Source organism: Cajanus cajan, chromosome 7, assembly GCF_000230855.2.
Source record: "Cajanus cajan strain Asha chromosome 7, NIPB_CcT2T_4, whole genome shotgun sequence".
Taxonomy (NCBI): Eukaryota; Viridiplantae; Streptophyta; class Magnoliopsida; order Fabales; family Fabaceae; genus Cajanus; species Cajanus cajan.
Window position 1 is genome coordinate 40124922 of NC_138523.1, and position 144179 is coordinate 40269100.

At 30.6% G+C, this 144179-nt stretch overlaps 6 protein-coding genes and 1 non-coding gene across 10 annotated transcripts; 1 reads left to right on the forward strand and 6 right to left on the reverse strand.

Annotated features, from left to right (window-relative positions):
• Positions 1–14487: 14487 nt before the first annotated feature.
• On the reverse strand, positions 14488–17501 carry LOC109812061 (LOB domain-containing protein 16). The gene is made up of 2 exons (XM_020375933.3): positions 16959–17501; positions 14488–15844 (listed from the first exon to the last, which is right to left on the reverse strand). The coding sequence occupies exons 1-2, from the start codon at positions 17244–17246 to the stop codon at positions 15506–15508; spliced, it is 627 nt and encodes a 208-aa protein (XP_020231522.1). The 5' UTR covers positions 17247–17501; the 3' UTR covers positions 14488–15505.
• A 3774-nt stretch (positions 17502–21275) lies between these two features.
• LOC109812050 (protein SUPPRESSOR OF PPI1 LOCUS 2, chloroplastic) lies at positions 21276–25548 on the forward strand. The gene is made up of 11 exons (XM_020375913.3): positions 21276–22397; positions 22514–22571; positions 22657–22692; positions 22824–22968; positions 23084–23248; positions 23401–23471; positions 23562–23640; positions 23764–23879; positions 24120–24267; positions 24614–24683; positions 25086–25548. The coding sequence occupies exons 1-11, from the start codon at positions 22364–22366 to the stop codon at positions 25241–25243; spliced, it is 1080 nt and encodes a 359-aa protein (XP_020231502.1). The 5' UTR covers positions 21276–22363; the 3' UTR covers positions 25244–25548.
• A 14401-nt stretch (positions 25549–39949) lies between these two features.
• On the reverse strand, positions 39950–40020 carry TRNAG-GCC (transfer RNA glycine (anticodon GCC)). Its single transcript has one exon. It is a non-coding gene; the product is annotated as a tRNA-Gly (tRNA).
• A 4336-nt stretch (positions 40021–44356) lies between these two features.
• LOC109812060 (zinc finger protein 10) lies at positions 44357–44926 on the reverse strand. Its single transcript, XM_020375932.3, has one exon. The coding sequence runs from the start codon at positions 44924–44926 to the stop codon at positions 44357–44359; it is 570 nt and encodes a 189-aa protein (XP_020231521.3).
• A 6185-nt stretch (positions 44927–51111) lies between these two features.
• LOC109812087 (transcriptional regulator SUPERMAN) lies at positions 51112–54787 on the reverse strand. The gene is made up of 2 exons (XM_020375958.3): positions 54436–54787; positions 51112–54317 (listed from the first exon to the last, which is right to left on the reverse strand). Exon 2 carries the CDS (start codon positions 54269–54271, stop codon positions 53648–53650), a length of 624 nt encoding a protein of 207 aa, XP_020231547.1. The 5' UTR covers positions 54272–54317; positions 54436–54787; the 3' UTR covers positions 51112–53647.
• Positions 54788–59243: 4456 nt separating this feature from the next.
• On the reverse strand, positions 59244–96505 carry LOC109812054 (myosin-16). 4 transcript variants are annotated; one of them, XM_020375922.3, is made up of 26 exons: positions 96160–96505; positions 94498–94626; positions 93431–93574; positions 93166–93311; positions 92936–93092; positions 80441–80499; positions 79300–79459; positions 79067–79216; positions 78822–78958; positions 78594–78740; positions 74067–74168; positions 73665–73722; positions 73475–73576; positions 71603–71640; positions 70881–71007; positions 70624–70794; positions 70386–70517; positions 69977–70086; positions 69796–69856; positions 69167–69344; positions 67670–67875; positions 67277–67381; positions 66197–66448; positions 61716–61855; positions 60074–60315; positions 59244–59617 (listed from the first exon to the last, which is right to left on the reverse strand). In XM_020375922.3, exons 1-26 carry the CDS (start codon positions 96160–96162, stop codon positions 59580–59582), a joined length of 3294 nt encoding a protein of 1097 aa, XP_020231511.1. In that variant the 5' UTR covers positions 96163–96505; the 3' UTR covers positions 59244–59579. The 4 variants fall into 4 exon arrangements, 3 of the variants coding, with proteins under 3 accessions (XP_020231511.1, XP_020231510.1, XP_029129964.1); XM_020375921.2 differs by lacking the exon at positions 96160–96505 and having other exon boundaries at positions 94498–94632; XM_029274131.2 differs by lacking the exons at positions 59244–59617; positions 96160–96505 and having other exon boundaries at positions 60080–60325; positions 94498–94632.
• A 26718-nt stretch (positions 96506–123223) lies between these two features.
• On the reverse strand, positions 123224–125461 carry LOC109812083 (basic helix-loop-helix (bHLH) DNA-binding superfamily protein). The gene has a single exon (XM_020375950.2). The coding sequence runs from the start codon at positions 124964–124966 to the stop codon at positions 123452–123454; it is 1515 nt and encodes a 504-aa protein (XP_020231539.1). The 5' UTR covers positions 124967–125461; the 3' UTR covers positions 123224–123451.
• Between the last annotated feature and the right edge of the window lie 18718 nt (positions 125462–144179).

Sequence of the window (144179 nt, forward strand, 5' to 3'; positions counted from 1 at the left end):
CTTTTCCAATGCCTCTTAAGTTCCTGGTCTTTTTCTACACACTGCATTATATACACGCACCTACTTTCTCAGCTATTTGCTTGTCTAATGTATTTATGAATGTGTTGTTAACGTGTGTCTGTATATTTTAGTTTCAAGACACTCCAAATGAAGACAATTTGAAGCTTATATAATTAGGTTTATACTAGTTAGTTTCTTTCCAGCTTCCATGTCTGGATGCGGTGGCTTTCTAGCATATGTATTGTAAAATTAAAAAAGAACAGCCTTAGGACTCAAACACATCATTAACATTTAAGGTCTATTCTAGAGATAAAGCTATACTTTAAAAAATAAACTTGTTTTTAAAGAGAGCAACCAAAAATATATTTATTACTCATTTAGTTTATGAAACATATATATATCATGATCATAATTCCCTTAAAATACAAGGACAACAGATAGCATGTTATTTATTATTTTAGTGATTTTTCTTTCATACACAGGATAGCATATATAACAAAACAACAAGTAAAAGGCCAACGGAGGATGCTCCTTCCATATCCGTACAAGGCATAGGTCTAAATCTTGTGGTTCTTCGTTGGCACTATTTTCATTGTTGTCAATATATAAAGTTTTCTGAAACTTTGCATCCTGTCTAACCTGCAAGGTATTAGAGTAATATGTTCCAGGTTTCTGTACTCTCCAAGATATAAAACTATTGATCTAACAAAAGTATGTTTGTGGACTTGATAAAAACAAAGGTGAATGACGTTTATTTCATTTTTGTTCAGTGGTATACAAATAACTAATGAAACGAATGTATTCTAGCAGCATCGTATAAGAAACAATATAATTCTTTAAAATGAGTTTGGATTACTTCTTATATATATTCCTTTCACTACATTTTCTAAGGTCTAAGGTCTAGAAAGAAAAGAAGTGAAATGTATAGTTGGCAAGTATGTATATATATATATTAGGAGGGATTTACTTATTTTAATAGTAAATCTACTTAAACTTATTTCACTCAATAAACTCATATTTTACATTAAATTTTAATAATTTAACTATTAAATTAGAAAAAATTAATACATAGATTAAGCTTGCAATGTTTTAAAAAATTTAAAAACTATTTGATATTTTATTTTGTTAATTCAAATTAACAGATAATTATAAAGTTCTTTTATATATTGATTTGAATTAATAAACTGAAATATTAAATAATTTTTAATTTAAAAAAATCTATAGGTTTGATCTATGTATTAAGAGTTTTTAATTCAATGGTTAGATCATTGAAATTTGATGTAGATCATAGATTATTAAGAAGAGTAAATCTAGGTGTGTGTGTATATATATATATATATATATATATATATATATATATATATGTATATGTATATAGAGATGATGTATTTGTTTACTCTAAGAGTAAGTCTACCTTAACTTACTTTGTTCAATAACTTATGTTCGACATCAAATTTTAACAATCCAACAATTGAATTTAAAATTTTTAATGCATAGACTAAGTTTGCAAAATTTAAAAACTTTTTGATACTTCGTTTAATTAATTCAAATTGATTGGTAATCATAAAAATATTTTATACATTAATTTGAATTTATATATAACAAAATATCAAATAATTTTTAAATTTTTAAAAATTTTCATACTTAATCTATATATTAGAACTTTTAATTCAATAATTGGATCATTGAAATTTAATACAGAACATGACACTACAAAAAATGTTACATATAATATTACTATATGAATATTATAAGTAGGTATAAATCTAATTGAATATGTTCACACATAATATAAATGTTGATTTTGAATGGTTTTCAACTAACATATTCTGTGTGTCACTATAATTTATATATATATTTTTTAACAATATATCAACATATATTGTATTTATAATAAATGTAAAAATAATTTTTATTAACAAGTATTTTGTATCATTATAAAGTATATGTCACTATAATATATATATTTTTATAATATAACTAAATTATTAAAAAATAAATTTAAATAGATTTACTTTTAAAATAAGTGAATCACTCATTCAATGTTATTAGTTGGTACTTTTGTTTTTCCCTGATATATAATTTAACTATTAGTTAGTACTTTTGTTTTTATCAGTTATATAATATGTTTAACAAAATTCAACTATATAATATACAGATATTATGGGTTTTTATATTGAATATGTATAACATACAACATTAATAGCACGATCCACCGATGATATATATCGATTTCATATTTTTACATCTTAATTCAATTTCTAATGTAACATATATATTTTGTCGGTACAAATTTATAATATATCTCTACGAACATATCCGGTTTCACTTTTGGTAACTAGGAACACAAATAGTTCGATAGAATGGTATGATTTGAAGGTAATTTAATTAACTCCACAGATTCACGAAGCAAAATGATAGAAATTAAAAGGATATATATATAGGCATGAATCATGACTATATGAAATCGTTTAAAACTGTTTATAAGCAAACTATAGATTAAATGATGTGTGGAATGTATGAGAGCGAATTAGAAATTGTTGTGTTTGGCCAAAAAGAAAGAAAAGAAAAAACGAGAATGGTATGTAATGATCTGGATGCAATTTCATCTCGCTTGCATTAGTGGATTAGTGCATGTTTGGGAGGAATATATAGAAAAATGCTTTCTTATTTTGTTATCATCATGACACTTGGGTCTGTCTCTCACCATGATTATCAAATATATTGGGATTCTCTTTTCATTGGTTTCAGCTTCTACTCAATGGTGGTCCTTACTCTTTTAATTACTTGCTTTTATTATAATTAACTTAAGAGTTGTTATCTTTCCCCAATAATTAATTCAAATGTTTTTTAGTTACCAAATTGGTTTATACTTTATCGTAATGCAAATACTTTCACTTTTGGAAGGCTTATTTAATTATTGTTAGGTACAAATGTGAACAATATTATTATATCTTATAAAACTAGCATTTTAAATGCACATGTTTATTATATATACATAATTTAAATTTATAGTAAACTATATATATATATATAGTATTTATTTATCGATAATTTATTTTAAAATATTAATATTTAACTCATAAATAATTACGATAAATAAAAATTGAATTAAATAAAAGTTAATTTTTTTTACAATTTTTTTCATTAAAGAAAAATCTCTAAAAATATATGAATTCATATTTAATATATTGAAGTTAATAGTTAATAAAAATATTAAAACATTTTGATACATTAAGCACATTATTTCAAATGAACATATGGCTCAAAAAAAACATTTGAACTTTTTTTTTAAAGTGTAAAATCTTCCATGCATCCTCATAATTTACACTAAAACAATAATTTTATATAGATTTTTTTTCCTTTTAATCAATCTAATAATTGAATTGTAACTATATATTTCCTCAATTGCTTAATTATGTCAATTTTCATCAAAATTAAACAATTATTAATATATAATTAACACAGGATTTTATAGATATTATCTAATGATACGAACTTTCAATCAATCATAGATTTGTATTATGACTATAAATTTACATAGATTTATATTATGACTATAATAAATTTATAGAAAGTTAGCATGTATAATATGAGATTTTAGTTTTGTTAGGATTATTCTCTTGGAGTTGGAGTATGTCTTAATTTGCTAATGTAGTTAATGTATATTATTGATCTTGTCTATTGTCTGTTATTTAAAATTAAGGAGCACGTGGAAGGAATTGAATTAATTATGTGAATTAATTAAGTAAGGATCTCATAATGTTTGGGCAAAGATGTTGACATGGTTCAAGACTCATAGAATGCTGTTCCAGAAAAGGATTCGTCAAAGTAAATATAATTTGAAAAGTTTATAAAACAAAATAAAATTGGATGCATAACTAGAAAGAATATAATTAAGTGCAGGAAACAATTTAGCTTTAAGTGGAAGAAGCAAGCCCATGAGATTACTTGCGATACCACCCTCGGCCCACAAAAAACGCATTTTGTTTGGGCAAAAACCCGAATGAGCCCAACTAAATCAAGCCCAACTGATGGATGAATAACTTCATTTTTATTTGCTTTGAGAAAGAAAATGAAGGGACACCGACCGACCTGGGACCACATTTCTGTCCCGTTGTTGAAAAGGTTTCAAAATATATTTTAATGATTAAAAAGTCATTCTTCTACTTGGAAGCTATCTCATCCTCCTTCAATGTTAAAATTTGGTTCTTAATTTTAAAAACTGTGCAAGGTACTTTTATTATTAAAACTTGAGAAAAAATCTTTTTTTAAATAAATTAAAATATAAAAATCATATAGTAAATAGTTACTTAAAGAAGACACGCGGTTTGCGACGAAAAATATATTAGAAGTGGAAAAATAGTTTAAATTTTTAGTTTTTTTGTGTAAAAAAAGAAAGTAAAAAAGTTTATATAAATAGAGACTAATGTAATTATTGAAACATGTTATATATATTTTTATTGAAAGACTTCAATGTTTTTTTTTTGCTAAAAGTATATTTTTTTCTTGATGATTAAAGTCTAATTTCTTTTAAAATAAATAGATTATAAAAATTAGATTACTCTGTTAAGTCAAAAGATGATCTTAGATTCCTCGGAATATAAGTTGTAATGATAATAAACTTAAACGTTTTTCAAATAATAGTTTTACAGATCATACTATAAGACGAATTAATATAGATGATTGATTATGATGACATGTAGTCTCTTAGATGAACTACTTCGTCTATAGGACAAATGTATTTATTATATATCATTTATGATGTCTAATAACCAAATCATATTTGTATATGACATTCCTTAACAAATCAAAAGGAATAAAAGGCTTCTTCAGTACTTGCATTTCAAAAAGGAATGAAGACATGCTTTGTGTTTGAGAAAGGACAAGCAAATTTCTTGAAATATGCCAAATCTTAGAAAAAGTCATTCCTAAATTACACATGTAATAGTCCTTCTGTTTGGTACCAAAAAGGTGCTAAGTGACCTCTTTGATCAAATAAGAAGTGACCAAAAATGTTCACAATCATCTTTATGAAGCACCTAAAGAAGCTTGAAAACTCAGGAAAAAAAAAAAAGAACAACCTTTGTAATTCATATTCATTCTTTCTATAAAAAAGCTTTATACTTAAATTAGTTGTATCACGTTTTGATAGTGAGATGAAACAACAAGTGATTTTCTAACTTTAACTTTGTGTTACTGCTTAAAGCCTGAAGAGGTTTTGTTTTAAAGAATGCTTGGTTATTGAGGTCTAAAGAGGCTATGTTTTAAAGAATATTTTGTTGTTGAAACTTGAAGAGGCAAGTTAAGGAACACTTAGATTGAGTTAGAAGTGACTTGTAAAAGAATACTGGTATCTTTATAGAAGATAGTAGAACTTGATCCTATTGATCAAGAATTGGATGTAGTTTCAATGATTGAGACAAACTATTATAAAAATACCGTGTATTCTTTTCTCTTGACTCTTTGTCTGCACTCGTAAGGATTTTTATACTACTTCACTATTTCAAAAATGTATTGAGTTTTTGATAGACACTATTCAACCCCCTTTCCAATGTCTCTTTTTTCTCCATAGTTTGGTATCAAAGCTCAACCTTTGATGGGGTTGAGCATCTAATCATGCTAAAAGAAAAAATCCTAAGATGGAGAGCAATGAAGGTTAGTACCTACCTGAAGGAGCTTTTCTTACAATGCCTCTAGCCTTTAATAGAGAGTACTACCCATATTAGAAGGATGGGATAGAGATGTTCATCAAGTCTACCTAATACCATCTTTGGAAGATCATCACAAGTAGTGATGTTCTTGTAACTAAGCAAAAAGACTACAACATTTTGCAGCATAACACAAAGGCAATATACATCTTAACTTGCTCTTTGTTAAGAATGGAGTACAACAAGTTCTTCAGTTGTAAGACTGTTAAGAAAATGTGGGAAGTTATTAAGGTAATTCATGAGGATATTGTAAGAATGGATTAAAACCTTTGAGAACTGAATTCTCCAAAGCTCAGAACAATATCAAGATCTTGGATAGTCTTCCAAAGATTTGAAAACCAAAGGCCACCTCTATATCATAAGCTCGTAACCTTAAAACTCCTACATGGACGAGCTCCTAGGACATTTGAACAACATGGATCATTTGAAAACTAATAATTTTGTTGTTCTAAGGATTGATGAAATCAATAAAAAGAAGGATAAGGGAAAACTATGAAGGTTGAGTATGAGCATAGTAGCTCAGATAAAGGATCTAAAAACTCAATGAGTAATGAGATATCTCTCATGTTCAAGAAATTTATAAGAACATGCTAAAAAAATAAAGGAAGATTGAGGAGTTTCCATAAAAGGAATGATGGGTTCAAGAGAGTTGTCCAAGAAAAAATTAAAGAGGTCATCTACTATGAATGTAAAAAGCTTGGACATATGAACATTGAATGTCCAAAACTCAGAAAGTGATGGACCAACAAAAAAGAAGACCAAGAAGAGTCTGATGACACCTGGGAGGTTTTGGACAACAATAACAACAATAGTTCAGATGATGAATCGGTTAACATTTGTCTCAGGATAGATATAGACAAAACAAGATTGAAGGTAGAATTTGACTCTAACTCTTGTTCTTCTGATAGTTTTGATGAATAGGAGATGTCCTATGAAACTCTTTTGGAAAACTATTACATGATCACTCTTAAGTACAAAAAATTTAAAATGCAAATTATTGAAAATAGAAAATGAAAAACGCAATAATTATCTATCAAACGCTACCAAAGAGATTTAGATTTTTAAACACAAAATCACAAGCAATGAATCACCTAGGGTTACAATATTACAGACTGAAAACATACAACTTAGGAATGATCTTGCTAAATTTGTGGATGAATCTTCTAAAATGAATATGCTTTTAAAGCATAGAAGATTGCCATCTGACAAAAGTGATCTTGGTTTTAACGAGACAGAGTTTAAGACATCATTATCTAGACCTAAGACTATTCTCTATAACATTTGCAAAAAAAAAAAAAAAAAAAACATCCTCCTAACAGATATAAAAATAAATAGAAATAAAGAATAGTAATTAAGTCTAAGGTCAAGGGTACTAACAAAAGAGGACCCAAAACGATTTGGGTACCAAGGTCTCAAATAATTCCTGTTATAGATATCTATGGTGAAAAGAATGTCATCTTTCATAATTTTTCTTCACCCAGAATACCTCAAAAAATGAGATAGTTGAAATAAAAAAACAAACCTTATAAGAAATAACTAGAACATTTTTTTGTGAAAATTCTTTATCAAAAACTTTTGGGTAGAAGTAGTAAACATTGTTTGTTACATCCAAAACATAATATTTGATCAGACGAATATTGAATAAGAATTTCAATGAATTGTGGAGAGGAAGAAGACTCAACATATCATACTTCCATCCATTTGGATGTGAATGTTATATCCTTAACACTAAGGATCAACAAATGCTTAGGTAGTTACTTAAAGAGACAAGTCAAAGAATATTTAGGTTGAGGTAGAAGTAATTTGTAAAATAATATTTGTATCTTTGTAAAAAATTATAAAACTTGACCAGGTTAATCAAGAACTATACTTAATCTCGATGGTTGAGATGAATTATTATAAAAATATTGTGTATTATTTTCTCTTTACTCTTTATCTGCACTTATAAAACTTTTGATACTACTTCACTATTTTAAAAAATGTTTGAATTTTTTATTGACATTATTCAATTCCCTTCTAATCTCTCTCTCACATAGCCTAACAATATAAACAAAGTTTAAAACAAATTTGAAAAAGTATTTTTCAAAATAAAATAAGTATATATCTAAATCTTTGGTTAATTATGAGTCTCTTTTGTCAATAGTGTGACCTTTTTAATTTATAAAAAATAATAATAATTTTTTTAATGAACCTAAAACTTAATTTTTAATAACGTTATATGTGAACCGTCCAAATAACGTTATTCTTGGACAAAATGGATTTTACCTTTCCCATAAATCTTTTCAATGAGCTCCCACTTTTTACTTTGGTAGAAAATTTCATGTTATAAAAAGCAGTATTTTTTGTATTTTTGGAAGTTGTCTTCTATGTACAGGTGTCTGATGATCTCGATTTCTTGTTACCAAAGAGTGGGGAGAAACAAAACTTGTGATGTAGCCTATGCATTTAATCCAGGAAACACTTTGTCTACTTACATGCATACAAATCATCGCTGTATAGGTACTATTAGAAAGAAAAAAAACACTAATGTTTGCCAAACCTATTTGTTAAAATTTACAAAATGAGTTAATAGTCGGGTCCAATATAACTCACCCTAGCTATAAGATTATGCTTGCCTTTAACCACGAATCTTGTATGAGGGACAAGGATAAAATTCCACCATATATAATAAATGTATGGGTGAAAGAAAGAAGAAGAAAAGATAAAGAAAGAAAATTACAGTGATAAACGTAATAAATAAAGTGACGAGAAAAGAATAGTAGAATTTAAGAAAATTTAATAAAAAAGAAAATAGAAAAAGTGCATATATATATATTCGAAAACAAAATCGTTAATATAAGTCTCGTCATTACAGCCAAGGAAACATTGCATTTGGATCGAAACATGTTGAGAAATGTAGCGATTTGATAACTTTTGACTTAAGTTACTGATCATTTCCAACTTTTTGCAACATAAACATGCAGTAAGGTTTTATAGACAAATGGACTCATGCTATGATTAAGGCTCATGCACGTTCTCTTTTTGGTCCCCTTGGTTGCTTTTTCGTTTCTTCGAAAAAAAAAAAACAAAAGAGGAAGAATCATCATATATAGGATGTGTTTGGAAATATTTTTGAAAATTAGATTATTTCAATAATAAATTATACATAAGATCAGCTATTGTTACAATCAGAATTGTAATATATTAAATACATCGAAATGACATAGGAGAGATTGTATAATTGAAAATTACTTAAAAAGAAAAAAGAATAAAATTAAGATTATTTATATTATAATAAGATGTATATATTTTTTGATAGTTTATTGTTTAAGAATTTTATAATTAAGTGTACCTTGACTCTTGACTCGAACGATTTAAGAATAGATGATTTTATAGAAAAGTTTTTAAAAAATGTGAGTGAAGATAAAATACATTAAATAATTTATAATCGTTTCTAAGGATAGACGTATAAAAAAAGATTATTTACGAGAGATTTTAATCAACAAAGAGTTGAGTGAAATGTAGTCACATACCAATAAAGAGTTAAGTAAAGTGAAGTTTATGAGTAGTAAAATTTAAAGAGTTTTACAAAAATAAATTTTTGTTTGGACAAATTTACTAAAAAAATATTTTAAAATATTTAATTTTGTTTGAATATAATAAAATAATTAATCAGTTTTTATATCATTAATAATTTTTTCAAAAAAAATTATAAATTTCAAATTATCATATTCGTAAATTATTTACAAACTTCAGTTATATTATTATAAATATACAAAAAGAATTCAAACAATTTTTTTTCTTCTTCTACAAAATAGCTAAAATGGTGGAAATTAATTTTTCCAAACACGCTCATAGTAAAGTGTCCAAAAAATTTATTCATCTTTTTATTATTTTTATTTACAAATAACTCACAATTAATGTGAATGCGACTACTGATAATAACCTAGAATAAGGACAGAGAATTAAGGAGTCGAATTCGTGCTTATCTATTATTAACAGAAATAAATCCAAATTAATATATATATATATATGTTGGGATACAACCAAAGTCCCGCATCGTTTAAACAAGAGGATGAACATGAATTTATATATACACAATTGTCTCTATTGGTAGAGAGACCTTTTTGAGTGATATCTAAAAGTAAAACCGTGAAGACTTGGATCCAAAACGGACAATATCTCACCAATATGGAGATATGTGTATATGCGTGGAACCCCTATCGATGCCCAACTACTATATATATATATATATATGAATTCCCTCGAGAGAAAAAAATTCAATTTGGCAAGGACGACGTTAGGACGGAGGAAGAGACGAAGGGCACATAATTCAAAGTTATGCATCATTATTGAACATGAAATGCATATAGTATATAATTCAAGTCAAGACAATCCCTATTTTGTAGGTTTCCTATTTGTATTTGTAAAGTTATGGCACAAATTTCTTCCATATTTCCTGTTTTAAGGAAAACACGTTTCCTTGATTTTAGGCCATGATTCCATGCATGGTTTCCTCTTTTTTGCTCCTTGTTTTGTTCCAGGTTTCCTTATTCTGGGTGCATACGCTTCTTCTCAATGCCTATATAAGGCATCAAGCATTTGGAGCAAATTGCAATTGATTCAGCAATCTACACACTTGAGAAAAATCATACATAGAGAGGAAAGATTCAAGAGAGTATTTTTAGTCTATATTTGAGAGATTATCTCTTTGTTCTCATGATATTAGAGAACTTCTTGTACTCTCCTATTTTCTACATAGTGGAATTATCTTGCTCTTGATCGCCCGTGGTTTTTTCTCCGTCTTTGGAGTTTCCACGTAAACTTGGTGTGTATTTATTTTTCTTGTCTCTCTACTTACTTCTCTCTATCTCTAATTAACTTGATCCGGTGCTTCCGCATTCCGCTCATTCTTTCTGATACCCAACAAGTGGTATCAGAGCTACTTGTTTAATTAGAGATTCAATATGTCTACCGTCACTAAATTTGACATTGAGAAGTTTGATGGCAAGATTTGTTTTTCTATTTGGAAAGTCCAAATGAAAGCCGTTCTTACACAGAATGGATTGAAGAAAGCTTTAGATGGAAAAGCCAAAAAGCCGGTCAACATGACTGATGAGCAATGGGACGAGTTGGATGAAAAGGCGCTTTCAGCAATCCAACTATGCTTGTCCAAGGAGGTTCTTCGTGAAGTAGCAAATGAAACAACCGCTGCTGCTTTGTGGCTGAAATTGGAATCTCTTTATATGACCAAAAGTCTCGCAAACAAGCTTCGTCTCAAAGAAAGACTATATACGATTCGTATGGTCGAAGGTACTCCTATTCAATCTCATCTTAATGAGTTTAATTCTATTATCATGGATTTGGAAAATATTGAAATTAAAATTGATGATGAAGATAAAGCTGTTTTGTTGATTGTCTCATTACCTTCTACCTATAAACACTTTAAAGAAATTATGTTGTATAGCAACAATGATACCTTATCCTTTGAAGATGTTAAATCTAATTTGTTGTCCAAAGAAAAGTTTGATCTTGATATCCACTCTGAGGACAAGGGTGAGGGTTTAAGTGTCAGGGGTAGAACTCAAGAAAAAGGGAGTACCAGTAACAAGAAAAGTAGATCCAAATCCAGAGGGCGTAAATCCAACAAAACCTGTCGTTATTGCAAGAAATTTGGGCATGATATCTCCGACTGCTTTATCTTGAAAAAGAAACAAGAAAGGCAAGAAAAAGGTAAAAATCCTGCTGAAGCTGCTAATGTTGAAACTGATTCTGATGGTGATGTTATGATATCTGTCTCTTCTGATAAGAGGAGCAAAACTGAATGGATTCTTGATTCTGGATGTACATTTCATATGTGTCCTTATAAGGACTTATTCACCACTCTTGAACCTGTTGATAGTGGTGTTGTCTTGATGGGTAATGACACCCAATGCAAGATTGCAGGAATAGGTACTATTCAGATCAAGACTCATGATGGCACTATCAAGACTCTTTCCAATGTTCGCTTTATTCCTGACTTGAAGCGAAATCTAATTTCTCTTGGCACCCTAGAGTCTCTTGGGTGCAAGTATTCAGCTGAAGGTGGAGTTCTAAAGGTATCAAAAGGTGCTATTGTTTTATTAAAAGCTAACCGTATTGGTAGTTTGTATATCTTGCAAGGATCTATAGTGACAGGATCAGCAACTGTCTCATCTTCTATGTCTGATAAAGATGCCACCAAATTATGGCACATGCGCCTGGGCCATATGAGTGAAAAAGGCATGCACCTTCTGAGCAAGCAAGGTCTCCTTGGTAATCAAGGCATCGGTAAGTTGGAGTTTTGTGAACATTGTGTCTTTGGGAAGCAGAAAAGAGTTAGCTTCTCCACTGCAACTCACCGCACAAAAGGTACCCTTGATTACATTCATTCTGATCTTTGGGGTCCTTCTAAAGTTCCATCTTATGGAGGATGCCGTTATATGATGACTATTATTGATGATTTTTCTCGTAAAGTCTGGGTCTATTTTCTAAGGCACAAAAATGAAACATTCCCCACTTTTAAGAAGTGGAAAATTCTTGTTGAAACTCAGACAGGAAAGAAAGTCAAGAAGCTCAGAACGGATAATGGATTGGAGTTCTGTGAAGGTGACTTTAATGAGTTCTGCGCAAATCATGGTATTGCTAGACACAAAACCATTCCAGGTAAACCCCAGCAGAATGGTGTTGCAGAACGTTTAAACAGAACTATCCTTGAGAGAGCTCATTGTATGCTCTCAAATGCTGGGTTATGGCATCAACGTGAGTTGTGGGTCGAGGCAGCATCTACAGCTTGCTACTTGATCAACCGATCTCCACACTCTTCACTTAATTTCAAGATTCCAGAAGAAATTTGGTCAGGTAATCCTATTGATTATTCTAATTTAAGAATTTTTGGATGTCCTGCATATGCACATGTTAATGATGGAAAATTAGCTCCTAGAGCTATTAAGTGCATATTTCTTGGTTATGCATCTGAATCTAAAGGTTATCGTTTATGGTGTTCTGAGTTTAAGTCACGAAAATTAATTCTTAGTAGAGATGTGACTTTTAATGAGGATGCATTATTATCTTCTGGAAAACAATCATCTGTGTCTTCTTCCAGTACTAATAATCTGCAAGGTACTAGCGAGAAGGTGGAGTTAGAGTTAAAATCTGTAGCTCCTAATGTTGATGTTCCATCTTCCTCTACCACTGAGTCTAGCATTGATGATCATGGTGATGATCATCCTATTCAGCAACAGGAAGAATATAATATTGCACGAGATAGGACAAGAAGACAGATAAAATTGCCAGCTAGATACACTGATGACAATTTGACTGCTTATGCATTGTCAATTGCACAAGAGGTAAATGATGATGTTGAACCTGCCAGCTATAGTGAAGCTGTTTCTTGTGTTGATTCTGCTAAGTGGCTAGTGGCTATGAATGAAGAAATTGAAAGTCTTCACAAGAACAACACTTGGAATTTGACAAAGCTCCCCAAAGGCAAACGACCTCTAAGGTGTAAATGGATCTATAAGAAGAAAGATGGCATTCCAGGGGTTGAAGATCCTAGATGCAAGGCGCGATTAGTCGTTAAAGGCTTTTATCAAAAGGAAGGTATTGACTTTAATGAGATTTTCTCACCTGTTGTTCGTCATACTTCCATTCGTATTTTGCTTGCTTTTGTTGCTCTGTTTGATTTAGAATTAGAGCAACTTGATGTAAAGACAGCTTTTCTACATGGAGAGCTGGAAGAAGAAATTTATATGGATCAGCCTGAGGGATTTGTTGTTCCTAGTAAGGAGCATCTTGTTTGTCAATTAAAGAAATCTTTATATGGCCTCAAGCAAGCACCCAGACAATGGTATAAAAAATTTGATTCCTTTATGATTGGGCAAGGTTATTCCAGGAGTAAATATGATGATTGTATTTATTTTCAACAATTTCCTGATGGAACTTTCATATACTTGTTACTTTATGTTGATGATATGTTGATTGCATCACGTGACAAGTCTTTGATCAGCAAATTGAAAGCTCAACTCAATAATGAGTTTGAGATGAAGGAATTAGGTGCAGCTAAGAAAATTCTTGGCATGGAGATTCATAGAGATCGACAAGTTGGTAAATTATTCTTATCTCAACAAAAATATATTGAGAGATTACTTGACAGATTTAATATGAATAATTGTAAACCTGTTTCTACTCCACTTGCTGCACATTTCAAGTTATCTTCAGACCTTTGCCCACAAACAAAAGAAGAGATGGAGCGTATGTCACACGTTCCATATGCTAGTGCAGTTGGCAGTTTAATGTATGCTATGGTGTGCACTAGACCTGATTTAGCATATGTTGTTAGCATGGTGAGCCGATACATGCATAATCCTAGAAAGGATCACTGGAGTGCTGTAAAATGGATTTTTCGGTATCTTAAAGGTACTAGTAATATTGGCTTGGTGTTTGACAGAAACAAAGCTACAACTAATAATGTTGCAGGTTTTGTTGATTCGGATTATGGTGGTGATCTTGATAGAAGAAGATCTCTTTCTGGCTACATTTTTACTCTCTGTAATTCTGCTATCAGTTGGAAAGCTTCACTTCAATCTATTGCAGCATTATCTACAACAGAAGCAGAATATGTTTCAGCAACAGAGGGTGTGAAAGAGGCTCTCTGGATCCGAGGTTTGGTCAAAGAACTTGGTCTCACACAAGATGTTCTTACTGTATTTTGTGATAGTCAGAGTGCCATTCATTTGACTAAGAATAGTCGTTACCACGACAAGACCAAACACATAGATGTTAAACATCACTTTATCCGAGATATTGTTACTATTGGTGAAGTTCTACTACAAAAGGTACATACATCTGAGAATCCAGCAGATATGCTTACTAAGCCACTTCCGAATGCCAAGTTTCAGCATTGTTTGGGCTTGGTTGGTCTCTACAACAAATGATTGCCCCTCTGGGGCTTTATCTGGCGATGAGCAACTTATTAAATTTGAGCCAAGGTGGAGATTGTAAAGTTATGGCACAAATTTCTTCCATATTTCCTGTTTTAAGGAAAACACGTTTCCTTGATTTTAGGCCATGATTCCATGCATGGTTTCCTCTTTTTTGCTCCTTGTTTTGTTCCAGGTTTCCTTATTCTGGGTGCATACGCTTCTTCTCAATGCCTATATAAGGCATCAAGCATTTGGAGCAAATTGCAATTGATTCAGCAATCTACACACTTGAGAAAAATCATACATAGAGAGGAAAGATTCAAGAGAGTATTTTTAGTCTATATTTGAGAGATTATCTCTTTGTTCTCATGATATTAGAGAACTTCTTGTACTCTCCTATTTTCTACATAGTGGAATTATCTTGCTCTTGATCGCCCGTGGTTTTTTCTCCGTCTTTGGAGTTTCCACGTAAACTTGGTGTGTATTTATTTTTCTTGTCTCTCTACTTACTTCTCTCTATCTCTAATTAACTTGATCCGGTGCTTCCGCATTCCGCTCATTCTTTTTGATACCCAACAGTATTTGTAGTTGAAGCGTGTGTCTTTATATTATTGTATTTCAAATAACTCTAAATTATTTCAACAGAAGTTAATTACTATTCTATTTTGAGTAAACACAATATAAATTGTGAGAGAGAGTTTGCTAGTCTGCAAAAAAAAATGATTTGTTTTGGATTGGATCCACAAACAGAAAAGCCTAATATCATCTATAGCAAGCACGTTTCTCTTTGGCACTCATAAGTATATACAACACTATGCAAAAAGCTATCTCCCCTAAACATTAAAGGAATATCCTTCAAGAAAACAAAAACAATTAAGGATAGCTTAATTCTGAGTTAGAGTTCCTCATCATTCTGAGTGCCAATTCCTGCAGCTCACCCATGTCATTGTTGTTATATGATATTTTGTTAGAACAAGCTTGGAATGAGAAATAATCATCTCTGCTTTGAACATCATGCATGCTCACTTCATCATTGATGCTGTTATAATCAATTGAATCAAATGAGCTCTGAGGAGATATAGGGTTATTCATGGAAGTGGGACAAAATGGATTGAATGTTTGTCCAACATTCTCTGACCAATTCCTGGACTCCATTTGGTTCTGATCCAGCTGTGCCTTCATTTGCATTAGTTGTGCCTGCAAGCATGCTACCTACATATAAACCAAAAGTGAAAAACTAATTGTGTTAAGAGAAGAAAACCATGACCAATTAATAAGATATGACTTATCGGATATTTGTTTGTATTTTGATATTGATATATGTAATTGACATGAGTATATTTGTAGTCAATAAATAATTGAGTAGTAAGCTAAGAAAAATCATGGTCAACTAATAAGATGAAGGGTTTGTATATTGATGATTAGATAATAGAGTAACATATACATATATTTATTGTCAACAATAATCATATTTTTGGACTGGCTCTTTAATATTCATGGAAGCCAATTCTTTAATAGTATTAATTATCATATAGAGAACAATTAAAACTATGTAATCTAAAACCACCTAATTAATACTTTTTCTCTCTCATCATAAATATCATGTTTCAAAAAATATGTCATAAAATGTCATGTTTATTTTTCAATCTACTATTAGTTTACCTCTTTCCCATTTATGACTCTCATAATATCTTTTGAAGAAAATTTTTAATATTAAAGAATATATTGCTAATACATGTCTAGTTTTAATGAGAATTTTTCATCTCATTTACAAATAAACATAAGGGAAAAAATAAATATTAATAACACATTCTCTAATACATTTTTTTGTCCTAACAATAATATTCCCTAGTTCACTAGGTAAGAGATTGCCATTAACTCTAACAGTTTCTTTTACACATGATGGGAAGAGGATTAAACACGGGTCCTCCTTGGTAAATAAATAGTCTACAAAATATTTAAGAATAAAGTGTTTAATTATTATGTCAATCCATTAATTAATATTAGTTAACTAAAATTTATCTAAATATAAAATTCTTTGTTAAATAAATTGTTTATAGAACAGGTAAGTGTAGAGTGTCTAATTGTTATGTCAACACATTAAAATTACTATTATATATCAGTTATCTAAAACATATCTAAAATTACAAAAATTCTATCACCGGGTAAAATGTGAAAGAAAAAAATTTCTGGGGTTTTGCAAGAGTTGGAAGTAAAGCTGCAGTGCCATAAGCTAGCTTGGCCTTTTCACAAATATATATATATAGAGAGAGGGGAAAGTGTTGAAGTTGTGATGAGGTTAATATATAACTCTATAATGGTATACCTGTTGTTGCAAGGAAAAAATATGGGAGACACAACCATAGACAGGGTCTCTGATGCGAGCTTGAGCTTCATAAGCAATTGTTACCATTGCCTCGCAACGATCGTGATCTGGAATACGCAATAGCAGCTTGGAAACGTTGCTAGCACCGAACACCTTATGGATGCTTGCGAATCTCTCTGCTCCTTGTTCGGAGCTAAAGTATGGTGCAAAGATGCAATCTGCTGCACACTTTCTTCGAAGGAACTTGCATGCCCCACAAGGAGATGATCCACTTCCTGATGAAGCCATCGATACAATATTATTGCTTCTTAGTTTTCTTGTGTATATATAAAATGTTTGAGCTACCTAGGCACACGACCACACTAGGAAATGGTGCAAAAATTATATATATATCCCATAATGGGAATAAGCTTAAGAGACAGAAAGGGAGGGAAGTGTGTCGTGTAACAAATGTGAATGGGCGACATGGGAGGCACATGTGTAGGGTTCTAAGGGGACATACACCCAACACACCCTCTAGTTTTTCAAATGCCCTTTGGTTAGACTATCCTTTACCTCACTTCTCTTTTCACTCCTAACCAAATGCTTGCTTATAAACGTCCAAAATTATTTAGGCTTAAGTTTTGGCACATATTCAAACTATTTTTTTATTCCCCTTAAATAAAGGACTGGAATGAGTCTTGAATGTAAAAAATGTGATTTGAAAAACAATTTCACCAAAAGTTTTATTTCATTAGCAAGTGATTAATTAGTTTTGTAAAAATAAAAAACAAGTGATTAGATTTTCTTAAATAAAATTCCGATTCTCTTTTCAAGTCTAATTAATGAATGAAGACAACCATATCAATATTTCATTAAAACTGACATTTGTTATTTCGCTTTACAATTGCTAAAGAGATGGATACTAATAAGGAAGAAATCATAGGGAGATCAGATGTACCGAGAAAGAAACATAGGGAGGAAAAATAATTAGGATTTTATTTTATTTAATTAGTTCACATTTCTTTACTACTACATTCTATTGAATATTATTGATGATATTTATTTGTCTGATATACACTCGTGTGCCTCTGATCTGCTTTATTACGCGGTTAGTTGAAATTGAGAGACTGAATTTTGGTTTATCTTTCCGCCGAACGCCGCGCCAAGTCTTTGTCGCTTTCTGAAGCTGCCACCTGCCGGTAAAGTCTACCGACAGCTTCCTACTCACTTTCTCATTCAATCCTTATTTATGTTTAATGTCGGTTCAAGATAACATATTTAAAAGAAATATCAAATTATTTTAGCAATTAGGGTAACTAATAACCATTAATCATTTAAAATAAACAAAATTGTTGATACCATAAAATAGTATAAAATTATGGACAAATATATATCAGTAGTGACACAACAATTTTTTTAAGAAACAAGACATTTTTTCAACCAATATTGTTTATTTTTAATGCTCCACATGAATTTATTATATGATTTTAATAATATTAATTTAATCCAACCGTGTTGGTCCAAATATATAGTGAGAACTTTTACTTGTTCTCATTAAAGTGTTAAATTTAAGATATATGTAATCATATGATATCGATTAGTGATATAGTAATGAGATTTAGATAAAGAACTTAAGCTTGATTTTTATTGTAATTCTTTTACTCGTAAAAAAATTTCTGTCCAAGAACTATTATGGTTTCTCATATTTGTGCTTAGGAAAGCGACATCTAAAATAAGGTGACAAAAAGAACAACGTGAAATTATACAACCTTGAACGCTGCGTAGACTTTCTTATGGTATAATGATTTAGGCTTAGTCTAACTTGTTATTTTAATAAGGTTTTGTCTATATATTCTGCTAAAACAAAAGTCTGTTTACAAAATAGAATGCTTTAAAGTTAATTATTATTAACTGCAGCAGAGATGAACTCTTAGGACTTTCTGGCTTGAAAATTAACTACGTAGATTCTTTGATATGATTTAAAACAAGAACGAGTCCGTGTTCATATAACTGTTTCTGAGTTAGAATTATATATAACTAGAATTTTCAGGCTTATAAATGTATGGAGTAAATATATTTTTATATATAATTATTTAATTAAACGAATTGAATTTATTAATTATATTTTAATGAATCAAAACAATATAAATGAAATACCATTTTTATACCTTTTTAGTATATTTCACTTTTTTTTCCATGTTTGCATCTCTTAAGGATAAAATTAAAATAAAAATTTGTAATTATTCACTCCTGATTTTAATTGCCCAAACTAATATTAACTGCTCACTGCTTTTTTTAATAGAGACAGTGACAGAGTGTCTTATTCCTGTTAATACTAATAATAATTTTAATTTAAATGTTAAAAAATAATTTTTATCTAAAAATACATAATCTTAAAACTTAATCTCAATCTCATAATTAGTGTATGAATATTGATCACTATGTAAAAAAGAGAAAATATAAAAGAACGACATAATTAAAAGAGAGATGAAACTAAAATATTCAAATTTATAATATATGAATAGATTAAAAGTGTAACTTTTAATTTATTACCGAATATTACTTTCAAACTAATAATTTTACTTGTGAATACCACCGTCCAATAACTCATCTTTGCATGAACATAAATGGTAGTTGTTGGGCCGTGTAGCCATTATTCCTAATTCAAATGATCACCAAAAGGCAAAAGTGATATCACATCGGTCCACACTATGTTGTTGAGAAATATCAATTTGTACGTGACAACACTAATTATTTCCATCATATAAAACAACATAAACGAAAATGTCCCCTGTTAGAATTTCTTGCTCAACCTTTCATTTCATTTGACTTTAGAGGCAGCTCCACGGCTTAATTAAAAAGGCTTTTATGCTCCCTTTTCACTCAGACAAGTAGTTTGAATTTTGCCTCTGTTTTAAACAATTCTCAAAACGTTCATTTTATTCTTTAAAACATCCAGGATTTCATATCCAATGCAGTTTTGTTTCCTTCAGCACTAATTAAGATGTAAAAGATGTCTTATTCTTAACTTGATTACAGTTTACAGGTTGACAGTCATGTTAGCAAATCTGTTAGCTCTAACATCATTTTGGATTTTTTTTTTTAATTATAATATATGTGCGCTTTATAAATACAAAATAAATGGGGTCAGAGTAACTACACCTAAATGTCGATATTGAACAGAGTCGCAATTCACAAAATGCTTCATTTCACAGAATTTATTATTACACATCAAATTCCTCTTGCGACAGTTTTTTCACTGCATTTTTCTCGTATGGAGATCGAATCCCGTATAAAAAAATTGTAGAATATAATGTACTAATCAATATCCACAATATATATATATATATATATATATATATATATACATAAATATTGGTGGAGTTTACAAACCTAAACGACTATAGGTAATTTGATAATTCAATAAGAGATAATCTTATAAGTCCATCAATAATTACTAGAGTAAAGTCTAATATTATATTAAAAATATAAATTTTTTAATCTAATTTAATCTTACAAAATTTATTTATATAAAATAAAAATTATTTTCACTAATATACTTTATTTTGGTTAAACCAACACTAGTACAAAAATAGGATTTTACGTCACCGCATTTACGTCAGAACTCCCAAAATACGACGTTATAAATACGCGGTGGCATTGTCGTAAATAAAACTAACTAATTTACGTCGGACAAGGGGGAGCCCGACGTAAATTATACATTCTACGTCGGACACAATTACCCTCCGACGTAGATTGCATAATTTACGTCGGACCCCCCCTTGTCCGACGTAAATAATGCACATCACTATCCTTAAAAGAAGGTCACTAGCAGCTGGAGATTTGGAGACATTTCAAAAACTTCTTCTCCTGCGCGTTGAAATCCCTCCGCCTCCTATACTCCTTCCTTCCTTATAATTTTTCTAACATTTCAATCTCCATTCATACGGCAAATGGGTGAGGAAGCAAAAACAGGTGATATTTCTTGGTGAAACCTTTTTTCTTGTTGATAATGTTACAACTTGGTCTACATTAATAATTAGTTCTTGTACTCATTATGTGTTCCTTTTTATATTTTGAGTAGGAACAACCAGTGGCTGAAGCCAAGCTGAGGAGAACAGAGAAGAGAAGCCAGACGAAAAACCAGTAGAGGAAAATAAGGAGGAGAGCCAAGTCCGAGTTGCAGAACGGGGCGTTCTGCTTGGAGAACGGCCCGTTCTCCGTGTAGAACGGGCCGTTCTGCTTGCAATCATTTTTTTTTTTTTTATAAATTTTTTTACAACTTTTTACGTCGGATTTGTTATGTCCGACGTAAATTTACGTCGTATTTGTTATATGTCCGACGTAAATTTTACGTCTCCCACTTTCACGTCACACGTTTTTCCGACGTAAAATCCATAAAATAACCGACGTAGAATGTATATTTTGTACTAGTGAAAAGTTCAATGTGAGATTTTCAAAAGAAAAATCATGTGGAAACTTTTTTTCTTCCATCAATTCACTTTTCAATAAATAAGTCAACAAGACAATAAGAAAATTTGGATATGATCCAAGTTCATGTGTCAATGCTCATACATGTTTAGAAGACCATTACAAACTAAAGAATCAAAATTAAAACTGGCTAGAAGACACTATGATCACATCCTTAAAGTAAGAATTAATTAATGTTTTTGACATTAGTAATAGTAAGAGTAATATCATCAACGATCTAAATGTTTTGAGTACTTGTAATCGTAGTATGAACATTATGCGAATGTTTAGAGGAGCCATTGATGTGATTGAAGGCCTCTGAATCAACAAACCACGGTCAAGAGATGTGAGAGGACTTATCCTAAATGCTCAAAGCAAAAAGTTATCATTTGTTGTAATTTTATGGATTCAAAGCACCACTACCAAAGGTTGCATGGTTGGAAGTTGGACCCACTAAACCTATAGTGCATGGAAAACTTACATCAAACATTATTATGGTTTATTGGGACATTTAGTCATGTAATGTGATTATGTGACAGATTGTTTATAAATAGTTGCATAATTTCTTATTGCACAGAGGAAATGAAATATGACCAAATTGATTGCAAGAAAGTCATTGGAGCTGTCTCATATATTGTCTCCTTTGCCTTTACTTTGAATAGCATTAATTGGAACCCGTAATTGTCTTCAAACCAATTTATGTAGAATTTTTTTACATATCATAGTATATTCTCTCATTAACGGTAAAGAAAAATGAGGAAGCAACATGTGACAAAACTTCACATCCATGTCAAACAAAGAATGTCAAGGCTAGAAAGCTTGGAATACCTCCACCTTTTCCAACTGATATGTACACGTTTCCGCCAAATTACGAAACTATGTTTAATTTCCGCTTCATCGTTTCCTATCCATTCTTGCAGTGTTGAACGAAGACTGGGGCATGTCCCTCAGAAATGGGAGCGAACAAAAGTATCCATTTTAGAAGATGTTCGTTTCGCTTCAAACAAAAATTGTTCCTGTTATATGTCATTTTCTTTTCATGCATGCCTAATTGGCTAAATAATAACTTTGTATATCATTAATATGAATTTCGTGCATGGCAGCAAAGCTCGACGTTGGAGTTGATTTCATTCAAAAGCTATGTATGCTAGCCCCTCACAGGTTTTTGACTATAAGCTTCAAACTGAGAATATGTTTTTGGTTGAGTTATTTATTTTCTCATGATTTTTTTCATGAACTCTCACAGGCTATCTAGTGGTATGCTTTCTCTGGCTAATGGCAGGTACACCATTTGCTTTGGTTTCTAATTTATATTCGCATGCAGTGGCATCAAATTGGGTATTTCAAAGTTGTAATAATAAATAACCAAATATATATATATATATATATTTACATTAATGTCATTCATTGCAGCCTTCGCTTGAGGCACCCTGGCCTATTTTATTACAGCGATTGGCTTGATTTGTTGTGGCACAAGGGGCTGCATGATTCAAATCTATTGGCCACGTATAGGCATCTTAGACCTCTAGGTCTTGGTCCCCCATCTCTGACCATTAAGGTTTGTACTTTGTACTGTTGTATGCATGCATTCTGGCTCAAACTTTATTGCAAGAAATTAATCAAGAAACTAATTAATTATGGCATTGATCATGAAGTTATTTTTTCCTTTACAGCATTCAGTTTCACCCGAGGTTGGAATCCATGGAATTCCATCCAACAATTATTCCAATTCCCTAACTCGAGGTGTAAGGTTGTCCAACTTTTCAATTGGGTATGATTATATTGAGCCTTCTGAATCTGATTCTACTAAAGCCAAAGCAACCAGTGTGTACTTTAAGGTTGGAGGAGTAATTTAATGTTGGTTTTCTTTAATTCTTATTCTTGACTTGCAATCATTGTTCATTTAAGCGCAACATACATGCCTTTCTCTAATGTAGAGATTCTTGCTCATATTTGTTGGGTTTGAAAAATGGCACGATCAATTGTGTAGCGTTTTCACTTTACGCACGATGGAGGTCGCTCTATAAGCACAGATCGAGATGGTTTTTCACTGACTCGCAGGTTGATGAAATTTATTCGACTAAACCTATTTTTCTTTTCTTTTTGTTTGAATAGTTTTGACTTACCACATACTTTTAAAATTCGACGTAGTGGAGGTCCATCTGACAACATGATAGTCGTTAGTCAAGAATCTCGATTTGAAGATGAAAGTGAACACGGCTTTACTAACGTAAGTTACCTTCATTGGTAATCCAAGAGTGAGGAATTAATTGCATGATGCAAACTTGTAACCATCATTTGTATATGTGCTAGTCATATCCAATTTAACTATACAGTACTTGTTTGAATTCAGTATAGTGTTCGGATGGAACTAGGGACTCCAATTCCACCAACCTTGTTAACCTACTACCGGTTTGAAATTTCTGCTGCAAGAGGAATCAAACTTGGACCAGCATTGTTCTTCTCACGGTGAGTTCTATTCAGTTCAGTACTTATCATGCATTACTGCCTTCTGCCATCGCAAGAAAAAAAAATGAAATGAACTTTTTATATAAATTGAAATCAACATATGCACTTAACTTTTATAGAATCTATATTTATTTAACTTCTTTAAAAACTATGGTATATATGTGTGATTTTAACTTTATAGAAAAGCTTAATGTATTATTGTATAGCTGTATCAATTTTGCAATCTTATCTGGCATGTAGGATGAGTGGTGGTTCAGTTATGGGATGCTTTGCTCCATATCAAGCATTTGCAATTGGTGGTCCTGGTAGTGTGAGAGGCTATGGAGAAGGTGCAGTTGGTGTTGGACAGTCGTGTCTGGTATCTACAAGTCAATTATCAATCCCATTGGTATATATATTGCTCATTAATTGACATGTGTCACAAATAATATTATACGTTTGTCTGTATTTTCCTTTTTTCTTCTTTACGTGATATTCATGTAAACAGTGCTATTCAACCTGAAAATCATGAATGCTCTTTTGCTAAGGTTCTAATTTATTCTTCTAATAAATGTTTGTTAACTTTTCTTTTCCCAAGTTGAATTATTGTTTTCTGTTATTCATAAAGAATTTATGAAAAACTCATTTCAATATAATCTCGATAAATATCCATCATGACTCATTTCTAAGAATTTATAATATTTATCATATCTACTGATCATTGTTGATTATCACCTTTCTTTCTCTATTTGCAGAACCAGAAACTAACAGGTGTTATCTTCCTGGACTGTGGATCTGACCTGTGGAGTAGCCATAAAGTTCCGAGTGAGTTTCATATTTAATCATTCAGAAATCCAGTCACAAGTTTACCTCCGAAAACTCTCTCCTTATTCAGCCAGATCACATATAATAACTACATATTTCATCTAAGTCTGAAAACTTGGTCAATTTGTTCTACAATCGATCCATGTTAATGAATACTGGTCCATGATTTTTTGGATATTAATTAATTGGTCTATGCTTTTGGAAATTGATCAATCTCTACTAACATTAACCAACTTTGCTCTCCATTGATCAATATAATCTTTACATCGTTGGTTTACATCTGCACGTGATTTTTTGCTTCTGAGATCCTTATATATAGTATGAGACGTATATCACTTGTTTAACTCTGATCAACATGTGTTAAATTGTAGCTTTAACATTTTAATTCAATGAAAATTACAGACAATCCAGGAAAGAGGCATGGTAAACCAGGAATTGGATTTGGTATTGGGGGTGGCATTCGATTCAAAACCCCGTTGGTTCAAATACAAGTTGATTATGTCATTAATGCCTTTCATAAAGGAACTGCATATTTCGGAATTAGTGATCTGGTTCTATGAATGCTAACATGGCTTAATGTGGCCACATTTTCCACCTTTCTTCATTCTTTAGTTTGAACACAATAACGCTGGATGTTACAAAAAGGACTAAAACTGTGACTTGATGAGTTTCTTATTAAGATCGCAGTGTGAAGAATTTTTGCTGGTTTTCCAGACAGCAACCTACTATGTCTAGTGTACATATTCCACATTCTTTGTACATTACAATATACATTGTTTCACCAATAGAGCAAGTCAATGAGCTTGATTAATGTCACCCTTCAATTTGTGTTAGGACTTCCTTGCCCCATGACGTGTTATTGCTAGTGCTAGTTCAAGTTTATGGAGTTCATTTGTATGGCAATCTATTTGGCTTTAACCTATTGGAACGTGCTGTTGTATACTACTTCTCTTTTTATTTATTAGATTTTTTTGAAAAATTAATTGTCTCAATCCTTAAAAATATCCTTTGTAATTGTTTATTGCATTGATTTTAACCAAAAATAAATAAACCTGAAGTAGAGATGCATTAATCAATTTAAAAAAACAATTTTACTGATAATTATAAAAAAATTATACAAATAATATTATTGATTATTGATAAAACTAATATTCCAAATTAACTAATATATTAACTTTTATGAAGTAGTGAAAAGAGTTTGGCTGGAATTAGTAACTCGTGATTTGGTTGTTTATTCATATAATATAACTGTAAAAGATCATTATTATTGACTAGCACGAAAACAGACACTGTATATCTCTAAAATTAATAAAGTAAAACATAATAGTGAAAAAACATAATACACTATATCCTAAACATAAGTACACAATGAAATCATTTTTAATTCAATTAACATGAATTAAATATCCTCAAACTTATTTCAGAATATTATACTCTTAATTAAAAACGTAACCGACATCCCCTAGTGGTTCCTTGGTGACTTTCATATTGTTTTCTTGTTTTTTTTCAGAAGATCTTCTTGCATTTTGTCGAACATAGGCATCTTTCAGAATATTGAAGATTGTTGACAGACAGTATGAGATTAGTTCTAGAAATAATATAATGCAATCGACTGTATCTTACAAAATTTTCTGATAATTTGTAAAATCAGACGTATAAGGTATAAGTATTGTTGTAATAATTGTATAACGAGGCGCAGAGGGTCGAAAGATGTAGATGTTGTGAAAGAAAGAAGGTTTTGGTGGGTGAGTCAATACCTCATTGGCTTGGCCAATGAACTTGAAAGCCTCGTGTACTGTTTCTTTATGGTTGCTTGATCAGTCACGTTTGGAATCTGAAGAATGTGAAAGGCAGCAATGTCAACCTCACAAATGGTTAAAATGGTATTATCTATGCCTAATAGGGATACCTTGTATTTGTATACACATTTTAGATTATTTTATTTTTAGATTTTTAAATAATAAAAAATAATATTAAAAATTAACTAAATCCAAAATCTTAAGATTTAAAAATTAAATAAATATCAACTTAATAAACATTAATAATTTTTAAATACCTTTAAATAAATATAAAAATATACAGTATCTCAGTTTCACTAATCAAATATATATAATGTCGATTATCTATTATCAAATGTAATTATTTTGAGTATTAATTGTAGTATATTTGGTGATTGAACTCATTGGTCAAATTTTAAAAATTACCTATATAAAAAACTAAGATTGGATTTGCATAAAAAGAAATCAAAATATTTGAATGAAAAAATATTAATTATTCCATTAATCTTGAAAAAAAAATATTTTGCAACTATCTTTTCAATTTGTGCATTTCACATACTAAATATTTATTATATATTAGTAGAAAATGAGGTAATCCATGTCTCAACTAAAAAAGGGATAATTATTATATTATCTTATATAATTTTCCTGCAGTTAAAATAAAAAATAATTATTTTGTGAGTGGTCAATTTTAAGTTTTAGAGTCAAATGAAAAAAAATATATCTGTAAATAATATAAACAAAACAACTTCTTTTGTGCAAAACATTCCTCCAAAAACTCTCTTTTAAATATTTATACATATAAATGCTATTCTAAAATAAATTAGTATAAAAATAATTAAAAAATATATATGAAAATAATTAATACCTTAATAATTAATAAAGACGTTTTAATAAAAGTTTTATAATGTAAATGATTACAAATAATTATTAGATATCAATTTAAATATTATTACCTAAAAAAACAACATTTTTTTAATATTTGAACATAATCAACAAAATTAAAATAATTAATTTTTTTTATAATTATTAATTATTATTAGAGTTTTATTTAATATTATTCTTAATTATTTTTCCTTCCAAAAATATTGTTATGTATATTCAAACATCTCTTGCTATAACCAATTATTAATCAAGTGTCTATATCTTTTCTTAGACAAATAAAATCATTATAAATTATAAATAATTATTTTCACTTATAAAAAAGAGGGATAAAAATAAATATAGATTTTATGTTAAAAAAAATATTTCTTTTTAAATATTTTGACAGATTCAACTAAATTAAAAAATTGAAATATATATTAATATTTGTTATTAATAAATATTTTATACTGTAAATCATCACTAATCATTCCAAAAACTCTCTCAAATATTTCTATATAAATTTCATTATAAAATAAATTGATACTAAAAGTAATTAAAATCAAATGAATATATAAAATTAATTAACACCTTAATAGGTAATAAATATGTTTTAGGTTCCAACTTAATTCCTAAAAAAAAAAGTTCCACGTTAATAATTAGTAAAGGATTTATAATATAAATGATTACAAATAATTATTAGATATTTATTTGAATATCCTTACGTAAAAAACAATTATTTTTAATATTTGGACAAAATCAATGAAATTAAAAGAATAAAAATATTATTTTAATAACTAGTTCTTAGATATGTGTGATGCACAAGAATATAAGTATATTATTTAATATAAATTTATTTTAAAAGATATAAATTATTTTTTAAATTTAACATTAAGTTATAATGAATAAAGATGACATAAATAGAATTCTAATAAGAAAAAAAAATGTGAACATATAAATTGAGGATATTTATAACATTAATTTAAGATTTTAATAACTTTAAATGTGATCTTAAGTCATTAAATACATAAAAACTCTATAACATGATCAAATGGTTTACAATCTCAAATTCAATAAAAATGTACATAAATTTTTTTAAAAATAATAATAAAAAACACATTTTTTTATGCAATGAAAATGATTTACACTATCCTTTCCCATACTTGAATTTTTATTGTTTGTTATCTTTTCCATCATTTATCACTTATGATCTCGCTCACAAATAAGTAATCACATTTCATTGATCTTTTGAGTTTAAGCAATAACGATTTTTAGTGGTTTCCCATACTTGAATTTTTATTGTTTGTTATCTTTTCCATCATTTATCACTTATGATCTCGCTCACAAATAAGTAATCACCTTTCATTGATCTTTTGAGTTTAAGCAATAAGGATTTTTAGTGGTTAAAGTCAATGAGATCCCATTATACACAAAAGGCACAATATACAACTTCTTGATGGGATAGAAAAACATGTTGAAGGGATTACATATAGAGGGGGAATGGTGTGAAGAGCCAAATAAAGTGAAAGATGAAGTCAAGAACTTTTTTAGTAGGCGATTTTCTGAGAAAAAGTGGGTGAGACCGAGCCTTGATGGTGTTCTATTCCAACAAATCACTAGAGAAGACAATCTAATGTTGGTGGCTAAGTTTGATGAGGAAGAAGTAAAGGAAGCAGTGTGGGACTGTGCTAGCCTAAAAAGTCCAGGGCCAGATGGACTAAATTTCAAGTTCATTAAGGCTTTTTGGGAGGTTATGAAGAAGGAGTTTCTTGTGTTCTTGGAGGAATTTCATACAACTGGAAAATTCTCAAGAGGAACAAATCCAACTTTTATTGCCCTCATACCAAAGGGAGACGATCCAAGAGGATTGGGTGACTATAGACCCATATCCTTAGTTAGTTGTATATATAAGATAGTCTCCAAGGTATTAGCAAGAAGATTGAAAAAGGTGCTAGACAAGGTTATTGATCAAAGACAAAGTGCTTTCTTAGGTGGAAGACAACTCCTACACAGTGTGATGATTGCTAATGAAGTGGTGGAGGAAGCTAAGAGAATGAAGAAAAAGTGCATTGTATTTAAAGTAGATTATGAGAAAGCATATGACTCGGCGAACTGGGAGTTCTTATTCTATATGCTGAGGAGGTTGGGTTTTTGTGATACTTGGGTAAAGTGGATCAAGGGATGTATGACATCGGCATCTGTATCTGTGTTGGTAAATGGTAGTCCAACTAGTGAATTTGGGATGGAGAGAGGACTTGGACAGGGAGATCCTTTAGCACCATTTCTCTTTACAGTGGTGGCTGAAGGCCTTAGTGGATTGATGAGACAGGCAACACAAAATAATATGTTTGCGAGCTTTAAACTGGGAAAAAACAATGTGGATATCAACTTGTTGCAATATGCAGATGATACAATCATTTTTGGGGAAGGAAATTTACATAATATCATGGTGGTTAAGAGCATGTTGAGATGTTTTGAGATGGTTTCAGGCTTAAAGGTGAATTTTCATAAAAAGCAGTTTTGGAGCATATGGTGTTGAACCAAGTACAGTCGAAAAATATGCCACGTTCTTGAATTGCAGAAGGATGTCTTTCCCATTCACATACTTAAGGATACCAACTGGGGCAAATCCAAGGAGAGTAGGGACTTGGGATGGCATTGTTGCAAAGTTATCAAAGAAATTAGCGGCTTGGAAACACAAAAGCTTGTCTTTGGCAGGAAGAGTGTGTTTAATCAACTTTGTCCTTACTTCTCTTCCTTTGTTCTTTCTTTCATTCTTCAAGATGCCAAGTGGTGTTGTAAAGAAGGTGGAGACATTACAACGCAATTTTTTATGGGGAGTCAAGGAGGGTAGTAAGAAAGTTGCTTGGGTGAGATGGAAGAAAATTTGTGATGAGAAAAAGAATGGAGGGCTGGGAATTAAAAGTATTACTATGTTTAATGATGCACTATTAGCTAAATGGAGATGGGGACTCTGGCAACAAAGAGGACATTTGTGGGTAGAGTTACTTCAATCAAAGTACGAGGGTTGGAGGGGTCTGTGTAGGGATGAGGGAGAAAAAAATGATCAATATGGTTCTGCACCCGTTCCAATTTCAAAAATAACACTCTATGTGTTTAAGCAGAACGGGTCGTTCTGCTTCCGGAACAGTTCGTTCCACTTCCCAGATTCGCCCAAACTGGGTCTCAAACGCAAAAAAAAAATTGAAAACAACTCAGAATTCGGTTCTCCGGGAACCGAATTTTGAGCACAAAAAAAAAGGAAAAAAAATATTGAAGCTCAGAATTCGGTTCCCGGGGAACCGAATTCTAAGCATGAACAGTGATTGATTCTAGTTGAGTAAATAAAGTTGCACAGATGTTACTTTTGTAATTTTTTTTAAAAAAAATATTATTTACGTAAAAAATTCACCTCTGAAAGCCCAATGCCTAGCAGACTTTGTGACCGAAGTCACCACGACTTCGTCACAGGAAAGTCCAACCTGGACCCTACACGTCGACGGTTCCTCCAACACCAAAGACGGGGGCGCATGAATCATACTTGAAGGCCCCAACCAGGTCGTCGTCGAGCAGTACCTCAAGTTCCGATTCAAGATCATCAACAATCAAGCAGAATACGAAGCACTACTTGCAGGATTAGGTTGGCACGGGACATCGGAGCACGGAGGGTGAGCTGCAACAGTGACTCAAAACTCATGGTAGAATAGCTCAGCAGAACCTACCAGATTAAGGATGCCTTGCTGCAGAGATACTATCACACAACGTCCTAATGGACCTCATCTTTTGAGGAGTTCACCATACATCATGTGTCTCAGGAGCAGAACGCTAGAGTTGAAATGCTATCCAAACTCGCCGGCATAAAATGCCCTGGACAACATCAGACTATCATCCAAGAAACCCTCAACTCTTTTAGCCTAGAAGACAAAGTCGTCAACACCAACGACATCGAAGACAAGGGATGGATGACAGACATACGAAACTACTTAAAGGAGGGGATACTGCTTGAGGAAAAAGACGAAGCTCGAAAGATGCGGGTAAGATCATCGAAATTTGTCATCATTGCAGATGAACTTTTCAAAAGAGGCATCTCGGCTTCCCTGCAAAAATGCCTAATCAAGTCCCAGGCCACCTATGTCATCAAGGAGATCCACCGAGGTATATGCGGCATGCACTCTGGCGCATGTTCGATGGTGACCAGGGTGATCCAAGCTGGATACTACTGGCCCATGCTGAAGTCAGACTGTAAAAACTATGTACAAAGGTGCAAAGAATGTTAGCAATTCGGTAACACACATCGGCAACCACCTGAAGTCCTCCACCAAATGGCATCCCCATGGCCTTTTTCCTAGTGGGGAATGGACATCCTCGGACCATTTCCCCTGCGAAAGGCCAACTAAAATTCCTCCTCGTCGCCATCGATTACTTCACCGAGTGGATCGAGGCCTGCCCGCTTGTCAAGATCATCACCGAGAATGTGAAAAAATTCACCTAGAAGAACATCATTTACAGGTTTGGTATCCCGCACTCCCTTATCACTGATAACGGCAGGCAATTCATTGCACAAAGCTTCGAAAGCTTCCTCTGAGAGCTCGACATCAAGCACCTCCCCACCTCGGTGGAACATCCCCAAACCAACGGTCAAGCTGAAGCTGCCAACAAGGTCATACTCCGAGAACTCAAAAAACGATTAGGAAATGCCAAGGAACGGTGGGTTGATGAGCTCCCCAGCATCTTCTGGGCATATCATTGCACCCCACAATCAACAACTCAAGAAACTACTTATAGGCTGACCTATGGAGCCGATGCCATGATCCCAATTAAGGTCGACGAGACGTCTAATCGGCATCACACCTTCAACAATGAGCAAAACACTCAGGAAATAGCAACCAATGTCAACCTGATAGACGAACTCAAAGAGGAAGCTCGGATCAAAGAAGAAGCCTGCAAACTCTGAGCCTTCATAAGGTACAACAGACGAGTTTGAACCCGCTCTTTCCGGGTCGGAGACCTAGTATGGAGACTACAAGGCGAGGCAATGAGAGACCCATCAGAAGGGAAACTTGCACCTAATTGGGATGGTTCGTTTCGAGTTACTGAAGACTTTGAGAATGGAGCATACTGACTAGAGAAACTCAACAGAAAAACCATCCCGAGAACCTAGAACGCCACTCACCTCAAGTTTTATTTTAGCTGAGTTTTAAAAATGGGGCGTTGCACTCTTTTCCATGCCTAGTCTTTTTTTTTTCCAAAAAATAGAAAAATGAGTTTTGGCTGAGAGGGTTTTTAATGAGGCACACCCACAACATCAATAAGAATAACTCACTTTATTCATACTTCTCCAATCTCACACCGTCTAGCCTATATTAAGCCAAGGTCGAATTCGAACCTTAGCACGATTCATATTAAGCCAAGGTCGAGTTCGAATCTTGGCACGATTCATATTAAGCCAAGGTCGAGTTCGAACCTTGGCGCAACTCACAATAAGCAAAGGTCGAGTTCGAACCTTGGCATGATTTATATTAAGCCAAGGTCGAATCCGACCCAAGGTCGAATTCGAACCTTGGCGCGACTCATATTAAGCTAAGATCGAATACAAACCTTGACGCGATTTATATTAAGTCAAGGTCAAATTCGAACCTTAGCACAATTTATATTAAGCAAAGGTCGAATTCGAACCTTAGCACGATTTATATTAAAGGTCAAGTTTGAACCTTAAGGTCGAGTCCGAGCCTTATAACGAAAATTAAAGGTTAAGTTTGAACCTCAAAAGTTTAAATCAGAAATCCACTTTGACTGCGAGTTCAAGCAACGGCGAGAAGAGCAATATATAATAAAATGAGCAACTTCATTCAAAAGGAAATGAGTCCAACATAACACCAAAAGAAAACAAAATAAACTAAGGCTATTACAACAAAAATACGAAGAAAAAATGTAAGTTTAAGCAGTAGTATCCTCGCTAGCGCTCTCGAAAAGGTCATCTTCATTAACCAACTGTCCACCCCGCACATCCTTATCAATGTGATGGCAGAAAGGTCCACCTCTCCCACAAGAAGCCTAGGCTGACGAACCGCCTTGGCAAAGCCCTGTCGGTGCTCCACCACAATGGCACGCTCAGTCTCAAGGAGCCTCTTTTCTAAATCCCTCTTTGAGGAGGCCAGCACATCAATATCCATCTTCAAGGAGCGTTCTCCTCCTCCAAAGATTGAACCCAGCTTTGAGCAGCTTCCGCCTCGCCCCTACAAGACTTGGCTACCTCTTGCAAATCACCAACCTGGGCAGTATATGCCTAGTTGGCCTTCAAAGCAACTTCCAAAGACTTCTGAGTCTTTGAAAAATATCTTCTCATGGCCTGAAGCTCAGCTTCACTCCTCTTCGCCCTCTTGAGCTCGCCCTGAAGCCTTGGCCACTTACTCCTCCAATGGTCCACTATGGCAATGGACCTCTGCATAAATACCTTAGAAGAATCTAGACCCTCGACCGGACCAACCTTCTCTATCATCGCCTTATCAGCAACGATGGTCGGATCCTCCTTATAGAATCCCTCAGCGGTCAAATTAGGACTCCACAACGATGTCATGTCTGGAGACATGCTCACGTGGTCCAACCTCGCCAAAGGACGACTAATGTCGAAGTGCTGAATAATTAACGCACCTCGATCTCGGAGCGGCGGAAGAACTTGGAGGAGGAGAAGTAGCAGTGAGAGGAGCCGATGTTGGCACCTCAAAACTTGGACCTTCCCTGCGAACCTCAGCAGAGGAAGGCATCGAAACCACCTACAAGGAAGTCAAAATAAATTTATACGTTACAAAATAGGAATAACACACAAAGCAAAAAGAATACCACCAAGATAAAGTAAAAACTCGTCTCTCCAGAATAGCCTCCACCACAGGCTCCCTCAACGACGCCCCAACCCGAGGACTCTCGGTCAGATCAATAGTAGCAGTGTCGGCAGCCTTCGATGTTACCTCCTCAAGAACAAGAGTGCCCGAAGTCTCGCTGACTCCTTTCTCCGCCCTCCTCCTTTTGCGGCGAGTCTCTAGAGGAGCAACCTCCTCCTTGATGGGTTCAAGCACGACGAGCTCCTCCATGTTGAAGCGTGCTTTCAGCTCACGCCACTTACTTTTCCCTATCAAACCTACAAACGCAAATGGCACAACATATCAGAACGTCAGCAAATGCACAGAAAATCTAATAAGCAAAATGAAGAGGTACTCACTCTCCAAACCCCTCTCCTTATTCGCCAAATTAGCAAGAGACAGGACGAGTTTGTTGTCCAATGGGCACGAAAGTTCGACCAAATTGGCAATGTCGTCCTTGTCAAAATCTGACAACTGGAGGTAGCTCGACTTATTAAACTTGACTGGGCTTTGCTGCCAAAAGAAAGGAAACCTCGGCTCCCCCTCACTGTGAAAAACTTCATCGACCCTCGGGTCGGCCTCGACAGGTCAAACCTGTAAAAACTCTTTCTTGAAATTCTTATATGATTGGGAGTAAAGTTGGAACAACCCCCCGGCCTTACTCCCACTGAGGGACACCCAACCTGAGGGAGGCTTGCCCAACTTGAGTTGATATAAATGTAAAAAAGCAGGCAAAGACACACATATCCCCAAGGCCGAGCACAAAACCTGAAAAGCCCTTAAGAAACCCCAACTATTGGGGTGCAATTGGCAGGGAGCCACGTTGACGAATTTAAGGAAAGCACACTCAAACTCAGTGAATGGTAAACAAACACTGAGATCCCTAAAAAAGCACTGATACATATAAAAGAACGGGGTACTCGGAGGACCTGCCATATATACGGTTCACCGGGTTGGCAGGGCTCAACCTGGATAAGCTTGGAAATGGCCGACTTATAGATCCTCAGCGATTTCCACATCGCATTTACATCGAGGAATGACCTAAACCCACTTTCAAATTCCCCGACATCCCCTCTAACCCACTCGTACCCCCAGAACGGAGATAGTAGGGTGAGAATCCTTGGGGTTGTTTCCGCCCTTTTTCTTCTTCTCACCACCAACGACAACCATTTCCCTGGCCCCCGTCTTTTCGCGTACCTTGCTTTTGCCTTTGGAAGGCGCAAAAGGAGAAGAACCCTCTCCCTCTCCAGCCATCGAAAACAAAGAAAACTAGGAAAGGGGAAGAATGAAAGCGACACTACAAGAAAAACGCTGATTTCTGACGGAAATAGGTAAATTTTCGACAAATTTTGCTTTTTTCGACGGATTTCCGACGGATTTCAATCCGTCGGAAAAAGTGGCGTCGGAAAAAAAAATCCGTCAGAAATAATTTTTCTGACAGCATTTTCCGACAAAAAATTCCGTCAGAAATTTCCGACAGAAAAACCCGTCGGAAATTGCTGTCAAAATTTTTGACGAAAAATCCGTCAGAAATTATAATTTTTTTTTAATTTTAATAAATTTATTAATGTAACAACTCTCATATTTACTACTCCAGGTCAAGCACACTTAACTATGAAGTTTTGATGAGTAAGCTACCGAAATGTCTATGTATGTTGTCAGTATAACTTGTACAAATTAATTCATTTAAGTCATCCTCAAATATACAATCTCATATTTGTACTATAATAATAATATATAATAATTTTATATTACGAATAATAATAATAATAATAATAATATATTTAATTATTCTTTATTTATATGTACTTACTTTTATAATTAACATCTACTTATTTTTATTTAAAATTATAATTTAAATTATTTAATTTTATAATTTATAATGATAATATAATTTATAAAATTATAAATATTTATTTATTACATACTTATAAATTAAATTTTAATATTTTAAATAAATTATTAATTAATTTAATATATTTATTTACCTTAAATCAAACATATAAAATTTAAAAAATGTATTTATCCTTATTTTTTTTTCTAATTATCAACTATTAATAAAATACTAACTTAAAATCTTATCTAATTATATATAATATTTTCATATCAAATTTAAAACCAGATATTAGTTATACAAAAATATTAAGATCATATAGTATTTTGTCAATAAGATTTTAGTTAAATAATTTAAAATAATTAATATTTCAATTATATTGTTAATTAGCAAATAATTTATTCCAAAACTAATTAATTTTTTATATTAATTATTAGTAAAATTTAATAATTTTTAATTTAACAATTAATTGGATCGATGAAATTCAACACACCATGAGTTATTGAGCGGAATAACTTTACCAAGAGTTATTTTATAAGTTATCTTAAATCAAACATATAAAATTCAAAAAATGTATTTATCCATGTTTTATTTTTTAATTATCAACCATTAATAAAATACTAACTTAAAATCTTATCTAATTATATCATAATATTTTCATATCAAATTTAAAACCAGTTCTTACATTTTCGACAAATATAAATTTGTCTGAAATATTCTATCAATAAAATAGCTTTTCCTACAAAAATTTTCTCATCAAAAATATAAATTTTTCGACAGATTTAATTTTGTTTTATAAGAAATCATCTTCGATTAATATAACATTTTGTATATATGATTTAAAAGTAAAAGATTTTCAATTTAATGGTTGAATTTACAAAATTCACATTTAATATATATACAGCTGCACGTTTGGAATAGTGAGGCACTTGCCCTCACTACTATTTGACATATACATAATTTTTTATCTGAAAAAATAATATATTTTAAAAAATAAAAATTATATTCTAATAAAATAAAAATATAGATTCAGAAAAAATGTTTATTTATTTGATATCTGTCAAATTTTTGAAGAAAATTAATTCTCATGTGATAAAAAAAATTTCTTAATAATGAATTAATTTTTAAAAAAAGTTTAATTATAATATATATATGTATATATATATATATATATATATATATGTCTTAATATTCACATATATAATGTAATATATTAAAACAAATAATTTTTTGATAAAATAAAATTTGTAGCATGTATGTTTTTCTTTTGTATTTTTTATTTATTGTATACGTTGATTGAAAAAATCAAAATAGTAAAATTGTATACATTGATTAAAAAAATCAAAATAAGAAAAATCATAAGATTTATATTCCATTTAGAATTGTTATTATAAGATATATTTTAAAATAAATTATCATCTAAAAATATATATTAGATATTAAAAACATATTTATATCATAAATAAATTAAACTTTATTTTTATAAATTTAACATATAGATTTTTATATTTTTAATAGTGTTAAATTATTATAAAATAAGTCTATATGATTGTAGTTCTACCCAAATATTTAAAAATTATCTATGATAGATAAATAAGTCACACTTAAAATATATATTTTTAAAGAAAGTTAGGTTCAAACCAAGTAAATTATAATAAAATATAGTATAACCTAATTTATTTTCATCTTTAATACTAATCGTAGATATAAAAAACTTGTAATAAATAATTATAATATATATTTATACCTTTAAAAGATATATAAAATTTTTAATACTAAAATATATATAAGAAATTAAAAATAATAAATTAAAAATAAGAAATTAAAAAAAGAAATTAAAAATAATAATTAAAAATAAGATTTCCGATGGAATTTTCTGTCGAAAAGTTTCTGTCGGAAATTTTCGACAGATTTATATTTCTGTCAAAAATTTTCGACGGAAAATTTTTGGCGGAAAATTTCGTCGGAAATTTCCGACAGAAAATTCCGTCGGAAATTTCCGACAAAAATATAAATCCGTCGGAAATTTTCGACGGATCCATATCCATCGGAAATTTTCCATCGAAAATTTACATTTTCTTGTAGTGCGAGGGCAAAGAGGTACCTGGTACAACGAACCTCAGAGAATAAAAACTGGCAACGAGGACAACGCGGTGAGAGCACTATCGGAAAACACTCGAAGTAACGGAGAAGGCAAAAAGACTCGACGGAGACTCGAAGGAGACAAAGACTAAATAAGGAGAATGACTAGATGAAGAGGGAAATGAAATTTAAAAGCAAAAATGACACGGAGACAAAAACATTAGATAGGGCTCATAATGACAGGGTGCATCCCATCATTATAAGCCGCCACTCTCCATGATGAGCCGCCACTCTTCATTACAAGCCTCCCTCACTTTTCGTGAAACGAGGTGACGCCTTCATGACACGTGGCGCTTCAACCAAGAGGTAGAGACGAAAGGTCACGACCATCCACCATGCTCGCTATCAACTCCTCAACTCGAGGTTCTTAGAGCTCGGGGCTAGTGTACTATCCACACAGAGTATCGAGATCGACTCGGTATCTAAGCGCCACACAACATCGGCCAACACAAAGGCCCATTATCTATTGGGCCATGACCAGTCATGGGCCCATATCAGCCTCGCCCGAGAGGAAAACCCTAATTCATACCGAGGTACATATACGAGACATTCATACGACCAAAGACTAACTTTAGCATCGAAGTCTCTTTTGCAAGTACTGCCCCCACCCCGAAGCAGCCGACGTACCAAGCAAGGGATAGAGGTTCAATCTTGCCCGGCAGATCGTCCCTTCGACCGATCTCAGGTAAGAACATATATATATATATATATATATATATATATATATATATATATATATATATATATATATATATATATATATATATATATATATATATATATATATATATATATATATATATATATAGGAGAGATCCGTTTACTTCAAGAGTAAGTCTATTTAAACTTACTCCGTTCAATAATTCATGTTCTACACTAAATTTTAATGATCCAATTGTTGATTTAAAATTCTTAATACATAGATCAAATTTGTAAATTTTAAAAAAATTTGAAAATCATTTGATATTTCATTTGATTAATACAAATCAATTTATAATTATCCGTCAATTTGAATTAATGAAATGAAGTATCAAATAATTTTTAAATTTTTTAAAAATTCGATGACTTGAATAATTATCACTCCTATATTTGAAATAATTAATTAAGATGAAAAAAATAATGACGGTTACTATTATGTTAATTTCTGCTGGAATTTCCAACAAATTTAAATTTCTTCCGATTCATCACACCACACACATCCAGACATCCAAATAATGACATGTGAGACTCATCATGTTTTATTATTTTCGACTCATGTATATATTTATATTCCATTTATTACTAAAGTTAAATTAGTTGTCATGATAGGTTGAAATAATATGTAAATAATTTAAAATTTGAATTCAGTTGTGGTTAATGTAATTCCGATAAGAAAGAATATTATTATATTCCATTAACTAAACATCATTAATTCAAATACAACCTTAACCATGTTCCCTTCCTTAGCCTAAAACGAACGGTACGGGGTTAACACTGATTATGATTCCTTGTTTTTTTCTTTTCGTCTTTTGGGTAAATGAAGAAGAGTGGCATATATGAATGAAGGTTACGTCATTATGTGCTAATACAGTGGTACTGGTATACTAACCCAAGCACTCACATCCTTTTCTTTTTCTAGTTAATTGTCTTCATCCATTAGTTTCAGTAACTTCGTTACTTGCTTCATATTACAGCAACCATGTCCATGCCTTGCTATAATATCCTTAACCATAATAAAACAACTACATGTGGGTCCCTCTTTGGATGTAAATGTTATCGTATCTGATGCTAAAGAAAAATAAAATTAAAAAAGAGTGCACCAGCCGGGAATCGAACCCGGGTCTGTACCGTGGCAGGGTACTATTCTACCACTAGACCACTGGTGCTTTTGTTATTTAGGGTTATTTTTAAAATATTTAAAGACATTTGATATATGCATGGAGTGCATGACATTTTCATATAGCCTCGGTCTGTAGGTATATTGAACTTTTCTGAACCAATATACAAAGAATTTTGCCAGTAATATTTCACGTAGATTATATATGAGAATGATTGAATTATGCTACTACTATAAGATACATCAATTATTATAAACAAATATAAGCAGAAAGTCAAACTTTGTATTTTAAACTTATATATTACGTTAATTTTGATGTATATCAATAGAATATTTAATAACTTTATATTAGATATAATATATAAATGGAAATAAATTTGAGTTCAATGACCAATTTTGAGACAAAATTATTTAATATAAAAAATATTGAATAATATATATATATATATATATATATATATATATATATATATATATATATATAAACAACTAAAGTAATATATAATTACAATTCAACTTTTGAACCATAAAAATTACACTTTATATAACATTAACGTTTAACAACTTTTTCCGCTAAATTGGTTTTAGCATGGAGTGAGTACACAATTAGCTAGCATTCATAGGACTTGAATTTCATATGCATATGCATGAACACTTCTGTAAGCTAATATTACTTGCTCACACATAAATTTATTTTCCTTCACTTATTCCATCAACCGATTTTCCAATCACATAATATGCATTCTTCTTGCATGGTAAGCAAAAAAAAGGGAAAAATGAGAGAGTAACACTTGTTTTTGTTGGTTTAAAGAAAATTGCTTTAGTTATAAACATTAACAGCTGAGGCTAATCATGAATGAAAAGATGTAAAAAGATAAAGGTCATTAACCATATATATATATATATATATATATATATAAGAAACGACGCATGTGCATGAGCATGACCAAAGCGAGTGTGACATACATTTAAAAACAAGCAACAAAGGAACGTTGAAGTCCAAGTCAATCGGAGATCATAGATCCGTCCATGGCCTGCTCAAATTTTCAAACTTGACATACATGCAATGCATTTGTTCCCTTTTCTTATCTTCAAACTTCATTTCTTTTCTCTTTGTTTTTTGCATCTTCCTATTCTATCAAAGTTTGCTTCATGACCACGGAAACGTTATTTCATGAATACTGCCTAATATGTTAATTAAGGTCGCGCAATCATATTCCATTATAATGGCACCACTTAATTGATGCTCAAAATCAAATTTTGAGCTGAGAAGGATTCTGCAAGCTAGAAATAATGGAGGTGCGTGTATAGAATAATGCAGTATGCAAATTTATTATAGGAAAAATAAAAATAAATAAATAAATGCATTAACTTTTGTTACTTGTTAGCTTATTGGTTGGGTCGGATAAAAAAAAATTATCCTTCAATAGAATGAAATCATTTTTTTGTTTGGGTATTTTCTAGTTCAATACATTAGAGACTAATTTTTCTCACATGGTACTGTTATTATTGGTAGTTTAAAAGATTTTTCCACATGAAAAAAATTAAAAATAAGTAATATTCTATTAACTAGTTTGTTTACACAACATATAATAAGTGCATAATATCTAATCACTATTTCAATTCATCGAGTACTTGAACCAAATCATTTAAGATCATAGTTGGGTTTGTTTGAGTTGAATATAATTAGATTAAATTCAACAAATTTATATTGTTATTATATATTAAATTTTTAAAAATTATCATCTTATTAAATCATTTAAAATTAAAATTTACAAGAATTGGTTCATTGAGGTTGACTTGGATGAAAGAGTTAAAATTTATTCTCCAACTTGATTAAAATTAAGTCAATTTAGGTTTAATAATAATAATTTGTCTACTTGATTCAACCCATATTTTATAAAGTAGCAAGATCGAATAATTGGTCTTGTCACGAGGGTTAATCTAGGAGTGACGACAAGTTTTAGGATAGTTTTTTTTTACCATGATATTGACAAGAATATCTTTCAGCAACTTTGTCAGAAATTGATTTCTTTCAAAATTTCAACTATATTAGAGTTTTCTAGCATCGTTTTATTTATTATATTTTAAGAATCAAATTCAAGACCTTGAAACTTAATAATGACCAATTATAGTATTGATTGAATCAATAGAATTTGGTTAGAAAATAGTCTTTTGAAATATCATCTAAAATACTAAAAAAAAAGGTCATCAATCTAGAGTTCAAATCAAATAATTTTTTTATGCATGACAAAAGAGAAAAAAAAAAAAAAAAAAGCCAAGAGAAAAGGACATAAATATCACTTTTATGGAAATAGAGATTGATTGAAAAAGATTGAGAGATTATTTTAGATGATTTCTAATCACATGTAAGAAATCACATTTTTCAAAGAAAAAATATGTTCTCTATTGTTTTTCTGAAGATATATAATAGAAAACATTTTGGGACCAACCACTTTGTGGTGTTACTAACCTCTAAATCTAAATATACAAACACATCATCTATGTATAAACATAATGAAGGAGAACACTTTCTACAAGTATATTCACCAAGGAGTAGTTTGAAGACATAAGCAATCTTTGTGTTATGTGGACATAAAATATTACATTATTAATGTTATACACGGACTACTATATATGTTTTTTTCCAGGAAATTATTAGTATAAACAGTTTAATTAAATATGTTTATTCAATAATACTTATTAACTGGGATCTTATAACTTATTGGTAAGTTTAATATTATAAAATCCATAAAATAAAAGGAATTTTTAAGAAAATCATAAACTACTTTTATAAACTTAACCAAACACTTAGCCGATGTGCTTGTATGACAAAATTAATTTAAATAAATTTTGGAAAAGTGCAACAGCCACAACTTCCCCCCACCTCAAAGAGACCTCACACAAAATGTTTTGTGTTTTTAGATATATATACAGAGACCAAATTGCTTCTAGTTACTTATTCACAATAAAACAAATATAACTTCCAAGATGTAACAGTAATAATCTTATTTGTCCATATTATTTTTATCATATATTTTTATAATAAAATAAGACAAATTTATATACTCTATGAGATATCTTCTTTACCCTCTGTGCCGAACAAAAAAGATAAAATAATATTTGGATGACCAACAAAACATTACTTCTATTGTTGTAATTCCACGAGTTCAAGATACTCCGGACTCATTCTAATCAAGGTAAATCATTTTCTTTAATGCTTCGTTACCAAGGGAAATTTTGGTAGAACAGGTTTTTTTTTTTGTCTATACATTCTAGTGTAGGTACTATACAGTGGTAGTTGGAAATATTTTGTTCTTTTGTTGGAGGTTAGTTATATACAACGTGGTATTTTGTGCATAGGGATACCTCTCCACATGGTGCTGAGATGTAAGGGTACACACATATATTGTGTGTATAGATACTATGTACTACTAATTGGGTACCTCTTATGCTTAATCTTTAATGGATTCTTTTCTTCTCAAAAAGGAAAAAAAAAAAAAAGGTAAACACAGAAATATGTTCATTTCCAAATGGCCGAAATCACATTTATTGAGCCTCATATTACATTTAACTAAAGAATTAAAAACAATTAACTAAACAGCTTCATACTCACACAAACAAATGGGTTAGCTTAATTAATTAGTTAAACACGTGTGGGAATTATTATAACCTTTTAATACTAAGCTCAATCTGACACTCCTGAATATCTGGGCTATTTTGTACTTCAGCAATTTCAACTGGGAATTTATACTAATTAATTGGTGGTTACTCATTCATTAATTACTCATAGTTACATCATTGTTTGTCCTTGAATTTCTAACAATCCGTTGGTGTAATATACTTCAAACAATGCAAACAGGATGAACAAGAAACAATGGAATTAATCTCCATATCAGGGAAACGGCTTGCTTCGAATTGGATTGCTTAGAAGTAGAGATTTTTTACTTTATTAAAAATGGAAAAGCACACGCATATATAATTAAGTAACTAACCTAATTTTCAATGCGACAAGCGTGAAGATGCATACATAAATATTAATTAAGCAAAAAAGAGCAGCAAAAGAAACATTCAGATAATTAACAACATCTGCTAGAACCCTAGATAGTAGAGGTAGATATTTTCTCTAGATTGAAAACGTATATATATCTTGAGTACCTTCCTCATCATCAGAAACTCGAGCTTGCAACCTCCCTTGAAGAAGCCTCCACGCTATAGAAATCTTCTTTCTGCTTCCAACTTGCAACCCATCTCTCTATACAATTGCACGCCATGAAAATATATATATATAAAGGCCCAAAAGCCAGACATTAATTATCATAGTTATAAATATTTATATATATTAACATATATATATATAAATATGTACTCTATTATATATTATGCTATGGATGATGACCAAGTCTAAGCTCCAAATCCAGATCGTCCTCTTCACCGTTGTTTATCTTGTCTTTATTTTCATGTACACACAATGGATTAGTGTACAAACTCAAACCCCTTTGTCTCCAATCTTGTCCAAACAGAAGCTGAGGATCCCTTTGATTCTCCACACACAACACCTCACCATATTGTACACGTGAAGGTGGTGATGATCTGGCACCACACGTGTGAGAAGGAAAATACAATTGATGGCAATAGTTGTAATTAGTGTCTACCTCTCGATCAGGAAGAGATGAATAGTAATTCCCTCTTGGATTGGATGCAGAATATAGGCCAAGATCTGCATAGTGATAACTCTCGTCAACCTTGGTTGAACTCGAAGGAGGAAAATTAGGTTTGGCCTTGTTGGCTCTATCTTTTCTGTGTATGTTCATGTGTCCTCCCAAAGCCTGTGCTGTTGTGAAGCCTCTCCTGCAAAACACACACTCGTAGGATCTTCCAGTTCCCATCTCATCATTGTTGTGTTCGGATGATCGATCAATTTCTTCGCTGGAGCTTTTGGAATCTTCTTCCATGGTGAAAGATCGATGGATATTGTGTGTGTGAGGAATAAAAGTGTAAGAGGGAAGGGTATTATAGAAAGGAGAAGGTGGAGAGGGTTTGAGAAAGAGACAAATGAAGGACATAGGCATTACCTAAAGATAGTCAAGTGAATGTGAATATGTGGTGTAAAGTGGAAAAGTCTTAGAACTTTGCTTAGAGATGTATTCTGTTAGCCGGCTGTGGATTCATCTCAATAGCATGATGGAAATATTTTTTTTTTCTTCTTCGGTTAATTTTTTAATCTTAGTTATGTTTTGTTATGATTTATTTGTCTCCCATTTGGACTCTTGTGCTTTTCATCTTTCTAAGCACCAATTTAAATGCCTATTATTACCATTCCAGCACTAGTGATGTGTCATGTGTATACGGATGAATCATGAATCTTCTCCTTCAAAGGTGAGGGACGTACGAATTGGATTAATTATTTTTATCATTTATATGTAATAATGTCTAACTTCTTGATATCAAACAAAAAAAATTTCATCCAAATATTTGGCCATTTCCTTATTTTTTAATATATTATACTCTCTGAAATTTCATATTTGTATGGTATATACATCAAAACAACCTAATCTTGTTATTGCCTGGGGGCTGAGGCAGGTGGAGCTTATTGTTTATTATACACACCCATATAGAAAACAAATCCAAATCTAATTTGTCTTGTGAAATCTTTTGAGACGTACTAAAGTAAAAACATTTTGATAGATTTTACAACTTTTGACATATACCGAACACTTTTTAAGGGAATTAAAACGGGTATCTTGATTTCTTGTATCATTCTCCAAAGAAATTTGTGTACAACACTGTATAATATTATCGGATATATATAGGCTTATAAAATTTATCATTTTCATTATGAAAAATAGAATGACAAGGATATATCTTACTTACATCTAATTATTTGGTCAACTTAATGCTTTGATTTCATGACATCATGTAAATGCTCAAGAATAGTTACAACTTTAATAATGATCTCCTTCAGATTTTAATTTGTATTTTTTTTATAATTAATTAGTTCGGATGCATGTGGGGAAAATGATGTTCGATTTAGTTAAATTTTACGGCAAATCATACTTACTCATTGAGATTTAACAAAATTTCACTTGATCTCTCTCGTTTTTAACTTACCTCCCTTAATTTATATAATAACATTGATTTTACTTGCTTATATATGTAATTATATATATAGACGAAAACAGGTTAAAGTAATGCGGAAGGAATATTGAGTGTAATTTCATTAAAACCTATGTGCATGTGATTTTGTCTAAATTTTGTATCTAAAAAATATTATTACAGTACATGGTAATTAACATGACAAGTGACCTATCATTTTGCACAAAGTAAATGTATCCATCAATAAGAGTAACAGCCCCAACATGTACCGAAAGGATTACGTGCAAAGGCCCCTCAGCAAGCTGGAAAAATTGAAGTTTGGCATTAAATTTTACCAGTCCAATCTCTGTTTGGTACCAAGCAATCACATGTAAAATTTTTTTTTCTTCTTTTGCCTCTTCAGGAGCCAATTAACTCGCAATTGAAAAGGATATGCCACATAGATTTCCTAGGTATGACACAGCAAAACCCTGCTCATTGAGATGACACTTGGTTTACTTTGATAACTGTGATCGATCCTGTGATGAAAGAGATTCAAGAGTAGATGAAATTATAGGCTATAAGGAAGAGGTTCACCATTGTTGTATTTGAGTGGAAATTAACTTGCAGGAACCTTCCTTGAAACATATAAATGGAAGAGAACATGGCATCTGAATCTGTAGCTTGTCCTTTTCTTTGGGTATAAAGTATCGGAATTATAGTGACGGCAGATCGTAAAATCATTATGTCATCACAATCGACATCGTTAATGGGGAAGAAGCAACCTATGGTCTGCCTATGTTGTTTAGACCTAACTACATCGCCAATTTGATTAGGTAATTAACACAATCCTTTTGATTTTAATAACAAACAAGGGCTAGCACCTACTAATTATAAATATATGATAGAAAGTTCAAAGTGTTTTCCTCTTCAATGTAGACTTGACGAAGAAACTACAAACTGTTACTTCCGCATAAATATATGTATTGAATGTATATACAAACACAATAATGAGTACAATGGATGGGTAGATTCGGATCTTTCGGTGATCTGTAAGACTGCGGATCTCGCATAAACGAATATATTTTTCTTAAATTTGTATAATTATGTTTGATTTTTTAGTTCAATTTAGAAAATTTTGATATTATTATATAAGTATGGGTAATACTTTTAGTCTAAAACATTTTAATATTTAATGTTTAAAATAATTCTAAATGCTGATAAATTATAACTTCAAAAAAAATATTCTTCTAATTTTATGTATTTAAATATATTGTTTAAATGATTATTTAGATTCCACATATTGGTTCATTTATTCACGAGTTTTGGTGAGTTGAATACAGATTTGAAAAAAAATCACTTTATTTTATGGATTGAACTTACCCAATATAAATGTGAATTCCATGAGTCGTACCTTAAATAGAGTAAATCAATCTATATACCAACCCTTAAGTACAAAAATACTTATATATATATATATATAGAGGAGGGTTTAAAAATTTGATATATATGATCTAAGAGATATGAACTTTCAATCTAACGGTTGGATTTTCAAAATTCACATTTAATATAAAGTTATTAAGCGGTGTAATACTTAGTAAAAGTTACACTGGTGTCATTTGAACTCTGCTCATATATATATATATATATATATATATATATATATACACATATAGAGAGAGAGAGATTTAATTAGTTATTCTAATAGTAAGTTTACTTAGGTTTATTCTATTAAATAATTTATGTTTTGCTTAAATTTTTTACGATTCAATTGTTGAATTAAAAGTTCTTAATACATATATCAAATTTGTAAATTTTTTAAAAATTTAAAAATTATTTGATAATTCATTTTATTAATTTAAATCGACGTACCAAATATTTTTATAATTATCCATTAATTTAAATTAAAAAATAAACTATCAAATAATTTTCAGAATTTTTAAAAATTTGCATATTCAATCTATACAATAAGAACTTTTAACTTAATAATTAAATTATTAAAATTTGACACAAAATATAAATTATTAGTAGAATAAATTTAAATAGACATTTTTTTTTAAATAAGTAAATTTCTCCTCTCTCACAAATAGTCCAAAGTATTTTTAGCAATCCCATTTGAATACAGTGTGAAATGATGCATATTACGAGTATTTAAATTTAATAATTGATATCATCCCTCAGTTATAGCAACCCTAACAAATTCGATTGTGCTATCTGCGTTCGATCCTCTTTTATTTTCTGTTGATAAATCAAATTCCTTATTCCATTTATCAATGGTAAAAGACAATCCTTTCTTATTAAGCAAAAGCGACATGATTTCTGTGTTGGCCTGCCCATTTATTTACAAACATCATCACCATTAGTTCCAATCATAGATTTAATAACAAATATAGTAAGAAAACAATTTATATCGACGGTAACTTGCAGCTACTTCTAAGTTATTAATTTTAAGAATGCCAACGGCAAGTTGAATTGACTATAAAAATTCTTAAAGCAACAATATCTTGTTAACTAATTAGTTACACTTAATTTGTAATACATTATCCTCTGCTAACCTAGGTATATTCTGCCTTTTAATTCACAATTGGTATGTACATGCGTAATTAGAGGCATGGTTAAGATTCCTCTATTAAATTTGGTAGTCCGAAAGCAACCCGTTCATTGTACGTAGAGTTATGTTATAGTGAGATTGGGTGTATACATATATAAACACATGTATGTGAGTTAATTTCAATTCATTGATGATGAGTTTCAATTAGATATTAGTCTTGTGACTTAATAAGCAAGAAACTTATAAGAAGTGACAATGCATAAGACAAGGACAATGACAAGAAAATGAAAGACAATAACGCAAGTGTCGTCGATTTTCCTACCAAATTTCCCTATTTTTAATTAATTTTTTTATTTTTGTTTGCTTGGCATTGTTAGCTAAAAGGCAGGGTTAAGTAGGAATTGGGATGGTATGCTTATTCACCCAAAAAAAAGGTATGCTCCTCAATCTTTTCCTTATCATTGTACTATACATTACTTCACTTGCATAATTAAGTCTATAACATTCTTTTGTCTATAGACTACAATCTGTACAATATTTTAAGGTTAATAATTAATCTCTATTCATGTAAAATAATTTTTATTAATTAAATATTAATTTAATAATAGAATAATTGATTTTAGAACCACCATCCATATTTAAGACAAATCTAGGACTGAGTAAAAAAAAAATAGTTATTAATCTACAGTGGGATTATAGTACGAAATATCCTACGGTTATTGTAAACTTACATTTCTGTGTCTTTTCCTTTTGGCAATAACAAGTAAATGATGTTCCATAGATCATAGGTCACTAATTATTTAAGCAGTAAAATAAGGCCAATTCTTTCAACGGTGGCAGAGAGAGAATGAGAAGAAGACCTAGAATACAATCAATGGTCAGCAGTCAATAACCCGACTGGCTTCTATAGCATTGAATCAATCAACCATGCACTTATTTATATATTTTTACGGTGTAAACAAAAAAAATTAAATAAAGATCTTTCACATTTTCGTGTTGAGGAAAGACGAAACAGAAGTCTAAAAAGACAACATTAAAAAACATGGAAGAATGTCAAGAGAGAGGTCCCACAATTGTTTATTTTGAAGTATATACGTACTAAAACGAAATTGTTGATATATTGAGTAATGCGTAGAGTTAATAAATTCTTGTTGATGGATGGGGATATTCCTTTTTTTTATTTTTTATAATCAAATGAATAGATTGAAAGAGATTACATGTGGTACTCCGATTCTTTTACAAAGTTATAAAGCGTTAATAGGTTAAGGATTGAGCAATATTAGAGAAAGGGTTAATATACTAATCTGGAAATAAGAACCCATCCCCCTCCATACACCCCTAAACCAGTGGCATGATCTAGCTATGCCAAGTTTAAGTAGGATCAAATGTCACACTTCCCCAAAACCTTGTCTAAATAAATGTGTATTCTGAAGATCTTACTATTGTCATTTAATAACGTGCTTACAAGATATATAAAAAATTATTATTTAATTATGTATAAAATTGTCAATTTATTTTTATAATATATTAAATATTGTATATAGTTTAAATTATTAAAGATTTTTAATAATATTTTTATACATTAGATAATATTTTTCAAATATTACTAAAATGATATTTTTATAATATTTTAATAATATTGTTAAGTTATATTTAATTTTATAAAATAATAATTAGTTTAAATATAAATATTGTTATCACTTATATTTTAGTGTTTCTAACCTCTTATAAATTTTTTAAAGTTAAAGACATTCTTGGTTAATTACCAGCAAATCTCTATCAAATATCTAAACTTATTTATCTTAAGTATTATTATTATTATTATTATTATTATTATTATATATATTGTGTTATTCATTTATTTAATGTAATACTTTAATTTTGAAAATAACTAAAAAGAATAATATTGAGATAAAAAAATATTATTTCTATAACATTTTTTTTAGAGAAAATAATGTTACAAAATAACTTATTAACTCAATTTATAGTAATTTTTTAATAAATGTAAGTAGATAAATATTATTAAAGTAGTAAAATATGTTAGAGTATATTCATTTTAATTTCTGATTATTTAATAATTTTATGCGCAGAGTAGCATACTTTGCTTGATTTTAGCTGATAAGCATGATTTAATTAACAAATAAAAATGTATTATTGAATCAAATATTCAATATGAAAAATTAAATAACCTCAACGTAGAATTGATTAAAAAGAAAACTCAACGTAGAAATGATTGGTGTTTATTTAAGTAATTTCAAGTTTGTTGAATAGTTCCTACTTAATAATATTACACCCTAAATATTTCAAACACTTTAACACTTCACATTTCTTTCTATTTCTCTCTTCCTATATATCATATCATATATAGTATAAATATTTTATCTATTACATTATTCTCTCTCTCTCTATATATTAGTATATTGGATGTAAAAAAGTTATTTTTCGAGTGCAAATATGCATATATAATTTGAGTTACTTAAAAAATAAAATATAATCGTTAAGTCATTAAGGAAGTGTAAGACGTAAACAGATTCTTTTTATTAATTACTATGATTACAAAATGGTAGAACTGAGGACTTTATATATATTATTCAAAATTTCAAATCCAATGTCCGATACTAATGATTGAAAGTGTCAAATAACTATATTTTCCTGAACAAAAAGTCTATCATGTCACATACCATTAAAAAAAATATCATATAATAATATGTATTTTATAATAACACAAATTTATCATTAAAAATTATTTTTATCTACATTATAAATATAATATATATTAATATATTATTACAAAATATATTTATTATACTGATATATAATATATATTATTAAACTTTATTTTAAAATTAACATTAAAATTATGTAAAATTATATATTAAATAGATTTATATTTAGATATATTATATTTATAATGATACTTTTTTTTTATATCATTGTATATAATATTTTTTAATTTTTAAAGTATTAGAAGGACTTAGTTATTTTTTTGTTGCACAAACCAAATATGGGCACATTAAAACATAGGCACAGAACAGTGAAGAGGGATTTGTATACTTGTATGTAGTGTAGAAAAATTTAAAGGGTACATTGCAGTGTGAGAAAAAGAGTGAAAAAGGGGAGAAAAGGTAGCATATTAGTATTTTTCTTGTGTTCTTGTTTGGGGAAAGGGTGGAGGGTAGTCATTGATGGCAAATTAAAGGTAGTTTGGGTGAAGGAAAAGTAAATATGGAAGAGGATAGTGACGTGCGCCGACTAGCTTACTTTATCCCATTCTTCCTTCTTTCACTAAAACTGCACTTTAGCAGCATTTGTTGTACACACACATGTCCATCTCCTCCACCTTCATATACTTTTCTGACATCATTGCACTATCTCTATGGACACTTCAATTCTTCTTAGCCAATTTCCTTACTTTTTTTATTAATATATTTCACACAGTGTATAAAGTTGATTATTAAAAACTAATTAATAATCAGGGTATAACTTTACAATTTCAAAAATCGATTCATGAAGCACCTCGTCAATTCCTATATCCTAGGACAGAATTCATAACTAGTATAGTGAAACAAAATGTTGGTTCAAATCCATTACCGCTCAAGTTTATTTGAAACTTCTCCTTACACTTACAATGACATTACATCAGTTTAATAATTTAATCTTCGGGTACTGAATTTCACAGACCAATCAAGAGTGAGAGAGAAAAGCATTTCTAGTTTTGATTGGTACTGTCATAAACTACGAGTTTCTGTTTAGGGAAAGGTCATCATGGTATGGAGCCACATCACATAGGGAACATGCAAAATATCTAATGCTCCAACACCTTAGACACCAAAACTACCATTTTGAATAAATTGGAGAAGGAAAAAAGACTTGAGTTTTCCTTATACACTATGTGGGTGGCAACGCATGCATTCATCTCTCTCGCCTTGCTTTCTCTGTCCTCTTTGTTCTGTTCAACACTTCATTCTATCTGAAAAAGACTTCAAATTCGTAACATGTTGAATGTCCCTCATTCTGACATCATTTCTGCCTCTTGCTACTCCTATACTCGCATTTATATTATGCTTACGTAATCGTATACATGATTGTTTCTTGTTCGTATATTTGTTTGGTCTTCTATCATCACGTACCAAATGCAGGAGCATTAAATACATCATATATATATTTATGAAAATTTGAGACAAGGTTTGTATATACTTATAAAAAGAAGCACCGACATATTGGTGTATAAAGAAATGTAGTCGAAGATTGTTTACTTGATAGGATATTTAGATTTTAAATGAAAATGTTATTCTGTTAATTTAAGATATCTGATTTTGTTATTTACATGTAAACACATATATTTAGTCAAACTTATTGAAAAATTTATGATATTTAAATATATATGTTTTACTCTCACTGATCTATGATTCAATGAGGTAGTGTGTTTCCAAGAAATAACATGACATAAACGTAAAGGCTACGGGTGCATATATGCCGAGGAAAATGCATGGATGTTATGAGGAATATTTTTTTATTTTTATCAGAGTCACCTGGTCATCTCTCTAGAGAAACCGGCTGAGGAAATTTTAGTATATAGGAAATCATATTCAGTCAAACTAAACAAGAACTGCTCATTGTCTGTGAGATTCTTAAGGCGAAGAATGAAGACTTAGACCATTCAAGAGCAAAATTTGACTGCCAATTCATGAGACCAATATACTATACAACATCATGAAGATTTGGCATCTTAATTAATATTGAAGATTCAATATTAACTTCTGTTTGCAATTTACGTCTTTTTATTTCTACCACTTGACCATTGCTCCGAATTGGTTTTCTAGGAACCTTGGAAGACCATTCAATGGCTAGAATATACCAAGCAAGCTATAAGATAATGCTATCCAACTTTAACTAAAGCACACACAATGATGAAGTCCTTGAAATGTAGAATTAACATATATAATATAAAACTGCAGCTAGCTTGAATTGGTTCCCAAATTAGTGCAAGAAGTTTAAACAAATATAAAGTTGCAAATTACATTAATTTGTTTGATAAAATTGCACCTGGCTAGAAATGCCCGAGTCGAAGCTCCAAATCTAACTTCTCCTCTTGGTGTTTAAGCAACCCTATTCCTAACTCCAACGTAATGTTCTGCTCATTGTTCTTGAAACCCTTGTGTTCCTCCTCCTCCTCCTCCTCCTCTACACAGCCCTTCATTTCCTCATCAGCACTTAAACCACTCATCATCTTAATTTCCCTGCTTTGAGGACTCAAAAGATGAGAAGGTGTGAGTCTTGGTTTCTTATCTCCACTGGCAGAAGCTGGGGAAGGTGAGGAAGACAAAGTGAGACAAGGACTACAAAGTGGAGAAGGGTGTGCATAGTTCAAAGGCTCATCAGATAAAGGAGAAGGTGAAGAAGAGGGTGGAAGAAGATTTGGGTTAGGCTTAGTGCTAGGGTTAGGTTTAGGGCATTCAGAAACCCACGAAGATAAGGATGATCTTAATCTTGCCCTATCCCTTCTGTGAACATTCATGTGTCCACCCAATGCTTGTGCAGACCTAAACTCTCTCTTGCAAAAACTACAAGCATAGTTTCTTGCAGGCCATGAAGTTCCCCATGTGTGCTCCTCAAAGCCAAAGCTATCATCTCTCTGTGGAGTAGTGTTTCTGTTCAGATAGTTTCCTTCCATGGATCTTTCTTTATCTATTGTAATTTTCAGTCCAAATATATGTAACCTGTAGCGAGAAGAAAGAAGAACCATATATTAATTATTTAAAAAAGAAAGAGAAGAAAAAAAATAATATTTGACTTTCTGATGAATAGATTATATATTAAGACTTATGGATCTCTTACAAGAGAAGTTTGGAGACTTGAGAGATGAGTGAGTGAGAGAAAGTGATTCAAGAATAGCTTCATATCATGTTGAAGCTTAACATCATGTACTCTGAGGCAGAAAGTGAAGATCTCTATCTGCAGGTGTACTTCATCTGCCACTGGCAGCAGCTACTGTAATTGGATATTGCTTAGCAAATAAAATGGAGGAACTGTGTGAAAGTGGTATTTCCCTTTTGCCTGATCCTGGAAAGCTCTGGCATATGGCAGGTAATGCTGATACTATTGCACTCGAGTGACTTTGAACAGAATTTGAGTATTTGACTTCAAAAGAATAATTAAAGGTAATGTGCAACTCACACTCATGATACACACATCACCTCACACTCACATCACACATATATATCCTACATGATCAATTAATTCACTATCAAACCAATTTAATCAACAAAATATCTCTTTCACACGTTTACTAAAACAAAAAAAATTGCCAAAATTACACACATACATTATAAAATAATACATTGTTTCTCAAAAAATTATTTTTATCCTTACTATAAATATTTAGTATATTATTAAAAATATATATAAATATAATTTATAGTAAGATATAATATATATATCATTAAATCTTATTCAAAATCAATATTAAAATTATAAATATATATCATATAAATTTATGTTTACATATAATGATATTTTTGTATATTACTATATGTAAAAAAAATTTAAAATTTTTTAATCTATCTATACCAAAGATCAAAAAATTATTTTGTATTTATTTTTGTAGAGATATATTTTTAAAAAAATATTATTTCTTGTTTAACAAGAATTTTGTACTGAATTATAGACTCTCATATCATTGTTGTAATTTGTATTTGTTTTTGTAAATATATTTTTCATGAAGGCATTATATCTTGTGCACCAAGATTTACACAATTTACATTAGTAAAATATTATTTACTCTCTAAGTTTAAATGCTCTTAAATTTATTTTTAATCATTGCTAAATAGATTTATATCAATAAACATTTTATCCTCTTATTTTAAAATTATAAGGTTTTGTTTGTATTTCAACAAATAAATCATCCAACCAATGCTTTGATATGTAAAAATAATTAATAATGTTATGCAACAATAGGTGTTATTTTCTTCAAAAGCCACACATTTCAATGTTTTTAACTCTTTCACACATTTTCTTCAGATGACATAAATTTGAATATGAATTAATATAAGTAACATTTATTAGGAAGATACATAAATTAATTAATAAATTTCCATAATGAAAAGTAATTGAAATACCCACCAGAAAACCATGGAATGAAAGCAACAATATTAGTAATAAAGAAACAAAGATTGTCAAGTGAAAATAAATTTGACATCAACAATTGAAGTGTCATTGTAACGTCGAGGGTTCACCAAAAAAAAATATTATATGTGACACAGATACATTATTTGTTATTAAAAAATATTTTTATCAATATTATAAATATAATATATTTTAATATATTATTAAAAAATATAAATATATATTATAGTGATAAAATATATTATTGAAGTCTATTTAAAATTAAAACTTAAATTATATGTAATTATATATTAAATAGATTTATGTTTATATATATTATATTTATAATAAATTTTTTTTATATATCATTATATATAACATTTTTAGTAGTAATTTGAACTTATAAAATAGTAAAATACATTCTATTAAAATACTATTTTTGAATATTACTTCAAGTGAAGATTAATTTTACATTCTAATAAAGAGTATGTAAAAATACTTTTCCACGTATTTAATGTGTTAATTAAATTGAATGGTCTTATTAGAAGAGAAAAACACAAATTTTATCAAATTTAAATACTGCGTCCTATACAGCTAATCATAGTGAGATTATTTAATGAAAATTGAGGCTTTCACTTTCCAACATATATAACGTACCATGTTAAAAGATTCAAAATCATTTAATATGTGAAAATATATGTTTAGAAAAATCAAAATGGTGTGATAAATTTAACAAGTAGGGATATTTTTTTCCTATTCATTGTTTAAATAAAAAGATGATGGAACAATACAGTGTTGTTTTCTTCAAAAGCCCCACATCCCAATGTTTTCCCAAAAAAAAAAAAAAAACTCTCCTTCTACTTATCTATATACTAAGTAAACTAAGTCCACATAAATCATATAATTTTAAAATTAATTGATATTTTATCAATTAAATTCAATTTAGTATATAATATACTTATAAAAAAATATAAATAGATTAGCATGACTCTTGTGTAAAGATGACATGCGCGTAGAAAGATTCATTTTTATAAAAATACTTGGATTTCATTTTTTATTAACCAATTATAAAACTATATTAAATGTACATTTTTTTTCCATATTATCATTTAATGTTATTTAATACTTCATTTATATATATATATATATATATATATATATATATAAAGTCAATTCAGAGAAGTTTCTTATGTGAGTGTAATGAAGGTCAATAAAAAATATTTTGGGCTAGCTAAGACAGGTAACTTGTCCAAGTTCTATTCCAGAGTAAAAAAATTGTCTTAGATTCAAATTTTGTCATCCATATAGTAATTTTTATTGATAAATCAAATAGTTAATAGTCAAATCACTATAAAAAAAATTGTTATATAATAATATATAATATGTATTATTAAAAATTACTTTTATCTACACAATAAATATAATATATGTTGGTATATTGTTAAAATATGTAAGTATAAATTATAATGACAAACAAAATATATTGTTAAATCATATTTAAAATCAACACTAAAATTAACTATATGTTAAATATATATATATATATATATATGTGTGTATTTTAGATGAAAAAGCTTATGTATGGTAAGGTGTGATCCATGTTTTTGAATTATTTTACCTGTTATAGTTAAACTCAATTTTTTTTTTTTTTACTTTGCCTGTATTGTTTTTTTGTACAATAAAGACTTAAAAGTCAAACTAACAATATGCAAGAAATATACTGCTGAAGCGTTAACTCGTAATGAAATATGAAGCTAAGGAGATGGATTATGAAAAACATGCAAACTTTCTAACAAAAATCTACCATACTTGGTCAAATTATTTAGAATTTGATCAGCTTTTCTACAAATATAACTACAAGTCACATCTTGATGTATTATTATTAACAAGGTAAGCTTTAGTTCTTCTAAATAATAGAGAAATAAAATTAATGACAAATAGTAGTATATATTGTTTTAAGTATTAACAAAAAATAATTCAGTAAAATGTAATTATATATTCTTATGATTATATTATTAATAATCTTAGATGACGGATAAAAGCAAATAAAATGAGTAGTATTTTTTTTTTAATTTTCTCTAATCCACACGCACAATAATAATAATAAATTATTATAAAAAAAAATAAAAAAAATAAAATAAAATAAATAAAAACCATCCTAAAGTGTATCTACGTTAACATGACGGCATACCAAACACTTATGATCAATTGAAAGGTGCTACTCAACCATTTTTCACCCCCATATTTCATTCTGTAACATTCATTTTGGCAATGACATTGACAGCACTTGTATGGTCATACTTTTAATAATTATTTTTATTTTAGTGTATCTGCCACTTTTGAACTCATGACATGAGCTGCACTTTCTTTATTTCAGAAAATATATATATCTTTTGGTTGTTATTTATTAGCCTAGAAAAACTAAACCACCGTTCATTGTTTACCCACAAAAAATTGTAAGTGAAAAGAGTGACAAAAAAGTGGAAGGAGGAAAAGAAAAGGCAAAATGCAAGACAACCATAATTTGTATGTGTAGGAATTTTAGGCAAAATAATTTGACATATTTATTAACTTTTAAGTTGGAGAATAATTCTTACTATTTTTTTTTTCCAACAACCATCCTTAAATTTCATTAGATCTTATTATAATTATAATACTTTTTTTTTCCTATGCAGCATTAGCGAGGAAATATATGTTGGTAAATAATCCCAAATGCTAAATAATATTTAGTGTAATGCAAGATGTGATGAAGACATATAAAAAATAATTGTGACAAACATTGATTAGTTCAAGTAGTAGCAGTATATATATTTTTAACTAAATTATCTAGAATTTAAATTCTAATATTTGGTATGACATTAACTACGTTAAAAATAGAATATTCATAGTAAATATTTATAACCAAAGTCATAATTAGAAAAACATTTGAATTTTATATAAGAATTAAAATTCACCAAGTATCTTTAATTGTAAGAAAATATATCTTTAGTTAAGATACTAAAGATAAGCATAAAATGAAAATAACATTTTTTAAGGAAATAAAATATAGTTATCCCAAACTATATACCTTTTACCAAAATACTTTAACTTCCGATTTCGTCTTTTATTAAACTGTTACCATTGCTGTAATAGGCAATTCTGGTAACTTGGGGATTAAGTTATTAATACTAAATAAATTTGCTTCATTTATTTTTATTAGAGAAAAAAAAAACACCGTGATTTTTGTGTTTTACAAATGCACATCTTGAACTTTTTCACTGTCTCAATTAATTGTCTTTTAATTTGTAGGTTTACAATAATATGAGTTTAAGACTTAATTGAGATGAAATGAAAATATTCTGTAGGCGAAATGAAAGTTAAAAATAACTATTTATAAAAGTCGCAAAGTTTAGGGTGGATATATTTATTTTATACTTTTTTTACATAAAGATAGTGAAAAATAATATAAAGTAAAATATGTGATTTAAATAGGAAAAGTCTGAAAGATTTACCATTCATTAAGCCCGATGTTATATAAAAAAAAAAAAAAAAAAAATCAAATCAGCGCTGTCATTTTTTCTTTTTATATATAAGAATCCAACTTGACACCGGGAGATTACAACAAATCACATTCTGTGTCATTTGACATCAAATAATAGAGAATTCATAGGGGATATCAACAGGGTGAAACTGATCAATGTGTTCATCATATATAGTTTGACACTTTTGCTACCTCTACCTTACTGATCTACAGGATCCCGAGATGAACTGTGTATCTACAATTTCTTTAGAGTGTGTGGTAGAAGAAGTGAACGTGCCTAACCTGCCACCTCCTTGTTTTCCCCATTGACACAGAGGATAAGAAAATTAAGCCCGATATAAACGAAATACAAGTTTTATTAGAAGAAATCATCAAACGAACCCTCCTTTTCAGATCCTAACAAAGCAACCATGAAGAAAAGAAAAAACAGATACAGTCAGACATCTTATTTTCGTCTTTTCATAAATAACAAAAGGACAACTCAAAAAAAAATGAAAATCCAAATACAAGCCATGTTCATAATGTTTATTTTATTGCAATCACTAATACTATCATCTTAGATTAGATACATATGATTGCATTATTATAGGAAGCAACTAAATCCTACTACGCTCCTACCACTATCTTATCTTTGATATTCCACTGTAAACCCCAGATTCAAGGCTGCCAAGGTCTCAAAAAGAGTACTTCTATTCTTATTTAAAAAATTACATTAATAATACACATGACAGGGTCTTTATATAGTGGCTTTACTCCCTCTGACCACCAAATTATTTTCTCCCAAGGCAGTAGCAAGTTAGATGGGAAGATAATTAGTACATTGACGTTTGTGGAGAAAGTTGTTGGACTAACCTGATCCATCCACAGCAGTGACATCCTGAACTACTAATTTGAAAGAATTTGGCTCTGGGGAAGAAGGAGCTTCATTTGAAGCAGTAGCTGGAAATGTGAAGTCGGAGTCTGTGGATGAAGTATCAGAGTTACTGGAAGCAATGTCAACCCTAGCAATAGGTCGAAAAGTTGAACTCAATCTTGATGAAGTACTTAAGATCATCTTCAGCTCGGCAACTTGAGTTGACATGGAAGATATCATCCTGATACACACTAAATCAGATCTAGCATTAATCAAATAGAATTTAGTTTTAAAAGTCAGAATTCAAATCGTAGTGATGCCCATAATAGGCTGACAAAGTAAACAATTTCTTTGACTGTCACCATAGTTAAACCCTCTCTTATGTTTTTCCCCTCAGGTTAGATTCTTTTAAGTTTAAACCATAATGTCCATTAAGACCCAACAAAGTATGGTTTCTGTTATATGGTAAATCTTGGCCACTTTTTTATTGTTCAAAATAGGCTTTTGAATATAACCGGTCGTGACTCATGATATAATCGGACATTTGCTTCCAGTCCTTCCAACAAATACCGAAAATATTCAATTACTAATTCACTTAAGTTCCAGAAAATTTTTGGTTATGGAAGCAGATATTTCAAAAGTAACACTTCATAAATCTAGGCTGAATCTAAATCTTCTTCACAAATGTCAACTTCTGTGCTACCTACCTAACATACATAAATGAAGATTTTGAAATATTCATCACGTGGATAACATACTGATGGAGAACTCCAACAGCAGCCTCTGAAGTAAAGATCATTAATACTAACAAAGGAATAAAAAATCATTTTCATCTCTGAAGCATCGGTTTGCCTCATTCTTACTGATGAAGATACTTTTGGAGAAATCGGGGTTAGTAACTTCAGTTTTTATAAGTTCTATTTAATTAACAAATTTGTTTCATTGTTGCATGATGCATTCAACTCAAAGGACGATGCCTAAAGGGGAATGAAGCCAAACATTTCATCTTCTACATCCCCCCCTCTTCAATTTGTCAGGTTTCCAAACTTTACATCTTCAACAGACAGACTTTAGAATTATGTCTTTCGAAACTCTAACTATTATTGCCTTAATTAACCAAAAATTTATTGACCCTTGTATTCCAAGTTTGTGTAAATCCTTTGGAAGATGGAATATGGTATTGTTTATATATATCATCAGATATTTCTAGAAGTTCAATCCTTTAATTTTGCCAGGTCAATAAAAAGTAACTAGAGACTTGATAGGATTAATAATAAATAATATTGGAAAGGCATGACTTATGAGCATTAGTAAAACTTGAAACCACCATGTCTTAATAGTGTGTATGTCTGCTAAGAGTGTTTATGAATGTTGACAGAATGATTTTGATCATTTCAGCTCCATCATTTGGTTTTACAATTGTTTATGCAAGTTCTATACTCAGTTGAAAGATAATATATCCCTTAGTAAAAGAACATAGAGAACACACAGTTATTATGGGGTTGTCTCATTCCTTCCTTTATTCTATCCATTTTCCTCTTGGTATCATGTGCTATGATTTTACCATCGTGGATGGATTTTGGTATTGGAAAATCAAATTGCAAGATTACATGAATCCTCAAAGGGTAATATTAATACTACCTGTTCAATGAGTCCTGAAGCTGATATACTCTTTTTTCAGTTTCTGCTAACTTTTTGCGTAACTCTTCACTAGATCCTTGAGCTTCTACATATTTCCTTTCATATTCATCACCTCTTTGTTTTTCTGTATGCAACTTGACCTGGGAAATGCAATGATTAGAAAAAAACTTGGTAAATTTGAATTGAATAACTATAACCATAACCAAAATCCATTACATACGTACGGTATGACATAAAAGCACTGGATCATTATAACAGTGACAACCATGTGATTGTTTAAATGATGCTTTGATCTGAATCGTTCATCCTTGATCAACATGGTAATATCACATATTCTGTGATTATATACTACAAACATGTACACAAATTGTCAAGTGTATCAGTTCCAGTTATTACTCATTTATAGATTGTTTGCATCCATTTCATCTTTAACATACCAAGAATTTTTTCTCCTATAGCATCAAACTAATTATTCATCTATCTTGTCTGGCCTCTACAATAAATATAAGAGTTCTATGAAAAAAAGAATACCATTGCTCTGTCCTTTTTTTAAGGTTAATTTTCATGTAATTCAACAAAAGTTATCATTCTATACATGAATTCTTAGCATGAATTATCTATTTTAAAAATATATATAATGTTAGAAAAACTTAGAAAATGAGAGGAATGATAACATAGAGGTATAGAAGTAAACATTCCTTTAAATTTCAAAAGGTGAAAAAGGCTATTGAAATTATAGGGATTTATGTAGAAAAGGAGGAAAAAAGAAAACAAACTAATAAAATATAATATTTGATATACGGTACATAAAAATGTGTTACAGAAAAAGAAAAAAAACATTAATCCCTACTCATAGTGAACTCCTAAATCCTATTAACTAAGGAACCATATCAAAAAAATATTGAAAAACCACTCCTAATAAATCATCTCAGATACTCTAAAATATTCCAAGATATAATTAGATTATGAGACATTTCCTAGATATAGTAACAGTCCCCTCAGGCTAAAGCTTTAAGCTTGTTACCATGAAACACACTAAAAGAAAATTTAATGCAGCAGCGGGCACTTGAGAATAGAGATGGGGCCAAAGTGTTTGATATACGAGGTGGGGCCAAACTACATTTGGGACTAGAGACAGGCCAAACTGCATCTATGACAAAGATGGACCAAAGCATCTGGGACTAGGGGCAGCAGGGCCTGATTAAATGATTTTCAGCGGGAAGAAAAGTCACCAATGTATGCACAAGAGGACTGCTGGACTGATTGTCATCAGGATATCAAGTAACCATATCATTCTTGCTCTCCCTGTCAATACTATATTGGCTGTTAGAAAATCTGAGAAAAATCTGATAATATCTTTTTTACACCGCAGACTATTTTATAGAGTATCCTAGATGATCTATTAGGATTGATTTTTATTTTAAGATTCGTTTCTTTATTTAATTAGGATTTTTGCAAATATAGGTCTGTAAATAGGATTATAATCTCTTATATTTAATTGTGTATTTCATTAAGTCGATATAAAATGGACTTCATTATTTAGTCAAGATATGGTATTAGCATCTCTTGCATATTTTTCTCTCTTTCAACAGGTATTAGAGCGGCACTATCCTCCATGACCTGTCTGGTGCTATTCTAGTCAAGTTCCCAAAAATGTGTAACTCCAATTAGTCACTTCTTTCACTGCATCTCTTCTTTCCAGCATGATTGTCACCACTATCCTGTTATCATGTCATGATTTTCCGGTTTCTCACTTCAATCCGATCCCCCACCCACTGCCCACCTTTCTATTTAATGATAACGAATGTTCACTGCTGATGACTTCTGCAGTGACATACCTTGTGATGCTCTATCATTGACCTTTTGTCCCAAGCAGTGTTATTAAACCCGGCTTGAATTAGTCCGACCAAGAACCCACTGCCAACCTTTCTATTTAATGATAACGAATGTTCACTGCTGATGACTTCTGCAGTGGCATACCTTGTGATGCTCTATCATTGACCTTTTGTCCCAAGGAGTGTTATTAAACCCGGCTTGAAATAGTCCGACCAAGAACCGGAGATGTGAGCAGTTCGGGTCAGAGAAAGAAACTGATGTGCATTGGCCTGGTGATGGCATCATCTAACCAGCCTGCAACCTGAATAGACTAGTTCCAGTCAGACTAAATCAACCGGTACGTCTCCGCACAGGACCCAAGTTGTTGACACTTGACAGAGATGCTGCTTTCGCACAACTCAAGGAGGTGCAACATGGTGCTGGTGTTTACACACGGGGCCCAAGGAGCACTATCTGAGGCATGTTGTGCTGTGTTTGTTTGTTAGTATAAAGGAGTCGAACCCAAGTTCTTCATGTTTTGGAAGACTAGAACTTACCAGACTAAACCAATGAAGTTATTTATTTAATATGCAACACAAATAATATATATACTAGTTTTATAAATTCTATTGTGTAGATCACTTCATACGGTTCAACTAGTAATTTACTGATTCGACTAATAACCTACCAACTCGTTACTTTAATCGAGTTGATGACAGACTCAGTTCTGACAACATTGGTCCCAAGTGCTGGCATTGGCCTTTTGTCCTTTGTGTAGTTCCCGTCTTTGTACCATACGCATTGGCTCCATCTTCATCCTAGATGCACTGGCCTCATCTCTCTCCTATATGTCATTGTCAGACTTAGTTTCAAGTTCAAATATTTTGGGTCTCCAATATTATTGCTTTAAAGCTTCCAAATGTGGTTTTCAGAAGGTTGGACCTTGCTTTGCTTGATTGCTTGCCAAGAAATTTCTCTCAAGCTTGTGATCATTCCAGCTGTTTAGCTAAGCTATCTTTCTAGCAATTTTATTCGATTTCTCTAGCATCCTTGAGTTGCCTTTACAACAATTGTTTTTGGTGAAGCTCCATTTTAATGTTTTCTATTTTTATTCTTTTATTTGCGGGGAAATGAATTGTTTTCTTTTGTGTGTATAAGTCCTTTATCATAATAATTGTAACTGAGTTAGTTAGTTAGCTACTTTACTTTATGTTAGTTGTAGCTGTCATAGTTTGACAGTTATATGTAGGTGTTGTAAACAGAGATTTAGTATCTTAATCATTTTACTAGATGAAGTTATATTTCAGTTTTCTCTAATATCTTGTAGCAACTAATGTTTTTGGTAGAACTGAATTTTTAAGTTTTTTTTTTTTTATTTACGGGGAAATGAATTATTTTCTTGCAATAAGCTTTAGCTTCAGAAGTGCTAGAAAATCTTAGAAATATTTGATAATATCTTTTTATATCTTAGACTATTTTAGAGTATTCTAGATTATCTGTTAGAATTGATTTTTATTATGATTTGTTTCCTTATTTAATTAGGAATTTTGAAATTGTAAGTCTATCATGTCATGTAAATAGAAATATTATCTCCTCTATTTATTTGCATGTATTGCATTAAGTCTACATAAAACAGACTCCATTATGTAGTCAAGACATGATTTCAGCATCTCTTGCATTTGTTCTCTTTTTTAATATTGGCATTGGAAACCAACGATGATACTAAATGGAAAATGAAAAAACCAATCATCTTGGCCTAGTGGTTGTTAGACCTGTCCTTGGACATGGAAGCCGACCAGATACTCCTAGGATTGATTCCCGTTAGTGTTAAAATAATATTTGGCCAGTAGAAATCACACTTCGTCAAGGCAGATTAATCTTTAGTTGTCAGTTTTGGGACACTGCATAGATCATGTTCATGTACCAAAGAAAATGGAAAAAGAAAAGGAGGGAGGGGGAAGAATTGTTAGTAATTGATGTTGTGTAGGGTTTGGTTTCAGTTGCTGGAATTTTGCGCATGACCAATGGGAAGAAAATAATCTTGGAGATAGTGAGGTCATCATAGTAAAGTGCTTGATTTTAAAGAACTCAAGAATGGAAACACGATGAGACATGCAATGGAGGCTGATATTGCTCTAATGCCATATTGAAACTATATGGATTTAGATAGAAAAGGAGGAAAAGAAAACAATAAATATAAAATATGGCATGTAATGTAGTACAAAAGACAAAGAACTAAACCTATTTATTTATTCCGAAACTAAACTCTCAATCTTAATTAAAAACTGAAATGTTGGATGGCCAAAATAGTATAAGTGACGCCTCTCACCTTACAAGTCAATTTAATAGAGTTGAGTTGAATCTAAATCCAAAATTTTATGATGGTATCAAAGTTTATTCTAGTAATTGTTATTGGACCTATTGGATCGTCCGTGATTTGGCCAAAGTAGTATATAGAAGTAGGACACAACTCTCACCTTACAAGTTAGTTTTGTATGGTTGAATTAAGCTCTAAGACCAAATTCTAAGAGGAAACATATATAATGAAATTTAGAAACCATTCTCTAAGAGATAATCTATGATACTGTAAAATATTCAAGACACTAACGATATTTTGGGATATTTTAAAGATATTATAATAAAGGAAGTAGATATACTATGTTTACCTTCAAGTTTTTTATTTCTACATTAAGAACCTCAATCTTTTCAGTGTCATGGAGAGGACTAGAGGAATCCCTGATAACTTCAATGCTTTCATCATCTTGGAAAGGACTTGAGGATTCTTCTTGGACAGGATTTGAAGATTCTTCTTGGACATGATTTGAAGATTCTTCTTGGACATGATTTGAAGATTCTTCTTGGACAGGATATGAAGATTCTTCCATAGGACTTTCATTTTGCATAGGTGTCTCCAAAACCTGGCGTTCCATGACAGCAAACCAGTTCATTTTGTTATGTCAACAGACTTCAAGATAATTATGTTAAAAGAAGGTACATGTGTTTTTGTATTGATTGTTTTCATTTCAATTTACTAAGCCAAAGACATTCCCAATCATTTTTCATTCCTAATCATGTAGTCTTCCTGAATGCTGTAAGCAATTAGGAGAAGGTTCTACAATAGCTTTGAATTATATTATATATTCCCGTTTTATAAAGCTGACTAGCTGCTACTAATAATTAACGAAACAAGGAGTATAAAAAATGAAAACATACAGATACTTATCAAAGTAAAAATATTAGGCTCATTTTTTGTTCCTTTAATTTGAACTGTTATAATTTTGATTCTCCAAGTTTAGTCCCTCTATTATTAAAATTAAGAAAATTTGGTCCCCAATGAATTTCTTCACTCAATCTTTATAAATTGGATCGATTAAATTGTCTTCTATGCAAAACTAACCAGCCAAAACATCAAATTCACACCAAAATTAGAAAAGAAAAGAAAAACTCAATTTTTCCCTTCTTTAAACCCTAATCTCACATTTTGTAAAATACTTCCAATTTTATCCAGTTTCAACTGAATTTCTTCTAAAATTATTTCATATCCCAAGTTCATCATAGTCTCCCCAAATATTTGAATAGAAAATAATATTTTGTTAAATAAAAGAAATATGACATGGAACTAAATTTGCTTAATTTTAAAAATGGAACTTAATTAACTTGAAAAAAACTTGAGGAACTAAAATTGTACTTAGTCCAAACTAGATAGACTAGAAGTGTAATTGTGAGAAAATATTAAAATATACAACCTTCTCTTCATGTGTATCATTTGAATGATCGATGTTTTGTGAAATGATTGACGCTTTCTTAAGGTTCTTATATTCAAAGAGAGCTTTGTGTCGCCGCCAATAGGACTGCATGTTTTCATTCCTAAAATTTCAGGCAACAGAAAATCTTTTAAAAAATAGGATAAAATATGTTTTTAGTCTTTCTAAATATCCCAAAGTTTGGTTTTAGTACTTATATAAATTTAATACATTTTTAGTCTCTACATCTTAATATAAATACATGCGGACTAAAACCACATTGCTTGTGGTAAATGTAGAGACTAAAAGCATATTAAAATTTTATAAGGACTAAAACTGAATTTCGAGAGATTTAGGAAGATTAAAAACATATTTTACCCAAAGGACAGATCTAACCTGAATAGTAATTGATGCTCTGGTTTGCTTTCTATATCTAAGATTATCACAAGCAGCCCTTGTTCGAAAACCTGTCTGCAAGACAATGGCGGAGCTCGTTACTTCAGTGTATGATTTCCTGGCTAGTGATCGACGCATATGCTTTTGAATTCTGACTGCGGCTGTTCCCCTCCTCATGTGATAATACAATCTTCGAGCCAATACTCCTAAAAGTTGAAACAATAAGTACTTAATATAATAAATTGAGTAAATGTGATGTTTGTAAATTTTTTTATGAAAAACTTAAATCTAACTGTCTAAGCATAAGAGTTCCTTTGAAACTGTAAGACCAAGCAATGAAGTATGAAAAAAAACATGTCAGGCAAACTGAACTCTACAAAAGTCTTCATTATTTATGCATTTCACAATTGATATATATTTTTGGATATTGGGCTCCTTTCTTATTTGGAGAAAGGCTGAAAAATTGAAACCCACTTGATGTCACACTTCTAAGTGGAGATGGGTCTAATTAGGGCACATGAGAGAGAGGCCAATTTCAAGGAAGTATTAGACACCATTGAGAGAAAAGAAGATAAAGTCATTTGGGATTTGTTAACCATTGGGATTGGGCTGAAATTTTGTTAGTAAGTTTGGGACATCAGATTCTTCATTTTCAACGATTGGAATGGTGATTCCCTGTTAGGAATAGCAGATATTATGCTTGAACAGAACCCTGTTTATGGGTGATTTTCATATTCTTCATTCTCTAATCTCTATTGTAAGTTTGCTGCTTTCTTGTTGATTGGCTGGCTATTAGCACAGATTCATGTACTTGTTTGAGACTATTTTGTACCCATTTTCATCATGGTGGAGTTGTTTTCATCGGTCTGGATGATCTATGATTTTACCTCTTTATTGAGATGATTTTCTACATTAAAAATCTTGCTCTCTCTCTTGTGAGTTTGGGCAGTTTTTAATGCTTCCATATATTTTCTATTTATCCTCAAATTCTTGCAAGTGCAGGGATATAATTCTGCTGTAAGATAATGATCTTCATACCACATTTTATTGTTCAGTGTGAACTATACTGTGTTTCAGTCTTTCGGACTATTTCAAAAGACCTAGAAGGGAAAATCAAAACAGGGCACACACAGATATCGTCATGAATGGATGGATGCTAATTCTTCTGCAATAAAAAGCTCTGCTCATAGAGATACAAGAGGATTGTTTTCTCATGTGTGGGGGTGCATATGTCCATTTTAACTTTCTTTTTCTTCTCAAAGATCATTACTAGAGTTTCTTTTAAGTTACTCCAAATACGATATGACAATATTATATTTCTTTCCCCACCCTTTGAGAGAATCTTTGAAAACTATGAAAGAAAAAGGACTTGAAATTAGAATACAATGAAGGGGCATTTAAACTAAAAGGCTTCATGCTTTTCTGCCCATAGTGATATTCCACCTCTGAGTAACCAAGTTTGTCCTCCACATAATACCAAAAAGACAAATAACTGACCTCTGCAAATGGATTGCAGAAACACAGAGGACTTTTGCAAGGCAATATATGTTTGCCGACTAAAACGAGTTTTAGCATGCTTTTGGATAACTGTTGCAGAATTACTAAGCAGTAATGCTCTCTGAGCATCCAATTCAGCCATCTGTCCAGCTCTTAGGAATATTTTTGTTTCCCCAATCTGCAAAATTAGGCAGATCACAAAAAGTTCAGCTTAAAATAGGAAAGCATCTTGCAATAAAGACTTTAGGTCAACTTATGTGGGTCAGAATATGCATCATTTGTCATAAGCATTGTTGCTTAATGGCAGCACCATGGCCAATTTTTTGCCAACCACCATAGGCAATTTGTGAAGGGAGGCCCGCTATGGCAGCACCATAGGCGCAATTGGCATGTTTATATGGTGGAATTTTGGCCTTCCGGCATCCACCATTGATAACACTGGTCATAAGTCAAACGGTTAACACTTCATTTCATGCCCCCAGTCAAATGGAAAAGTACCAGAAAAAGATTCTGGGATATAAATGGCAGCAACTTTAATGTTAAAGAATAATAAATTCTTCTAAAAAAATTCTTTTAATGTTGCATTCATTAAACAATACAAACAAAATTCAATAAATTTCCAGCTCTACCTGATAACCTGTCATTCCCATCTTCTCCAAAATCATTTTACATGAATCTTTTTCATCGAAGCTGCATAAATGCAGGTCATTTTCAAGATAGGAAACCAAACAAATGTCAAAGTGGAAAGCATGGCATCAAGACAATTGTGTGAAAAGAACATGGTTAAAATTGGTGTTAAGTTGCACTTACTTTCCTCGAAGAACCTCTGGAGCAAGAACACGTAATCGAGTTAAAAAATCATGAAAGGTCCAGTGAGTGGGGAATCCAGCACACTTAATTCTTACTGCTTCAAGAACACCCTACAACATCAACAATGGGTGAAAATTCTAAAGAGTTATGATTAATGAGAACGAGGAAAGGGCCGTTGGAACTTCTAATTGCCTATTCACATTCTTCATGTTATTTTTAATTGCAATTTCTAATTGTCCCCAATTAAATATGAATAGACAAATAGGAATGAAATTAAGGTTTGACTGAATAAAACAACTACTCGGGAGAAAATTAGGAAATTAGTAGCTAGTTGAGAATGTGAACAGGCAATGGAAGTGCTAATACTCCTATCCTCAGGTGGTACAACTTAATTCCCAATTTTACTTACACCAGATCGTAATTGTTGGATGACGTTCAAATTTTCAAATAAGCAAGATTTTAATTGACTATTTGGCTTCACACATCTAATATAGTGTGGCTCTGTCAGATTGAGTGTATCCATCAATTGTTGTAATTGAAGCTGCACAAATAAGTACAAAATATTTACCTTCTGTCCTTTGGATTGCAGTAAGGCTTATCAAATACATAATTCTTTCTGACAAGGTAGATAACCATATTTTAGATACCTTGAAACGAGAACCAATAGAAGAAAATTTAGCAGATTTAGCTGTCTCCTCAGAAAGTGAAGGGAAAAGGCCTGATACAAATGAACATTTGGAAGCACTTAGCATGTCTTGATGTTCAGGAACAACATAGTCTTTGTTTTTGTCTAAAAACTGCTCAGATTGATACTGAACCTGAAAAGAAGTGAATAAATAACAAATTTTAGCAGAAACATACAGATAAAAAGAAAATTGCATAGCAATTGAAGAATCAAACTCACCTCCCCTGCATAATGAACAACAGTGAAGTCTGAGCGTGCCAATTTTGGCTTGATGAAGCGTTTGTGATCTTTGAATGTCTGATAAAGCTTTTGTGCAAATGTTTCATGAGTTGACTTGGGAAACATACTGCAAGCAGACAATGAACATGTCAATAAGAGTTAGTAAAGAAGAGACCAAAACTTACCTATTCTTCACCTTAAACTCATAAGAATGAATATCGAATCCTAATAGTGCCAAATATAAATGTGTCACATCCCATTACATGCATAAATCTTAATAGGCATTTACTAAAACAGTAACAATCAATTCAAATATATAATGCATGGCATAGTTATGTCTTAGAAAGTGGATTGTGGACATAACTCAACCTTACAAAACCGGCTTGTAAGGTGAAGATTCTCCTCCATTTATATACTTTTTGTTAGTTTTATCTCTAATTGATATGGGATTTGAGTTTTTTCTAATACATCCCGTTACACCAAACACTATTGGGTTTAGTGTGAGGATAAACGGTGGGTGCCATTTTAAAATGAGATATAAGATAGGCGGGACTGGAGCTTTTCCCAATATTATGAAACTTAATCTAGCATGTGGGCAAGCTCTACATTGCATAAAGTTATTTCATTCTTGCAAGCACAAAACTCCTCTCATTTCTCTATTCTTCTCTCTTTTTTAAAATATAAATGCATTCACAGTAAAGAACAGAGAAAATTCCTCATACCAAGCTTCATCAAGCAGAGCGATGATTCCACCAGGTTTCTGAAAGAAAGAAAGAAAGAAAGAAAGAAAGAAAAAAAGACATTTTTTAGATATCAGTGTTGTGATATTCTGAAAGTAGATATTCAGAGGATACAATCTTAGCAAATTCCAAAACAAATAATCCATAAATATTTCAAAACAGAAGTCCTGTATATAACAATCATGTTGTGAGAAGCTATCATCATAAATATTTTCACCCCAGAATGACTTGTGGATGATAATCCTGGAATCTTTTCAATACCATGACTAACAAATGATAACCACCACAAGGCTTCCATTGATCAAATAAAAGCATATATGGTCCTTTGGCAATGAATAATGTGTAACAGTGTAAAACAAGACAAGAACTACACACCTCAATTGTAAGCACACCCAACTGCCAGAAATCCACATGCCTCAATTTGTAAAATATGTACCAGACAATATCTCAACCAAACTAGTTTCTCTTTTACAATGAGAAATGATTATAAGATTGATTAAGTCAAAATTATGATTCATGTAAACAACCTTGCACTCAATAAAGTATATATGCTGGATGCCTAAGTAATCTGCGTAGAATTAAGGTACTTACAATAAAGTATATATGTTATATCAAGAAAAAGGTATTTATCGTAGTTCATAAGATTTTTTAAAGTCAACACTCGCAAAAACAATTTTCATTATTTTTGTAAAGTGAAAGAAGAAATTATTTAGAGGAAGGAACAGATACATAAAAATGAGGATGAGCAGTTCTCAAGAAATAAAATACTACAAGATAAAAAGCCACAAGGGTCTGTTTGGATAAGGAAATTTAAGTGAGTAATTCAATTTAAGTGAGAATTTAATAAAATATGTTGTTTAGATACTGTATTTAAATAGTATTAGAAAATCTAATAATTTATTGAAATATTTTGATGACCTAAAATAATAGAATTTCAAATTCAACAAAAAAAAGTAGGAATTTGAAATATCACTGTGTTCACCTTCTCTCTCTTCTCTCTATATTTTCTCTCTTCTCTCTCTCTCCATTCACTATTTCTCTCCTCTCTATACAAATTAAAAAAAAAAATAGAAATGGAGAAATTTGATTACTCTATCCAAATATAAAATTTTGAAAATGAAGAAATTTGATTACTTTATCCAAACAAACAAAATATAAATGAAGAAATTTCAATATAACCAATTGAAATTCTTGGAACATTAAATTCTTTAGAAATCTTAAACATTCCATCCAAATACACATCAAGAGAATCCATGCAAAACAAAGGTCCAGAAATTCCCCTTAATCTCTCTCAACTACTAAGATGCCTTTTGTTAGAGATATAGAAACCATTGTGGGGATTATGCATACCAAAGATTGTAGGATATTTGATTCTTAACAACTCAAAAGCTTCTACGACCAAGTGTTTAATCCTTGGTGTGCCTGTTCTTCATGATTAAGCTAAATTTAAGCAAAAAAGTAAAATGGGCCTAAGCAGTTGTCCACAATTCAAACATTTATAAGGCTCATAGGAGGCGTATTCACAATATAAAATCCATTTTTGGGCTTCCAGGCCTTTACCTAAGTTTAAGTTTTTGTGAAACTTGACACCCTTAAGTAGGAAGAGTTGAACACCACAACGAATCAAGATTTGCTCCAACTAAATGACTAGAAACAAACTATATTCATGTATAGCAGCTAACAATTGTATTAAATTTGGCAATGGTCCTTGGATTAGAAATGTGGTTCAGCAATTGTTTGCCTTTGAATTCCAAAAATAGTACTTCATAAAATAAAAAAAAGGCAAACCTATAGAGTATGCTTTCACAAGTTCCTTTAATAAATACTGAGCACAGACTAAAAGTTTGCAGAAACCTTTTCAATGAGATCCAGTACATCTTGATTATCTACAAATTCTAAGTAGCTCCAGTCAATCCCTTGTTTTGTGTATTCCTCTTGCTCCATCTTAAACACATGCTGCAGCACATCGTTGACATCAGATTGAATGTTAAGAGAAAAATCTCACAATTGAAGTTGTCAAATATATGAAAAACTAACCTCATACCTGGTTGAAGTGTTGCTGCAGCTTTTCATTTGTGAAATTTATACAAAACTGCTCAAAACTACAATGAGGGAATCACATATCAGCATTGGTTTATCTTATTTACTAAAGCAGCAAAATGAAAGGGAGAGCTTGTTTGAAAATGTCTTTTCCAACTCAAAATATTAATGGTATTGAAGGAGAAGGGTTATTTTAAGAATAAGGAAATCAACCCACCTAAGCATGGTGAAGTATAAATGCATTAACAAATAAATATGAATGGAAATTGTGTGCATGTTTTTTTGTTAACAAATATGAGACATTTTTTGTATTGTGCAAATGCTTCTTTTTCTTCCTAAATTAAAGTATGCAAACATACAATAACAAGATTACATGCAATAAAAAAATAAATAAAAATACTCTCACCTATTTGTTTGAAAGCTTTCAAAGCCATATATGTCAAGAACGCCAATGAGACATTTTGAGCTAGGATCCTGCCCAATGGAGCTATTAATTTTATGGACTAACCTGGACATAACAAAAAACACATAATTGTATTTGATGTCACTTGAATATGAATAATTTCTTATTATAGAATCTGAATAGATACAATAAAATAAATAGGCATAAAACATAATCAATCCCTAAAGTTTAGGGATTTAGATAAAACTGACTAAGGAAACTAAACTAGAAAATAGGAGAAGATAAACTAGTATATCTAAACTATATCTTATAGAATTATCTTAACACTCCCCCTCAAGCTGGAGCATATATATCATATGCATCTAGCTTGTTACATATATATGTTATCCTAGGACCTCGTAAAGATTTAGTAAAGATATCTGCAAGTTGATCCTTGGAGCAAACTGAGGTGGTCTTGATGATACCGGAGAGGATCTTTTCTCTGATGAAATGGCAGTCAACCTCTATATGCTTTGTTCTCTCATGAAAAATTGGATTAGAGGAGAGGTATAAAGCTGATTGGTTATCACAAACTAGTTCCATATGACCAACATTGCAAAACTGCAACTCTTGAATTAAGAATTTTAGCCACAAGAGCTCACATGTGGTGTGAGCCATAGCACGATATTCTGCTTCTGTACTTGAACGTGCAACAACACTTTGCTTTTTACTCTTCCATGAGACAAGATTACCACCCATGAAGACACAATAGCCTGATGTTGACCGCCTATCACTTGCACCACCTACCCAATCTGCATCTGAATATCCAACAATGTCTGTGTGTCCTCTATCATTGTAAACAAGTCCTTTTCCTGGTGATCTTTTGATGTATTTAAGGATTCGAACAACTGCAAGCCAATGACTCTCACAGGGAGAGTTAAGAAACTGACTTACAACACTGACAGGAAAGTATATATCAGGTCTGGTCATGGTGAGATAATTCAATTTTCCCACTAATCTCCGATATCTCCCTGGGTCAGGATAAGGCTCCCCCTGATTAGGCATAAGCTTTACATTAGGATCCATGGGAGTATCAACTGGCTTACAATCTGTAAGTCCGGTCTCTTCTAGAATATCAAGGGCATATTTTCTCTGAGAAATAGCAATTCTGGACTTTGACTGAGCGACCTCAATCCCAAGGAAATAACGTAGGGGACCTAAATCCTTAGTTTGAAAGTGTTTAAATAAGTGTTGCTTCAGAGCCTTGATGCCCTCCTGATCATCACCTGTAATCACAATATCATCTACATAAACAACAAGATAGATAAATCTATGTGTCGATGAGCGTCTAAAGAAGACAGAGTGGTCTGTCTCGCAGCGGATCATTCCAAATTCCTGTATAACTTTGCTAAACCGACCAAACCAAGCACGAGGTGATTGTTTGAGGCCATACAAAGACTTTTGTAATTTACATACAAGACCAGACCCCCCTTGAGCAACAAACCCAGGAGGTTGATCCATATAAATCTCCTCCTCCAAATCACCATGTAAGAAGGCATTTTTGATGTCTAATTGAAACAAAGGCCAATGCCTCATAGTAGCCATAGCTAAGAAGAGACGAACGGAGGCCATCTTCGCAACTGGAGAGAAGGTGTCGCTGTAATCCAAACCATATACTTGCGTGTATCCCTTAGCCACAAGACGAGCTTTCAATTTATCCACCTGTCCATCAGGGCCCACTTTCACATTAAATACCCACCGACAACCAACAACAGATTTTCTAGGCAGAGGTGGGACAAGTACCCAAGTGTGGTTGGAGTCTAAAGCTGCCATCTCATCAATCATTGTTTGTCGCCATCCTGGATGGGTTAAGGCCTCCTGTACTGTCTTGGGAATGGTAATAGAGGAAATAGCAAAGATAAAAGCATAATAAGTAGGAGACAAACGATGATATGAAAGAAAGTTATAAATAGGATGAGGATTACAAGTAGAACGACTACCTTTACGAAGAGCAATGGGCAAGTCAACTGAGGTAGGTGGGGCCGGAGTAGGTAAGGAGACTGGAGCAGGGGCAGAATCACATCACTCAGTTGTAGAAGTACTGGGAGGAACAATAGTATGTGACCGACGCTCATAGGTTATCCCAAATCGGTGTAGAGGACGATCAAACCCTGGTGGTGTGCTACGAATCTCTGGTGCCTCTAAAGTAGTAGGTGTAGAAGGCACACCGGGATCAAAATGAGGAATAGGCAATACCTGAGAAAGGAGATTTAAGTCAACCGAAGAGACATCTGTAGCAACGAAATATGGTGTATTTTCAAAGAAAGAGACATATGCACTAGTGTAAAACCGATGTGTAGCTGGAGAGTAACAATGGTACCCCTTTTGAACACGGGAGTATCCTAAGAACACACATTTGATAGCCCTAGCAGACAACTTAGCACATCCTGAGAAAAGATCATGGACAAAACAAGTACAACCAAAGACACGAGGATGAACAGAATAAATGGGATCCAATGGGTATAATAGGGAATGAGGTACTTGATCATTCAAGACAAAGGATGGCATTCGATTTATTAAATACCATGCAGTAAGTACAGCATCTCCCCACAACTTTGGGGGTGCATTGGCATTCAATAAAAGAGTACGAGCAGTGTCCACAATATGTCTATGTTTTCGCTCAGCTACACCATTTTGTTGAGGTGTATGAGGCCAACTAGATTGATGTAGAATGTCATGGGAAGTCATAAATGATTTGAAACAATCTGAAAAATATTCTTTAGCATTGTCACTTCGTAAAATCCGAATTACTTTGCCAAATTGAGTTTTGATCTCCGAATAGAAACTTTGAAAAATATTGAATAACTCAGAACGATTTTTCATCAAAAATATCCAAGTACATCTAGAAAAATCATCAATAAAGGTGACGTAATACCTATGCCCTAAAAGAGAAGGAACTCGACTAGGGCCCCAAACATCAGAATGAATGACATCAAAGGAAGACACAGCTCGACTATTAATACTCTTAGGAAAAGAAGTTCTAACATGCTTCCCTAATTGACATGACTCACACTCTAAGGATTCCAAGCGTGAGAGATGAGGTACCATTTTCTTTAATTTATTCAAGCTTGGATGACCCAGGCGACGATGAATTAAACTAGGAGACTCAATAGATGCACATATGGTAGAGGTAGAAGACTGAAGGTAGTAGAGACCATGTAATTCATATCCGACTCCAATCGTTTGTCCCGTATTCCGGTCCTGTATCAAGAAAGAATCGGAAGTGAAGGTTATGGCACAATTTAGTGACCGAGTCAACTTACTTATAGAAATCAAATTAAAAGGACATCCAGGAACTAGTAAAACAGATTTTAATGGTAGTGAAGGGGTAGGTGATATTTGGCCAATACCAGTGGCTTGGACTTTTGACCCATCTACAAGAGTGATATGATGTGGAGTTTTAGGTGATGATAGGCTATGGAAAAGGGAGACATTACCAGTTAGGTGATCAAAAGCCCCAGAGTCCAAAACCCAAGGTCCAATAAACGTAGAGTGAGAGAGACAGACGGTAGAATTATCAGTGTGAGCAACAGTGACAGAGGAAGAGGTTTGTTGCGTTGCCTTCAGTTGAAGATACTCTTTGTAATCATCGGTAGATAATGAGATTAGATGATTGCCCTCAGATTCAATCTTGAGCTCTAGAGCCGAAGTTGGAGATTGAGCCATGAAGAGAAAAAAAAAAGGAGAAAAAACAACAAAAGAAAACCTCAATCAAAAAGCCACAGAAACAGCAAACAATCAACCATGGAACACCGAGTTAGCAACCAATCAACCACGGAACTCTGAGTCAGCAACCAAACGACCACGAAACTCCGAGACAACAACCAAACGACCACGGAACTCCGAGGCCGCAACCAAACGACCACCAACAGACCACCTAGAGTGTGACCCACAACCTGAAAAGGGTCAAAACGAGAAGAGGGAGGGCCGGCGAGTCCAACGGAGTGAACCGCGTCGCAAACGGAGGCTGGGAGGGCGGCGCGTGAAGCCCACGCGCCGGCGAGCTTCCTCAACAAGAACTGCGCGTGAGAGCGCGTGAGACGGCTGATGACGGTGGCTCTCGACGGAGAGGCCGATCGATGACCTCTGAGTGTGCAGGCGGTGTCAACTCCGGCAACCGCGAACAAAACTCGAAAACCCTAGAAACCCTAGATGTTGGCGGCTGGATTAGGGTTCCTAGACCAGAGAGCTCTGGTACCAACTTGAATATGAATAATTTCTTATTATAGAATCTGAATAGGTACAATAAAATAAATAGGCATAAAAAATAATCAATCCCTAAAGTTTAGGGATTTAGAGAAAACTGACTAAGGAAACTAAACTAGAAAATAGGAGAAGATAAACTAGTATATCTAAACTATATCTTATAGAATTATCTTAACATGTCTTTGATAATTCCTTCTAAATTGAAATAAGAAATCTTTCAGACTTGGATGATATTATATATATATATATGTGTGTGTGTGTGTGTGTGTGACAAAACCACATTACCAGTCAAATAAACGAGAATATAGCATTTTGGCTAAACCATCCCTGCTAACTGCAGCACCTAGAGGATCAAGACTTCTCTTGATGATTTCTTCTGGCGTAACCATCACACGCTCAAGGAGTGCACCTTCCAAAGCAACAGGATCACACCTGAAATATGAATAAATTCAATTGATAAATAATATTAAAACAAAGATATTGCAAAATGATAACAGCAAAATTCAGCCATACATGAGAAGTTCTGCCGTTATTTGGAGATGAAACTTGGATTCTTCATCTTCTAGAACTGATGAATCAGTGTCTTCAGATTTTGCAAACTTAATGTTTCCAAGATGAAGAATAGAAGCTACAACTCTGAAAATTGCATCCTGAGAAGAGGAAGGAAGGAAATATATTTCTGATTTTACTTATAAGTTTTGTTTGGAGAGGCAGTTAAATGAATTATTAGAATCACTAACAAAGTTTTATCGTAATACCTGTTCCTCTTGACTGATTCCCACAATATCCATGGCTCTCTTTGTGCTAAGATACTCTTGAGCAGCATTAACACCAACTAAGTCATAGCAATTGGATTGATTAAGGTAGTGAAATGATCTAGGATCTCCCAACTTAAATTTCTCCTTTTCCTAAACAAAATAAGGATGCTGCCAATAAAATTATAAATGACATGAAGAATGGTGAATAGAAGATCAAGCTTTGACTTGCCTACCTCAGGAGGAGAAGCACAGAGAAGGTAGAAACAGTGATAGTTACGCTCAGGATCTGAGACTTGGCAAACCCGAGATTTCTCAAGCAGATAAGTTCTAATGGCTGCACCTGATATTCTTCCACGCTTATCAAATTGAATCTCAACAAATTTTCCAAAACGGCTGTAAGAAAATAAAACAAACAGAAGTAGGTAAGAAACTACTACTCCTTTTGGACCTATATATAAGCAAAATAACATAATTTCACACAGATTAAGGAAGCTAGTTAAATGCATTTAACTTTCACAATTTCATGTACAATATACACTACAATTCCTAAATATCCTTAATCACATTTATTGTAGATAGTGCTCCCATTTATCATCTTAGGGATATTTTTAGATTAAGAGCATTAAATAAGGTTGATTTTGTTTAAATTTGTTTTTATCTCAGTATAAAAATTTTAAACATTTTTTGTTTATATATAAGTCCAGAGGGAGTACCTGCTATTGAAATATGTTGGAAATGGAATTCCTTTAATGTTTATTTTTCCAAGTTGCCTAGATACTTGGCATAGCTAGGTTCAATTCATCATAGGAAGTAGTAGTATCTTAATTGTTCTCTTGTAAATTGTTTTGGCATTAATTATCTTTGTAATTCTCTTGAATATAAATAAATTCATTCTGCGGGGTAGAAAGTAGAATTATCACTCAAGCATGTTCAGAAAATATTTGTTTCTCTCTTTTCAACAAAATTGCTAATACATAAATGAGAAAGAACCTTTACGATGCCCAGTACTTCTTACTGACTGTGAATACAAATAACATGAAAAGAAGAAATAGATCCCAATAATTTTTTCAACAAAAAATAGTCTTTCATTTCCATGAAGAACATTTTTTTCCATCTAAATTAATGACAAAGTAAAAAACATTAAGTATGTAAATGATGATAAAATTAAAAGTTGAAGAAAAAATGAGTAAAGTATTCAAAAACCTCTACCTATACAAGATACTAACATGAATAGAAACCATATACTAGAAATCACATTCATGGAAAAGCATGTATAGAGCTGAAGAAAATATTATAAAAAGGATATATGTATCAAACACATAACGTAACATGTCAAAATCCAAGCATCATAGAGCATAACCAGAAATCTCTTACCTAGAATTGTCATTTCTAACAGTTTTTGCATTACCAAATGCTTCAAGAACTGGATTTGACTGCATCAATACAATTTTAAAAATTAAAGGGGAGTGATGAATTCAATTTCACCAGCAATAAACCATGAAAGAGAAACTAATTGACTTATCAAAAGGAGGGTAATCAAAACCAGAATTTTATCTAATAGGAAAACAAAATGCAAGGATTCATATTTTATATATAAGGAAAAATATTAATAATTATGAGAAGGAGAATACAATAAAGATTACAAAACATTAAGAAAAACAAAAGGTGAAAAATACTAGAAGAGGAAGTTGAACTAGTTTACTTCATGATCTTATCACAACCAAAGTCCAGACATTATAAAAAAAATAAAAAATAAAAAAAATGGTGAGTCTATTTGGCACTTTCTCGAAATTAATCAAATTAGCCTCATTTGCTTGATCAACTGCCTGTTATGTACTCTACTAGTATCAAGTGGCTACAATAAGTATGTTGTAGAATGTCCTAAAAGGTTAGATCCATTTCGAACTTATGTCAGAATCAATGTGTAAAGGTGATAGGTTAGCTATATCTTTGTGTAATTACAGAAATGATACTTGTATTTGTGACACATTCTATAAATAATAAGGTTAGCTCCTGAAGAAGTTTGAATCCAATGAGCTTCAAAAGTTGCAAGGGCTAAGCTACTGTATTCAGCGTCAGTACTTGATCCGACAACAACAATTTGTTTCTTTGACCACCAAGACACAAGATTAGGTCCAATAAAGACAACAACAACTGAATTAGATCGCCTATCATTTGGGTCAGAGGTCCAGTCAGCATCACAGTAGGCTTGAAGGTGTAAAGGAGAGTTCATAGGAGTTGGATCGATAAAGAGACCCCAAGAAATAGTCCCTTTTATATATCTGAGAATCAGCTTTACCACAAGCCTATGTAGTTCAAGAGGTTGAGCGATAAATTGGCAAACCTTGTTGACTGAAAACCAATTTCAAGTCAATGGAGGTATATTGTACAACACCAACAACAGATCTGTAATATGTAGGATCATTGAAATAATCTGAACCAGTTTTTGTACGTTTGCAGCCACTGACCATAGGAGAAGAAATAGAATTTGCTTCATTCGTCTTGGTTAAGTTAAGAAGCTCTCTGATGTATTTACCAAGTAAGAGTCAGAGAGCCATTAGAGTGATGTTTGACCGCAAGTCCAAGGAAATAATCCAGATTCTCAAGATCCTTAAAAGAAAAAGCAATTAAGTTTAGTGAATAGTGATTCAATAAAGTTTTGATTGTTGCCTGTAATAATTGTGTCATCCACATAGACAAGAATGTAAACAACATTTAGATAAGCAGACTAGACAAAGTGAGGGATCACATTTGTTGCCTTTAAACACAAATTGTATAAGAGTATGCTTTAGTCTATATTTTAAGCCATATATAGCTTTGTTGAGTTATACAACCAGCTTCTTGTCATTAGATTCAAACCAAGGAGGTTGAACCATATAGACTAGTTCTTCAAGAAGCCCAGGCATTATTAATGTCAAGTTGCTTGAGCATCAAACAATTTGATACAACTGAAGTTAAGATGATGTGAACAGTAACATGTTTGATGACAGGGGAAGAAGTTTCATTATAATCAAAACTAGGAGTTTGAAGAAATCCTTTGGCAACCAATCTAGCTTTATAATTATTTATAGATCCATCAGAATTTTCCTTCACCTGAAAACCCATTTGCACCCAATAATATTTTTGTTCGATAGAAGTGGAACTAAGGACCCTGTATTGTTTCTTAACAAGGCTTTATATTCAACTTTCAAAGCATCAAGCCATACAGGAATGGCTAAGGCATGTTTGGTTGATGATGTTGGTTCTATGTGGATTAAGAGAAGGGTCGGTTGAAGTCTAGGACATGATATTCCATACTTTGATCTTGTCTTCAAGGGGTGAGTGTTATGAGAGATGGTATAGATATTAGGTGAGGAGGTGTTGTCAGTATTGGTGTTTTGATCTGTGTTATATAAGATGTGTATCTGGCTGAGATTCGAATGTAGTATTCATAGAGGATATGGAGGATGTAGATGAAGGGTTAATGGTTTGAGGTTGGGAAAGGATATGAGGTATTGAAACTATGATGTTTCTTGGTGATGGGATGTAAGAAAATTTATGCTCTTTTAACAAAACTCTGGATATATAGATCTTTCCATCAAGTGACAGACATTTATAGCCTCCGTGAATTGTAGAATGGCCTAGAAGCCAAGTATATATCTTCTCTTATACCAAACCTGAAATTAGTTTTTGAAGACTGCCAATTTATGGCTCAACCTCTTGAACAACATTGGACAGTTGTTAAATGCATTCTCAAATATCTCAAAGGCACTATCCCATGGGGTCTTTCCATTAAACATGCTCTACTGCACTCTCCATTCGATCTTCAAGCTTATTGCAATGCTGACTGGGCATCTGACCCTGATGATCGACACTCAATCTCAGGTGCAACTGTTTTTCTTGGTCCTAATCTGGTTTCTTGGCATAGTTATCAATCCTGGATTGCGGAACGAAGCAGCCAACCCCAAAAGTGGGATAGCAGTATTGCAAATGGCGGGATGACCACTATTCTAATATTATATTCATATACATTAAATAATTAATAATATTAATAATATATATAAAAGCTAAAAAAACATAAAAGTATCTCTAAATTCATGCATTGATCCTCTTTAAAGAAGAGATAACCATTACAATCGTCAGAGAAATGTCGGAGAAGACGAAAAATCACTATAGAAGTAGTTCGTCAGAGAAAGAGAGGGCGAAGGGAAGTTACATGCTTAGGGCAAAAGATAGTGTGAATCACTCAATGGGTCAAGATATAAGATCTATACATACTATTTCGCACTTAAATAGAAAAAAGAAAATTCGAATGAAAGGGCAAAAATACCCTCCTCATTTATTGAGGATATTTTTGTTTTTTTTTTGCAAAACCGCTCCAGACCGAGATAGCGTCGCTCCGCTCCTTTGCGATCTCACCTGCTTCAACTGCTACACAAAACAACTCCGCTCCAAGGTTTTTATAGCAGCATGAAGCCACTCTGCTCCGGTCCACCAGCCGCTATGGCCGCTATCAATAACTATGTTTCTTTGTGGTCCAAGAAACAAACAGTGCTTGCCAGATATAGTGTAGAGGTAGCAATCTAGCTATGGTCACTACTAAAGCTATTTGGGTTCAAACCTTACTACAGGAACTTAAAGTTTCTCATACTACACCTCAAATTCTATGTGGTAATCTCAGTACTGTCTCCCTTGCTCATAATCCTATGCTACATGCTCACACAAAACATATGGAGTTTGACTTATCATTTTGTGGAAGGTTTTATGCACAAAAGTTTTGATGATGCCCAAGTGATTATAAAGCATTGAAGAAGATTTAAGGTTGAGCTAAAACAAGTTGAAGCAATAACAAGATCTCAAGTATTACATAGATAAGTCTTGTCAACTTAGCTAAAAATGTAAAAGAATCTTTTAGAATTACAAGTATGCTTGACCTTAAGAATAAGTTTTCAAAAACCCCAATTTAATCTCTTTAAATTTAAGCAAGTTTTTGAATCTTTCGAAAGTAAAAATATTTTCAAAAGACTTAACAAAAGCTTTAAAGAATAGTTCAAATTATTTCTTAAAAGATATTTATGAAAGAAATTATTGATATGAAGTTTTCTACATAAAAGTTTTTGAAACAATGCAACAATATGTTCTGGTAATCGATAATCAGCACTTATAATCGATTACCAGGAGAGGGAACTTCAAAATTTAAATATTAAGATACAACATTTCAATTATTTTCAAATTTATAACCGTTGTAATCGATTACCAAACCCTTATAATCGATTACCAGTATATCTTTTCAGAAGAATTCAAATAGTTACACCTTTTCATGAAAAGATACAACCATGGGATTTTTATCTATAAATATAGATGATTTTTCTTTAAAGAAGTTATGAACTCAAGTGTGAAAAACAATTACAAAAACTCCTTGGCCATAATCACTTGCAAATTCTTTAAGAGTTCTGTAAGGATCATCATATTGTAATACCTACTCTTCAAGAGAGATATTCCGTTAAACTCATTCTATCATTCAGTCTATAAAGGAGAAAGTGTTTTTCTCTTAGGTGTTTTTGGATCTCAACACGAGGAAAGGAAATTCCAAGGTGTTGAAGGATTCAAGTCTTGTAAGAATGACAAGAATAGTGAAATCTCAAGTTGGAGACTTAAGGACTGGACGTAGGCAGGATTGGCCGAACCAGTATAAAATTGAGTTTGCAATTCCTTCTCCTTACTCTTTTAATTATTCCTTTTAATTGTCTTTAAGTGTGCATCTTCATTTTCTACATATAGATTTTACCAAGGAAATTGAATTTATAAGAAAGTAGTTTGAAAATCTTTAAAAGAGGTATAATTAGAAAACTTAATTCACCCCCCCCCCCCCACCTCTTAAGTTATATGAGGCAACTTGTCTAACACTTTTATTCATCGGAAGTTTCTAAGCAAGCAACTTTAAGTGATTCGTGTCCTAGTTGTTGATTAGTATCTAACGCTCTCCCACTCGGTTTTAGCTTCTTAGGCCTAAGCTCAAAGTGGCTGATTCCTTTAGATCTCTCACTGCTAAGCTTGTGAGGGGTATTAGAGTATAGGATTTTACTCTTCTTTTTTATTTACTATTGTATTATATTTTTCTTTGTAAGTGTTTCTAATGTAACTGAAAGTGACACAAATTAGTTATTAGTTAGCTAGCTTATCATGTAAGCTACTAGCTTGATAGCTTGTCTCTTACACTTCAGCAACTATACATAGTTGCTCACATCTTGTATTTCATAATTCAAGTTTACAATCAATAATATCTTCCATTCTCTTTGAAATTTCTTTAATACAAGATAACTATATCCTTATGTAATAAAGGAAATATGGAAGAACCTTGTATTCATTACTCATTCTATAAATAATACTCTCTAATGTGTAAGTTATACACACAGACTCTCCCAACAACTTGAAATGACCCGTTAAATTTATAATAATAAAAAAATTAAAAAAAAATCATGTGATGTGTTTCTCAAATGATGCAATAGCATGAGGTTATACATTAGCCATTGTTAAAAAATTGTTTATTATATGTTGTATAGCTTTATAAAAGCTACTTTTTGGCCCTATCTAACTTAAGGGTTAAAGACCATAGGTTGTAGCCTTTTTTCTTGATTTTGTACTTTTTTGATATTATATATATATATATATGTATATATATAATATTCCAACTGAGAAAGTTTCTCTCTGATTTTGCCACAATTCAAATCTCAAGTTGGTATCAGAATGGGTTAGATCCCGCTTTGTCTACTTAAGTTACCGGTCCATCACTGTCTATTGCCGCAAGCTACCATTAGTTGTCGTCCACCACCTATTTCTATGACGAACTCAACTCAGTTAGGTGCACTTTGAGGAGTGCAACCGAACCTAGAAAGTTGCGTGCCCTAATACCGAAGCACACTCTCTCATGCGCCAATCTTCTTCAATGCCCTGTCCAGGGCGTGAATCTTACGCACTGCCCTTTGCCTATCCAAATCTTGTCGAACCACTTATAGAAGCTTCATCAACTCCTTTTGATCGCGTTTTTGCCCTCAATTGTCAAGTTTGACCTACTTGGAAGTGTGGGTCGTGATGGTCACATTCTTCTCCTTCATCCTTGTCATTGAAATGGCCTTCGCAGGTCCTATCCCTTTTCTGGTACTCCTACCATTACCATTACAAAACAGAATTGGAAAAACTATTTGTCCTGACCTACCTCGGTGGAGTTGTGATTCCTTGGTCAAAGGATATCATGACCATTTAGATAAGGAAGCCAATGCTATTCCTACTGAACACAACTCACAATAGCAAAAACTTGACTTTAAACTATGCGTTGTTAGAGATACTAATAAGATCATTTAAGACATGTCATTCCTTTTGGAAGGACGCCCAAGATATTTTTGCTAATGACATTCAATGTATTTTTGATGCAACCCAAAGAGTAGCTTCTCTCAAACAAACCAGCCATTACATGGTCTCCCATGTAGCTAAAGCCTGAGCTGCAATAAAAGAACTGTTAGATATAGTTTTATCTCATGGGCTTAGGCCCACTACTTTGTATATAAACATATCTTTTGTTTTGCAATACACAAGGAAATGTTCTTCACATTTACCATTTCTCTCAACAAGAACTAAAAAGTTTTTTGTGGCAGACTCATTGGAGGAGGTCAACAAAAAACTTGATAAGTTTTTTCCATCTACTTCCTCTTCTCCTGCACCTATCCTTGACCATTCAACCACCCCTCTTGTCTTTGATACTCCTCCTGTGTCTACTGTGTCACCCGACCCACCACCTCCACCTCCACTTCAAGTTTATCATCGTCGGCAACGCTCCCGCCTTCCCACTGGGCCCCCTACTGACTCTACTTCGATACCACCACCTTCGTCCCCTCCGGCCCAACCACTTGAGTCTGACCTCCCTATTGCCCTCCGAAAAGGTAATCGTTCTACTCGTAATCATTCTCCTCATTATATTACTCTGAGTTATCACCGGTTATCCCCATTCCAATATACTTGTCTCTCTTCTCTTTCCTCGGTGTCTATTCCTAAAATTGTAGGTGATGCCTTAGTCCACCCTGGTTGGAGACAAGACATGATTGTTTCTTTGCCTCCAAGGAAGTCTATGGTTGGATGTCGATGGATCTTTACGGTCAAGGTTAGCTCTGATGGCACCATTGATCGACTCAAAGCTCGTTTGGTCGCCAAAGGTTATACTCAAATTTTTGGAATAGACTATGGAGACACTTTCTCCCCCGTTGCCAAGATGGCCTCAATTAGATTATTCTTAGTCATGGTTGCTCTTCGCCGTTGGCCTCTCTATCAACTGGATGTTAAAAATGTCTTTCTTCATGGGATTTGCTAGAGGAAATTTATATGGAGCAACCTCCTGGGTTTGTTGCTCAGGGAGAGTCTTCCAATTTGGTATGTCGTCTTCGCAAATCACTTTATGGTCTTAAGAAGTCTCCAAGGGCATGGTTTGGTAGATTTAGTACCATAGTCCATCAGTTTAGTATGACTCGAAGCAAACCTGATCATTTTGTTTTTTATCAACATTCCACTGCTGGGTGCATCTACTTGATAGTGTATGTTGATGATATTGTTCTTACTGGCAGTGATCATCATGGCATTTCTCAGATAAAACAACATCTTTGCCATCACTTTCAGACAAAAGACCTTGGTAAACTTAGATATTTCTTGGAGATTGAGGTAGCGCAATCTAAAAATGGAATTGTAATATCTCAAAGAAAGTATGCATTGGATATTTTAGAGGAAACTAGGCTAATGGATTCCATGAGTTCCAAGCCTGTTGATACACCTACGGATCCCAATGCTAAACTTCTACCAAGTCAAGGGGAGCCTTTCTCAAATCCTGAGAGGTACAGAAGATTGGTTGGGAAATTGAATTATTTCACGGTAACTCGTCCTGACATCTCTTTTGCAGTTAGTGTGGTGAGTCAATTTCTCAATTCTCCATGTGTAGGACATTGGAATGCAGTCATCCGCATTCTCAAGTATATTAAAGGTGCTCCAGGAAAAGGTTTATTATATGGCTACAACAATCATACTCAAGTTGTGGGGTACTCAGATGCAAATTGGGCAGGCTCTCCCACAGGAGATCCACCTCAGGTTATTGTGTCTTTATTAGTGATAACTTGATTTCCTGGAAAAGTAAGAAGCAAAATGTAGTGGCAAGATCTAGTGCAGAAGCAGAATATCGTACTATGGCCTTTTCCACTTGTGAACTTATTTGGCTCAAACAATTGCTTAAAGAACTGAGATTTGGCGAAGTTACACAGATGACTTTCATATGTAATAACCAAGTTGCCCTTCATATTGCCTCAAATCCAATATTTCACGAGAGGACCAAACACATTGAAATAGATCGTCACTTAATTCGTGAGAAGATTTTATTTGGGAACATTACTACTCAGTTTGTTAACTCTACTAATCAGTTGGCAGATGTATTCACCAAATCATTATAAGGTCCTAGGATTGATTATATTTGTAACAAGCTTGGTGCATATGATCTATATACACCAGCTTGAGGGGGATTGTTAGATATAGTTTTATCTCATGGGCCTAGGCCCACTACTTTGTATATAAACATATCTTTTGCTTTGCAATACACAAGGAAATGTTCTTCACATTTACCATTTCTCTCAACAAGAACTAAAAAGTTTTTTGTGACAGACTCATTAGAGAACTTCAACAAAAAACTTGATAAGTTATATATGGTTCTAATTTTGAGAATTTTACATTCAAATTTTGATCAAGTGCATGATCAAATTCTGACTGATGATCAAATCTCTTTCATGGACAGCTTAGTTACTAGACTTCTTCGTGTTCCTACCTAAGTGAAAGATGAAAACCCAGCTAAAACTATTGAAACTTCAGCAATGGTAGCACCTCATGGAAAAGGAGGACGTAGCAACTGAGGAAGACGTGGTGGCAGAAGTGGATGTTGCCAGTGTACATATTGGTCATACACAAGAAAATTGCTACTCCTTGCATAGTTTTCGTGACAAGGCAGCCCATGTGTCTAAATCTAAAAAATCAAATTCCAAGTTTTTTGATGAGGAGTACCAGGAATATTTGAGGTTTAAATTTGAAAAATCTAGCAGTCAAGCCCAATCTTCTTCTATGCCAAGTGTTTCAACAGCATGTATTTCTCAATTTGTGGAAGGTCATGGTTCAAGGAGACTTGACTCAAGTGCCTCTAACCACATTTCTGATAATAGTTCCTTATTCTCATACATCTCTTCTCTAAAAGTTCCTCATCTTGTTATTGTAGCCAAATGAGTCCAAAGTTGCATCTCAAGGAACTGGTCAAGTTCCTTTGTCTACTTTAAAATTAAATTCTATTTTACCCATCTCTCATTGTCCTTATAACTTAATCTTTCTAAGTCAATTAACTCGTTCATTAAATTGTTAAGTAACATTTGATACTAATTCCTTTGTCATACTAGAACATGGTACAAACCGTCTGTTTGGCGAAGGACATGAATCACGAGGCCTTTATTACCTAGAAACCAACCCACCTGTGTCCTGTTTTGCAACTTCAGCACCAAAGTTTTTGCATGATCGTTTGGATCACCCAAGTTTAGCAAAATTGAAGATAATGGTTCCTAGTCTTAAGCAACTTCCAGTTTTGAAATGTTAATCGTGTCAATTAGGAAAATGTGTTAGGTCATCATTTCCTAAACAAACTAAAAAAAGATGTAACTAGATTTTCTCTACCATTCATTCGAACATTTGGGGACCAAGCCATGTCACATCTTTTGGTTTTAGATGTTTTGTAATCTTCATTGATGAATTCTCTCGATTTACTTGGGTTTATTTAATGAAAGATAGATGTGAACTTTTATCTATATTCAGGTCTTTCTTTAATGAGATTAGGAACCAATTTGGCAAGGTAATTAAAATCTTTAGAAGTGACAATATAAAGAATATTTTTCTACTAAACTTTTTTTTTATCCTCACAGGGTATTTTACATCAATCCACATGTCCTCACACACCACAACAAAATGGCATAGTGGAAAGGAAGAATAGACATCTCATTGAAACTACACGCTCCCTAATATTAATACGAATGTTCCTGTACATCATTGGGGAGATGTAGCCCTCATTGATTGTTTTTTAATAAATATAACGCCCTCTTCCTCTCTTGAAAATCAAATTCCTCACTCTATCATTTTTCCGAATGACCCATTATTTCATGTCTCTCCTAGATGTCTGGTTATACTTGTTTTGTTCATAATGTTTCTCCAGATTTAGACAAACTTTCTGCAAAGGCTATTAAATGTGTTTTTCTAAGATATTCTCGCCTTCAGAAAGGATACAAATGTTATTTTCCTACTACCATAAGGTATTATATGTCTGTTGATGTTACCTTCTTTAAGGACACACCTTTTTTCTCATCCTCCATGGACAATCCTATTTCTGTTCAACAGGTTCTTCAAATTCTCTGGACCGTTCATGATTCTCACTCCCTCTAACTCCAACCAAGATGAGAATCCGCCTCACTCTCATACTTATGATTCTGCTGAAGTTATTCCACCCACCCCCATTACATATCAACGCGGGACAGAACAAGCTTAAGACTCTCGTGATTCAGATCCTCCTCCAACAGTGTCCCATACCACGGGTCCTTCATCCTCCATGCCTTCTCATGACTCCAATTCAGATTGGCCCATTTCTATTTAAAAAGGAATATGGTCTACTCATAATCCTCATCCTATTTATAATTTTTTTGAGTTATCATTGCCTATCTCCTTCATACTTTTCTTTTGTTTTCTCTTTATAGTCTACTACTGTTCCTAAAACTATCAACGAGGCACTTGATCATTTTGAATGATGACAAGCCATGATTGATGAAATGTTGGCTCTTACACACAATGGCACGTGGGAGCTTGTCCCTCTTCCCCCTAGAAAGAAAATTGACAGTTGTAGATGGGTCTATGTTGTTAAAGTTGGACCTAGTGACGAAGTTGATCACCTTAAAGCTCAATTGATAACCAAGGGATACATGCAAATTTATGGTCTTGATTATTGTAATACCTTTTCTCCTATGGCTAAGATCAGCACAGTTTGGCTTTTCCTTACCATGGCGGCTATTTGTCATTGGTCACTCCACCAACTTGACATTAAAATTTCCTTCCTCCATGGTGACTTTGAGGAAGAGATTTACATGGAACAACATCCTGGATTTGTTGCTCAAGGAGAGTGTGGTCTAGTTTGTAAAATGCATCGGTCTTTGTATGGATTGAAACAATCACTCCGAGCTTGGTTTGGTAAATTTAGTCATATTGTGAAAATTTTTAGATCGAAATGAAGTGAGGCAGCTCATTCATTTTTTCATTGTCATTCAGTTAGGAAGTGTGTTTATTTAACGGTCTATGTTGATGATATAGTTATTACAGAAAATGGTGCTACAAGGATTTCTCAACTAAAAGAGCATTTATTCAGCCATTTTCATACTAAAGACCCTGGTTGTCTGAAATACTTTCTTGATATTGAAGTGACTCAATCAAAGGAAGGTGTTGTAATTTTACAAAGAAAATATGCTCTTGATATTTTGAAAGAGACAAGTTTGGAAATTTGCAGGCCAATTGATAGTCTTATGGATCCAAATCAAAAGCTAATAATAGACCAAGGTGAAATTTTTTTAGATCCATAGAGATACAGAAGGCTGGTGGAAAAACTCATTTATCTCACTATTACGAGATCTAATATTTCATTTGCAGTTGGAGTTGTTAGTCAATTCATGCAAAATCCTCACATTGACCATTGGAATCTTGTGATTCACATTCTCAGATAGGGCTCCAAGACAAGCATTGTTGTATGAGGATAAGGGAAATACTCAAGTCTTGGGGTATTGTGATGCAAATTGGGCTGGTTGTCCCATAAACAGGAGATCCACCACTGGATATTGTGTTTTCATTAGAGGAAATATTGTTTCTTGGAAGAGCAAGAAACAAGGCATTGTTGCCTGATGGCCTGATCCACTACAAAAGTTGAATATAGATCTATGGCTCTTCCTACTTGTGAACTTATGTGGATTAACTCCTTCAAGAGTTAAAATTTTGTGAAGTTAAGCAGATGAAGTTGTACTGTGATAATCAGTCAGCCTTTCATATTGCCTCCAATCCAGTGTTTCATGAGAAAATCAAACACAAAGATTAATTGTCATTTCGTTCGAGAGAAACTGCTGTCCAAGGAACTTATTACCGAGTTTATCAGCTCTAATGACCAGCTTGCAGAGATTCTAACTAAGTCTTTAAGAAGATCTAGGATTCATTTTATATGTTACAAGCTTGGTGCATACAATATATATGCTCCAGCTTGAAGGGGAGTGTTAAAATAATTGTTTGTTATATGTTGTACAGCTTTATAAAAGCTGTTTTTTGGCCCTTTCTAACATAAGGGTTAAGGGCCATAGGTTGTAGCCTTGCTTTCTTGATTTTGTACTTGTTCTGATCTTATATATATAATATTCCAGCTGAGAAAGTTTCTCACTGTTTTTGCCACAATTCAAATCTCAAGTGCCATAAAGAAATATTAGCGATAAATGAAAATCATTAATTAATTAGCTAATAGATGTTAATTATGCCAAATTATCTTCACATTTGAATTCATTTTTTTCATTTACCACTCGAAAATGACTAGAGGGTAATATAGTTGGTCCTCATAATTGTTCTTTAAATGTCCTCATTCTTGTTCTTTTAAGTGTCTATGGCACTAAGTTTCCAGACATCAATACGTTGTTCTTACTTTGGCCAAGAGCAAGAGCATGCAAACAGGTTTAAACAATGTCTCAGTATAAGTCACACCCACACCTAAACAAGTAGAAACAATAGCAACCATAATCTGGAGTTAGATAACCTTCTTACTTCTAGAACTTGTTGTTCAACAGTTCGCCCTTCAGATGCCGCGTTACCACCTAAATATGCCAGGTACCGCATAAGCATTTTGGTGGTTTCTGTCTTACCAGCACCACTCTCACCACTAACCAGGATACAGTTGCTTTTCTCCTCATTAATCATTGCCCTAATTTAAACAATCAGCAATAAGAATACCATTTGAAAAATAAAAACTGAAAGTAAAAGCAGGAAAATCTCACCTATATGCTGCTTCAGCAATAGCAAAAACATGTGGGCTCAAGTCTGCAATTGTTGCTCCCTTGTATCTTTGCATCACATCAGTATCATACAGGTGTGAAAGACTTTGGAAGGGATTGATTGCAATGAGAATATTGCCAGTATAAGTCTGCCATGATATCAAATTATTATAAAAGAGATGTCCATACATAGCTGTAGTTTAAGTTTTTGTCTTCTGCATAGGAGAACACTCTGTTATTTTTAAACTGAATGTGGGGGTAATCTTACATATATTTCATTCATCATGTATCTAGTTTCCAAATTATGTAGCACTCCTGGCTCATGCAAATAAGCAAGCTTGGTCATGTCATCAACTCCATCAGTAGGCACATCCACATCCTTGGGATATAATTTTGACACAAGGGAAACAACCTAGTGACATGGAAACAAAATAGAAGATAATTAATCCAGATTACATGATCACACATGGGTGCAGCAATGTTGCTAATGTGGCGTAAAATCAGTTGCATTCTGAGTCTCATTGTACATAGTGTCTATAGACAGCATTAAGAGCTTAAATAGATGTCTCCAAAGAAGTTCTTAGTTTGCATTTTTATAAGCTTATAGTTCTTAAGAAATAAGAAGAGACATAATTCTTAGCTGCATAATCACAGAATGGTTTTGAAGTCCTTGGATATGTATTTCTCATAGTCAAAATCAACCACAATTTTAATAGAAATAGAGACTGACATGTTAAGTATCTCAAATTCAAGACAGCCAGTATATGTGTTCTCTCTAAATTCATTGTTAAATATTTACTAATATAACAATGGGACAACAACTTAGACTTTCCTTTCTTTCTTGCACTGTTTAAGGCATCCCCTTCTACTCTTCTAAAGCTCTGAAACTAACTGTTTCCCACAGAGAAGGACTAGAGAAAAGAAAAGATATTAGACACTGGAGGAGGGCCCTACAAACCACAGATAATGTGCAAATTAACTAGTATGATTCCTATATTCCATAAGAACATAAAAAAGTTTTTATGGAACTTAAATCTTTCTTTTATAACTAAGGACTAATGATGTCCTGCCCTGAAGATGTTGACAGAAAATGTTAAAGAGCATATTTTCACAGATATTAATTTTTTCTAGTCTACCCTTTGCTAAGAATCTTAAGGACAAAATCATCCTCAAGAAATCATTGCAAATATACATATTTTTAAAAAATAATACATAACATGTCAAAAACACAAAATGAAGGAAGTTCAAATATCTAGAATCCTTAAAAACTACAATACAAAGTGGAACTAGAGATTAAGATTGAAAGGCTGTGACTTGTAAAACATCTCAATTTACCTTCTTCTCATTACTAGTTTGGATTTCAGCTTCTTCTCCATTAATATTCAGTACTTGTCCATCAACCCAAACTAGTTCTGGATCTCCAACCCAGACATGAGAACCAACAACTATGTTTTCTGGAATCCCCTGCATCATTTGTAATTAAAAGCATTAAGAAAGTTCTTGATTACAACAACATATTTAAAAAAGTAAACATTCATGTTTCTATTTCTTGGCAAGGAAAATATGTAAAGCCAAGAAAAATATACAAAATTCCAAGATGATTGATTAATTATTTGCAGAAGCAATCTGCATGTCATTCCATTTAGTTGACTTGAAATAACCTTCCAGTTTTTATCAGTATCAACCAACATATGAAGGTAAATGCCCATCAGAGTAAAAAATGGTCAATTTCCTGTGTATGAACTCTGACGTATCTTTTATTTTGGTGAGCAACTCCGAATTATCTTTCATAAGGAACATCCGATAACAAAAACAACATTATCTGGTCCGAGCTATATGGATTTTAAAGTCTATTTTATCATTTATGCTATATTCCATTAGATGTGTTAAGAGACATTTGATGGTTGAGTAAATTTTGCGCGAAATTTCTATTCTCAAATCTAATAAGTTTCAAACACCGAATTAAAAAGAAAATGGGTTGAAGTAAAACAGAGAAAAAATGTGGACACGATTATTTATTGAGGTCATCTCATTTTTTGTATTTACTTTATCTATATGTATAAATGTATAATGTATAATAAAAGGGGTGTTTCTTTTTTGTATACATATTCCTTTGGACTATTTTATTCCTATAACTATCCCAAACCACTCACCTTCCAATTACAAATCACCTATTATTATGTAAATTGTATTAGTTCTGTTTATATTTTATTTTTATTTTTTGAATAAACATATAGAGGCAAATAGTGCCTCTTTCTCCCTACTCCCTAGTAACCCTTTAATCCTCAGAGTAACTAACACAGCACTAGTCTTAAAACAAACCAAAATTCAATATTCAGATTATACACACACAGGGAGAATGTGGGCATAATATTGGCACACAATCCCACCTAATGTTGGCAGAAATTCCATTCACAAACCTCGGTTCTCTTTTACCAACCCCGTCTCCCCCCAACTCGGTATATTCTTTAATTACCTAAAACATTATTTTAGACCTCAATAGAAATTATTAGTCGGTAGAAATTCACATCTAGTTGGAAGAAAAAAGGATATTCAAGTCTCACCAAGTTGTTGAGACTTGAGATACATACGAAACCTATCTTCTGACTGATTTCCTCATCAACTTTTTTATTCGGCATTCCAAAACAAATTATCATCATTAGCATTAGCACAACGATACTCTTTATATTGCCGTGTATAACTGTATATCGTTTCCAACATACATCGGACACTAAAATGCACTATCCTTCCCATTATTCATTCAGAAGAGCATCTCAGTCAGAATAGAAGTACATAAAATACCACATCTCACTCTCATTTTCCAGGTTTGATACCAGTTCCTTTATTATCCCTATCAATGTCGGAAGTCACCATTACTTATGAATCATAAAATCTCTAATCGAGTAATTTCGAAATCACATTACATGCGTAGCTAACAAAGATCGGAATCCGCAATTATGAACGAGCGAAATCGGAATAAGCGATAACCGTCCATACCATTGTCTTCTGAGAATATGAAGGTTAGCTGAAGAGGAGTCACACAGGTGCGGACACTTTGCAACGGCGCTGAATCATTTGAAGGAGCGCGCGTTTTGAACAGATCGGAATCGGTTGCGGTTGCGGTTGCGGGAGAATGAAGAGAAGAGGAATTCGGGAGTTTTGTTCGTCTTTGTGTTGCGGGATTGGGGGAGTGATGATGGTTTGGTGAGAGCGGAAATGTCCGAAGGCCCTGCAAAATCGCCATGCTTGTGGACATTCTTGTGCCTCGCTCGCACTCTTCCCTCTCCTCTCCTCTACTCGCCGCATGGACTTCGCGGGTACCAACCATACCGTTTCTTTGTATGAATTGTCAAACTTACTCAACAAAAATATCTTTATTTTATATATTTATAAATAACCTAAATGCTTAATTAATTTATGATTCAACTCTTGTTATTTAAATTATTATTTAAATAAACATTCATATATGAATTTCGTTAATTTGGTTAATTTAATCTACTTTGGTACTCGATAAATCATTAAGATTTTATCTTTAAAAAAATATATTGGTAAGTTAAGGAGATAAAAATGTTTATAAACAACTGACTCAACTTCTAAGTAATATGAAACTTTATGACATATAAAAACAAATATTTTAGTCAAAGTTAAGGAGCAAGATTGGTGTGGGCTCTCCTTCTATCATTAATGTGCCGATCATAAGTTTGATAACATAGTTAAGATCATATTACATTCGCTATATTATTCCCTTTGAAACTTGTTGATAAGTTTGTCTGTTTCAATATGTCATAAAGTCTTACATCTTTTAGGAGTTTTGACCAAAATAGTTTATAAATATCTTTCTCTATTAAACCACATTGGTGTAGTTTTAAGAATAAAATTGTGACAGACCAACCAGCGTCAAATCAAACATTTTTTTGTATGCAATGATGTTAAAGTTATCAATGGACTTATGGTCAAAAGTTAAAATATTGAGTTAGAAGGAGGGTTTAAATGACTTTTGTCTCTTAGCCTCATATAGTCTCGCATCGATATTCCTCTTCAGCCTCATATAATTTTTCATCACTTAAGACTCAGGTTAAAAGTAGTTTATAAATTTCATCTTTCCTTAATGAATCAACATGTTTTTTGAAAGACAAAATTATGGTAGTGGCAAAGTATACAATACCCTAATGATACAAACAAACTAATAGTTGAAACAATAAAGATGATTTAATAAAAAAGAAGAATATTTTTATTAGGGTGATTGAAAAATTAACAAGTTTCATAACATAAATATAATATAAGTTGAATACATCACTTGGTCTTGAACTTTTAAAATTTGTAATTTCAGCTTTTTATATTTTTACAACTTAGTCCTTGAAACTATATTTTTTTTTTATAATACATGAAATTTGTAATTTCATCTTCCTATTTGTTAATTTTTTTTTTCACGATTCCATAATCCTTATTTTTTTTATTAGGATCCCATATATAATAAATTATGGAGATTATAAGAGAATTTCACGTGTAGAAATCAAAATTTGATACATATAAATGTGATAGTAATATGACGTTTTTGTTTATGTACAAAAATATAAATAATATTTTTGTAAAATTTTATGAATTTTAAAATAAATTATAACTTAGAGGTTAAATAACAAAAAATATATAAAAAATGGGATTAATTACAATTTATTAATTTAGGGACTTAATTGAAAATTTTCAAATTTAGGGTAATATATTAAACTTATAATATATAATACCTTAAATGAAAGTTAATTTGAAATGGATGTAGATCTTTTGACACATCAATTAGGAAATTTCATCTAATAAAATGCATGCTTAACTTTATAATTTTTCAAACGAGTGCAACAAATGGTAAAAGCAAATGTGCCGTAGACACACACAATATATGCACAAAAACTTATAATAATAATATATATATATATATAGCAAAAAAATGAGAATTGGAGAAACATGTGATTTTTAATTCATCATTTTTCTTCAAATAAGAAAATGACGTGAAAAATATCATTTGCCATGAGATATGACCCATTCAATATTTAGTGCTTTGACATTAATTTAGTCAAGAGTCAAAAACCTGGAAAATGGAAGACTTACGTTTATCCTATTCAAGGCATCTTTCATTTTCAATAAGCTGGAAAATGTCGCATCCATATTCCATCATTTGCACCGTTATATACATTTCCTTCTATAGTAATTGATATGCATTTCTTTTTTGTAATAGCCAAAAATATATTGAATATGTGGCACTAGGGGTGCCACAAACCCAAAATTACAAAGTAAGAAAAAATGTATGGGGGAGGCTGTACAACAATCAAAGAGGTTTACAAATTTAATAAGCTCCGGACAATAGAAATTGTGGTTGTAGTTAAGTCCAAGAGAGAACATGTGTAGCCTAGATTCCCTCAGCCACCTCAACTAATTACACACTGGACTTTTCCAACCATTTTGCAAGCATTGAGATGGACACACTATCCATTGATCAAGGGTAAAGTCCATGAGGTCATTAAGTTTGGCCACAACCATAGAGTAAGGTGTAAGTTGGCTTTCAATTCTTTCGGTGTAGTCGCTCTTCTTCTAAAAATCTTGTTATTTCTCCCATTCCAAATATACCATACAACAACACTCCTAACAATGTCCCATCCCTTCATTTTGCGACAACCAGAGCATAACTGGGAGTACTGACAATAGTGTTGCCTCATTGTTTAAAATTGTAATTGATATGCATTAATTAATTTTGATTTACAATTTCTTCCTCACTTTATATATTTATTTAACAAATTATTTATTTATTTAAGATTGATATGCATGTTGAAGAAATAATTGCATACAGTTAAAGAGCAAATTACGTTGATTTAAAAAAGAAAGTGAAAGAGTAAATAAAAAGTGATTGAATTGTGGGATTAGCATAATAGTTGAGTGAAAAATCATATATACAATCGAGTGAGAGTTAAAGTGTTTAAAAGTAAAATGATGGAGAAGAAAAGTTATCAAAAATATGTATTTCTTGATAGATAAGTATAAATTATTTAAAAATAAAAAAATGTATTTTTTTTCTGAAGATTGGTATATAATTATATATATATATATATATATATGCATTTTGAAATGGATTAAAGAGTGGTAGTGGTTAGTCTACAATAAAAGTGGACCAATTGTGCAGTTATCCAATGAAATTTCACTAGATTTTATTATTCCTTGATCAAGATTATTTATCATGAGATATTTGTGGCCTCTATATTTTTTATATTAATTTATTATAATTTTTATCTAATAAATATAATTTTTATTATTTAATATTAAATTCAATAAGATAAAGCTACACTTAATAATGATAATTGTATTATCCGTACCGCGTAACCGAGCTCCGAGCTCGGCACCGCAAACCGACCTCGAACGCGCACTGCATGGCATCAGCTCGGCATTTAAGTGAATCATAACCGATTCCTGAGGATCTCGTCCCAGACTAGGTCCGTTATCTAATCATATTACATCTTATCTCAGGCTCAAGGCCCAAAGCAACCTTAATTCACACTAAGGTACGTGCATTACTTATACGAGATTCATACTCCCGCAAACACTAACTTAAGCATCAGAGTCTCTTTTGCAGGTACCACCCCCATCTTGGAGCACCAGCATACCCGTGAAGGAGGCTCACCGATCTTACCTGACGAACCAGCTCTACAGCAGATTTCCGGTAAGAACAATAATGTTATTACTATCATGACTTTGTATATACATTGCAAATCCTACCACTATAATTATTCTATTATTGTGATAATAAAATATTTGAATCAATTATTAAAATATTTAATGAGCGAGAAATCAGTCTACTTTACACTCTAAAAAGTCGGATCGATTTTCTAATTCATGCATTCAAGGTGCTACTAAATTAATTGGCTTTAAGCTTCAATTTGCAATAAGAAAAAAATAAATTTAAAAGAAGTAATTTAAGATCAAATTATAGAATTTGAGAATAGAATGCTAATAAGTCAACAAAATAACATGTTACAAATTCCATTGAATTAATCTTCAAATATATGAATATCACAACAGCTCATTAATTAGATTTTATTGGGTGAAAATTACATATTGAAAACATGAACTTAAGTATCATGTAAAAAATAAATCTGAACAAAAGAATCTCTGTGAGGGATCGAAATATAAAGAATGTGTAGGCTTATTGTTATATGAACAACTTAGGGGCGAATTGGATCGGGTGATGAAGGCCTAGAAGGACCACGTGGAAGAGTTTGCAACAAAAGCTCATCAAATTGTTGCAAGGGTCTGCAGCTTTCTCCACGTTCACAAAAGGCAATCATAATGGTGAAGATGATCATCACTATAACTCTGAGAAGGATCCTCCTGTTAGAGAAATTAGCCATACCCACGATCTCAACAATGTAATGCAACTTAATGCTCTTCAATTTATGTAAATATGTACGTCTAAATAACAACGTTTTTGCCTCTTACGAGCTTTGCTTATAGGGTTTATATTTTAGGTGGCAGAACAATTGCATGGGCACATATATATAAGGTTTAGTTTTGCAATTGGGGTTGTGTCTTGAGTCTTGACCAGACCAAAGCCTCTAGTGGATGATGAATTTTAAAACTCGTTTTGCTTGACTGTGACTTGGCAACATATATGCATATGGGTTGAAAGTTGAACCAATCAAAGAAAAATACTAAACCTTGGACACCAAACATGAGAATGAGTTGTGTAGGTAGATAAGTAATTACACCATGATTCAAACGTTAAAATGTCTCATGAAATCGATTAATTATCACTGTACTTTGTTTTATTTTACCTAATTAATTAAAGGTTATAACCCCCATAACCACGTATTAATATTTATGCTTTTTCAACATAGAGCAAGCCGTAGTAAGGGACGGAAACTAAAATATAATCAAATTTTTGTTCCGTTGAAAATAACACTTTTGTCGTGCATTTAAATTCCGAAAGTCAAAGGCGCGCTAATCGTTGACGTACTATATTGCATGCTAATCCACCGATATTGAATCACACATTACATTACATTACACGTCTTGTTGCATGCCCACAAATCCACACAGAATAACATCCTTTATTTAATAGCATTTTAGTGTCTAAAATGCATGTCTATTATATATAATTAAAATTTATAATAAATTATATATAAATAAATATTATATTTAAATATATAAATTATATTTTATATTATGATAAATAATTTATATTATAATAAATTATTTTTTAAAATTGATAATTTATTTTAAAATATTAATTTTTAATTTTTAAATAATTATGATAAATAAAAATTAAATTAGGTAAGAAGTTAAAAAAAATTATACACACACTCTCATTAAAGAAAGACTCCTAAAAATAATATATAAGAATTGATTAAAATTCGTCATATATAAATTTCTATAATTAAATTAAAATGTAATTATACTATTTTTCTATTAAGAGTCATAAAAAGAGTATTCAACCCGCCTAAACTTTAATAATTTTTTTTTAAATTTTAGTAATTTTTTAAGACAACTTAAAACTTTAATTTAATCATTGATTTTTAAATTTATTTTCAAATAAATATCATGAAATTTAAATTTATTCTAATTAATATTTAAGCTTTATTGTTTTACATTCTAGTTTAATTTCATTCTAGTTAATCTTTAAAGTTTGTCATTTTTACAAATATTTTATTGTATCAATTTAAAGTTAAATTAAATCAAACGCGTCTGTTTCTGCTTTTGTTACAAATTTTTCACGTATTCAAATATAATTATAAATATGAACTTAATTAGAAAAATGAATGACAACAAAACTGTATTTGATTTTTAATTATAAACTTTATTATGCTTTAATACATAGAAATGTATTATAAAAAAATACAACTAATAAATGACTGAGATTTAAAATAATTAAATAATTGAGATTTCGTACTTCTTAATATAAAAGGGTAAATTATAAGAAATAACAAATATGTAATTGAAATCAAAATGTTTATTTATAAAAATTGATAAAGTTTAAAGTTTAATTATAATAAAATAAAATTTAGCAAATTTTATTTACTAATAGGATAAATTTTACGGTTCAATTAAGATGAAATTAAAGTTAAGGGTTGTTTTAGTACTTTTCCCCCTAAATTTATCACACAAGTTCATATATTCAAGTTAAGGATTGTTTTAGTACTTTCCCCCCCTAAAGTTATCACACAAGTTTGTGTGGGTGAAATAATTTTAAAAAAATTATTAATTTTCTTCAAAAATATAAAGAAAGTTTATCTTAATTAATTTTATTAATATTATATTTTTAAAATAATAATAATAAATTGTATATAATATATATCAAGTTACATATTAATTTATATTTTTGTACTAAAAATAAATTAAATCAAAGTTAAGTATCTAATTGTTAAGATGATTGTTATGTATGATACAAGAGAAATGTTAACATTAAATTAAATAAATATTATTTTTAATTAAATACTCAATTGAAATATATTCTTGTTAATAAACAATATATAAACCAAATTTCTTTACAAATAATACTTAATATTTTTAAGTAATGCTTTTGCATATAATACTAATTAAATATTTCATATTTAGTATATATATATATATATATATATATATATATATATATATATATATATATATATATATATATATATATATATATATACCAAATGTACAAGGTGAGATAGTGATTATATATGCTGTTTATCCTCCTCTATATATATACAACATGGTATAATTGCGCGTATGGTTAGCTAAGAAATATACATGACTAGAAATTAAACAGTATTAGAAAAATGATAATTGTTTGAACAAATATTGGGAGCCTTGGACTTGCTGAGGTCTAATGTTTGTTATCTCAACTTCCTTAGCTATCATGATCTTTGATCACCTTTATTTCTGGTCGCTTCTCAATTTTTAATGTCTTATTACGACTTAAAGAAAGGAGGGAAATACGAAGTTTCCAGCTAGAAGAAAATAACTCATTACAATCATAATTGCGATATATAAATGATCCATTTGGTTAACTAATATTTTATCATCATCAGTCCATGACACATTAATTAAATCTTACCATAATAACAGTATATTGAAATGCATTTATAACATGAAATTATGAACGTTACAACTTACAACTTGTGTCCGATTATTGCAATTGAATAAGTATATACTATTTGCACGGGAAAACCAAAGCATTTTTGCTAAGATGTTCCCAGCTAGTAAAGTAAACGGTAAACCCATAAAGAAAAACAAAAAAACTATATAAATTAATTGTAACTTCGAAAGAACTAGTTTATAGAATTTGAATTAGCTGCATGGATGCATGCTTGTCCATATTTCACGTATGAATTGGATCGGGACTTGAAGGTCTCCTAGGGCCACGTGGAAGCTTGAGCAACAGTTCGTCCTGCAGTAATGGCCTGCATGCTGCTCCAAATTGAGGAAACACAAATAAGACCAACACCATCATGAGCATAACCATGAAGAGGATCCTTCTGCAACCCAAAGACAAAGACATATTGTCTCTATTCTATGTAACGAATTCAAATGCACTTTGTATGTATTTTCACAAACTAAAACGTGTTTTTGGTGTATTGTGATGTGAATATGGTGAGATTAACATGCAGACACATATATATATATATAGGGCTCACGCAGGTGCTGTGGCTTGACCTGTGTGCTACGTGTCTCTATTTGGTTTGAAAGAAAACCATGGATCGGCTTGACTTCTTATGCAGTTTGAAGGTTGACACTAACGACAACCATATAATATATTGAACAGATCAAAATTAAGTAACTCCGACGTTACAGTACCTACCTAGAAAGTGTTTCCATATCCAAATACATTTGGATACGAATGACGATCTCACATCTCTTTTTTTGTTCTTTTTAACTAAGTTCACGTGTATGATGTATCTTTAAGAGATACTATTATACACAAGTATTTTTTACACAAAAGGCAGCAGGTATACTTTATTAGTGACAATCATGATGATAACATCATTCGAAATAATCTATTTTCAAATACTTAGTTAAACTTAACATATATATATATTACTGATTAAATATCTCATTTTTTAAAAATAATAATTTTAGTAATTAATGAATACTAGTATAATTATTATACCTCAAATTTATTATTTGCATTTTATATGTGTATCTTTTCATATACAAACTAGATAAATAATATTATTATTTCAGATTTAATATTAATTATGACAGGCTGATAAAAACATAAGTATTAACTAAAAAAATCAAAATACTTTTCAAATTTTAATTATAATTACAACATATAATTTTAGATTTTGTAACAATTTTTTCTCTTCAATCTTTTACAATATAGGAAAATTTATTTATATTAATATTAAAATAAATGAATTTTTTTAAATTATGATTTTTTTAAAAAAAAAAACTTGTTATACAAATACATAAAAAAAAAAAAAGAATTGTAAGTACAAAAGTACTTTAAAAAAAAAAAAAAACTCAACAAACAAGTGATTCTTCTTGTGAAATTCACTAAATACCCACTTAAAATTTCCGAGATAGTAAAAATATGCTAAAATGTGTATTCAAATTTTGATTCTGAGTAGTTATTTATATTATTTTGATATTTTATATATATATATATATATATATATATATATATATATATATATATCATAAGTTAACACAAATAATACAGAATTCGGTCTGAACTTACATTTTATACTTTGGTGAATATATTTAATTAATCAAGGAAATCTCTAAACGTCAGAAGTGAAATTTTTCTAGTAAATTTTTATAAGTCCTTAATTACTTTATTGTCTTTATAGTATATTAATATATTAATATATTAAAATAAGTTTATATTTATAAATGTGTTATATCATTTTCATAATAAATTACCTTATTGTCGTTATCACCAAAAATATCATGCAAACGTGTGTGATCAAACATATCAAGAATTCAAGATATAGATTTAAGTTTTAGTAATTTATCTGATTTGGTAATGTCAACGCCCAATCTTACGACGCAACTGATCACAATTCAACAGCATCGGGTTTTCTATTTTCTGTCCACAAATACTGTATAATATATAATTAAATTAAAAAAATTTAATGTATAGATTAAATTTGTAAATTTAAAAAAAATTAAAAAATTATTTGATATTTTATTATATAATTTAAATAAACGTATAAAATATTTTTATAATTATCTAAAAGTTTGTAAACATTGATTTATATGTTAAAAAAAATTAATTTAACAATTAAATTATTAAAATTTATTATAAAATATCTAAATTATTAAATTGAATAAGTTTCGGTAAATATATAGATTCTTTTATTGTCTATATATATATATATATATTAGTATATATTAAAATTACAAAATAAACAAAAGTTACACCTATTCCCCTTTTAATTTATTTTTTTATAAATTAATATATCTTTTAGTTAAGAGTTAAAGATTAATATCTCAATATACTTAAATTTGTTTAAGAGATTGATATCTTCTGGTATATTTTTCCTTCATATGAATTTAGGAATGAAATCTTGGCTAAAGGACAAAATTACCCTGCTAAGTGTCAACCATACTTTTGGTTTGACATTGCAACTTGGCAACCATTGTTTTTTTTTTTTGAACAGCTAAGAAAAATTTCATTGAAAAGGTACCAGTGGTACCAAAAAGATAAACAGAAAAGTGTACATATAGAACCAAACATCAGTTCCGTGAATAGAAAAAAATAGAAAAGAAGTAACCCTTCACAACCCTTTACTACTGCTCTATTATAAACCTCACTCCCATCGTAGCTGTCTTCCACCTACACTAACACATCAAGCCCCTAATCTACATAAGCATAGACCAGGATTGCTGCACCATTGTGAAAAAGTATACCGGAAAGTCTTTGTGAAGAATGACAACCACCTCCAATTGTGAACCAGAATCTCTTTCACCAGACTATCAAAACAGAAGCTGTTATCATTGAACCTGCATAGGTTCCTTGTCCTCCACACTGTCCAAGTAGTGACCAGCCACACGGTACGCCAATATTCAACTTGTACATTTTGGTAAATCGGTCCAGGAATGAAGTTGAAATGCTCCAAAATGCACCTAGGGAGTGGAGTAGGACAATTAATCCAAGACAGACATACCTTCCATACTTTGTCAACCACCGAGCAGGTGCAGAACAAATGATAATCAGTTTCAATATCTTGCTTACAAAATACACATAGTGCATCATTATCTGATATGGTAATACTCCTGCTAGTCAGATTATCCACCGTCGGGAGGCCCCTACTCATCATTCTCCAAGCAAAAATTTTAACTTTTGGTGGTGCCGGGATGGACCAAATAATGTTAGGTGCACCATTATTGGATCCTACCACAACTTCAGAGGTGATGGCACTATATGCAGACCTGACTGTATAAGTTCCAGACGGTTCACCCAACCACCACCATGAGTCAACCTGCTCCGCCCTAGGACTACACTCCAGAAGTTGTTGCATTAATTGCTGCTCCAACTGTATCTCCCATTCGAACCTTTCCCTTCTCCATTGCAGCTGCCATACACTCCAGAAGTTGTTGGCAACCATTGTGATCGCTAAAATCATTCCACTTAGTCAAATATTTAATTACATTCTTTTTCTAAAAGATTTAATGACAAAAAATTATCTCATTTTACACTCTAAAGTGTGAGTATGAGTTGGATTTGTTTTTCATCGAATGCAAAGGTGTCATTCAATTTATAATACGTAGAAAACATGCAAATTAAAATAAGTAATATATTTAAGAGTGTTCAGATACATTTTAAAATAATTTTAAAAACTTTTCTATTAAAAATAAATAATACTTTTCACTTAAAAATATTTATAAATTTGTATTCAAACATACTCTAAGGTCAAAATAATAATTTATTAAAATATAAATTAAAACTACTTTTAAGAACTTCTTTAAAAAACTCTGAAAATATTTCTAAATTTCTATTAAAACATATTTTAAAAAAAGTAAGGTACTGCGTTGAATCTTCAAATGTGTGTATATGTATCTGTTTGAATCAACATGACAACTACGTATTTGTTTCATATCCAAACATGAACTTAATTATAATCGAAAGAATAAATATGAGCAAAAGAATCTTTGTGAGTGAGTTGAGAAATCAAGGTGAAGCATTTACAAAAAGATATGTAGGGCTCTAATTGTTTTTAAAACTCGTTTTTCTTGACTGTGACTGGGCAACATGCATGGGACATTGAACTTGAAAGTTGAAAATTGAACTAATCAAATTCAAATACTAAACCTTGAACACCAACATATATAAAAACGATTCGCGTGCGTAGATAATTAAAACCATGATATATACGCTAAAATGTCTCATAAAAACAATCTCTACACTTCTGTTTCCATTTAATTTATTATACCTAATTAATTGTTACCCCCCATAAACCACGCATTAATTATGATTTTTCAACAAATAAGCCGTACTAAGTTACAGAAACTAAAATATAATTAAATACTTCTCCCGTTTAAAATAAAACCTTTTTCCTCCTTTTTAATTTGAATACTGAAAGTCAAACAATAATCGTAGTCATGCTCGATCTATATTGCATGATAATCCACCGATATTGAATCACACATATCACACGTTTTGTTTCATGCTGACAGTACACAGTCATTTACAATTAAATTCACCACATATATATATATATATATATATATAATTAGCTTTAAAATAAAATAATTAAATTATATAATTATTTTTATATTGAAATTTATACCACAAAAGTTTGTATTATTGATATGATTAAATTCAAAGCCCTCAACTCTTTAAATTAATATTCGATAATTATTGTTTGTAAAAGATAAAGCATTAATGACATAATATTTTTCCGATAAAGAATTTATTGATCTTATGCAAAATTCTAAAACGACACATATTCAAAAAGAGAAGCACATAGTTTTCAAGATTCAATAAAGACCGAGTATAATATTATTACCTGTATTCTTTTATCACTATTAAGGAAGAAAAATTGTTTCATTATTTTTTTATTCTATAAAAATTTAAGATGATATTTATTATTATTTATTCCTTATTGGAGTTCATATGTAACAAGAGTGGATAAATTTGAATATATTAAATAGTATTTAAATTAGAGAAACTCATCAATACGATGTTTTAAGATTTTGAGTTAAGATGTAAAGTTAAATTCATTTATTTGATTTGTTTATTATTCATTGAAATTCTTATATTTCACCACTTTTGGTGTTTCCAACGATCTCATTTAATAACTTTGTCTTAAAAAACCATAGTCACTTTTTTTTTCATCTGTTCGCTTGGAAAGTTAACATATAGATTAACATACTATAGTCATATTCTTTTTTAAAAAAATTATTTTTTTATTTCTCTTTTGTTTATGATAGAGTTAGGAAAAATATTTACGGCAGATAAATAATAAATATTATTGATGTGTAATTAATCTTAGAGAAATTGACATGCAAATAAGAAAATGCAACAACAATGCCACTGTGTAATTTCACACATTTAATATATGCATGAGAAATTAATACATATATTATTATTTACCAACAAGTCCTTTTACAAACATATAAAACAAAAATTGTGTTAGATTCTTGAAGCATGATAAATATCACCGATTTATTTTATTTTTTAACAAATTATTTTAATTATAAATATATGTGCAAATTTTTATATATATATAGGGAACGTATAATGTAATTTAAATTAAATCATAAAATTGACGGATAATCATAAAATCATTTTATATATTGATTTGAATTAATAAAACGAAATATCAAATGATTTTTAAATTTTTTAAAAATTAACAAATTTGATATATGTATTAAGAACTTTAAATTCAACGATTGAATCGCTAGAATTTAATATTGAACATGAGTTATTAAACAGAGTAAGTTTAAGTAGATTTACTCTTGAAATAAATGGATCCCTCCTATATATATATGATGAGGGTTCAAATGATGTCAGTGTAATTTTTACTAAGTATTACACCGTTCAATAACTTTATATTAAATGTGAATTTTTTAAATCCAATCATTAGTTTAAAAGTTCTTTATTCTTAGATCATATATACAAAATTTTATATTAAATCCAAAATGATTTGATACTTCATTCTTATAAAATAAATTTGACGTAATATATAAATTTTAAAGTATACTAAAATATGAACATTTTGATTACCTTCAAGTTATTGTTCAATTTTAACAAAATTTGATATAAACATATAAAATTATATAAATTTTTAATTTAATGGTTGGATTTACAAAAATCACATTTAATATAAAATTATTGAGCGGTATAATACTTAGTAAAAATTACACCGGTATTATTATAATCTTTTTATATATATTGTGGGTAGCTAACCTGGACTTAGTTTATAGTTAATAATACAACTGAAAGTCTCATGTTGGTTATCTAAACTTAACTATCATCTTCACCATTTTGGTCGTTTCTCAATTTGGAGCAATAACGACATATACATGCTTTTATTCTTTAAGAGTCGCACTAATTATTATGACTAAAAAGGATAGAGGGGAATAGAAAGACCTAGTTGTAGAAGAAAATCACTCAATACAATCATAATATTGTGACCACGTACATATTTTATGTATCCTTAGATGATCATCTATTTAATCTGTTGGTACTATAGCATCATCCATTTTGACACATACATCAAGTATATTAGATCTTACAATGAAAAGGATGGATAGAGAAAGAGTATATATTGCCATGCATATATATTGAAATGCATTGGTTTGTTCTTGTTTACATGAAACTGAAAAATAAATAATGTACGGAATGAAGAAGCGAGTGCAGAGTAAATAAACAATATTTGGATATTGGCAATGTGATATTTCAATAAATGAATGTTACAACTTGTGTACGAATATTGAATTCGTAAAGAAAAACTCCATCTTATTTTGAATGAAATAATATGTAATAAAAAAAATGACTATCTGTACGGGAAACCAAAGCATTAATTTTTTTGTAAGGTGTTCCCAGAAATTTGTAACTGTTGAAAGATTTAATTTGTGGAATTCATGTATGAATTGGATCGGGACTTGATACAATGGGAGAGCTTCGTGGAAGCTTGATCAAGAGCTCGTCCTTGAGCAATGGCCTGCACGCTGCTCCAAATTGAGGAGACACGACCAAAAACACCAACATCATAAGCAGAACTATGAAGAGGACCCTTCTGCAACTGAAAGACAAAGACATGCTCCTTGTATTTATTTTCGCAAATTGAATCGTGTCTTGAAATGGGGAAACGGAAAATGGGAGATTGTGATGTGAATATGGGTGATGAGATTAAGATATATGCACAACACAACACAAGTATATATATATATATATATATATATATATAGGGTTCACGTGGCTAGACCTTTGTGATATGATACGTGTTTCAATTTGGTATGATAGAAAATGTTCGACTTGACTCGTTATGCAGTTTGAAGGTTGAAAGTGTAGCTATAACAACTACAACAAGATAATAATATTGAATGAATCAAAATTAAGTAACTCCGACTCCAAAAACTTACCCACCTTCGTCGAAACCTTCCTCTGCATACAAATTGTTTCTCCTTTTATATGCTTTTAAATAACCATTTCGATTTTATTTTATTTTCTTCAAAGGAAATAACCATTCGGAAAAAAAAAAAAAAAAAAAAGCCCATCATCAGAGAAATAGCTCATATATAATGGGGTAATAAATAATAACTTTAGTATTTATAATAATAATTTTATTTTGGTTAAATATTGATCTTTTATATTAAAAAAATCCTATACAGATAAATAAATAAATAAATAAAAACATATAGTTCTAATTTCAAAGGGAACTTTTTTTAAATAATTTCAAACAAGTTATTCTTTTGTGAATTTCTCCAAAACCGGCATATCACTTAAAATTTCCCTAATAATAAAAATTTGTTAAAATATGTATTGCAAGTATTTAATTCTATAAAAATTAGTAGCAAATTAGTAGGAATCTTGTAAATTGTATATATACTTTAAATATAATTTAAACTCTTAAATTAGTTTATTTAATATTATAAGAGAAATATTGAACAAGTATTTTTCATTTCTGAATTAGATTTAAATTACTATGTAAATGAAGAATATAAGTAGTTTCGATTTCAAAAATAATAATTAAAATGTTTAAAATTAATTTGGAAAAGTAATTTATGTTTGAGATGAAAAAAAAAGTTAATATAAGAAAACAAAATTTAAAAATAGTTCATAATCACATCTTTTTTAAATCATATATATTCACCGCTGTATACTAAGTACGAATATAATTATTTTATACATTATATTTTTAGGAATTTCTTTTTATATAACATTTTTTTTATAACTATGTTATTGATACAAAATATGCATCAATTTTGATTCAAACCAAAGATTTTACTTTGAAAAAATCAAGTTCTGAAAAAAAAAAAAAAAAAGAACAAAATTCAATACCATTCAAATCAATGACTTGGAAGAAAGTGTTGTTAGACACTTTTCTATAATGAGAGGGCTTTTAGAAATTGATTTAACTTCCCATTTATTTTAATTTTTATTTATCATATATTTTTAAAAATATTAATAATTTAAAATATTTTTATATCATATTATAAATTATTCTTTATAAAATAAAATATAATTTATAGAATTAAAAATAGATTTATTAAATTTTAAATTAGTTTAGTTTATATATTCAAATATATAGTATTATACTTAATTTATCATAAATTTTATTCGAATACAATTTAACATTTGTAATACGCGAACTAAAATGCTAGTAAAATAAAATAATAATAATAATAAAAATAAAAATAAAAACCTTACCTAAAGAATGAAGATAGATTACCATCTTAACAGTAAAAATAATTGTTTGATGGGAACACTAAATTACTCTTTTATATAAAAAATAATAATTGTTTTTTTTATAAATAAAAATCTTATTCACCGGCTGTCATTGTCACAAAGATCATGAACATATTAATATTTAATATTTAGTACAGTAAATACTAAATAATTTATATTGAATCCATCTTTGTCATGTCAACGCCTAATCTTATGACGTGGCAGATCGGCAACGAAGTTAAATATCATTGGGTTCTTTTTTCTCTCCATAGATAGTACATATGTTTTTTATTCATGCGAAATATTAATCATTTATAATAAAAGTTGGAATAATATCTGCATGATATTAAGTTTAAACTTGTCACTGTTAATTTTTATTCATAAAAAAATAAATCTATTCGAACAATACTAATTCATTAATGAAAATTATGTTGTTTAACTTTTTGTATTTATGAATTATGATACACAATATATATTTATTTATATAATTAAATTATATAAAATTAATAATGATTATAAATTCCAGGAATATAAATTATATTATAATTAAAATCTTATTATAGTCTTTATTTATGTTTTAGATTTATAATATACATATTTATTTTCTTTCTACTTTCTGTTTTTCTCTTATGTATCAACCATTTTTCATATTATTAATCACATCCAACTCAAGTATTTATCGTGAAGAGTATTTAATCTAAATGGGAGTGATTTAGTTTTAAAAAATGAGATAATTATAAAGTTGAAGTAATTTAAATCTGAATATGGTGAATTAATTCTGACAGATAATGAGAAGATCGAAGAAAAAAATTGAAGCTTTTGATTTGGAGGTTTGCATGGGCGAATGTTCCCCAATCTACTTTGAGAAGGTTTAATTTGTTTTCAATTAATGTAAACATTTAATTGTGGTTTTGTTGGTTTAAATTACTAAGAAATTGACCGAGTCACTGAGGCATTTGAAAATACTATAAGATACGTAGGTTGAACGGCAGAGAAGTGGTCACTTAATAAGAATTATGTTAATGAAAACGGAAAAAGTGGCACGGGACGGGAAAGTGAAAAGTGAAAACAGGGACCACGTCAACGGTTCACCACAAACCCAACATACATGTACTGTTTCGATTAGTGAAAATAACAAACAAAGGAAATCAATACTTTCCATTCATTTGTTTGCTTGAATTGAATAATAATGTCATTTATTTTCTTAATGAATAATAAAACCTCTCTTTTATATTTTAACAAATAACTGGTTTAATATCATATTTTTCATCCTCTAAATAACATGTTACATGTATTAATATAACAAAAATAAATAAAACTTAAACATTTGTAAATAATAAAACAACTCATCTTAATTTAGTTGTCATACACGTTACACAACTATTAACAAATGTGATAGTGTATGGTTGGAGGTGTAACATAGTAAGATATTTTAAAAAACCCAAAAGCCCAATATGATTGATTTAGTAGCCCAGAACGGGCCGTTTTTAAACTGGAACGGACCGTTCCAAATTACTAAATTGACCTGAAAATTGTAGTTGAGAACGGGCCGTTCTGGAGGGAAAATGGGTCGTTCCAAACCCCAAAACGGGTCGTTACGGAGGGAGTACGGACCGTTCTGGATGGTGAACGGGCCATTCTGGATGAGTCCCAGAACGGGCCGTTCCGATTTCAAAACGGGCCATTCTACATGTGATTTTTGTACGTGATGCGAGGGTGCAGAACGGGTCGTTCCAGTTCAGAACAGGTCGTTCTGGCCACTCCAAAACTTCTATAAATAGGGGTTTGTGGTTGAGGAGAAAATGAGATTTTTAGAGATAAGTTTTAGAGAGAAAGACTCTGGGTCTGTGAGCTCCTTTCTCTCCCGAATTTCTCTGTATGATTCATTTTCTCCTCTAGATCACTAATGTCTTCTGTCTTTTCTTGAAATTCAGATTAGGAAGCTTACTTTGGGAGGATTGAAGTTTCGGGTTGAGCTTCGGAAGAGAATTCTACTTCTTCTCAGTTATTGGCTATTTTGAGCCAATCTTCAGGTGAGGGAAGCTAGAATATTTGTTGTTTAGGTTGCATGTGAGTTTAGAAACTCAATTGATGCATGAATGTTGAGAATCCATAGATGGATTGAAGAAAATCTCATTTTTTTGGGGTTTTGAGAAAAAGGAGGATTTTGATGATTTTGATGCATAGGTTGGATGCATGTGAGATTTAAGTTTATTCGAGTTGTATGGAGCTTATGCATTGTGTTTTATGTTTGCATGTAGCTGAATTTGTTGGTTTGGATGAGAGTTTTGAAACTCTCTGACTGGGATTAGGCTGGGCGCAGGTTGAGCGCACCGGGCGTGGAAGAGCTTAGAGCTCTTGGGTTGGTGTTAGGCCAGGCGCGAGCTGACTGCGCTGTGCGTGAATATGTTTATAAATAATTGATTTAAATTTATGCTTATGCATGTTAAGTTGAAGTTTTGGATCATGTATGTATGATATATGATGTATGGTGAGGTGTGATTCATATGTATGCATAGTGATGATATATATGAATGTTTAAATATGATATGGCATGAGTATATGTTCATATGTGTATGATTATTGATCATAATGGTGGGTAGACCATGTATGATGTATGATGCATTATTGCATGTGATGTCTTATGACATGTGTATGATTGTTGATCATGATGGTGGGCAAACCATGTATGATGTATGATGCATAATTGCGTGTGATGCCTTATGGCATGAGTCTAGCCTAGGACTTGAGGAGAGGAAAAATATTTTCGAACTAGAAAAGCTCACATAGAGTCTCTTGAGAGTGGTACTTGGATAGGCCACTAATATATGAGAGTGGTGTTCAGGGAGGCCACTAGATTTGGGAGAATGGTGCTCAAATAGGTCACTGGGTTGGGTGAGTCTCATCTAAGTCCTTAGCTAGTGTTGGAGCAGGGTATGAAGTCGAGGGTTATTCCCTTAACCAAGTACTCGGGAAGGTTGCGTGGATCCTTGCAGATAGTCGGTGGGCGAACTCCACAATTGACTTGGTTATGCATGCCAAGGTTGTGGTAAGCCCGTACCTAGCTGTGCTATACCTGACGGTGGATCTGGACTTCCAATTGTGTAAGTGACATCATCCGAGTAAATCCGAGTGAGGATTATATCTTGTTTAGCTGTGACCGAGCGGGCGTATTGGGCGTGAAAACGGTTGGGGTGGTTTCGGTAGGATGGGATGTCACTTATACAGCTCTATTGTTAGGGAGATCTCCTAGGTGTATCGTGACAATGCATTAGATGGTTGATATGCATTGATATTTGTCATGAGATGCATTTATTGCATGATTATTAGTATGATGAAGTGTGGTGTTTGACTTCGTGATTGGTGGATTGTATTTTATGCATGAGTAGTGTTGGATAGAGTGTATGGTGTGACTCTATAAACATGATTGATAGTTGGATGATGTGTAGTATAGATTTTATTCTGTACTTGTATGATTGGTTTTGAACTCTAGCTTACCCTTCTGTTTCCATGTGGTGGAACTGCGATGATCATACTTGGTATGGGAGCAGGTTAGGGCTAGCTTGGAGTTGAGGTGTCCGCTGTGGGACGAGGAGTTTTGATCCTCGTGTTAGAGTTACCATTTTGCGTAACGGTTTTGTCTGTGCTTGACCGACACTAGGAAATATTATTTTTGGGATGACTGTACATATATGGAGTTCTATTTTATAACTAGAAACTTAGTTATTTCATTTTTATTTGTACATGTATGTATGAGTTATTCAGCTTAATATTTCTTTTAGTTTCACTAGCAGTATTGCGATTCCACTAAGTGTAGAGACCATGACGGGTCGTTACAGGAAGAAGAAGTGACAAATTTCTTTTAAATTTTTTTTGATATTTAATTCATTTTTTAGAATAGAAGTTGTGTAAAACTCATTGTCATCTAATTTTAACTATTCTACTTAATTATAATAACATGTAATAAGAACATCACTCTCAACTATAATACTTTATCGTTACATGATATTTAAATATTTAATTTAGAATTATTTGTTTTTTAATATGTTTATATTTTTCATTTTAATATGTATTTTCTTAAAAATTTTAATATATACAAAATATTTAGATTTAATAAGAATGTTTTTTTTATATATTATGATTCATGATAAATTGAATTTTTTTATACTTATATATAAACTATAAAGAATAAATTAAATAAAAAATTTGTAAAATCCCCTTCAACTTCGTTAAATAAAATCTTATTATATTTTTATCAAAGTTATTTTAATTTTTATAAAACGATTTAAAATACTTGAACCAATATTTCACGAAAAGAAATAATAAGTTAATTATTTATATATTTTTTATTAAGAAAACATTAATAAGTGTAAAAGAAAAAAATGAAAATGAAAAAAAAAATCAAATTTTACATTATTTTTATTAATTTAAAAAATTAACTATACCAAAAATATCTTAATTTATAAGGATATCATAATAACTCTTTATGAGTATGGTATAAGGTGAATTAGAACATCTGCAATGGAGGTTGCTTATAAGCAATCCTCTATGCCACATCACTGCCATATCATATGGGTTACTTAAATTTTAGCAGAGTTGTTTGTAGAAGCAACTCTGCTAAAATTTAAGCAACCCATAAAGTGGGTCAGAACTGATATGGCAGTGATGTGGCATAGAAGATTGCTTATAAGCAACCCCATTGGAGATGCTCTTAATTATTTAAAAAAATAGATGTGACTTCATTTTTTATGGTTACAGTGTACCACTTACTTATTTCTGACTTGCTATTTTTGTCAAATACAAGGTCAATTAAAACATTGACCATTATTTAGATATTTTATTATTTTAATTTCGAAATTGAGAAAACATAGTTAGATTAGACGTATGAAGATGGCGCGTGCAGGCGCAATCCTATATACAAACTTGAAACTACCACCACCGGGAAGGGATCTCTTTACTCCATCCCAGTGCTGGATTTTAATTTTTCGCTTACGACCTTAATCTTATAAATAACACCACATTTCACCAAATTAAGATTAAATTGCTATAATAACTGACCAAAAAGTCGTATACTACTTACAACTTTGTTGCACTATATATCATGTAAGACTATTGCAATGGCACGAGAATAGAAGAAAGTATATGAAATTTGATTTGTAAGGAAAAATAAAGAAAGGAAATAATGTAACACATGAAATTAAGTTGTGGAAGGAGGTGTAGTCTATTTGTTGTGGGTTGGTTGGTTAATATCTTTGCTGATTAACTAATGAATCGGATCAGGGTTTGATGGTGGCGCTGGGCCTCGGAGAATGGACCATAAGAGAGGCCCATTTTGCTTCGACCCTTGTGATGATAATGGCCTGCATGCTGCTCCAAATTGAGGAGACACAACCAAAATGGTGAAGATGATCAACACAACTGTGAAGAGGGTGTTCTTGTATGAGAAAGCCATGGTTTTCCTTGTTCAGTTGGTAAAACAAGAATGAATGTTTTGTGATATGATATGTGCACAACAGCATTTGTTTAATTATATAGGAAGTGGGATTGAAGGAGATGGGTGGACCCGTGTTGTGCTGGTTGCAAGCTTGACTGAAAATGGTTTCTTGCTTTGAAGGTTGAAATTTGGAACCGAGATTAATTCAACAAATCAAACATAGTGACTTGACTAATTAAACAGTTCTGTAAGTGTTTTGAAAACTGAAAACACCCGACAACTCACGGTTGATACGTAAATTAGCTAGGTTAAGGTTAATGGAAAATGTGTCACGCCCATATTCTTTTTTAACTTGGATATCTCTTAGTGCATAGTTAGAAACTAATCTCTTAATCTGCAAAAATATATTTAAGAAACTGATATCTTTCAAAAAAAAAAAAAATTGGTACTCAATTTCTTAAGAATCAAATTGTATATATGGTTATTTGCTAACCATATACCATGCGACACCCAAAATTAATAGACCAATACAATATTTAAGTAAAAGAAAGGAAAAAATTTAAAGAAAGTAGATTACGATTGAGAGTTTGTTTAAGTAAGTTTCTTTTAAATAAATAAATAAAATGAGATATTTTATAAACTAAATTAACTTATAAATAAGTTAATTGGTAGAATTTCTCATTTGTCAGAAGTACTTATAGAAAAATTTATCTAAATAAATCTTAACTCAAGGATGTGTTTCACTATTATACACTATTAAGGTCATATTATCTATTAATGTGAGATTTTTAATATACTCTCTTCAAATCGAGGATTAAGTATCTTAAGTGTAAAGTTTGTAAAACTGAAAATATGTAAATGATTTGACAATGTCTTGGTAGCGGGTGACATATTAAGTTCAATAACACTCGTTAGCATAGTGAATTTTTGTTTAACTAAGACTCATTGATCATAATGAGACAATTTTATAAACTTATTACCAAATTAGGTTGATTTGAAACTAATTATCAAAGTAGGATGATTAACCATCGAAGATGCAAAATTGACTTGTGTTTAATTTTTTTTTTAACTTAAATATGTTTTTAATCTCTTAATTTTTTTTTTGAGGGAAAAAATGCTTAATCTCTTAAATTTAAAACTCATTTTTTAATCCTTTAATTTTAAAAAATCTTATTTTAATTCGTATACTCAATTTTTGTTAAAAAAATCTTAAATATTGTCACATAAAATATATTTATTAGTGTCCTTATTAGTGAAAACACTACATTAAACCTAATTAATATAGTATAACTGTCACTTTCAAATGTTATTAGTGATTTGAAAAATTAAAATAAAATTTTTAAAAATTACAAGAACTAAAAATAATAATTTTAAATTTAAGAGATCAAAAATTAGCTTAAACTTAAAAATTAAAAATATAGTTAATTTTTTTTTAATATTTTTTAATCATTGTCATTACACATTTGTGCCATTCGAAAAAAAATGCAAAATCATTCTACATGTTCAGAAAATGAAAAATAAAAAATCGTTTTTCCGGGGAGCTACCACGTGGCGGCTGTGTGTTGGTTCGTTAAACAAACCATAGGAACAAGACAAACCATTTTTCTTTTTTCATGTTCACCCGTGGCAGAATCGTCCTTCATTTTTATTAAGTTTGTATGGTCATTGATATATGATTCCCAACAAAAATAACAAAAATCATATGCATATTTAGATTTCAATTAAAAAAAAGCCAGGAATGTTTTTATTCTCGAAGTAATTTCTTCTTCGTTTAATATTTGGATACATACATTAAAATTCACAAAAATATTTTTCAACTTTTATCCAATATATATAGTCTCAATAAATAAATATAGAAACAATACATATGTATATTTATTATTAGTTGTTACTAACTCAGTTGGTTGAATAAAATATATAATTTGTTGTAAATTATTTGATATCAGATTCAATTTTTACAAGTAAATATGAAGGGTTAGTTTTATTGGAGAAAATAGTGAGAATTGGTTAGATTACTAAATAATTTTCAGCAGGAATGAAAATCCATAACCATAACAAAAGTTCTGAATACCAAGTTCGGGGGATTAACATTTGGATCATTATAAGCATTTCCTAAAGACCGGAGATTATATCATGTTTGAAAATGTATGGCCAAAATAAGTCATCTGAAATAAGCAAAGACGTGTTCAGCTTAAACTTTTGCTATTTCTTTAGGTTGAAAAAACATTCACGCTGCTGAATATAAACCTTACTATTAAAAGGGAATTTCTACCTAGTAACTTATGGTCATAAAATTCCTTGATCTACCTCAAACATAACATAAATTATGCAAATGGAAGTAAAATATCACCAAAATATAGTTTTTTAATGTTCTTGACGTGCAGTTATTAAATTAGTGAAACTGGTTTAATTTCACCTCATAATAATTATTTAAAAACAACACAGAAAAAACTCAGGATTTAAAAATGAAAAAAAAAATGACAACCACATATGCATTAAGGAAAAAAATAATAATAATAAGTCATGGCCTATCTTTGAGAAAATTAAAATGCGATGATACAATGGACTAGTATGAGAATTTTTGTAGTGTTGAAAGGAATTGTTTTTTAATTAATGAAGATTAATTTGTACTAAAATTATGGCGAAGGTGAAGAGGAAACTATGGCTGCGGATTGAATGGGTTATTAGAGTGTTGAAAAGAAACGTGGTTGGAACGGCAAAACTGGTCATGCATACTGTGAGGGGAATTCAAATTAAAAAAAAAAAAAATAGTGTGAATGTGTTTGATGGATTCAGAGTTAACATAAGCATAAGGAAGTATCAACGAAAAGAGTGATAAACATGAACACGACCCAACTCATCACACCATATTTAGTATAAGACTCTATATATCAGCAAATAGGTAATAAATTAAAGTAAATCACATTCACGGACTCTTGCATGCCATTTTGCACCTTCAAGGAACCTTTTCTTATCTAGTCTTTTCTCTTCTTTTGGTCCAAAGGGAACTAATTTCCCAACTATATACAGGATTATATTTTTCTTCTTCACAACTATTTTCATTCTTCAATTTAATAATCACAGCTCCAAAGAAATTAAAGGAAATGTTAACAACACTAGCTATCATAGTAATAGCATTGGTTGAAAATTATGAATTTTGATAAATTTTATTATTAAATTAGGAGAGTCATTAAATGAGATTGAGACTCGCAAGATTTATAATTTCTAATGAAATTAAACTAATAAGAGAGTGTTAATGAAAGAATGATGTTGATATTTTTAATAAAGTAATGTACAATGGAGTGTGAGAAGAAAATTAAATTGGTTGTTGTACACTTGAGGATCAAAAGATCCTTAACGTTAAGAACTAACTTGACCATAATAATTAATTTTAAAAATGAAAAGTTATTTTTGTAAAGGTTGAAAATAAAACACTAATTAATAAAGTTCAGCACAATTGATAAATAATTATGTTTTTTAAGTGTATATTAGTTCAATTCAATGTACTTTAATTTTAAATCAATAACCTTATTATTTTTAAATTCCATACATTAAGAAGGAAAAACACATATTTTAATGTTTTGAAACGGATAACAAAACACATTCTAAGTATAATGACAAGGTTTCAATTATATGAGGAAGAAAGAAACTCATTTCAAGAGATAAAATTCATTTTAATGATTTTTTTCATTTTTACATCTCAATCAGAAGTATAAACCGTCCAAAAAAAATACTAATGATTAAAATATTTGAGACTTTATTCAAGAAAAAATAGTGTTCTAAACGTTGATTTAGATATGTTACAGATTTCGAATTGCAGAAGTCGAAGCATCCTAAATTAAATTATTATTTTTGTATTAAATCAATGGACTGGTGTTATACTTTTAAAGAGTCGGAGGATTTTTTGGCTTATGAATTTAAGATAATACATCATTTTCCTTTCGTCATAGGACCATGACCATGTCACGTGTATTTTTCATTGTCTCAGGTTTTTGGTCACATTATATTTTTCTGTTCCCTTCCATAGGATGTGACTCAATCTAATTTAATCCTCTATCCGTCTAATTCACGTCATCTTATTACTTCTTTTAAGTTTTAAATAACAATGTATAGATGCTGTCAAATAAATAAATAAATAACAATGTATATAATAAAAAGAGATGGATCAAAATATTCATCGCAAATGATGTACCAAAAAATAGAAAAATATTAATAAAATAATAAAAAAAAGTTTTATACTTGTCATTTACAACAATCTTCACCAAGAATGAAAATGACTTGTATAAAAGTAATATTTATGGTTTCTGATGTATGTACTTATAGAATTTTGTCTGGGTGAACCTAGCAATTTTGAAAGTATATGCAAGTTAAAAATAAAATGGATTTGAATATTAGCAATTAAAGTCTTGACAATAATAATAACATAATTGATTCTTGTAGTTGTATTGCTTGGCATCAAACTATGCTGTAGCTATCAAGGAAAATAATTTCTTGCGGCCGTTTCTTTCATTGAAAGAATGATATTTATATTTTAAGGAATAATATAATTCAGAATGTTATTCTAAGGAATATAAGTAAACATGTTCGATTTATTTTAATATATTTTAGAATATTTTTAAAATTTTAAAATAATTTAAATAAAATGAAAGTTAAAAAGGGTTATAGAAAATAACTTTCAATATTTTCATGAAAATATTATTTGTCCATCCCTCCACCATGGAAATAAAACTTCCTTATTTATTATGGGAATATCATTTTTTCAAAAATAAAAGATACTTGAAAATATAATTGCATGATCTTCTAACAAATAAGCATTTTCACATTTTATATTTTTGAGAATACAAAAAGATAACTCGAAATAAACACCTCCCGAGATGTATAAAGTTGATGTTGGAGTTCGTTCTTAAAAATAAGGCTATAAAAACGGATTTTGTTTCAATTCGGAAGAACATAAACTCAATTATTATTTTTTTGTACTTTAACCATTCCAAAGTAATTAAGTTTTTTTTTTTTGTTTAAGACAAAGGTATTCTTTACTGGAGATAATTATGTTCAAATTATATAAGATTATTATGAATGACAACACATTAATATACCTAAAATTCAAACTCAAAATCATCAGTGATTAAGGTGGAATAACTCTTTACCAATTGATCTACGTACTTTTCAATTGAGATATTTAGTTAATTTGATATAATATTATATTTTCAACAATTTATTTCTTAGAATTATTCTTAAAACAATCGAGACTTCATTCTCTTAATATTTTTTTATGTAAGTAGTTAATACATAACCACTAAAAAAGCTATATTTATAAAACAAAAATAAAGCGATAGTTAGTTTAATTTTATATAATAAAAAAATCAAAACAAACTTCTCAAAAAAAAAATCTTATAAAAATAATCCCAAATAGTTACATATTTGTCAAAGAACTTGTAATCAATTGATGCTGAAGCTTTTAAGATTAAGGTGAAATGACGGTCTTGAAAATGTTGTCCGCTTCCATTCCATCATGTGTGCTCTCGCACATTCAATGCTACGAATAATTAATTAGTTGACAAATGCAAACTATTGTCTAAGTTCTAGCACAAGAATAGTCACTCTGTGCATCCACTAAAATAAAATAAAAAAATAAATAAATAAGGGATAATTATTATCATGAAGTAGCTAGTATTGTAAAGCAAGTAATTAACTTGATTTGCCAGGTGAGTAAGGTAAAAAAAAAATACTCCAATGTCATGAGAATTTCTTACTTAGATTGGTGGTAGATTAAATATAGTTCAACTTATATTATGCATCAACATCAACTATTAATCAACTTAAGTACATAATTCAGGCTATTGATGACCTGAACATATTTTAAAACATAAATTACAAGTAACAAAAAAAGTAAGCTAAGAACAATCACAAGTTAGCCTACAAGACAAACGTAGAGTATTTCTAACATGGTTTACAATAGCATCGACATGCTCTACATAAATATGTTCTGACCGTCAATTTTTGGAAAGGGATTCTTCAAGCTTTTCTTTCAACTGTATAGCAGCAGCCTCCCCTCCCTCAGTTCTTATGGAGAATGTATGAATTATTTTATCGTCTGTAGTGGAAACACTGGAGTCTTGAGCCACAATTTGATGCTCCCTGAACGTTTTAACCACACCAGAAACAGGGTGAATCTCTAACGGGCATCTCACTGTCATAACTGTGTCATCCTCTCTATCATGAAAATCCATATCTGGCAATGACAACTTCTGGTCCTTATTGTTAATCATGTTCTTCTCAGCTTCCAACACCTTGATCTTCATCTGGAGATCAGTGATAAAGGTAATGGCATCACCAAGCAAAGATGCCTTGTCCATTTTAGATATGTTAGGGACAACCGCTCTCAACGCATAAAACCTCTGGTTAAGCTTCTCGCGTCTTTGTCTCTCTGCTTCAACATGGTTTAGTGGTTCCTCTCTCCCATTGGCAGGCTTTCTACCTCTTTTTCTGGGCTTCCTCTCATCTGCATGAATTGAGGATGAGTCTTCATTACCAAGATCTAGACAAGGACCCCTTCCTGGAGCATTGAAATTCCCAGCCATCATTTGATTCAATTGAGGGAACATTTTCCCTTCATTGCTGTCACCTAAAGTCCCATTGGAAGAATTTCCATAACCATGGTTCACCCCTAGTGCTTGAACTTCATAGGAGTCCGAAGTGAAACCAGGATCATCTTCCACCTTTGGGGAGAAACTAATAGTTATGGACTGAGATTTTGTATCCCCCAGGCTTAATTCATGCCCAAAAATCTTCGGAAACACCTTCGCTTGTCCCGGACTGGATTCCCCAAATGCAGTCCTGACCATCTCCACAACACCCTGCTCTTCAGGCAACATTTCAGGCGAACCGAGCTCAACCACCCCCGTTTTCAAAGGAACAAAGACAACAGTTTGAAGACCAGCCAATTTCCCTAGAAATGATCTAGATTCTAATTGGTTCAAACAGCCAGCAGCATCAGAAGCCCAAATCACTTTACCAGACTTGAACGAACTGCCGGGGCCACACGGCAAATCAAAACCAAATATATAACACATTGAGGTTAAGTAAAACATGAGCAAATCAGACACCTTATCCAATCTTGCATAATTGGCCTCTTTTGACACAAACCCCGCAAAGCAGGCATCAAGCTTCTGCAGCACCTTCTTTCTCACTTCCTGCTCATCCTCCTTCCCAACTCCATTCCTCTCCCCTTTGGCATCACTGCAATGCCCATCACCCCAAACCAAGGCAGAACCACCAGATTTCAAGCCAGCAACCTGCCAAAACACAGCATAGTTCCACTTGGAACCCTCAACAAGCTGGCTTAGCCGGTGGCGGAGCCCCACATCGGCGCCGGCCGACGGAGCAACCACGCCGGAGAAGACATTATTGGAAAGTGCTGAAATAAAGAAGGCAACAGCCTCTGCACCCAACACAGATTCCAACACACCCTTGTCTTCTTCGCTCACACACAACTTCTCACCAACCATCTTTCTTCCTCCCTCCTTCCACAATTAATATCTCATAAATCTCAAAACCAAAACTTTTTCCAAACACCGCTTCACAAAGATCTCACCTGAGCCTAAGTATCCGAAAACCCTAAATTTGCAAAAATAACCCTAGAATCAAACCCTTGAAAAATCTAACTAAAACCCACAAGTTGTGAAATTGGCTACATGGGTATTCCTAATCAGAGATAACGGATGAACATGATGAAGAAACTAACTTAGTGTGGAACTCCAGCTTAGTGGGTCGTAACCCCAATGAAAAGTGTTCAAGGGAGAAGAACAAACAAATTCAGCTTAAAGACAAAAGCGCGGAATTACCTGAAGGGTATTGTGATTTGGCGTGATGGATATGAAGAATTAGAAAGGTTGAAGAGATTTGAGTTTCATAAAATCTGAAAAAGAGGTTCCGTTTCAGATCTGGAATGTTATTAAGGCTATTTGTTCTTCTTTCTTTTTTTATCTTAAAATTTAATATTTCATATTTCATATTTCATATACCGTGCTACCCGTACTTGTTATATTTCTTGTGAAGTCTGAATTCCACAATGGTCCACAAATATCCTTGGACTCAATATTTTATAATTTATATATTTTAAAAACTTTAAAGAGACACAGACATATTTATTTATACATTATTTATATAAATATTTTATATATTAGTTAAGTAAAAAAAAATTATGTATATTTCTTTTATTGAATATAGTTTACCCAGTATTATACTAAAGATTAATTTATCCTTGTATTTTAAAAGTTATTATTATAAAAACTAATAATTTTAACTATATAATAATTCATAATTCAATTATAATGTAAAATATTTATACATGCTGATATATTTTAATTAAATTATTATTTTAATCATATAAATTTTTACCTTAATCCTTAAAAATTATGATTAATCATATTAATTTTTATTTATGAGATGCATTAATTCCTAGAAAAATTAATGTGACTAATTTTAATTTCTAATGATTTTCCATTCTTAAAATCTAACGCGTTATGTGTCTATTACCAAAAATTATGAAAAATAAAAATAGCACCAAACTTTTTAATCAATTTCAAATAATTATTTTCATAAATATGGCAGTTTTCCCGTGACTTCTTTCAGTGGTCAAGAGAAGTGTACAATTACTGTTCATAGAATAATAATATCTTCTGTCTTATTTCAAATTAATTTTGCAGAAATTTTATATAATTTAAATTCCAAAAATATCATATTTTTTTTTAAATTATTTTTCAAAAAGATGTTTGAAGTTACCAGATTATTAATATATTTTTCTTTTCAAAACATAATTAACAAAAACGAAGACTTTTAAAAATCAAAACAATGCAAGTAATATTATTTTATAATTAAATGAATACCAGTATTGTAGATTTTACAACGCACAGGATAAATATTATTTTATATATAGATTTAATTTATAACTAATATTTTAGCATATTTTAATATTTATTATTTATAACTAAAAATTATAATAAATTATGTATATAAAAAAATTATTATATTTAAATTATATTTTAAATTTATGATACATGATATATATTATAAAAAAATATTTCTTGTATCATAAATAGTTATAATAAATACAAATTGAAATAAATATTAAAAAGAGAAGAAAAAAACATTATCGTCAAAATATAAATTCTAAAATTATTTTCATAATAAATAACTATTCTAATTTATATATCGAAAATATTTATAAAAAAATAATATTAAAATAGTTTGTCATTTTTTTAATAATGAAAATAATAAAGTTAAAAAGTATTTTTTAATCAAATTGTTGGACATTTTCCTCAAGCATGTGTATTAAAAAGTGTCGAGTTGTTTTGTTTCAACTTAACTAATATATTAGATACTTTTGTCTTTGAAATAAAGTTTTATCGTCTATACAATTTTAGTAGACACAAATGTGATAGTTTTGTATATAGATGTAGTTTATGTAATAAAAAAATTAAAGTAATATATATATTTTAAAAAAATTACTAATTATAGTATTTGTTATGATAAAATAGTATTTGAGTGATTAACAAAATTCGATGTAATTAGTAGATAATTGAGTTTTTTAAACATATTGACAATGAGTTTGATTTCTTCATTGTACATATGAAAAAACACTTTGTTGATAAAGACAAAACTCATTTAGATGATCTCTATATATCAAAAGAAATTATTTTGTCATCAATCGAAATATATTCTACATTCACTCATAAATAATAATAATAATAATAATAATATTGTCACTATGTAATTGTATATTCCATCAAGCATATGAATCAATTAACACAAACTTATTCTAAATAGGAACATACAAATATGTTAAATAATTAGAGAAAAAGTTTTGTCACTCATAATTTTTAACTCCAACATGATTGTGTCTTATGGAGAATATTTGTTATTTATACAAAAAAATGTAGTTATATATTATTTAATAATTAATATCACATAAACATGTGATAAACATGATGATAAAAATAAAAATAATAATGATAATGAATTGATAATTGTAATAATTTCAATGGTAACAATGATGTACAAACTAAAAATACTCAAACTAATTTTTCAAAAAAATGGATTGATTAATTAATTAAAAATGTAGTTTAGTCAAAATTTACTTATAAATTAAATTAGATTAACTCAGTCCAATTCAATTATATTTCGACCAATTGAATCGAGTTAAACATGTTACAATTAACTTAATTATAATTGAATTAAATAGTGAGTTAATGAATTTATAACCAATTAATTGACCTAATTCCAATTAAATATAATATTCACAATAAAATATTATATATGAGCTTGGTTAAAACATGTTTTCATCTTTGTAAAAAAAAAAATAGTGATCATATAATTTATATTAGTATACTTCAAATATATATTGATAATATAATTTATACTTTATTTTCTAAATTATCTTTTTTGATATAAAAAACAATTTATATATATTTATATTTAATAAATAAATTTACTTATCCAACTTATCCTCGAGTTGCTTCAAAAAGCACAAATTTGATATGGTATATTTAATTATATTTCATTAAATTGAGTAATAAATTATGTCAGATCTAACTCATTTACACTCCTAATCATTCAAACAAATTGTTATATGAAATTTCATAATTGACATCATTGAATTTTATTTGACTTGATGATATTCTAAATAAAAAAATAAGTGCTCATATTTTAAGAATATAACCACTAAATTAAAAGTTTTAATTAGTAGATCAAACTTACAAATTTTTACAAATTTTAGAAAATATATTATAATTTCTTAGAAGAATGCTAACAACAGACTCTTTAATATACTTATCTTAATACAGTATTTTTTATTGGTTAAAATTTATTGAAAATCACAAAATTAAGAATGATAGTCATTAAATAAGGTGCGGGACCCACAAAATTTTGTATTTTTCAATAAATTTCAACCAAATAAAAAAAGTGTGTTAAAGAATATCATTAACATTTTTCTACTTCATTATATATATTCAAATTAATGTATAATATGTTTTTATAAATATATGTGGAAGCCATTGATCTCCTATAGACTCTTCTTAGGCCAATGTGATAAGAAGTCATACTTCCTTATCGAACATAAAAAAAAATGACTACTATTATATATTTTAATAATCTTACGATCATACTGTTAAAAATCAAAATAAAATCTTATGATGTTATTAATTTTTTTTTTTATAGAAGACCTTATTAACTACCCATGAAATAAAATTACCTATTACTAGATATTAATATTTTAGTTTGTGTATTTCATAGACAAAATATTTGTTATATATAATTACAAATTATAATAAATAATATATACAAATAAATATTATATTTAAATATATAAATTATATTTAAAATTTGTATAAATAAATATTTTTAAACATATAAATTATGTTATAATATTATTTTAATTATTGATAAATTATTTAAAATATTGTAATTTAGTTCATAAATAAATAAGTATGATAAACAAAAAATTGAATTAGATAAATTTTTTTTTAAAATATAAAAATATCATCTTCGAAAATAACTCCTAAAAATATTATTGTGCAAAATATATATTTATATTTAATATATAAGAATTGATTTTAATAATTACTAATAGATTCTTTTTAACTGTTTTTTTTTTGAACGAGGATACAGAAGCTAACAAAAGCCCAAATTATAGGCCCAAAGGCCTAAAGAAAATGTAGTTGTGCACTAAAGGCTGGAACACTGACACTACAGCAACACAACTCAAGAGTGAGAAATAAGTCAAGGCCCAATCCCTTATAATGTCCATCACCGACACAAGCAAAAGTGAAAACCATAGAAATATTATGTATAAGTATATATCTGCGATGAAAAAATAAAATCAAAACATAAAATCAGACTTTGAATATAAATCCTTTAAAAAAAATTAAAATACCTATAAAGAAAAGTCTATACTTACATTGACACTTGTTTTTTCTTATCACATAGGAAATATATAAACACTAAATATTTCAAATTTTTATATTACCAAAGAATCTATAAAATATATAAATCGTCTTCCACTATTCTTGTTACGTTTCAATTCTTTTAATTTTTTAATATAACATATTATAACTATATTTTTATGGCAATAATATTAGTGTTAAATTTATTAAAATAATTATTTATTATATTTTATATGATTGTAAATATATGTGAAATTAGCAACTTTAACTAAACATTATCTATAAAATATTTTGATTATAAAGCTTTTTATAAAATAAATGCATTAAATAAATAACAAACCAAAATATTATCAAGATTCAACATATTTTGTCAACCCAAATTAAACCCAAACTTGGGTGCACCAAAAGTCCGTTATGACCATAGCTAGTAGGGATGATAAGACCCTAAAGGTACTTCAAAAATATCCGCAAACAAGAGTATATTTATCTACAATTTTACATCAAATGGGTGAGTATATACCTACAACATTGTGCAAGTATGAATTCCGGTCTATTACTATAATACTTATCCCATCATATTCCACTTTCCACCTTTTATATATTAATATAATTAAATAAATAATATATATTTAAGGTTTCAGATTTATAATTTAAGTCAATTATATTTTTTATTTTAAGACTAATTACAAGTCTCTAACGGTAAAGAGAAACATTATATCTTATCCCATTTGCTTCATGAGTCATGATTGTGTGGTGTCTTTTTTTGTATATGTGAGTAGTCTATGAGTTAGTTTAAGCTTTTTTATTTGTATGAATCATGACACTACCAATGACATTATAAAAAATTATTATATAGTGACATATTATTGTTACTAAAAATTATTATTACCTACTGTATTATCCGTACCGCTATGCCGAGTTCCAGCTCGGCATCACAGTGCAGGACGACCTCGGATATGCACCTCAGACACGCGCTGGGCGACCTCGACCAAGACGAGGTCCGCTACCTAAATAGGTCATAACTGATCTCAGGCCCAAGGCCCAAGAAAACCCTAATTCACACAAAGGTACGTACGTGCATTACTTAAACGAGACTCATACTCATACAAACCCTAACTTTGGCATCGGAGTCTCTTTTGCAGGTACCACTCCCATCTTGGAACACCAACGTACCAGTGAAGGAGGCTCACCGATCTTACTTGGCGGATCATCTCTACAGCAGATCTCCGGTAAGAACACCTACATTATATGTTGGTATCTTGTTAATAAGTGTAGGTATAAGTTATAATGATACACAAAATATGTTATTGAATCTTATTTAAAATTAACATTAAAATTGTGTATAGGTGATACAACCATGCAAAAAAGGAGGCACACACACATGTATGAGGAGCACCAAGCTGGGCAAAGGATTTTGTTACTTAATATTTATTAGATAAGGATGTTAGTTATCATTAACTTATCCTCTATTATTAGACTTTATCAATTAATTAGTTGCAGGAAATACGATCAGATTATGTTATCATTATTTATTTCTTTTAGTTTATAAATATGGATGTAAACCTTTGAATAGATATGAAAAAGTTTATTTCCCAAATACTTGTGTGCACAAGTCCAGAGTTTCCAAGTACTCAAAAAAGAGTAACATTGGTGTTTTCGTTGAGTTTCTTCATCTACAATGGCTGATGGTACACGCTTTGCAAAGATTGAAAGTGAACTTGCTCGTATGGAGACAAAATTGCATGAGGCTAAAGAACATCAACAAAGTTTTCAGGAGAGCATCAGCACACAATTTGCTCAAATGCGTGAATTGATTGCTGCACAACACTCATCCGGTGCAAAGACCACACCTCCACATTTTGTGCATCGCTCAAATCACATATCTTTTCTAGAGTTTAAACATGAGATACCCGCATTTAATGGGGACGACATGGATGATTGGCTATTTTGAATTGAAGAATATTTCAATGTTTCAAATACACCCATGGATCAACGAATTAAGATAGCTTCCTTCTACATGGTCGGGCTAGCCTACTGTTGGTATAATTGGGGGGTATTTGTCCAAGCAGTGCAATATCATTTTGGCTCTAATCTTTACGAAAATCCTCAAGAAGCATTGAAGTAACTTAAGCAAACAAGCTCAATGGCAGAATATCAAAGTCAATTTGAAAGGCTCTCTACCAAATTTTTTGGTTTATCTAAAGCATGTCAAATTAGTTTTTTTGTGGCAGGATTAATTGAGTATCTCAAATGTCAGTTACGTTTCGCAAGACCAGTGACATACCTAGACACTATGGCCTTAGCCCGCTTACATGAACAAAACCATTTACCCCTCCAACATTCCTTGAAACTTTCCTCACCAATCATCTCGTCACTTTTCAACTGTCCACGATCAACCTTACCACCTTCTTTTACACCCATACCCAAACCACCCTTCCCCGTACTAGAGAAATCACTAGCTCCTAGCATTCCATCTAATGTCACAATGCCAAAAACCACCCCACCAACTAGTTCCCTATCTTCAAATAAAAATCCATACAAAAAAATTACCCACTGAGTTGCGCGAACGATGTATCTAAGGACTTTGCTATTATTCTAATGAGAAATACAATCATTCTCACAATTGTAGAGCCCAATGTTACGTCCTCTTAGCCCTTGAAGATTTCACTGAGGTGTTTTCCATTCTTGACATTGATAGTCAAGGTTTAGATGAACAAATCGTAGAACCAGAGGTGAGCTTCAATGCCCTTTCAGGAGAATATCACCCCTCCACACTATGACTTAAAGGTTTCTATCAAAGCCAGTCCGTGAATGTGTTGGTTAATAGTGGCAGTACTTTTAATTTCATTAAGCCCTTAGTTGCACAACACTTGCATTTATCATCTTTGGTTATAACCTCTTTCAAAGTATTTGTGGTTAATGGTGACTTCATTTGGTGCAACACTAAGAGTCACTACAATAAATGAGCTAAATAGTGGAGGTTATTTTTACGTTTAGTGGAGAGGTAAGCTGTAAAGTTGAAGAGGGAAATTCCAGATTTTGGGATTTGTTTTAGAGGGAAATTTTTTTGGAAGCAGAAACTGGAAAAATAATATTTAATTAATAGAGGTTATAAATCTCTGCAAATTAAATAAAAAAATTGTAGTTTTTAATAAATTAAGGAGGTTTTTGAAACCTCTACAAAATAACCTCCACTATTTAACATTTTTTTTTTGTAGTGAGTTCTGCGATTTCACTAAGCGTACAAGGTGTTTCCTTTACTGTTGATCTCTTTCATCTTGATATCACTAGTGCAGATATGGTGTTTGGTGTAGCATGGCTCAAAAGTTTACATCGTGTCCTCATTGATTATGATCTTAATACTATAGATTTTATCTACTCGGGTCAACCAATAGTTCTATATGTTGAAACCTTGTTACAGGTCAACCCCATTAATAATACATGCGTTAAAATGTTGCTCCACAATAATAACATTCTATCGGTGTGCCACATGCAACTAAGACCCAATCCCATTGCTAACACTCCAAAGGATTTTTCAGAGCAAGTGCAATAGTTGTTAGACACGTTTGCATTGGTCTTCAGTGAGCCCCACTATCTTCCTCCTCCACGTGAGATTAATCACCAAATTAATATGGTTCCAGGCTCTAAATCGGTACATGTTCATCCATACAAATACCGTCACTTTTAGAAAGTAGAAATTGAACGTTTAATTGCTGAAATGCTTAAATCTGGCATCATCCGTGACAACCAAAGTTATTTTTCTTCTCCCATCCTTTTGATTAAAAAGAAGGATGATTCTTGGAGGTTCTTTGTTGACTATCGAGCACTTAATGCAATCTCTATACTCGTGATTTCTTTCCTATCCCAACAATTGAAGAAATCTTGGATGAACTGCATAGTATTGTTACCTTTTTCTAAACCCGACCTATGATCGGGTTTTCATCAGATTCATATGCACAAGGAATAGACATTGGTAAAACTACCTTTCACACACATCATGACCATTATGAGTTTCTTGGGATGCCATTTGGTTTCACTAATGTTCCATCCACTTTTCAATCAACCATGGATAAGGTATTCCAGCCTTATATTCATAACTTTGTGGTCGTTTTCTTTATTGATATTTTATCTATTCAATGGTTTACATCCATATTTATAAACTAAAAGAAATAACTAACATTAACATAAATCTAATTATATCGATTGCAACTAATTAATTGATAAAGTCTAATAATAGAGGATAAGTTAATGATAACTAACATCCTTATCTAACAAATATTAAGTAACAAAATTCTTTGCCCAGTTGGGTGTTCCTCGTACACGTGTGTGCCTCCTTTTTTGCATGGGTTGTATCAATAGGTATATTGTGTGTGTGTATATATATATATGTGTGTCAAAAAGATTTATGTCTACACATGTATTTACAATTATACTTTTTGTATGTCATTGTATGTAATATTTCTTATAGTTAACACATGACTATATGACACCATTGTTTACTTGTTTGTATTTGTATTTTTTTTTTAATATTATGAGTTTTACTTTTAAGATTATGTTTTAATTATTTTATAATTATTTTTTAATGTAACTGTTGTAATTGTTTTAATTAATATTTTACTAAATTATACTTTTAACTTCTTTGTTTTTATCAATCCATAATTTTAATTTTTTTATATTTAAATTAAAGATATTTATTTCTCCTATTTTATAATATATAAAAAATTTTAATTATACTATCAATTTGATATGCATTCATCATTAAACTTTAACATTAAATCAAATTTGTATGAAGATTCTCCTTCTTTATCAATCTTGGGCCATGCTATCTCCTTATTTGTTCCCACAACCTAAGGCCAAGAACTCTTGCCTACAACAAAAGTAAACGATAAATAATACTCTTGCCTACAACAAAAGTAAACGATAAATAATACGCACACGTTAATTAAATAAGCTATGAATACAGGCTGCATGTATATATGTGTGATTAATTACCTCAACATATATATATTGGAGTTGCCATTTTGCTTTCTGAGTACGTTATTGCTCTTCCTTCAATTTTCTCTATTTGTAAATTTTTGATCCCAAGATTTTATATGCGTAATTGTTGCTTATATAATATATATATATATATATATATATATATATATATATATATATATATATATATATATATATATATATATATGAGGGTTATAATATTACCGATGTAACTTTTACTAAGTGTTACACCGTTCAATAACTTTATATTAAATGCGAATTTTGTAAATCCAACAGTTAGATTGAAAATTTATATTACTTAAATCATATTACAAAATTTTATATTAATCCAAGATGATTTGATACTTCTTCAATTTTATAAAATAATTTTATATTAATCCTAGATGATTTGATACTTCATTTTTATAAAACAAAAATTGACATAATATATTCATTTCAAAATATATTAAAATATGAACACTTTGATCACCTTCAAGTTTAATTTTAACAAAATTTGATATACACGTATAAAGTGATATGAACTTTCAATCTAACGGTTGAATTTACAAAATTCACATTTAATATAAAGTTATTGAATGGTATAACACTTGATAAAAGTTACACCGGTATAATTATAACTCCCTTTCATATATATATATATATATATATATATATATATATATATATATATATATATATAATTATTTATCGGGAGTCCTAGCCCTAGCCCCAAGGTAGGTGTTTAACTTGTTAATAGCAATTTCACCCCCGAGAGTTTGTCGTTGAATTGATTGTTATATGTACTTGTTTGCTCTCTAGATAAACTTTGACTTCCTTCAATAAATTTACAACTTTCACATTCACAAAAGGTTCATTTTGGAATCTAGGGAGCGGATTTCTTTAACATTCTCATGATTTTGCTCATTTGTATGTGTTTTAATTTTAATTTAATTGCAGTTAATTTGTTACTCAAAACTTTTACTTTATTGTAAATTTTATCTTCAAATAATATTTTTGCAAATTTTTCTTTTCAAAATTTGAAATGTCACAAATTGTACTCTTATGTCAATTGTACACCAAAATATAAATGAAGTATTATATTTAATTGCATTTTGTACATCCAAATTTTAACTTTGTTAAAAATTTTGCCATTAAAATTTGAGTCCTTTGTCATATTATATTTAACATAATTTTAAATGATTATTTAAAATGAGATATGCAACTTTAAAATAATTTATCCTCTAGTTTTACGTTGATCAATATAGCTCAACAATATTGTACTTAAATGTCTAAGGCATTCTTAGGATTTATCATCTCATAAACACAAAAACATCTTGCACATAACATATTCAACACAACTATCAAACGACCTACAACTCAACTCAACTTTGCTTTCAATTAGCAACTTACAACATAGTTATCAACATACAACATATCAACTTTTAGCATATAGACTTTATTAGCATACAACATTATCCATACAACTTATTTATCATCATTTAATTATAACACAACTTAAACAAGTGTTCAACATACAACTTATTCATCAAACAAGCAACCAACTCAATTAGAGAAGAAAATTATTTGATTAAGTTCCCACGTTAGGCATGAAATCTCACGCTAAACATCAGGCTTCCAAAGAGTCATATAAATTTTTTTTGAAATTTCCTACAGTAAGCGTGAAACTCACGCATAGCCTCAACCTCCCAAAGGCACACCCAAGCCCTCATGCTTAACCTTAGTCTTCTAGAGGCACATCCAATCCTCACGTTAAGCGTGAAAAATCATGCTTAGCCTAAGTTTTCTAGAGATACATCCTAATTCTCATGTCAAGTGTGAAAATTCATGCTTAGTTTAACAAACCCCAAAAACTTCTGCTAGTTGAAGAACATCACACTAGTTAAGAATACCACCAATCTCCAAAATTCTCTCAACTTATGCAATAATATATCCATGCAACCTCAAAATATTCTATTTAAGAATATTAAATAATTTAATAATTTATCAAAATAAATATATATTCAATTGAGGTTTAATGACTCGAAATTCAAATATATACAATTTAATGCTAATAAAATATCTAATTACTTTTATTTTATTTTATTTTTGAAAAAAATCTTTTATATACTTAAAAATAAAGATATGTAATATATTAACGTTAAATAGTGAAATATAATTAATTAATTTATATTTTTAATTAAGATTTAATAACTTGTAATTTAAATATATAAAATTTAACATATATTTATAATCATAATATATTATATACAATATATAGTATATATCTTTATAATATAAATAATAATAATATTACGTATAATAAATGTGATTTTTATAAAATAGCATAATTAACCTTATTTTGGTCCATGGTCTAGATAGTCACAAAGTTAGTATTAAAGAGTATAGAGACGACATTACACAACTTCTCAATCTCGATTTTGTTTCAATTTTAATATTAAAAGAACGCATAAGGAATGTCAATGAGACGGCTAGCTTTATGTTATTCGTCCCAATTGATAAATGTTTTTTTCGTACTTTTTTTCACATTCATCTTATATGCATATGTGAATATCTATTAAACAAATATTTATATATATTTTTTAACATTTATGGTATCCGTAATTATCTAAACTGATTTTCCTATAAGATATTGAGGGATTCCATTTATACACCTAATAATATTAAAAAATTAAAATTATTGAAAACTAAATTTATTTTAATTACACCCTTTATTTATTGTTAATTCAATTTTTTATACATTCACTTATGATTAACCACTTAAAATAAAGGATATATTTAAAATATAATTTAAATTTACTGTATAATTATCTAATATTAACCATAATAAATACCATATAATATATATATCTCTATTATATTAATATATATATATATATATATATATATATAGATAATAATAATAGATGCATTGTTATAAAAGATCATACGTAACCTTAATTTCGATGAAAAAATTAATACTGCGACAACTTTTCGTTTTTATATACAAAGATGACACATAATAAATGATTTTCTCCTCTCTTTTATATATTCAGGGCCTTTGAAACGAATAGACGTGTCTCGAGTTCCATACAGATTACTTCTCAATATAATATCTTTTAAATTTATTAGAATTTCATGTACTGATTCTTGAATACCTACTATGATAGAATATTCATGTGGTATTTTTTATGATTTTAAACATGTGATACAAGTTCCCTCTATTTCTTCGAGTAAAACTCTTTGCATTGCAATGCCTATTGTATTGGCTTGACCTTTCATAAGTGGAGACAGAATAAAGTGTCCATAATATCTATTTCTGTGATGTTTGAATTTTTCAAAACTCCATGGACATGCAAAAGAGAAATGTTATTCCCACTCGGACCAAGACATAACTTTACTTGTTCAAATAATAATTAATAATATTTTAAACATTATTTTTAATGAAAGTGATTTTAGAAGTTCTTTTATTTTTTTATCAGATTATTTATGAATTAAAATTTAATTTCTAAACTAAATTGTGAACAATTAAAAATCATCTTGTATAACAATATATATTATTTATCTTAATTGTATAATATAATCTATTTATTTGAAAATATTTATTTATATAAATTTTAAATATAATTTATATATTCAAATATAACATTTATTTTAGTATATAATTTATTAAAAATTTAGTTATATGTAATACTATTAATTTTTTTAAAAAATAATTTTAATTGTAACGACTCACTATAATCACTACATTATGTGAGATCACCACAAGTAGCGAAAACTAATCTATTCGAATTGTAAAAGTTTATTTAACAGATATGTGAACATACATAGAATGTGAATATAAAAGTGTCATCATCGTACAAATATAAATCATAAACATGTATACAAAAATTCTAAAGATAAATTATATAATATAGTGCTAATTGAGCACACCTATACAACCTATAAGAAGTAGCACCGATACCAACAAAAGATCACAACAAGATCACAACACTTGTCAGCAACAACTCTTTAAGCTTAACCTTGATATGCTCCTATACAATGTATGATCATCATAGTCCAAACCAATATGGAAACAAAAGGTAAGCTAGAGTTAAAAAACATGTAAGCATAGAAAATAATTTTATATCATACGTCATATCGCAATCATATATGAAAGCTAAACACTCTTAAACTAACATATATCTCATCTAAATCATGTCATACAAGACATTATATGAACACACCATAACATACTTCATATGCATACACCTCAAATAATGCGTGGTCACACATTCATATATGGAGATCTCTTAACAACATGAACAATTTAAGTAACTTCATCCTACAAAATCAACCCAATTATTTTCACACCCAAAACATCAACTTGATCACAACAAAATGGGATAACAATCTCTCTCTGATTTTTTAAGTTTTGTCACTTACACTAGGAAAGTTTGGTTCCGCTGTTAGGAATGGTACACGTGGGTATAGGCGTACCACAACCTTGACATTCATTACCAAGTTACATGTGGAGTTAGCTCACTACCCGTCCTTAAGGGATCATACAATCTTTTTAAATATTTGGTTAAGGGTTGTAGCTCTCGACCTCCTACCTTACTCAATTATTAACTAAGAACCTAAAGGAAACATCGACACATCTCAAAACCCACTTTAAGAGACACACTTACTCAATGAAGGTTTTCCAATAGTGATCTACCCAAACACCACTCCAAGATTACCTTATGTGGGATCTTCCATTTTCAAAAACAATTTCCTTTCCTTAAGTCCTAAGTTAGCCAACATGTCTTAATGCCAGATTGCATTCTCAATATCCACACTTCACCGTACATCATCTATATGCATCACATCCAGTCGATATATATATAGAGATTAACATATATAGAACTACAATCTTCATACTTCATACAACATGCAACTCATACATCTACTCATATTCATCATACAACATTCCAAAGCATACCAATTATCCAAGCATCCCACACCTGACACAACATATCTCATGCCTGACGCCATTGAGGCAGAGAATTCTTTGTCTTACTCACGTCCAATACCATCCAAACCGCGCTTGGCATGACCGAGGTAAAGACCCCTTGGAATCTCACGCTTGGCATGGCGAAACCCATGTCTAGCCTTATATCAAGTAGAGAGCCTCTACTTTATTCATGCCCAACATCACTTAAGTGTCACCCGACATCATCCAGATAGGGAGTCTCTGTCTTAATCATGTTTGGCACAACAAACTAGGGCCCAATGTCATCAAGTCATAGAATTTCCCATGCTCTTATGTTTGACGCCATTTAAACCACGCGTGATGCCGTCCCAACTCAAACACTACAAGAAAAATGCTGATTTTCGACGGAAATTTCTGATGGAAATAGGTAAATTTCCGACGGATTTTGCTTTTTCCGACAGATTTTCTACGGATTTCAATCCGTCGGAAAAAGTGGCGTCGGAAAAAAAAATCCGTCGGAAATAATTTTTTCGAAGGAATTTTCCGACAGAAAATTCTGTCAGAAAATTTTGTCAGAAATTTCCGACGGAAAAATTTGTCAGAAATTGCTGTCAAAATTTTCGACGGAAAAATCCGTCAGAAATTGCTATCAAATTTTCCGACGGAAAAATCCGTCGAAAATTATAATTTTTTTTTAATGTAACAACTCTCATATTTGGCCTCTCAAGGGTTCTATTTCACAATATTTCACTGTTTAGCGTGTTTTATTCTTACTTGTGCAATTTCTGGAGACTTCCCAGAAGGTCACCCATCCCAGTACTACTCCAGGTCAAGCACGCTTAACTGTGAAGTTCTGATGAGTAAGCTACCGAAATGTCTATGTATGTTGTCAGTATAACTTGTACAAATTAATTCATTTAAGTCATCCTCAAATATACAATCTCATATTTGTACTATAATAATAATATATAATAATTTTATATTACGAATAATAATAATAATAATAATAATATATTTAACTATTCTTTATTTATATGTACTTACTTTTATAATTAACATCTACTTATTTTTATTTAAAATTATAATTTAAAATATTTAATTTTATAATTTATAAAATTATAAATATTTATTTATTACATACTTATAAATTAAATTTTAATATTTTAAATAAATTATTAATTAATTTAATATATTTATTTACCTTAAATCAAACATATAAAATTTAAAAAATGTATTTATCCTTATTTTTTTCTTCTAATTATCAACTATTAATAAAATACTAACTTAAAATCTTATCTAATTATATATAATATTTTCATATCAAATTTAAAACCAGATATTAGTTATACAAAAATATTAAGATCATATAGTAAATTGTCAATAAGATTTTAGTTAAATAATTTAAAATAATTAATATTTTTATTATATTGTTAATTAGCAAATAATTTATTCCAAAACTAATTAATTTTTTATATTAATTATTAGTAAAATTTAATAACTTTTAATTTAACAATTAATTGGATCGATGAAATTCAACACACCATGAGTTATTGAGCGGAATAACTTTACCAAGAGTTATTTTGTAAGTTATCTTAAATCAAACATATAAAATTCAAAAAATGTATTTATCCATGTTTTATTTTTTAATTATCAACCATTAATAAAATACTAACTTAAAATCTTATCTAATTATATCATAATATTTTCATATCAAATTTAAAACCAGTTCTTACATTTTCGACAAATATAAATTTGTCTGAAATATTCTATCAATAATATAACTTTTCTTACAAAAATTTTCTCATCAAAAATATAAATTTTTTGACAGATTTAATTTTGTTTTATAAAAAATCATCTTCGATTAATATAACATTTTGTATATATGATTTAAGAGTAAAAGATTTTCAATTTAACGGTTGAATTTACAAAATTCACATTTAATATAAAGTTATTGAGCGGTGTAACACTTAGTAAAATTTATACCATTGTAATTATAGCTCCCCTCATGTATATATATATATATATATGTGTGTGTCTATATATATATATGATTTAAGAGTAAAAAATTTTCAATTTAACGGTTGAATTTACAAAATTCACATTTAATATAAAGTTATTGAGCGGTGTAACACTTAGTAAAATTTATACCATTGTAATTATAACCCCCCTCATATATATATATATATATATATATATATATATATATATATATTAAATGCAATTTTTACAATGTATTACACCGCTCAATAACTTTATATTAAATGTGAATTTGGTAAATCCAACTGTTAGATTGAAAGTTCATATCTCTTATAGATTATATATACAAAACTTTATATTAATCCAAGATGATTTGATACTTCATTTTTATAAAACAAAATTGATGTAATATATTCATTTCAAAATACACTAAAATATGAACACTTGGATTATCTTCCAGTTGTTGTTCAATTTTAACAAAATTTGATATACACGTATAAAGTGATATGAACTTTCAATTTAACAGTTGGATTTACAAAATTCACATTTAATATAAAGTTATAGAGCGGCAAAATACTTAGTAAAAGTTAGACCGGTATAATTATAACCCCTTATATTATATATATATATATATATATATATATATATATATATATATATATATATACATACACACACATACATATATATACAGCGACAGCTGCACGTTTGGAATAGTGAGGCACTTGCCCTCACTACTATTTGACATATACATAATTTTTTATCTAAAAAAATAATATATTTTAAAAAATAAAAATTATATTCTAATAAAATAAATATATAGATTCAGAAAAAATGTTTATTTATTTGATATCTGTCAAATTTTTGAAAGAAATTAATTCTCATGTGATAAAAAAATTTCTTAATAATGAATTAATTTTAAAAAAAAGTTTAATTATAATATATATATGTATATATATATATATATGTCTTAATATTCACATATATAATGTAATATATTAAAAAAAATAATTTTTTGATAAAATAAAATTTGTAGCATGCATGTTTTTCTTTTGTGTTTTTTATTTATTGTATACGTTGATTGAAAAAATCAAAATAGTAAAATTGTATACATTGATTAAAAAAATCAAAATAAGAAAAATCATAAGATTTATATTCCATTTAGAATTGTTATTATAAGATATATTTTAAAATAAATTATCATCTAAAAATATATATTAGATATTAAAAACATATTTATATCATAAATAAATTAAACTTTATTTTTATAAATTTAACATATAGATTTTTATATTTTTAATAGTGTTAAATTATTATAAAATAAGTCTATATGATTGTAGTTCTACCCAAATATTTAAAAATTATCTATGATAGATAAATAAGTCACACTTAAAATATATATTTTTAAAGAAAGTTAGGTTCAAACAAAGTAAATTATAATAAAATATAGTATAACCTAATTTATTTTCATCTTTAATACTAATCATAGATATAAAAAACTTGTAATAAATAATTATAATATATATTTATACCTTTAAAAGATATATAAAATTTTTAATACTACAAATATATATAAGAAATTAAAAATAATAAATTAAAAATAAGAAATTAAAAAAAGAAATTAAAAATATAAATTAAAAATAAGATTTTCGACGGAATAATTTCGTCGGAAATTTTCCGGCAGAAATTTTCGACGTATTTATTTTTTTGTCGGAAATTTTCGACGGAATTTTCCGTCGAAAAGTTTCTGTCGGAAATTTTCGACGGATTTATATTTCTGTCGGAAATTTCTGACGGAAAATTTCCGACGGAAAATTCTGTCGAAAATTTCTGATGAGAATATAAATCCGTCGGAAATTTTCGACGGATCCATATCCGTCGGAAATTTATATTTTTCTTGTAGTGAAAATGAGTCTCTTTCTTCATGCCTAGCATCACCAATCTTGTGCTCGACATAAAAGAGACAGAGACCCCTGGTTGGCTGGCCCTAGAAAGGCACACCTAGTGTGGTTGTGATTTTTGCACAATGTAGATAACGAAAATTGCCTCATTCACTTGAAATATAAAAAATCTAACACGTGTACACACACCATCTAAGGCTCAAAATGATCAAGAAGCAGCACATGCAAGTCAATTTGCATCATTCACCAAAATCACCGCCTATGAGCTTAAAATACCAAGAACTCAACATAAACCAAAATCCCACATTAGATTTTGCCAAACAAGCAAGAATTTAAAATAATTCTAGGCACATACAACTCGATGAGAATCAAGTCTAGCTTCCCTCACCTCAAATCCTAACCACCAAGATGAAGAAATGAGGGAGAGGAAGAGAAGAACTTCGAAAACTATGTACCCACACCAAATCTTCAATTCCAACGACTTCAGATCACCACTCTGATGATCAACAAGAGCCTCTCACGCCTTTGGAGAATCTAGAAAGAAGAGAAGAAGTATTAGGGCTCCAAACGCTCTCACTCTACTTTCTCTCTCTAAGGTCTTTGATAAATTGAGTTATAAGACTCAATTCTTAAAAGGAACCTTATATATTTTATCTCTTTAGGGTCAATTGAACTTCTAGCCAAAGAACCTCATAATTCACACATCTCATCTTAGATATAATGTTACATTAACAAATTTTTTTAATATCATCAATATTTTAATTTTCCATTTATTTAATTATTTTATTAACCAATATCTCAAATACACTTGTTAATATTTATCTTATTTTTAAATATTAAACAATTTTATATTTTATCATAAAAAAATATATTTTTTCAGTCAAGATTTAATAACTTGTAATTGAAATGAATACAATTGAATTCTAAAAAATTGTAATGTCGCTTACTAATGTTTTTAAACCATTCAAAAATT

Bases quoted from the DNA above. Each gene is read 5' to 3' on its own strand.
- LOC109812087 (XM_020375958.3), bottom strand. From the start codon at position 54,271: ATGGAAGGAAACTATCTGAACAGAAACACTACTCCACAGAGAGATGAT.
- LOC109812050 (XM_020375913.3), top strand. From the start codon at position 22,364: ATGGGAGCGAACAAAAGTATCCATTTTAGAAGAT. The intron at 22,969-23,083 runs GTTTGTACTTTG...TTTCCTTTACAG, and splicing joins CCCCATCTCTGACCATTAAG to CATTCAGTTTCACCCGAGGT. The intron at 24,684-25,085 runs GTGAGTTTCATA...TGAAAATTACAG, and splicing joins GAGTAGCCATAAAGTTCCGA to ACAATCCAGGAAAGAGGCAT.
- LOC109812060 (XM_020375932.3), bottom strand. From the start codon at position 44,926: ATGGAAGAAGATTCCAAAAGCTCCAGCGAAGAAATTGATCGATCATCC.
- LOC109812054 (XM_020375921.2), bottom strand. From the start codon at position 94,632: ATGCAGGGGATTCCAGAAAACATAGTTGTTGGTTCTCATGTCTGGGTT. The intron at 79,217-79,299 runs GTAGGCAAGTCA...TATTTTGTTTAG, and splicing joins TCTGTGCTTCTCCTCCTGAG to GAAAAGGAGAAATTTAAGTT. The intron at 71,008-71,602 runs GTATGAGGAATT...GTCTGCTTGCAG, and splicing joins GCTCTGCTTGATGAAGCTTG to TATGTTTCCCAAGTCAACTC.
- LOC109812061 (XM_020375933.3), bottom strand. From the start codon at position 17,246: ATGGCTTCATCAGGAAGTGGATCATCTCCTTGTGGGGCATGCAAGTTC. The intron at 15,845-16,958 runs GTATACCATTAT...GTTTATATGTAG, and splicing joins TTTTTTCCTTGCAACAACAG to GTAGCATGCTTGCAGGCACA.
- LOC109812083 (XM_020375950.2), bottom strand. From the start codon at position 124,966: ATGGTTGGTGAGAAGTTGTGTGTGAGCGAAGAAGACAAGGGTGTGTTG.